General features: G+C 35.3%; 9 protein-coding genes across 15 annotated transcripts; 7 read left to right on the top strand and 2 right to left on the bottom strand.

Moving 5' to 3' along the window:
• The first annotated feature begins 28,622 nt into the window (after positions 1 to 28,622).
• Positions 28,623 to 31,181, top strand: LOC140829680 (uncharacterized). 2 transcript variants are annotated; one of them, XM_073192985.1, is made up of 2 exons: positions 28,623 to 29,105; positions 30,985 to 31,181. In XM_073192985.1, the coding sequence occupies exons 1-2, from the start codon at positions 28,731 to 28,733 to the stop codon at positions 31,108 to 31,110; spliced, it is 501 nt and encodes a 166-aa protein (XP_073049086.1). In that variant the 5' UTR covers positions 28,623 to 28,730; the 3' UTR covers positions 31,111 to 31,181. The 2 variants fall into 2 exon arrangements, with proteins under 2 accessions (XP_073049086.1, XP_073049087.1); XM_073192986.1 differs by having other exon boundaries at positions 30,921 to 31,181.
• A 20,841-nt stretch (positions 31,182 to 52,022) lies between these two features.
• LOC140829592 (basic leucine zipper 43-like) lies at positions 52,023 to 60,352 on the top strand. The gene is made up of 2 exons (XM_073192907.1): positions 52,023 to 52,089; positions 59,603 to 60,352. The coding sequence occupies exons 1-2, from the start codon at positions 52,023 to 52,025 to the stop codon at positions 60,190 to 60,192; spliced, it is 657 nt and encodes a 218-aa protein (XP_073049008.1). The 3' UTR covers positions 60,193 to 60,352.
• Positions 60,353 to 61,954: 1,602 nt separating this feature from the next.
• LOC140830574 (GCN5-related N-acetyltransferase 1, chloroplastic) lies at positions 61,955 to 62,709 on the bottom strand. Its single transcript, XM_073193959.1, has one exon. The coding sequence runs from the start codon at positions 62,690 to 62,692 to the stop codon at positions 62,036 to 62,038; it is 657 nt and encodes a 218-aa protein (XP_073050060.1). The 5' UTR covers positions 62,693 to 62,709; the 3' UTR covers positions 61,955 to 62,035.
• On the top strand, positions 62,159 to 96,043 carry LOC140830573 (uncharacterized). 4 transcript variants are annotated; one of them, XM_073193956.1, is made up of 3 exons: positions 62,159 to 62,168; positions 93,622 to 93,715; positions 94,986 to 96,043. In XM_073193956.1, exon 3 carries the CDS (start codon positions 95,008 to 95,010, stop codon positions 95,809 to 95,811), a length of 804 nt encoding a protein of 267 aa, XP_073050057.1. In that variant the 5' UTR covers positions 62,159 to 62,168; positions 93,622 to 93,715; positions 94,986 to 95,007; the 3' UTR covers positions 95,812 to 96,043. The 4 variants fall into 4 exon arrangements, with proteins under 4 accessions (XP_073050057.1, XP_073050059.1, XP_073050058.1 ...); XM_073193958.1 differs by lacking the exon at positions 62,159 to 62,168 and adding an exon at positions 93,957 to 94,032 and having other exon boundaries at positions 93,579 to 93,715; XM_073193957.1 differs by lacking the exon at positions 62,159 to 62,168 and having other exon boundaries at positions 93,579 to 93,715; positions 94,993 to 96,043.
• On the top strand, positions 85,048 to 85,566 carry LOC140829591 (uncharacterized). The gene has a single exon (XM_073192904.1). It carries the CDS (start codon positions 85,048 to 85,050, stop codon positions 85,564 to 85,566), a length of 519 nt encoding a protein of 172 aa, XP_073049005.1.
• LOC140829590 (uncharacterized) lies at positions 85,569 to 86,296 on the top strand. The gene is made up of 2 exons (XM_073192903.1): positions 85,569 to 85,818; positions 85,896 to 86,296. Exons 1-2 carry the CDS (start codon positions 85,569 to 85,571, stop codon positions 86,294 to 86,296), a joined length of 651 nt encoding a protein of 216 aa, XP_073049004.1.
• Positions 88,189 to 93,209, top strand: LOC140830572 (ASC1-like protein). Of its 2 annotated transcripts, none has more exons than XM_073193954.1 (6): positions 88,189 to 88,513; positions 91,191 to 91,454; positions 91,523 to 91,678; positions 92,219 to 92,404; positions 92,574 to 92,758; positions 92,936 to 93,209. In XM_073193954.1, exons 1-6 carry the CDS (start codon positions 88,434 to 88,436, stop codon positions 92,965 to 92,967), a joined length of 903 nt encoding a protein of 300 aa, XP_073050055.1. In that variant the 5' UTR covers positions 88,189 to 88,433; the 3' UTR covers positions 92,968 to 93,209. The 2 variants fall into 2 exon arrangements, with proteins under 2 accessions (XP_073050055.1, XP_073050053.1); XM_073193952.1 differs by having other exon boundaries at positions 88,190 to 88,513; positions 91,225 to 91,454.
• Positions 96,044 to 100,571: 4,528 nt separating the features above from the next.
• Positions 100,572 to 103,229, top strand: LOC140830571 (F-box/FBD/LRR-repeat protein At1g13570). Of its 2 annotated transcripts, none has more exons than XM_073193950.1 (4): positions 100,572 to 100,705; positions 101,482 to 102,318; positions 102,453 to 102,611; positions 102,694 to 103,229. In XM_073193950.1, the coding sequence occupies exons 2-4, from the start codon at positions 101,506 to 101,508 to the stop codon at positions 102,994 to 102,996; spliced, it is 1,275 nt and encodes a 424-aa protein (XP_073050051.1). In that variant the 5' UTR covers positions 100,572 to 100,705; positions 101,482 to 101,505; the 3' UTR covers positions 102,997 to 103,229. The 2 variants fall into 2 exon arrangements, with proteins under 2 accessions (XP_073050051.1, XP_073050052.1); XM_073193951.1 differs by lacking the exon at positions 100,572 to 100,705 and adding an exon at positions 100,777 to 101,060.
• Positions 103,230 to 107,719: 4,490 nt separating this feature from the next.
• LOC140830569 (protein NSP-INTERACTING KINASE 2-like) lies at positions 107,720 to 111,808 on the bottom strand. The gene is made up of 11 exons (XM_073193949.1): positions 111,305 to 111,808; positions 110,944 to 111,073; positions 110,790 to 110,861; positions 110,528 to 110,671; positions 110,241 to 110,312; positions 110,088 to 110,147; positions 109,800 to 109,897; positions 109,229 to 109,378; positions 108,794 to 109,135; positions 108,326 to 108,705; positions 107,720 to 108,245 (listed from the first exon to the last, which is right to left on the bottom strand). Exons 1-11 carry the CDS (start codon positions 111,405 to 111,407, stop codon positions 107,925 to 107,927), a joined length of 1,872 nt encoding a protein of 623 aa, XP_073050050.1. The 5' UTR covers positions 111,408 to 111,808; the 3' UTR covers positions 107,720 to 107,924.
• Between the last annotated feature and the right edge of the window lie 2,610 nt (positions 111,809 to 114,418).

Here is a 114,418-nt window from a genome sequence, read left to right as displayed (position 1 = left end):
TGCCAAGCTTTACAAAGAAAAAACCAAACGCTGGCATGATCAAAACATCGTCCATCGAGAATTTGTGGTAGGACAACTGGTCCTGCTATATAATTCTCGTCTGAAATTAATGCCAGGTAAGTTGCATTCACGGTGGTCAGGACCATATACCATTACACAAGTATTCCCCTACGGGACGGTAGAGATCACTAGTGAAGCGACTGGACCTTTCAAAGTAAATGGGCATAGGCTGAAGGTTTATCATGGTGTTGCCATACCCGATGGACCGACCACAGTGGATCTCCAGGATCCAAACTGAACCAAGGGAGTACAGTCAGGCTATCGACTCTAAATTTAGCGCTTGCTGGGAGGCAACCCAGTGTTTTATTTTAGTTTTCCTCCCTGTTTTATTTTGGTTTTCTTTATTTCTGTTTTATGCATCTTGTTAGTGAGTTAATCTCTGTGAATGGTGGTGCAGGTAATTAATCTACTGGTGGTGGAAAGAATTTCAAGTGTGGGGGAGTCTATCAGGACGAGCGGTTTCAGAACGTCAATTAGATCAGGGAAGTTTCTGTACAATTCTTGAATCTTGTGTACTCGATTGTGTTCTATTGTGTGGTATCGATGTATAGAATTGTTTTTTTTCCCTGGTTTCAAGATTCGTGTCTGGTTCGTAGTTTGCATAGGATACTGTTAAATCTTGTGAGAATTAAATTCCCGAGTCCCCACGGACCCGGACCCGGACCCCTACACGGGGTACGTCTCCAGCCTTTTCAAATTTGCCATTTTTTCGTGTCTAGATGGACCTTATCACGGACCCCTGCACGGGGTCCGTGTCCATCATTCTTCAAAACGCCTATTTCCCGAGTCTGCACGGATCTATACCCGGACACCTACACGGGGTCCGTGTCTAATTACATCAAGAAATTCGAAACTGCGAGGGTACACGGACCATGATCCGGACCCCTGCACGGACCCGGATCATGGTCCGTGTCTACAATTCCTCAATTTTTTTTTTTAAAAAAAATCGTATCAACCCGGACCTTGGAACGGACCCCTACACGGGGTCCGTGTGCTCTATTTTCTTGCCATATACCAGAATCCCTCCGCGACCCTGTCTCCTAAATCCCTAAATCCGAACCACTCCGCCGCGCCGCCGCTTTTCTGCCCACCACTCTGCCGCTCCCCTGCCGTCACGGCCCAACTCCACCTCCACCTCCAGCAATCTTTTGAGAACCCACACAACACCATTTCACCACATCAACCCGGACGCACTCCGCTCGCCGCACTCCGCCCGCCGCTTTTCAGCCACCGCCGCCGTCTACCTAGCACCACGTTCACCATCTCCTCATCTTTGTTCCGGTAAGCGCGGCTTTATCTTCCTTCCATTTACCGTTTATCAGCTTTGGGGATGTTGTGTTACTGCCGCCAGTGAATGTATTGCACATGTTCGTGATTTGGGCATCGTTTTTTTTTTCCGTTTGTTAAACTGCTGGACTTCGATTGTTTAAGATTTGCGTTGTTTTTGCTTCGGTCTGCTCTCGGGATATATTGTTGTTGAGCATTGTTCAATGTGGGTTCACTAGCATCGGGCATTGGTGTCCTTCATTGCGTTGGACTCAATTGGAGTGAATTCATACTGTTTGTGGTACATTATTGGATTGGTGTACGTGTTTGTCGGGGAGTTTGAGATTGGTCGATTGGATTATTGTTATTGAGTTGTTGGAATTTCAGATATCATCGCTTGAATCTGTATGCCACCCCGCAAACAGAGCAGTAAACGCGACCGAGCCGGTACCTCATCCCACTTTGATGCATCCAGATTCACTAGCTTCGAAAATTTTGAATGGTATTCGGCACTCCATGGGAACTCGGTCATCATTGAGCGGTCAATTCATCCACGGATCGACAATGAGGTGCCACTGAGGGCTGAATTCGATAAGTTTGGATGGGGGCCTCTACTGGACATTACAGGACCATATTTCCCCGACCTAGTCTGGCAATTCTTTGCCAATTTTGAAGAAAAAAAGCTGACCGGACTGCCATCTTTGCGCACTTATGTGAAGGGGATTCCTATCGAGGTGACCAGCTCTTCTCTGGCAGCGATCTTGAATGACCCTAATGAAGGACCGCATGTGTCCTTCAATCAGGTGGATATCTTCTTTTCAGACCTCACTTTTCGGATCACCGAGTCTCGTCGCCGACTCCGTTACCACACATCTCCTACTGGCTCCCGATCCAGCGTCCTGCCGACGACCATCCCGCTGCTGGATCGTCTCATCTGCTACTTTACGGGGTCTAACATTATTCCGCGGAAACCCGGAAACAACGAGGTCCGTCATTTAGATCTTTATATCATTGACAATATGCTGAATGGATTGGGGGCCATTCCTTCTATTCCGGTAGCGTCAATCATCATTTTCCACATGCGCTCAGTCGCCCACATCGACCCTACGAAGAATAGGACACCCTACGCCCCCTACCCTATCATCATTTCCCAGATCCTAGCGGCCCATGGTGTCGATCTTACAGGCGAGACCTCTCTCATGCCCACTTCTACGCAGATGCTGACCGCCCAAGCCATGCAGGGCATGTATTTTATATTCCGACAGGGTGCGTGGTACCGTAATCCGGCTAGTCGCCATATCAGTGGACATTCCCGTGACCCATGGGTACCTCCACCTACAGCAGTTGAGCGCATCCAGGAAGATAGAGTTGAAGAAGAAGCAGCTTTGGATGCTAGAGCCGGACCACACGGCCAAGCGCCACCACGACAGCGAGCCTCGAGGAGTAGACGTCAGGTGTACTCATCATTGTTTGATGCCATGGACAACCTCAGCACCAGATTGGCTCGCATTGAGCATCATCTAGGAATTCAGCCCTCTGCAGACGACATCCCCGCGCCCCTCTATGACAGATCTGGTCTTGACGATTGGGATGGGGACTCCGGCGACGAATAGTGGCCTTATTTTGTTAGACTGTGTGGAGGACTGTATTTATTTTTTCTGAACTTCGTCAGTTTGCTCGCATGCTGTTATTGATATGTTGGAACATGCTCTTCACGTTTATTATCATTTGGACTTTATTGGAGCATGCTTTATCTATTCCGTTTTACGGTTTTTGGTGTACTCGATGTCATTCTTTCAGGATTTGCTGATTTCTACCCCTTCCCACCACTACTCGACATGTAACCAGGGAAGTGTATTTGTTTTCGCATTCTTGCTACTTCATATTATACCATGTTACACTGAGGGCAGTGTCGTTGTCAAAGTGTGGGGGTGGGTCAGTTTTGTTTCACGTCGTTGCACACACACTTAACACACTTTTCACGTAGGATGGAACTATTTTTAGACTAAGGATTCTTGTTTCACTTGATAATCGGATTAATTTGTTAGATTTTGGATCACCCGGAAAATTGTTTCATGCCTAGTATTGAGTGAGAGGAGTCGTAGTTTCAAGGAAAGAGTCTAACATGAACCAGTTCTGTATCAACATTTTGTTCGATGCACGTGGTCAAACTTTTACTCATTGATAGTGAATTGGTGAATTGTGAACTTAATAAAAAAAAAAGAGAAATCGAACAACGATCCCTAGAACTTTTCTGATTAGCCCTCGAAGCGAAAATACGAACGATGGTGACTTAGGGATGATTTAGGCGATCTTTGGACCGTTTGAGCCTTTCAAGCCTGACCGATACATCATTCATTGCCCCTAGTAACCCCTTTTGAGCCTGAAAAAAAAATCGAATGGTGTGTGTCAATGACACACAGTTAGCCCCCATTCGTCAGTTATTTAATGTCCCACATCAACTACCTGAATCTTAGCCTATACATTTTTTCCTACCTACATGTGAGAGAAATAAAACTCCTGTGCACATTGAAATGTTTGAATCACTCCAATGGATTGAAGAAATATGTGTGAAGGAGTCGATGAATTTTTATTCATAAAAAAAAAAGAAAAAGGATAGTGTTGAAAGCACCCGGAAAAATCTGTGGGTGAAATTTGATGAACAATGAGAAAGAAAGGAGACAAACGAGCTCTGAAAATGATGGAAATACAGTAATTGTTGACGAGTCGAAAGTTGAATGAATGTACTACAGGAATAATTTTTTGTTTCTCTCACTTTTTGATTCCCATATCTTTTATTGTAGCCGTGAGCCTTGGCCTTACGTTATAAGCTTGAAAAGACCTATTAACCAAGTCACTGTCGTTCAACATTTAGTAGAGAGGGGTATGAAAGTCAAGCATATGGGGCGTTTCGATAACAAATGAAAATAAGTGATCATGAAACTAAGTAGCTGGAGATGAGTACGAGTCTGACCTGCACACTACACACATCTTGTTCTGTTGATCTTTACTGGGTAAATGTTTGAATCTTGAATCGTGACGAAAACGAATCTTGTGATATGCGAAGCGTAATCTTTTGACCGGGGGTGAAAGAGTTTGACAAATTGAGAAGTTTTGATTGTGGTACTCGAGACCTGAATCTGAAATATTTCTCATCTTAATTTTTATCTGATTTGTTCGAGGACGAACAAAGGTTAAGTGTGGGGGAGTTGATAAGCACGAATTATATAGAATTTTAGGGATTTTATTTTGTCGTATCCGTGCTTATCTGGAATTGTTATTCCGAGTTTTGCGCTAAATTTATGTTATTATTACCATTTGCAGGTTTGACCAAAAGATGTTAAAAAGTCAAAGAAAAGAAAGAAGAGTCAAACATCGTAATGACATGTCAGAAAAACCCGGAATAATAGGAGAAGATCACAATGAGAACACTCGGACCTATACATGGAACCCGGGTAAGGGTCCGTGTCCTAAAATCCCATGGAAGAATATTCACGAGAAGACACGGACCCCAACCCGGAGGCCTACACGGGGTCCGTACCCAACATCATCCAAGAATGAAAAGTTGCGCAAAGACACGGACCTGAATCCGGATCCCTACACGGGGTCCGTGTCCGTTGACTCCCGGGAAAATAAATTAATCGAACTCACACGGACCCCAATCCGGATGCATACATGGGGTCCGTGTACATGATTTTGAGATCAGATTTCGCGAAGATTTGCTCGTGATTTTGGGGAAGGAATAAAAGGAAAAACAGACCAAACAATTGGGGGTTGTTCAGAATTGAAGGGAGCCGACTTTTAGAGGAGAAAAAAGGCGCGACTTTGGGACTCGGGAAGACGGCGAAGACTTGGGAGAAACGAGAGAAAAAGACAGCGCAATTTACACGCAAGATCCGCGCACCATCATTGAGATTTCTCTTCTCTTTTATTTTCTTATTTTTAGACATGAATTCAAACAATAAATTTGATTTTAGTTTTGAATTTATGGAGTAGTTTTTCTTGTGATCGGGACCACGATAGGGACAAACGACTGATTTGGTTTATTCGTTGGATCATTTAATTCATCAGTTATTTCATGTTATTGATTAATGTTTGCGTAATTTTCGTGCTTTTGATTTGGCCAATTAATTGCATGTTTGTTGTTCGATCTTGACTCGAAAGGGAATAGATTGAAATTAGCTTCAAAAATATTAATCAACACATGGTTAAACCGACTAGAAATAGTATTCGGTTTCAGTGTGTGATTTTAGGCGACAGTTGTAATTCTATCGTTGATGCATGCGTTTTTGTTTAATTAAATTCAATTAGAAATAATTGGACTGTTAAATGAAAATAGGATTATAAATTCTAGAAATAGATTTATAATTAAATTAGAGGATTACATCGTGACTACGAATAATTGCTAGTCGAATAATTCCAGTGCTTGAATTTAATCAAAGTTTGTTACCGTTGTGTGTTCCCGGTCATTCTATTTAAATTTGAAAAATCCCACGTTCCAAGCTTCTCTGATATTTGATTTGGTCATTAAATTAGCATAAATTGGTTTAAAAATTCACTTAGTTGAAATAATAATCAAATCGCTCGTTATTGTTTGCCTAGATTAAATAAATAATCGAATCTTAGTAATTAAATAATAGTCTCTGTGGGATCGATACTTGGACTGTTCGTCCATCTATTATAACTTGACCTAGTCCGCTTGCTAGAATTAATTCCAACCGAATTCGTCGGTCAAGTTCCATTTTCATCAATCTCGATATGGTGCAGCTATTAGTATTAAGATTGTTTGAAAACAACCATATACATATTTGATAGAAGAGTGACCACAACATTGAGTTTGAAAATATTACATGATTTAAAAATATTTGAGTCGCACTGTCAATAATGAACTAAAATTTTGGTTAAAGATGTCTGGATGAGGAGCATGACAATGTATGTTTTTTGAAGGAGACTGCGAGCAACATCGAATTTGAAGCTGTCATATGATTTTAAAATATTTGAATTGCAGTATCATAAACAACTATAAATTTTGGCAAAAAATTACTGGATAAGAAGCATGACAATATATATATTTCTTCGATAGCAGAGTGACCACAACATCCAATTTGAAACTTGTTATATGCTTTAAAAATATCAGGGTTACGCTATCCTAGCAGAAGAAATCAAATCAGATAATACAATATCCAAATTATTAAAAAAAATGGTACATAAATTATTGTATTTGACTTAATTAGTACATAATCCAACTAAAAGTCAATTTTACCCTTAATCTAAAGAGTGAGTCTCATATAAGACCGTCTCATGGATCGTAATCCGTGAGACAGGTCAACCCTACCCATATTCACAATAAAAAGTATACTCTTAGTATAAAAAGTAATAATTTTTCATGGATAATCCAAATAAGAGATCCGCCTCACAAATACGACCCGTGAGACCGTCTCACACAAGTTTTTGCCTAATCTAAATTGTTTTTGAGTCTAATTACTCTTATGAAATTCAATTAAAGAAACATTTTATTGTTCAATACTATTTTATTAACTAAATTTATAAAAAGAGTATTATACTTATTTAACATATGATATTTTTTAAATAAATATGTTTTTTTAAAAATAATAATAATAATAATAAATAAAATAACCTTGTGTATTTTGAATTTAATAACAATAATTAGACTAAAAAAAATTTTGGCTAAGTGTAAAATTGAATTTTTTGTTGAATCATTTATCAACTAAGTCATCTAGAATTCATGTATCAATTGTTAATATTTTGTGTATCAAAATACTTTTTATTCATAAAAATAATATCAGTATTAAAACCCTAACAAGTCGGCTACTTAGGGATGGCAATGGGTCGGATTTCATACATCCATCCTCATACCCATTTATTAAATTCATCCTCATACCCATCGGGTATTGAATTTCATCCACATCCCCATACCCATCGGATTATCGGATACCCATACCCTACCCAAATACCTTATTATCATATACAATTGAATTTTTTCAAATTTAAATTGTTTCAATGAAGTTATGAATATTTAAAAAATTACTTAAATGAACAATATGAAAAATTATTAATGATAAAAATTTGCAAAATAAATTTTATAGAAAAAATAAAAAAATATTAAAAATAGTTTATATTAGTTGAATAAAAATACGCAATTCAACAAAAATTAAATATTTTTCAATTTTTGAAGTCAAACATGGAATAAACTTACCAATGGAGAAGATGAAAAATTGAATGAAAAATAAAAGAGCGGTAAAACCTTGAAACGTAAGAGTGAAAGCGAAAGGGAAAAGAAAAAAAAAAGTATCGATTTACTTGAGTTTGAAAAAATGAATATTTAATATAAATAAATATAATTACTATATATGTATGATTTACTTGGATTTGAGAAGATGAATCTTTAATATAAATAAATATAATTACTATATATATACATATATATATATATATATATATATATATATATATATATATATATACATACATATATATATTTATATTTAATTTAAACGGGTATTCGGGTCGGGTGTGGGTCGGATTATATTAAACCCGCCTATATACCCAAACCCGAAAATCTCCATACCCGATTACTCAATTATTTAATCGGGTCTAAAAAAATCCCTCCATACCCAACGGGTTCGGAGGAAATTGTCATCCCTGGCTACTCGATTCATACCCATTACACTTAAGAATAGTCGGGTTGGGTACCCATTAGACTGAACCCATTACCATCCCTGATGTCCAAGTTTAATACTCAAGCCCACCCCAAAACGGTCAGGTCCGGATTGGGTACCCATTAAACTGAACCCATTACCATCCCTGGACAAAATCATCCAGCTTTTGCAATCTAACCCCACAATGATGTTGACTGGAGTAGTAAATTTCAAAATTAATTCGTTAGAATCAAAGTTTCCATTTTATCTTTCGATTTTTTTTTTTAATTTTTTAGTTTTACGTGTGAATTACATACTTTAGCTCATATAATCGTATACTCTCTTAAAAATTAAATTCTCTGTGTGAGTAGATCTCTTGTGAAACAGTTTCATATATTTATAGCTATGAGATAGGTCGATTCGATTGTATGAGAGTAGTAAATGTATACTGAAAAGTAATATGTTGGGTTAAACGTGAATGTATGAGAGTAGTACTTGCATATGTAATCTTTTGAGAAGTTCATGTGCATCAAACTGCTGATGTTTTGTTTTTTGATCTGGTTGACTAGGTAGACCATAAAAGAGTGGTGTTAGATCTTTACGGATTATAGTGTCTCCGTTGGAAACATGATTAGCAGTACGAAAATGTTAAGACTGATATCTAAAAGATATAATCAGCACCAACAGATAGACACGTACTAATTATCGAGCTGATGAGCCTCACAACCTCTCATTATCACCCAAGTAGATTCACTATGCTGTGATAAATGTAATAAAATAAAGTTGCATAACGGCTAACAACTACAATTTTGGTTTAGTGATAAGCTTTTGATTATAACATAATAATCTTTGACATAAAAAACAGTACATTTTCATGAATCATATCGAATAAAAGTTTCCTATCGCAAAATTAATCCATAAAATCATCTCTAATTATATAATTAACCACAGTTCCTAAATCTATAACACGATTGCTAAGTTGGTTGCATCTTTGACACGCAATTACTGTACGTTGAATCCAAACAAGTTTGAAAAGTTTCAAAACACGGTCTGTCAATATTCGCCAACTTTAAAAGTCAAAGTTTGATCATGTTCTTGATCAACAAGCATAAACTTTAGTCAGTTAATTTCTGGGTAGTTTCACAGGCTTTAATATCTCAGTATATCTATAAATTACCCACAAAATCTCAAGGAATTCCAAGTGTTAAATAAAGGCTGAGTTTGCTATATAAAAGAAGTCAATAATTATTTCGATTTGCCAAGGCTTACTTGCAATTAAGAAACTAAGAATCAAAGTAAGCAAGGTATCAGTGATGGGTGGCTTCGCTTCTTTCTTTAAATTGATGAAGTCGTTCTTTTGCGCTTCTGCTGAAGGTGACAATTTGAAGTCTTCAAAAATGAAAGCGTCTAATGAACCAGAGGCGACAATGGTTGCCGCAGGGAAGCATTTCTCCGGTAAAGTACGCTTAATATGATGGCAGCTACGAGTTTCAATTTTCGGATCAACGTTGATCGGGCTCGTGTTGCGTTCGATGCAAGCAGGCGACATCGAACTAGCCACTGGACGATCTACATGAAAATAGCAATTTTTTCTTCAAATTCTAAGTAAATAAGAATTATTAGCGTCCTGTGATGTTTCTTGATTTTAATTGGTTGTATGGGATTGACAAGATACATAGAATTATGTAAAAAATATATTGAAGAACAGAAGATTGTAATCGTTATTTGTTTTGTTCTGTAATCCTTATTCGTTGCTATCCAAACATGAAATCGATATTTGGAAAGTACAACAATTGATCGAATAAGCCATCGATTTTTATTTGATGGTGTCACGCCCCGAGCCCGCGCCCGCGCCCGCGCCTGCGTGACTGCACAAGGGCCCTATAGTAACTACTTCGTATTCGTCCTCGTTTTACGAAAATGATTAACCCAAGTTGCTATAGAAGTCCATTGTAAGCCATTATAAACTCATTTTAAATCTTTGATTTTTTCGATGTGGGACAAGGGTATCACAATCACCCCTCCTTCAGAAGGCGACGTCCTCGTCGCGGCCTGACCCCTCGATCCACCAGCACCGAGAATCTAGAGGTGGCTCCCGTAATGTAGTACGTTGTCCCGCAGGTTCAAGAGGTTGCTCCCATGCACGTAGCACTTTGCCCCGCATAGCACTTATTTCCCGGTGTTCCATGCCCGTGACCGACTCTGATACCATTCTGTCACGCCCCGAGCTCGGGCCCGCGCCTGCGTGACTGCACAAGGGGCCCCTATAGCAACTACTTCGTATTCGTCCTCGCTTTACGAAAATGATTAACCCAAGTTGCTAAAGAAGTTCATTGTAAGCCATTATAAACTCATTTTAAATCTTTGATTTTTTCGATGTGGGACAAATGTATCAAGATGGAGCTTCCAATATCATTATTTTCACAAAACAATACTAGTGCACCTGATGGTAATGATAAGATAAACTCTGAAATGGTTCTTGCAGTATCTTGTGCAACTAGTTTTTGGCTCTGTTCGGGGGCTTATGGCCTAATAAATGAAGCGTCCTGGATTGCTTTATGCACTTTTATGAACAGATTTCGTGAGGGAACCTAGGAGAGAGACAAATAAATTTTTTTTACCAGTAGAGCCCACTGTGCTATGTCTGACTACAGAACATGATGTTGGTAATCAGTTTTCCCTTGTCTAAATTACAGCCGAATTTTAAAATTTTTATTTTTTATAATCAAAATATTTGGACACTTGCATGATTTATATTGAATAAACATTTATAGAGAGTTTGTAAATATACCTTTAGTTAAATTTCACTAGGTTCTAAATATTATCATATTAACGGATGTAACTCTTGTTTAGTACAAACTTTCTTCAAAGATTACTTTCTTCAATCTCCTAATCCGATCTATGACTGGAATATTTATTCATCGTCTAAATTGTACTAGAAAAATAGAAGATATTTTGCGTAGATAGAACACGAAGGAAAAATTGACTCAATACTATTGATTAGGATAAGCCAAATTTTTCTTCCAAGAGAAATAGGATTTCGAGAGCTGAAATTTTTGTCTCGTAAGAAATTCCTTTCGAATGCCTCTGTGCCATAAAAATAATAAAATCCTTATTATATTTCTAATACATCCTTTGCTTAATTAATTAGTTTAATTAAGTTAATTAAAGATTCTAATTGCATGCCGTATCAAACACCAATCTCGATTTTAATGCATATATATTTTGAGAACATCATGTATTAATATTATTTTGCTTTGGTATCGTAAATATTTACATATTACATAGTCAATAACATATTTTATAAAAACTTAATTGACTATATTTTAACTCAATTAAAATATAATTTAATTGTTAAAGTCTATTTGAACTTCAACAAATTAGCACGATGAGCTTATATTTAGGGATGTCAATGGGTCCAGGTTTTACCCAGACCCGCGTGTATAGGGTGGGTTTGGACATACTGAATGGGTCATGGGACGGGTCTCGGGTCCAATTTTTCAGACCCGTCCGGATATGGGACGGGTCATGGGTCCTATAATACTCGTCTCATATATGTGGATATAAATATTCTAGAGTTTTAGTTTTATTCATTTTCATTTTTTTAGTAACTCACCTCAACCATAACGATCTTAGCTATTCCTATGTCAACTGTTGCATTGGAATCTGCTTTTAGCAATAGTGGAAGAATAGTTGGTCATCATCTTAGTAGATTTTAATCCAATGACTTTGGAGTCATTGATGTGCTCGCGAAGATAGTTGTGGAGTGAGGTGAAAGGTAAATAAATCACAATTTTATTTTATTATTGTACTTTCATTTTAATTTTTTTATGTACATTTTCTCTTTAAATTATATTTTTTTATAATTTGAAATCACAGCTTTATTTTTTCAATGTACTTGTATTTGTTGACGAGAGAAAAGACAAATAATTAATTATCATACATGACTCTGTAGACTAGCTACAGCACATGAATGGGACTTGGCCAAAATAGTGATTAAAATTTGAGAGTAGGTCTCTCGTGAAATGCACTGCAAGAAAAACACGATTAGAGACCGACAAATCGGTCTCTAATTCGTCTCTACAGCAAAATAGAGACCGCTTACCGACCGAATTGGTTGATATCAATAACCTTGGTCGCTAATTGTGAGAGATCGGTACAATTAGTCGGTCTCTAAATTAGATACCACATTTACGTTATATATGTGGTTTCTACTATAGATACCGACTAATTAAAGTCAGTCTCTAATATAGAGACCGATACATTATTCAGTCGTTATATGAGAGACCGATACAAAACAATCAGTCTCTAAGTTAGAGACTGAATTTAAGAAATCGGTCTCTAAATTAGATATTGTTTTTTCCCCAGCTATTGTTATTTACACCATTCCAAACACAACAAAATATGCATAATTAATCAATATAACCATTCAAAAAACACAACACAGTATTAACATTTTAGCTATTCCAAGCCACAATTTAAATTTATCAACACCAAAATCAACACAAATTTATCTCACGAATCTTTATCTGTGAGACGGGTCGATCCTATCGATGTTCACAATAAAAACTAATAATTTTGGCATAAAAAATAATATTTTTTCATGGATGACCCAAATAAGATATACGTATCACAAAATACGACCTGTGAGACCGTTTCACATAAGGTTTTACCAAAATTTGAAGAACAATTTATAGAAATAATACAAAATTTTGACCAGTTATAGAACAAAAATTCAAAATAAACTAACTTCTATGTCGAAAAACTCAAATTTCACTTCTTCAGCCGCCCCTGATGCTGTACCAACTCTCTTAGTCCAAGTCATTCAAAATTCTTGAAAAGCAGACATGGCTGAATGATTGTTAAAGTCGTAGTTGAGTGATTGTTTAATACTTGCACCCGAAGTAAGAACAGCATGCAATGTCATCAATTATGAAACAATTCATTAAAAAAAATAAAAATTAGAGAACCATAGTTTAGTTTGCCGAATCTCATATTTGACTCTGGGAAAATATTTTTTCGATGTAGTAGTTAGTTACTATAAAATCCGCCCATTTTAAACTCGATGTATTATTTTTTTTACTTGAAATTTTGTACAAAGCTATCAAATATTTTTTTAAAGATTGTTAAGATTATCTAAAGTAGTAGGCGATAATTAAATCTTTACGTACAAATTATCTAAGGAATTCGAATTTCAAATGATAAATACGTAATTTAACTTCTTGGTTAATATTAGATACTGGATGTTGATATCATCTATGCAATTATTTGCAGGCAGGTAGTGACAAGAAGTAGAAGATTAAGAAATTGTGAGACCTTCATCAGGATGGACAACTGAGCAAGAGTTAATGCGAAGGCCGTAGGAGACATTTACTTAGTATCAAATAATAAATTTAAGTTACTTTTAAAATATGTTTTATATGTTCCTGACTTAGTTAAAAATAATTTTTTTTCCATTTTTATGCTTGATAAATATAGATTTTCTTGTTTACTTGCGAAATGTGTTTGCAATATTTACAAAAATGAATGCTTAGTTGGAACAGACGAATTACAAACGATTTTTATAACTTAAAAATAAAATATTCCAACTAAAGATGTCCAAGCAAACATGATATCAACTATTAAAAAAGATAGTTTAAATCAAGTATATGACATATTTCTCAATGAAAGATGCACAAGATAGTGGAAGAGAACATGTTTGACATGTCAGAGATAAAATCTTTTGAAACATTTGAGTCATGTCTGAAATAAAAGATAACCAAAATCTCTTTCATAGGGAAAGTGGAACGTGCACATGATCTATTGGATTTGATCTATACATATGTGTAAGAGCTACTAAATGTTAGCATGAGATACGACCAATCCTTTTTGATTATCTTTACCGATGACTTCTCGAGATATATGTATGTATATTTAATGAAATATATGTCTGAAACATTTGAAAATGTCAAAGAATTCAGAGGTGAATTAGAAAAACAATTAGGAAAGAATATTAAAACACTTCGATCTTATCGAGGTGAAAAATACTTAAGTGCTGAATTTCAAACTAACTTAAGAAAAATGAGATTCTCTCACAGTAGATCCCACTACCACACCCCGGTTGAATGGTTTGTTAGAACGTCGTAATCGGAGCGACAATGGCATCGTCCCACATAGGTCTGAGTGAACCCCAACTACACTCAGATTTATGTGAGTCGATGCCACAGTGGACCCTACCTTCCGCGCCAGATCTAAAATTTTATTGACTCTGCTAGAAGGTGAACTTTTGAATGATATCATGTTTTATTTTTTGGCTAAGCAATTCATGCATTGTTTCATATGAACATGCTTTATATCGGCCAGAATTTTCTTGCTCACAAAGCGTATAAGATTCTTTTCACTTATGCGGCTAAGACGTCGGTGCCACAACTTTGTTGAGTTGTATTCCGTTGCGCAGTTCACAACTTTATCCTTAACTATATACAACTTCGGCATCTTTAATCTCTTTTCGACCACAAGTGATTCCCTTGAAATCTTTGCCTACCTCCATTCTGAAGGTTGTGCGGAAACCTATTCATCGAGTCTTTTGACTGATATCAGACTCAGGCACATATCTGGCACATGCTTGAAATCTTTCAGGATCAGTTTAGAGCCATCCTTGGTACTCAAGATCATACCTTCATTTCCCACAATTCTGGATAAGTCGTTGTTCCCTATCTTGACCACGCCAAAGTTTTCTTGTTTGTAGGATGTGAAGCATTCTTTTCGAGATGTGACGTGGACTATTACTCCCCTATTGATCACCCAAATAGATTCTTTAGTTGTCGAATTTATGGTCTATGGACTCCTGCTCTAGCTCATAAACAACATTGAATTTGTCAATGACGTTTGTTTGCTCATAACTGGTTTCATGTTTGCCTGCCGTTGCCGGCAGTAATTTTTAATATTTTTGTTTTCTCCATAGCGATAACACTTTATGCTGGCATATATACCGATTACTTGCTTCTCAATGGATGCTGATTTGTGTTATTTTTTATCCTGCTTTTCCCACTTGACTTAACAGTCAAAGCATTTGATTGTGAGGCATAAGCTCCTTGAAATCTCCGTCTCATTTTTTCATTCAAGATCATGTCACTCTTGATGAAGTCTATACTCATGACTCTTCCTAGTGTTGTGTTCATGAGTTATACCTTCAGAGTCTCCCAAGACTCTGATAATGAAGCTAACACAACCATAACTATCACACTGTCATCAAGTTTTATGCTCATACTTGATAACTGCTCAAAGAATTTTGAATTTCGTTAAGATGATGTGCGACTAGAAACCATTCTTTGTATCGAACCTGGACAAGCTTGCTCAAATAAAACAATTTGTTGTTGCAACTTTTGGAGCCACAGTGTCTTCAAATTTGTCCGCGCGCGTACGAGAATGTGGCCTATAACGAATGTAATTATACGTGTTTCATCAACAAATTGTCGGATGTAAACACAGACTTACTTGTGCTTAAAGTTCCATTCGGCATCTGATTTATCATCGGGCTTAGACTCGCTGAACACCTGTTGGTTCATCTTGGTGACGAATAGAAGATATGTCATCTTACTTGTACAGAGTTGATAGTTACAGACATTAAAGATAATCATCTTGGTTGTGTGTACTTCCATATTTTGTGACTATTATCAAAGAATTATTCGTCAAAGTCTGAACACAAAAGAACCACTTCTCTAATACTGTCTAAAAAGTCTTTTATGATTGGATGTTTAGGCTAAATTGCAACCACAGAGCATACGATGACTTCATAAAATATTTGAGAACTAGCTCTGATACCAATAGTTGATATATCATGGAATACTTGTGAAACTTTACAGCAAAATATCTCAAGTAATATCAATAATTAAATAAGATGAACATCAATATTTATAGTGGTTCATCCCAAAATTCAGCTACGAAGACTCTAAACCTTTCAAGTAGTTCACATCTTTATTAATAACAAAGAAGAAAAGAAAATCAAGAATACAAATTATTTCACTTATAACACTCTAATTTTAACGCTATTATTCTCTCAACTCATCATATTTCTTCCAAAGATAAACACTCTTTAAGAAATCTCATATTAAATTATTTTTTTCACTTCTACACTTGTGATTGAAGATGAGAGGATTTTGTTTTTTGATTTGATTTTGGAATGAAAAATGAATGAGTATTTATAAGTGAAGTTTAAGAAAGAAAACAAAAAATAAAACATCATCGCTCACATAATCAAATAAACTATTTTCGACTAACTCAAATCATGTGTTAATTATTTGTCAAAGTGTGGTATTAAATTCCATAATATGAGCTGCATCAACACCTACTTCCAGAAATGATAAATTTTATATAGATCATTTTTAAGATCTAACAAATTCCCAAACAAATCAGAATCAGTGCAATGACCATTCATTCAATTCAAATACAATCCCAACATAAAACACTGGACAAGGAAACACAAGATATAATTCACATATGACTTGAATAAAGCCCGTTGAATCAGAACACATGGCTTGTCGACCCAAAACGATCAAGCCTGGGTTGATCCGTCAAGGACAGACAGTTGCGAGAATAAGAACAGACAAGTGAAAGCAGAAGAGAGCCAAAAGGCAGCGCTGATATGGAGCAATCTTGAAGCCTTTGGCCTCTTTGGCAGAAGAACCATGGAGGTGAAAGCACAAGCGAAGGCGAACATGAGGCAGATCACGAACGCAGAGTAACTTCCGAAGAGTATCGCCTGAACCCCGACGTTGATCCCATTTGTGCCCGGTGGTCGTTGGCGGGGCAGCACAGGTAAAACAGCGGCCGTAAATGCAACAATTGCTGCATTACAAACCACCCTGTTTTTCAGTAATATTTCTCTGATAAACGAGGGGCTATCGAAAAGGAGAGGTTTAAACGGGGTTTTCTCCGCAAATATCATTACATTACTTTCTCCAATCGAACATGTAAAATGGACAGGCCGGTGGGGATAGAAGATTTATGCTAATTTGTGAGCGGCGCCTTGTCCCCACAACTTCTTTACTTGCTCCCAATATTTCCCAAATACAAAGGTTGCCGCCTATTCTGTCCATCAAATACATTAGTTTTTTCCAACAATTGTTTATATCTTATTAAAACATTAATTAAATAAAAGTAAAATAGGAATATAGATCTTATTTTATCAATCTAGCTCTATTCATCAAATTAAATTACACGATTTACAATATTAAAATAATTGAACTAGAGATATTATATTCCGAGAAAAAGTCACTAATTAAAGAGGTGCGAGGCCCCGCTGATGGTTAAGATGTAGCTCTCTCTTTTTTCTGTCTTTCTTTTTTTTTTTATGTAAAGGGCGACATTCTCCGAAATTTCAGAGAGGTAATCCAGATACTGTGACATCATTTTTTTTTTTGAGTTGGGAGAGAAGGTTCTCGAACTCGAGAGCTCGCGGAGGAAATAGGAATAAAGGTTGTTGCAGTAAAGTTATTTTGTGAAAGGAGACTAGTGTATGGATATATGTTCCGACATAATTTGCAGGACATTTCCGAGAAGATTCATATGCATGTGCTTTAACTTTTCACGCGCAAATGGAGATCCACTGTTCATTTGGTGTGAGATCCAGACAAATGTGTAGGTGATAAAATCTCCCCAATGGAAAACCGAAGATCCCGGTGAGTTGGTTCGGAACAGAGATGAAGGGTAGCTTCCGAGTATTTGCTCGCAAAAGCGAAGCTCCCTGTGAGTTGGTTCGGAACAGAGATGAAGGGTAGCTTCCGAGATTTTACTCGCAAAAGCGAAGCTCCCGGTGAGTCGTGTTAATGAAAGTTTGATCTTATTTGATAAAAACAAAAAAAAACAAAAAACCACGACAATAAAGTGGTGATATGATATCCATTTTTTTGGTATTTAAACTTAAAAAACATCAATTTGAAAATAATATATCGAGAGTGTAAATGAAAAATATATAATTCTGATTATTCTGGCTTTAATTATGTTATTATTATATAAAAGTTTCTATTTTTTTAACATTATTATTGTTATCTAATAATTTGGATAGTATATTATATATTTATTATTTAGTATACTGTAAAACTAAATAGAATCCGCTATTAATAAAAATATAATTTTTAACATTAAAACAAAACTCTAATTTTTTTTTTAAAAAAATTAATAATATATAATGGCCTGACTTGAATTACCAAGACATCATTGTGGGGAAGATTGACGCCTTAAGATCTTCTAGGCCAAAGCTAATAACCGTTTCACTCCTCCTCACTCCCTCTACTTCTATACAATCTCTCAAACCCCTTGACTTCCAAGCCCGATTAGAATCACCATCAGTAGAACCTCTCGATATCATCTTAATTACACCCACGGCAGGGGGTGAGGCTTTTTTCCTCTTGGGCTCACTATTCCTCCTCCCACTCAGGGCACCTCTTGAATCTTCCTCGGCACAGGGTCCTGGCTGCCGAGCTGCCAAGGTGGCAATGTTGACCTTTTACTTGGTGGATAATGGCCCTGGACAACGGACGAGACATAATCTCTCTTTAGCGTTCGACAGTCTTCTGTGTTATGGTAATACACTTTCTGAAGGGTACAAAATCACTTCTTCCCAGGCCTGGTAAATTGTTGAGGGGAGGGCATGTCCCTGCTACACTCTTGGACATCCCGGTCCGGGGCAATTTTAAAATGCACGTGATGAAAAGAATGCTCTGGGTTGCCCCTCTCTCTCTCTCTCTCTCTCTCTCTCTCTCTCTAACACATCCCTCTTTTGTTTCTCTCTCTCTCTCCCCAACACATCCCTCTTTTGTTTCTGCGTCTCTCTCTCTCTCTCCCCAACACATTCCTCTTTTGTTTCTCTCTCTCTCTCCCCAACACATCCCTCTTTTGTTTCTGCGCTCCTCCATATTAATGTACTTCTCTGTCCGGGCCAACAGATCTTCAAAATCCCCGGGTGTCTTCTTGGTTAATGATTGGAAAAATTCTCCTTCCCTCAGCCTTTGGGTGAATGCAGTAGTGTTGGTCTCGGGGGCAAAATAATGGACATCCAACGCAACACGATTGAATCTTCGGATGTAAGCTGTCACGCCTCGAGAATTGGGTTAGTCGACATCGGCGTTATTCCCTCTTTTGTTTCTGCGTCTCTCTCTCTCTCTCCCCAACACATTCCTCTTTTGTTTCTCTCTCTCTCTCTCTCTCTCCCCAACACATCCCTCTTTTGTTTCTGCGCTCCTCCATATTAATGTACTTCTCTGTCCGGGCCAACAGATCTTCAAAATCCCCGGGTGTCTTCTTGGTTAATGATTGGAAAAATTCTCCTTCCCTCAGCCTTTGGGTGAATGCAGTAGTGTTGGTCTCGGGGGCAAAAGAATGGACATCCAACGCAACACGATTGAATCTTCGGATGTAAGCTGTCACGCCTCGAGAATTGGGTTAGTCGACATCGGCGTTATTTATCAATCACACAATAAAAAACAAACATCCTCGAGTACAATATAAAATGAAAACTAATTTATTTTATAAATCTCAAAAAAATACCAATGTCTTTACAACTGAAAAGAATTAAATACAGAAACATTTTACAAGGAAATAACTAGATAACAACTTCGAAATAACATGACTACTAAACTTGAAAATCACCCGTCCCAGAATTGTTCAGATTCCTTCTTCGACATGTTCTTCGGACTTATCTGAGGATGGGAGAGTAAGAGATGAGTATTTTGGGAAATACTCAGCAATTGGGGGTGTATCGAGCACATAAAAAAATATTTATTTCTATTTTCGAAAAAAGGACATACATACATCATACTTTTCGTAACGTAACATCGTATTCATAACATAACAATACTGCGATTTTTCCACCTTCTATGGTTTACTGATATCAATCCCTAAGTTTTAATCCTCTAAGAGAGCGATGCCATAAAAAGGTTCTATCCCACCTTGAAGGGCCATATGTTGGAATTCCATCAATTTTCAGGGAATCCTCACAGTGCCAACACTTAAACGTACCAAAAATTGAAAACGTAGAGACACAACGACGGTGCTCGACCAAATTTTCATAAAAACGAAAATGCATAACTCGAAAATTGAACCATTTAAAACAGCCCACTTACCTTAGATCTTGCTAGAAAAACGTGAATGAAATGGGTCTTCTTGCACTGGAATTTTCGAAATTGCTACTTCGGTGGCTGGATTGCAACAGCGCTTCGCTACTCGGCACAGGGAGACTAGGGGGAAGAAACCCGAAAATATGCTGAGTTTTGAGGTGTGAATTTCGAGATACAGGGCCATATTATTTATAGAGGTTGGCTGCTATAGTGATCAAGTGATATCGCGCATTTGAATTCTGAATCAAATCTTTATCTAGAATCGTGATCTATCCATGATCTTGGGTGATAACCGAAATCCAAATCTTTCATCCAAGTAAATTTCGAAATTGTATAATATATACATTATGGAAATTCGAATTTTAGGGATTGTATTATCCTTGGCTTGATCTTTATCCTGGTACCTCACTATTATATCGAATCTTAGATCTTTTATCTGCTCCAAGTTCAAAAATATATACACGATAGAATTATCTACTCAACCTTTAGAAAATCTTGCAAATCTTACATCTTAAAATGAGATAGACACCCGACGATTTGCAAAAATTCTAGTATCCTACAATTACCAAATATTATCATGATTAAACCAAATCTTGGATTTTACATAAGCTTTCAAACTTTCTTCCGGGATTTGTTTTACTTCAAAAAGACTAAAATTAGTCATTCTGTACTTTTTGTTGCTGTTGAATTGATGTAGAAATATCTTTTGGAAATCTTCGAAAGAATGTATACTCTGAGGGCCAATCTCTCAAACTATCTATGGGCTGAGTCAACCAAAGTGGTCAGGTATACTTTGCACTTGATCTTATCAGCATAACAGTGCAGCATGACCATGTTCTCAAACCTGGACAAATTTTCTTCAGGGTCTGTACTGCCATCATAATCCTTGACTTTGACAGAGTGAAAATTCCCGGGCAGAGGTTCCCGGATTATACCATCAACAAAAAGGCATCCTCTAGTGACTGCCTGAGCATGGACTCGACTCTCCATTTGTCCTTCCAGGACCTTCATCTTCTGCCATAATTCTTCCAACTCCTCGGCCACAGTCGGAGATTTAGAACAGACACTGGACTCCCTCTCTTCCATCCTTACTTCTTCCTCCCTTACCTCATGCTCTTCTCCAGGCTGTGTAGCATGGTTAGAAGGATCCCTCCTTGCTACAACCTTCTCTACTGCCTCGGATATAATCCGATCCAAATCTTCCGGAGATAAAGTGATAACAGGTGGAGGGACCACCTTGTCCAGAGACACATGCATCATCTCCAGGAACCCGGGAAGTATCTTGATTTGTCCTTCTTGTAGGAGCCATGTCTTCGTCTTACACTCAAGTTCCCACATACGGCGCCAATGATGATATACGGGTGAATCGGGTGAGCCGGGTCGGGGCAATCCACCAAATTATGATGAAAGTTGTGTTTTAGGAAAATGAGTAAGGAAGATATATGGTAATATGCCTTCAAATATAACCTGCAAACAATGAAGAGAACTCGCGAATATGCACCGGAGGGGTGTCTGGCGTGACTACTCCGATGCTTAAGTCAGCAGGTTGAAGATGAAGGATAAAAGCTATATATGTGAGTGAATTTACGTGAATGCTTGAAGATATGGCTGCTATTTATGTGAGTGAATATACATGAATGTTTGAAGATATATAAAAGTTATATATATAAGTTCAGAATCTTTTAAATGAGATGCATACCTGCTATTTATAGGAGGAAATCCGATTATTACATTGTTTTCAGTGCTCACATGCTGATTATAGTAATATGGATGCCCATACCTTGCTTCTGATGACTTCTCTGACACACCAAACCCCTGTGGTTCTGACATTATTGATTGTCAAGCATAAGGTAGTCCATACCGACTCACTCGAGTGAGATGCACTTCTCAAGGTAACCCGAGTGGAAAGCTTCCCGGGAACTTGCATGAGAGCCCGGGCGTCAGGTAACCCACGGAGAAGATGTCCCGGCATTCACCTGCCCGGCTGCTGAAAAAATCATCCCGCATATTAACTCTGATTTGGGCTATCTAATTAATATCTCGGGTCATCCATGATCCGGGCTCTTATGGTGTATCAATTTGCTTAAACTTTTCAAGAGCAAATGGATATCCACGGTTCATTTGGTGTGAGATCCAGACAAATGTGTAGGTGATAAAATCTCCCCAATGGAAAATCGAAGATCCCAGTGAGTTGGTTCGGAACAGAGATGAAGGGTAGCTTCCGAGTATTTGCTCGCAAAAGCGAAGCTCCCTGTGAGTTGGTTCGGAACAGAGATGAAGGGTAGCTTCCGAGATTTTACTCGCAAAAGCGAAGCTCCCGGTGAGTCGTGTTAATGAAAGTTTGATATTCTTTGAAACAAAAAACAAAAACAAAAAACAACGACAATAAAGTGGTGATATCCATTTTTCTTGTATTGCATAGAAATAAAACTTAAAAAACATCAATTTGGAAATAATATATCGAGAGTGTAAATGAAAAATATATACTTTTGATTATTGTGGCTTTTATTATGTTATTATTATTATTATATAAAGTTTCTATTTTTTTAACATTATTACTGTTATATAAAAATCGGGAGTGTAGATTATATATTTATTAATATAAAAATTGGGAGAGTAGATTATATATTTATTATTTAGTATACTGTAAAAATAAATAGAATCCGCTATTAATAAAATAAAATAAAATAAAATTTCACATTAAAACAAAACTCAAAAGTTTTTTTTAAAAAAATTAATAATATTCGGAATATAGCGTATAAATACATCATCCCACTTGTCATAGCTCAAGCACTCATTTACTCTCGTCAAAAAAAAAAAAGAAAAAAAAAAGCACTCATTTACTCAAACTGGCACTAAAATTCACGTTAATCATCTAAGATTGACTGACATTAACTGAACATGGAACCGGTGCGCCGTCCATCGCCTGGCACTCGTGTAGTTAATAGTGATGACAGAAGTTATATTCTCCTTGAAGAACATAAACTGATTTTGATGAATTTTTTGGCCCTTCTTCTTCCGTATTTGAGCGGAAGGATTGAAGCTCAAAAAACTCTAAACCCGCCTGACGACAGACGTTATGTTCTCCCTGAAGAGAATATACTGATTCTGATGAATTTTCTGGGCCTTCTTCGGCAGACGAATTTTTATTTACCCGCTGAAGCTGAAAATAGTTGGTCTGATATGCCGAACAAGCACTTCGTCTTCAAATCTTCCGACGAGCTTTACGCAGTAATATCTGATCTTCTGTCCGAAAGAAGAGGTCGTGATGATTCCCACAATTGTGGTGAAGGGTCTAGCTCACACTCAGAAGCTCCACAAGTATTCAATGGGTGAGCATAGAAAAGGGCCTATTGATGGTTTTCCCCTGAAAAGGGAAGAACCAAAGAGAAATAAATGTTCAGGAATGTCCACTCATGAAATCATAAATGATTTCTGCAACGGGATAAATTCTCCACCGGTTCAATGCCTATCCATCGACATTCCATCTGTTGTTGACCAGGAATATGAAGAGAATGTAAGCGGCGGCGACCTCCATGGAAGGAAACAGGAGATGCCCACCAACCGGATAAATTCGCCACGGGAACCCTACGTATCCATCGATGTTCCATCTGTTTGTTGACCAGCAGCAACGGAAAGAACACACAGGTGGCGAACCTGCAAATACAACAAAGAAACGAGATAACTCTACGATCAGCGAGACGACACTGGCCATCGCTGCGCAGGCTGCTGGAACGCTGGTGAGCAGAGCTTTTTCTGGGTCCGCTCACTTTTCATGGACTGCCAATTTTGCGGCTGTTGCAACTGTGTTTGGTATTTCATTTCTACTTTTAGGCATTGGATTGCGCCATGTCAAGCCCAAGCTATCGGGCATTATGGCAAAACTTGGAGCAGTAGCTATGTCATCAGCAATCATTCTGGCCCTTGGAGTGACTGTTGTACCGCTTGTGGCGTGGACTGCTGGCACAATGGCCTGTCTCCTCATCGCAATCGGGGTGGTTATGGCCTGATCAGGAATGTATTCTTGTTACTCGTACTTCTATTAAAAAACAAAAAAAAAAAAACAAAAAAACAAAAAATTGAATAAAATATGTATCTTAAAGTCATGTTCTATTGGTAGCATGCAGGAAATGTTCCTTATACAGATTTGTATATTGATGATCATTTGATGATATACTGAACAACCTTCTCTTCAACTGTCCAAGTGGTTATCATTTATCGAGTTGAATAGCATGCGGTTATGGTTGTATACTTTTAGTTATTTGATCCAGGACAATATAAAAGCTCTACGTATTAGCATGCACTTTGATGATATTTAATTATTTTATAAATATAGATCAAAATCAACTATTTTTAAAACATATAATGATGATATAATATAGTTGGTTGGCCTAAAAAATTTAATGAATTGGATATGAGCCATTCTTTTCCGAAAAATAGAAAATTGGATATCCATAAATGTGACACTTGACAGAGATGTTTTGATAAATAAAACATAATATAAAAAATTAATCACGATTTTAATAAATTCATAAAAAAGCCAGATATTTTATCACTATGTATTATTTATTCTTATCTTCCATCTTTTTTGTCATTCTAATTACAGGTACTTCAGTTATCTCATCCAATGGACCAAGCACCACCTTTATTTTTATTTATTTTTATTTTTATTTATTTATCTAGGTATGCCATATTCACGCAAAATCCCTGCAGAAATACTTCAACTCGGCTATAAATTAGGATCAAGAACTTACAGTGAAAATGCTTATATAAATAAATTGGTGTGGTCCTGATAGCATGAAATTTCTAGCACATTACTTTATAAAAATAAAAAATCGAGAGGGCTGTCGCCCCCACCGGCCTTGGTTCGTTTGGCGCCATCTCTGCATCCCAGATATTGCAAGTAGGTTTATGTTTAAAATTGGTTGGAAAATACTTTTTTTAGCTCATTAATTTGTCCAATTTTTTGTTTTGGTTGACTAAGTTTTTAAATTTTGGTTTTTGGTACACTAACTCTTCAATTTTGGCAATTTTGGTCCAAATGTTCAATTTTCGATGATACGTCAGTATTTTTCAATGTCACGTCAATATTTTTAGGTGTCACGTCAACATTTAAACTTAAATAATCGAAAATTAAAAGTTAATTTACCAAAATCAATATTTGAAAACTTAATGAATGAAAAAAAATTAGACAAATCAATTGACAAAAAAATTATTTTCCCAAATATATATATTGTGTGTTTGTGTGTATCTTTTGCATGCTGTAAATTGGTTTTTGAAGTAGGTACGTTTGTGTATCAGTCCATTCCGCAGACAATCCATAAAAACAACATAAACAATTCTTATCACATGACAATCAAGAGGTGCAACTATTCATAATTGGATAATTACAAATAGAAAAAAACTGTCAAATTATTAAAATTTGTCATGTAAGCTTTCTTATTCTCTATTTTTGTTTTCTAACTTGTCAAATCGAGTTTAGTCTTGTAACATTCTTTTCATTGGTTGATAGTCTTATTTCGCCTGAATAAATATTAATGTGACATCAAAAAACTATTAGTCTCATTAGCACACTACGAAAATAGAACAAAAAACCCAAAAAAACCAAAATTACATAAGAAAATTCAACTTTTAAATGTTTAGATAGAGGACGAAACATTTCAATTTAGAGGATTAAAATTAACTAATTTTCCTAATCATTTTTGGCATTAAATGATCAATATTTCTTGTTCTTTTTCTCCTTAAATTATTTTCGGATTTTAAAGAACGATATTTTAGATTAAAACTTCTAAAATATATAATTTTAATTTTTTTTAAAAAAAAATTAGCTAACACTATTGTAAAGTATTTTTTTGGAGCTGTTTTCAAATTTTTCAAAAAAAATAAAAAAATACTTCTACTGTTACTTGTGAAAACTATGATCCTTAACTAAGGGTGTATATGATTTGTGCATGGGAAGATCATAGTCTCATGAAAAAATGATTTCTGAAATGAAAGAGGGGGTTGGATTAATTGTCTAGTGCAGAAACAGAAGAAGGGATTAGTTTTTGATAGGGATTCATGGTCAAAAGTTTCTGAAGATGCTAAGAATTTGGTGAAAGGGATGCTGGAGCCAAACCCTACTCATGGCTCACAGTTGAAGAAGTCCTTGGTACTTACACACACACCCAAGTTACATATAAAATGCTCCTTTCATCCTCTTATCGATTTTACGAACAGTCTAAATGCTCGAAACTATTTGAGTCATTCTTATTTTAACAAATAATTAACCAAGATTTTAGAAAAAAATTTACTGTATTATCTGATAATCACTCCCAAACATCTCACAGAACAATATGAACTTCTGCATGATTTCTATTCTAAATTGGTTAGTTGTCAGATAAAGGAGGAGTTCATGTATAATATAAATAAGACTTATGTTTGTGTTTTGCATTTATATGTATAGGTTGCAGCCGACAACTTGCCAGATGACCAAGTACATGGAATCAAACAAATGTTTCATATATATAATATTGGACAAGAACAAAAATGGAAACCTTAATTTTGGAGAACTGAAAGATGGTCTGAAATCTGAATATCATTGGACAACATGTTCCTGATCCTGATGTGCAACTACTTTTCGATTCTACAAGTATATATTATGAATTAATTTGTCTTAACACTGATGGGCTGCTTCAATTTACTTATTTCAAATGATATTTGAGTCTTTTCTTTCTGTAGGTGAAAGGAATATTTTATTTCTTTATTATTTTGCTAAATTGATATTATCAATTTATGATTTTGTCTTTCTAGATTATCAAATATTGCTTCATTTAATTTAAATGATAATATCTTGGTTTACTTATTTGTAGACTATGAGATCTTGCTTTATTTATCTATAGATATTATAGTATTTGTTTTTAATATGATTTGTATCTCCAAGATATTTTATCTTTATTTGAAAGTGTTTTTTATCTAATGAAAATCTTGTTTCCATATTTTGTAGGACACTTTTATGGAATAAATTTTAGGTCAAACTATTGATATAAATATGGATACCCTTGCAGCCGTACAGTGGGGTTTTCGGAGAGGAGAGAGTTGGACTAGGAAGCTTTTCACATAGAAGAAATTACAAAAGTCCAACATATATTTGCTCTACATTTTTATGTGATCGGGTTGTCACTTTATTGTGTAGGTGCTGAAGTTTTGTGTGATTGTGGATCACTTTGTTGTGAAGAGAAGCTGCTGGAGTTTTTGGGAGTCTTCGGGAAGGTCGGCAGAGGAGTTCTTACATAGAAGAATATACAAAAGCCGAGCCTATTTTTGATGAGAAGTTTTCGTGTGATTGATTGATCACTTTGCAACGCAGAAAGCTGCTGGAGCATTTTCTGAACACACAAGTTCAGTATTGGAGATTTTCGTGTGAAGTGTTTGAGTGATTGATTCACATATTTTCCGTGTTGCCGATTGGTGTTGCCAACACTCGGAGACAACACTGACGCAGAGTGTTGGACGAAGAGTGGTTGTGTTTGTTTTAAGCAATACGTTTTTATTTTATGCATCTAGTTTTTATGTGGTTTATTTGGATGCATTTTTAATCCTTGGAGTGTCAAGGAATTTGGTTTTGTTTTCTCACTAGTATTGTTTTGGTGTAAACGATTTACATAATTTTTCTAGTGAATTTTTTGCCATGAGGCATCGCACAAGTATTCGTACTTGTGCATAATTTAAATCTGGTGTTAATTTATTAAAGTTATATTTGTGTGTTAAACACTTAACTTCCGCTGCCGTGTTGCGTACAGTGTTGACAACACTGGACCCAACACTAACTTCTGATACACACATTATAATAATGTTTTTATATTTATTTCCTGTACAACAACAATTCCTTACAAGTGGTATCAGAGCCAACGCTTGATACACTAAGTGATTGATTCTGGTTTATTGTTGTTTTTTTTTCCAGGAAATTTAACAGAATCCCGATGGACATATTATCTACAAACACTTTGGGACAACACAGTGCCTTGAACTTTTGCATATGGATATACTGGGTCCAATGGATGTTGAGAGCTTGGGTGGTAAGAAATATTCGTTTGTTTGTGTTGATGATTTTTCGCATTTTACTTGGGTAAGTTTTCTTAGAGAAAAATCTGATACATTTGATGCTTTTAAGAAGTTGCATGCTAGGATAACAAATCTGTTTGATATGAGGGTGGTTAAAATAAGAACCGATCATGGTGAGGAGTTTGAAAATTTTCATTTTATTTCTTTGTGCCATAAGAAAGGTATCACTCATGATTATTCATCTCCGAAGACCCCTCAAAAAATCGGCATAGCTGAAAGGAAAAATCGAACCATCCTAGAAATGGCTCGGGTCATGCTTAGTTCTAAGAATGTGTCAAAATGTTTTTGGGCCGAAGCTTTAAATACAGCATGTCACATTTCCAACCGTGTTTATTTAAGGAGTGGTTCTACAATGACCTCATATGAGATTATAATGGGAAGAAAACCAAACCTTAAATATTTTCATATTTTTGGATGTGTAGGTTATGTGTTGAATGATAGAGATCATCTAGTTAAATTTGATTCAAAAAGTGTTAAATGTCTCTTTCTTGGATACTCTACTAATGGCCGTGCTTATCGTGTGTTTAATCTGAGAACTAGGACTACAATGGAATCAATTAACGTTGTGTTTGATGATCTTGCAGATCTAACAGTTAAAACACCGGAGGCTGATGTAGAAGAATGGCTGGATATAAGTGAGGCACTGACCAGAAACAGTGTTGAGTCCGGTGTTGAGACCAGTGAGGCAACACCAAGCACAACACCGCCTCTGAACCGAACAGAAACTGTGGATAATGACAACAATGATAATGATGATGTGGTGATTAATTGTGAAAGAGAAATTCTCAGCAAGATTCAGAAGAATCATCCATCATCACAAATCATTGGTGAATTACATGATGGTGTGCAAACAAGAAACAAAGAAAAGGTGGACTACCGCAAAATGATTGGTTTAATCTGCATGAGCTCCACGTTTTCCCAGGTAAGTCACTCGTGTTTTGTGTCTCAAATTGAACTCAAGAATAATAATAATGGCATTTTGAATGAGGAAGCCTATGTCAGTCAACCTAAGGGATTTGAAGATCCTCACCACGTGGATCATGTCTACAAATTGAAGAAGGCCTTATATGGAATGAAACAGGCTCCACGAGCATGGTACGGTAGGTTAGCTAACAATCTGATAAACTTGAGCTTCAAACGAGGTGAGATTGACAAAACTCTTTTCATTCAAAAACTGAAATGTGATATTTTGATCTATCAAGTGTATGTAGATGATATTATTTTCAGTGATTCATCTCAAATGCTTGTGAATAACTCTGTGGATTGCATGTCATCACAATTCGAAATGAGCATGGTAAGAAAACTAACTTTCTTTCTTGGATTGCAAGTTAAGCAATTGCATGATGGTATATTGTGACAACTCAAGTGTTATAGACATTTCTAAGAATCATGTTCAACACTCTCGAACAAAACACATAGACATAAGACGTCACTTTATTCGAGATTTGGTTGAAAAAAGGCATAATTCGACTGAAATTTGTTAGGACTGAGAATCAACTGGCTGATATATTCACGAAACCGTTGGATTTTGAGAGATTCTCCAATCTTCGGAAATCTCTCAGCATGTGTGTACTTTTAAAAACATTTGTTCAGTGTTGTCAGTGGTGTTGCCAACACCAGAGACAACATTCGTTTTTGCATGACCATTACTAGGATATTAGGCATACTGCATATTCATAATCATCCTATTTATTTGTGCAATGACTGAACAGTGGAGGCAAATTTCTGAAAGGTACCCCTGAGTGTTCATACTTCCAATCGTATGTTGAGAAATAGATTTTGCTCAAATCCAAGGCATTGAGTAGTTGAGGACAGTCATGAAAATCGTGATCTTGTCTAAAGTGAAAAGATGACTTGGAAAATGTGAGCAAAAGAAGAAAAACAGAAAAGAGGTAAATAAAAAATATTAGAAGAAAATGGAAAAAGCTACCTAGAGGAGTCCATTGAAGACCGTTCTTCTAGTGTGGGAGCTACCACTTCTAAGTAAAAATAGTAATGGAAAAAGCTACCTAGGGGAGTCCATTGAAGACCGTTCTTCTAGTGTGGGAGCTACCATTTCTGAATCAAAGAAAAAAATTTGTGGAAGTTTGAATAAAACTCGGTGGTGTTGCCAGAAGGTGTTGCCAACACCAAGTTCTGTCATAGCACAGTTTATACATTGCCTGACATTTTGATAATTCATCATATTGGAGGCATATTTAGGACATGCATATTGACTTTTGTTTCGTGAATTCATCATGTGCAGTGACATATCAGTGTTGACCTATGACAGTTGATAAAAACCTTGATTATCTAGATTTTGAATTTATGTGTATACTTGTGTCAGTGAGTTATAATCGACGTGGGTTTTACTGGATTTTCTTTTGAAATCGTCGTAACACGAGTTTGAATCAATTTTAGTGTTTGATTTTGGGATAGAATCGTTATGAGTGTTTTGGGTAAATTTCGGAAATATTACATTTACCATGCGGTTTTTTTTTGAAGCTGAAGGATTGAATCGGTGTATTGTTTTTGTTAGAGTAAGAGCACATATGTTTTGTTATAGTCTGATTTTGGAACTTGGCTTACATTCTGGCCAAAAAGGGGGAGTATGAGGACCAAAAATGCAAAAGAATGATGCTAAGTATCTGGAGTTGCTGAGCTTGAATGAATACTTATACTCTGTCTTTAATGCTCTTTTTAGGTTGCTTTACATGATTAATGAATTTCTCATTCGTATGACTTCTTATGTTTTCAGGTGTTCTAATGATGGTGTTGACAACACTGTCAACAACACCAGTGCTCTAACATGTTTAATTCAGGGGGAGATGAACTTTGACTCAGGGGGAGACACACTCCAATGCAGGGGGAGCTTAACTGACTGCGATGCTAACCAAGATTATCATTTTTGGATGTTTTGTCCAGAAAGGCAAAAAGGGGGAGATTGAAAGGAATATTTTATTCCTTTATTATTTTGCTAAATTGATATTATCAATTTATGATTTTGCCTTTCTAGATTATCAAATATTGCTTCATTTAATTTAAATGATAATATCTTGGTTTACTTATTTGTAGACTATGAGATCTTGCTTTATTTATCTATAGATATTATAGTATTTGTTTTTAATATGATTTGTATCTCCAAGATATTTTATCTTTATTTGAAAGTGTTTTTTATCTAATGAAAATCTTGTTTCCATATTTTGTAGGACACTTTTATGGAATAAATTTTAGGTCAAACTATTGATATAAATATGGATACCCTTGCAGCCGTACAGTGGGGTTTTTGGAGAGGAGAGAGTTGGACTAGGAAGCTTTTCACATAGAAGAAATTACAAAAGTCCAACATATATTTGCTCTACATTTTTATGTGATCGGGTTGTCACTTTATTGTGTAGGTGCTGAAGTTTTGTGTGATTGTGGATCACTTTGTTATGAAGAGAAGCTGCTGGAGTTTTTGGGAGTCTTCGGGAAGGTCGGCAGAGGAGTTCTTACATAGAAGAATATACAAAAGCCGAACCTATTTTTGATGAGAAGTTTTCGTGTGATCGATTGATCACTTTGCAACGCAGAAAGCTGCTGGAGCATTTTCTGAACACACAAGTTCAGTATTGGAGATTTTCGTGTGAAGTGTTTGAGTGATTGATTCACATATTTTCCGTGTTGCCGATTGGTGTTGCCAACACTCGGAGACAACACTGACGCAGAGTGTTGGACGAAGAGTGGTTGTGTTTGTTTTAAGCAATACGTTTTTATTTTATGCATCTAGTTTTTATGTGGTTTATTTTGATGCATTTTTAATCCTTGGAGTGTCAAGGAATTTGGTTTTGTTTTCTCACTAGTATTGTTTTGGTGTAAACGATTTACATAATTTTTCTAGTGAATTTTTTGCCATGAGGCATCGCACAAGTATTCGTACTTGTGCATAATTTAAATCTGGTGTTAATTTATTAAAGTTATATTTGTGTGTTAAACACTTAACTTCCGCTGCCGTGTTGCGTACAGTGTTGACAACACTGGACACAACACTAACTTCTGATACACACATTATAATAATGTTTTTATATTTATTTCCTGTACAACAACAATTCCTTACAGTAGGTATATAGGCTGCTTTTGACGGGAACGATGCTCTTAATTGTGAGGAATTTTTGGCACTAGCTAGCTGTTCATATGAAAAGGATTAGTAACGACGAACATCTCGAGCAAGCCTTTCTGTTCTTCTCCAAGAACAACGAACACGAATGCTTCTTCAAGAAACAATATTACTTCAGATAAAGTAGAAGATAACAACAGCAACAACAATAGTAAACGAATCCATATGAACTTGAGACCTTCTGTGTTGGTACAATGAAAAAAATTATTTTTATTAAATTTACGAGTGAATTAATGTTAAAATTGAACTCAATTTTTTGTTTTTCATGAATGAAATTGGAATTTTTTTGTTTATATCTTCATTTTAATTTCTCAATTTAGTTGGTTGAAATTTCTATTACAACAGAATCATACAAGGCTATCCATGATGAAAATTGTGTGTTGTCATTATCTTATTCGCAGCCTGCAAAATGTGTTGTCAATAAATTTTTAACGGAGGGCAAGTGTACGATGTCGATGCTATTATCTTCGGCATGCAGTACACGCTGTCGATGCTATTTTCCACGGCGTGCAATGTGCGCTGTCTATTAGCTTTTCCGCAGCTTGCATTACGTGATGTCATTACCGATACCTTTCAATAGCTTTTAATTGTACAGTGTGCAATGCGCGCTGTGGAAATTTGAATTGAGCTTTGCGAAAATTCATTTTTTTGTAGTGTAACCAATAAGGGAATCTATTTAATGTTTAATGAATATTGGGTTGACAGACATATCTTGATTTTGTGTTGCTTGAAACTTTTGGGTTTAAATTTGTATTCTTGTTGAAACTTAATTGCTCAATTTATACATCTATGTGTTGAATATGTTTCATAAATATTTAGATTGAGTTGAAAATTTAGCGTATATGTTATATTGGTTATCTATCCATTTTTGTTAATTTAATTTCAAAACTTTCAAAAATACAAGGGGATTATGATTTTAAGGGAGAGAAAAATTTTGTACTTAATTTGTTTTAAAAATCAATATTTTTTATTTTTACAAAATAAGGAGAAATATGTTAGATAAAAAAATTCTTGTTATTATCCAAGTTTTGTGATTATAAAATGGGAGACATTGCAATGTTGGTTTTGGTTAAAAAAAAACTTTTTATTTTGATACTAAAATATTTCATTAAGTGTGTAGTTGCTAAATGTTAAGTTGGAAGTTTTGAGAAGCTTGAACTCAAATTTAGTAAAGCTGAAAATCTGGCGAGCTGAAGTGTTTCGATGATATCTCATAGCTCAGTGATCCAAATGACAAGCCGTCAAAACGGTTGAATTGATAACACAAAATTTCAACAAGTTATATTTCAGTTTGGCTCGACGAATTCGTACTTTATCTATGAAGGGAAATAATAATTTCGAATTTAATTGATATATTTCTTGATTTAAAATATTTCCCTAATATTATTTTTTCTTGCTAATTTAATTGAGTATAATATTTAATGTGATTTTTCCTTTATAAGATAATGAGATAATTATGGAAATATATATTCTAGATAAGATATTTATTATAAATATTTAATGAGATATGATATCAATATTTAAATAGATTTTATTTCTAATAAAACTCTACTTTCCTTATGAAATAGGTTTCTTTGTGGAGAAAAAGTAAACATCTATAATAAGAGACCAAAGACATTATTGAAGCTCTCGCTTCCTCGGTCAATATTCACTCACTTGTGCACGTGCATAATTTCAGAGAAAATCCTATTCAAGAGACGTGCTGTGTTTTGAAGAGTGGTGATAGCGTGTTGCCTTGAATGTTGGGAACATCTGTAAACAACATCTGTGAAGAATTTGACTGAAGACTATTTTCGTGATTTCATTTTGGCATCACGTTTTGATTTATTGATTAGGTTTTTATTCTGGTTATTGTTTTAGAAAACATTTGTTTTTCAACTTGTTGAGGAAATTGATTTTTGTGAAAATCACTAGTGATAGGTTTTTGTGTAAACGATTTGATTTTCTATTGATTAATTTTTGCTATAAGACACCGCACAAGTATTTATACTTGTGCAAATTTAATCTTGTCCATCTATTTATTTAAAGTCAATTCGTGTTACAAAATATAATATTTCGTTGCATGTTGTCCGAGATGTTGTAACATCTTGCACAACACTTAATTCTGATTAAACACAAATTCACTATTTTACATCCTATTCTGATATTTTTATTATTTATTGATATCTGTCGAACACAATATCTTACAATCTATGCTAACTGGACGCCGCAAATTTCCAACTGGATGACACAGATACAACATCCGTCTTGAAAAGAGCAATTCTGGTATTTTTTTTCATATCTATCAGATATATTATTGAAATAGAATGATTTAGTATGAGTAACGAAGATAACACAATGATCTACAAATTATCTTCCAAATTGAATGCCCATATCGGATCTTCAAGTGATGAAAAACCGCGATGAAGTTTATAGTTCTGGACTGAATGAAAAACAAATTTCATCTTTATACAATATAGTATTTCCATCATATCTCTCTCATACAAACTCAAAATCGAATGGTTTATACTTCTATGGAAATTTAATAGAAAGATATACAACTTTCATGTACATCACTTTTCCCAAAAAATTGACAAATCAAGAATTATAATCAACAGAATACACCATATATAGACATTCAATCGAACCGGCTAGACACCGTCCAATCGGACCGGATAGACATCTAGCCGGACCAGAGTAGACCACCAGTTATACATTATCCAGCCGCTGCTAGACTTGGACCAACTCGAGCTGGAACATCCCAGTTAAATATTAAAATCAGTCTGATATCAAAAAATGGCCAACTACGCGGATATGACCATTTAAATGGCAGAAATCTTACATAACATTTTCAAACAGTCGTATATAATTTGTGTATTCATTAACTATTGTTTTAATTTGTGTTTCATTTACTGTCTTCATTGGCATAGAGTGGTATGATAAAAATAATGGGGAAAAAGGGAAAAAAAAATAGGTTATCTTAGTCATCTATATGAATTTTTTTATATCGAATATCAGTGTAATAAATTAATTTTTTTCGTTTATGTTTGGCGTTATATTAGTATCTAGCGAAAATTAGACTAAATATAGGGGAAAACCTTTATCATTTCCCTCTCATTTCAAAAGAAAACTAGCATTAATTCAATTAATAATTTGAAATAACAGTATATATGTGGTCATATATCTATACTATCTACACTATATTATTAAATGTGAGACTCTTAGAATAACTATCTTAGAGGACACCAAAATATTTAATTTCATAATTATCCTTCTTACTCTACTAAAAACGTGTCAAGTCACTCAATATTTTTACATAGAAAAAAATCTAAACAAAACTCTCATTTTAAATCGAACAAATCTTCTAATTTGAAAATAATTTTATGTTAATTGTTTATTATTATTTGATCAAATTAAAAATAACAAGAACACATGCAATGCATGTATATCTTTTACTAGTTCTAATTGAAATATGCACGTTGACAAGTAACCAATTTTAGGGTTACTAATAAGTTGAATTCAATTAATCACTCCTTTTTTATTTATATGATATGATATGTTATACATTTTTTTCAATTCTAAAATTTTTTAATTAAATTTAAATTTCTCATTATCGATTTTTCTCTCCGATTCAATTAATATTTCGAAATATTTATATTTCAAAATCTCTATACAAAGCTATGTTCTCATCACTATATTTTAGACGTGTGGTATATATTAGAACCTATTGAATTCGGTTCAAATGAAAGAAAATCGAAAACCTATCCGCTAGGATATGGTTTTGGTTCCTAGCGGTTTTTTATACGGTTTTTATCTTATTTTAACAGAATTTTTTTAAAATGTAATAATTAAAAAATAACGATATAATATTTGAGATAATCAAACTAATTTTTTAATAATTATATTAAATAATCATTATAAATTTATATAAATTGTAAAAGCTAAATGTTTATAATGATTATTTAATATAATTATTAAAAAATTAATTAGCCTAATTATATAAATCCACTTGTCTACATATGCTATTACATATTAAAATTTAAAATCAGTTTAGGGTTCAACATGGTTCCGGATTCTTATTTTTGTGTACGAAAACCGAACCGTCAGAACTTGGTTTGATTTCGGTTCCTAAACCAAAATAAAAAAACACTGTCCTGAATTTTATTTTTTGGATATGATTCTGATATTGGTCCACAGTTTTACAAGAATTTGGCACCAAGAGGTAATGAAGTTGACGAGTTAGGTCTGCCTGTTCATATGGATAAGTGAATTTGGACCTTATCTTACATACAAAGGAATGAATTAACATGAAAAAAAGATCAAATATTGCATATTCTTAGACACACCATTCCCCACCATTATTACAACCCAACAAAAGTAAAAATTCTATATTAAAATTCGACAAGGAAATAAAAAAATAATGATTGTTTTAAAGTCATAGCATATTAAAAAATATGTCTATAATAAATAATTAATTCAAAGGAAGATGCAAATATTAGAAAATTGGGATGAGCTTATCCTATTTGAACCAATAAGAAAGTCTTTTTAAGTGCGTGGGAAAGAGTGTAGCGAAGCTCATAAATGGTACAAAGAATTTTCCACTCCATGATGATATTGCTTACCCCGGTAAAATTGACATTGATATGATGTTCTTTGAACCAATGCTGTCAAATCAGACCGAGCGCTTGTCGCTTTACCAAAAGCTATAGCTAGTAGTAATGGTGCAACTTAAATATTGTAAGTCGTACATCAGCTCCAGCACCACGATTCGATCGTTCTACCAAGCATGGACAACTCAATAATTGCACTCCTTGTAATCAATGAGAATCGAACTCGTGACCTTGGCTCTGATACCAATTGTATGACCGAGTGTTTGCCGTTTTAACAAAAGCTATAGCTAGGAGTAGTGGTGCGACTCAAATCTTTTAAACCGGACATCAGCTCAAACATCACGGTTCGATCGCTCTACCAAGTAGGGACAATTATTGCACTCAACAAATAATAATTGTTTATATCAAGAGATCGATCGAACAATGATGTTTGAGCTGATGTAGAGCGGGGACAATTATTGCACTCAACAAATAATAATTGTTTATATCAAGAGATCGATCGAACAATGATATTAGATTGTTCTATGGTTTAAAATCGATAAATCATAACGAGTTTATGTAATTTAAATGATAAAATTATTATTTTTATATTAAATCAGCATTTTTAAAGTTGTTTTACTTCTTCTTTGAAAATCTTTCATTATATGTTAATAAAAAAAAAAGATTGTTCATTATATGTACGATATTAAATGTGAAACACTCAGACTTATAACTACTTTTGTCCTCCAATACATACCAAAATATTTTCCACAATACCCATATCCATCATATGTTTTTTCATGCAAATAAAAAAATATATATATATATATATATATATATATATATATATATATATTAATTTAACATCATATTTGGTTGGAAAAATATAGTGTTTGGTCCAATAACTTATTTCGTTTCGAGTTAGTGAGATAGTTTGATTTTATATATTGTAACTCTAAAATTACAATTTATAGTAAATTTTATTTTATATATACACATCGAGAGTATCCAGAGATACTAACAGAATCTATGAAATCAGAAAATATTCTCGAAATATATATTATTATGTGAATTCATGCCAACATGTCCATGCATTTTAATTTGGGTTAACATGTAGTATTGTGTTGTGATACAAATTTTAAATTTCCCAAATTCATTAAATTGAAGTTCATAATTAATATAACAAGTTTTGACTGAAACTGAGCATGAAGTGAAGTACATTGTGTGGGATGTGAAAATATCCAACCAACATAGTTCTTGAGTTGGCTGACACTGATTTCAATCCATGCTTTTCAAATAGCAATAGTAAAATTATAGCAAAGATTGGGATGTGTTGGCATTTTATTCATCATTTTCACTTTCTAATAATGTGATGCTTGAGTTGTTATACGGTTTAACAGATATGACTCACATCATTATCACCAGCTATAATTTTTTGGTAAATCGGCAAGTGTTCAGTCCTACAATCGGAATTATAGCCAATGTCATGAGTTCGATTCTTATTGATTGCAATGAGTGAAATTATTGAGAGAGAGTTTGTTGTGTACAATAATTATCCATACTGATTAGAACAATCGAAACGTGTACTTGAGTTGATTACATCATTACCACAAACTATAATTTTTTTTGTAAAATAGCAAACGCTCGATCTCACAAATTATTAATGAAACCCATATATTTCATCGTGAAATACTAAATTAAAAAAGATGTAAAATGAACTTAGGCGACGAATATTGGCTTTGTTAGAATTTTTTTGAAGAAGAATATAATTGATAATTAAATAAATATGTAGGAACGAACACTTGCCGCTTTACCAAAAGTTATAGCTAGTGGTAATTGTGCAACTCAAATCTTTTAAACCGCACATCAGCTCAAGCACCGCGGTTCGATCGCTCTACCAAGCAGGGACAATTATTGCACCCAACAATCTCTCTCCCAATAATTACACTCTTTGCAATCAATGGAAATCGAACATGTGACCTTGGCTCTGACACAAAGCTCTGACACAAATTATAGAACCGAGCGCTTATCGCTTTATCAAAAGTTATAGCTAGTGCTAATGGTGCAACTCAAATCTTTTAAACCGCACAGCAGCTCAAGCACTATGGTTCGATCGCTCTACCAAACAGAGACAATTATTGGACCCAACAAAATATTAATAACACACAAAGAAATTTCAATTTCTTTATTTAAACTATCCAATTGATTTAATTTAATTTAATTTAGACAACTGATCGATCGATCGATCATTCATCAGCTTCCATTACATTTGAATTGACAAGTGGTGCAATCAGATGGAAACATTGTGGTCTAACCACCAACCTAATTTCTTGATTGTCAAAATCCCAAAAAATAAAAATAAAATAAAATCACAAACATTTTTTAATTTATTTTTGAGAATTCAAGTTTCTAATTAAATAATTCGATGGCTATCGAAATGATGGGTTTTGGATGCAAAATGGTGAAGCCGTGTGACGCAGTCCCCTCCGTACCCAACACACTACATATCGTTTCTTTTTCCCAATATATATATATATATATATATATATATATATATATATATATATATATATATATATATATTATGACGAAATAGTATTAAAAGACAAAATAAAAACTCAATTTACATGAAAATGACTAACTTAGAGGATCATTTTAGTAATTGTTTTCTAATTCTTAGCTTGAATTTTTTTTACGCCGAGATGTATATATGTGTGTGTGCGCGCGCCCGCGTACGTGCGAGCGCATACGACAATCTAAGTTTTTTCATGTTATTCTTATTAGATGTAAGAAAGCATTATTTTGTAGGGGTAATTTTTGACAAGTTAACAGAAAACTTAGAAAGGAAAGGTAAGTACATGTTTAGATTAAACTAGAAGTCAAATTGAGCTTGATTGATTCAATTCGAATTTAAACACCAAACCCTATTTAAACCCATTAAATCTCATATGCATTATGAATTGAGTTCATGAAGAAATCTTGAGGTTGCTCGGTTAATGAGATCTTACCTATATGGGCACTGCCCTCACTTCATTTCAATGGGTAAGATCTTGTCACACATATAATTTCAAAAAAAAAAAGTGGGGCCTATATATACATAGGCAAATCTTGGCTATCCATCCTATCATGGGAGCAATGTCCACATAAGTATGATAAAATAAACCAGGTTGCTCCGTCCTTTTGCATCCAAGAATTAGATTAACACAAGATGTGTCATGCAGCTAACTAGTAAGAGCAAATTATAATTAATCCCTTTTATGAGTTATGATCCAATTTAATATTTAGTGGGCATTTTTATTTAATTATTAATTGTGACCTACGTGTCCCTTAAAATATCTATAAATAGGTAATATTATTGTCACCATCACATATTCAAGATAGAGTAGGTCTCACAAATTTTTGTCTGTGAGATTGGTCAATCCTACCCATATTCACAATAAAAAGTAATACTCTAAGCATAAAAAGTAATATTTTTTCATGGATGACCCAAATAAGATATCAGTCTCACAAAATACGATCTCTGAGGCCGTCTCACACAAGTTTTTGTCTTCAAGATATGATGTCTTAATTTTCATATATTCGCTCCTCTTGTTTATGGGGAACTTCTAATTGGAGGGTTTTCCTCAGGTTTTTTCGTGTCTCAGACTTTTTTCTTGACATAAGTTACAATATTTAGATTGTTTGAATATTAGATGACTAATCGGATCTTCTTATGATGTTGCATCAACGTGTCGTCTCAAATTTTATCTGTAATCATATAATATGTGACGTAATATGCTTAAAAAATTTCTTTCGACTACATAATAATACAATGCGTATATGACAAAATAGTACAATCAACACACTGTTTATATATGTGTATCAAATAAAGTATAATCAATACACTACACATAACTCGAATACGATAATAAGTTATATTGTTTCTATATATTATCAACTAAAGGACTTCTTTAACTAGACACGCCTTGTATTTCTCCGTTATTTTGTCCCAACACTAGTCTTGTAGCATGTTTAACAGAAACAATCCCCCAAAAAACGAGCATACACAACTGTTAGAGTAGATGCCCTACAAGTCAACTGTTGACTAGGGATTTTATTGACTCAAGTGTAATAAACAATCTTTATTTTAATATAATTCATTATTTCATGGTTTGTTAATTCTTTATCTGTATACCCATGTTATCAAACATAGATAAAGACCTTGATTATACTTTAATACAAATGAATCGTAATTCGATGTTGAAACTCGTTTGTAAATACTGTATGATCTAAATTCGTTCCTAGTCGATTCAGCCGCCTAAAACATGGATAAAGGTCGTTTGAGCTTGAGACTAGCATCTGTGATGTTGTGTACTACGTTTCTTAGTAAGGGCATAGAGATGTCCAAACATGCAGATGGGTAGTCATAGGATGATTATACCGAACAACCCTCTCTCGGACTTTCCAAGTGGTTATCATTCATCGAGAGGATAAGTCCGTGGTTATGATTGTACACCATTAGTCCTTACGACCCGGGACAACACTGAGGCTCTATATGCTAGGGCTGTGCTTTGACTCGTTTACCGGCTCCAGGAGAGTCATCAGGTGGCGAGGTTGGGTACAGTTGCGACACATATAGGAGCCAGTGCATTGTAGTCGGGGATTCACCGCTCACCTACGGGTGTGGATATCCTATGTGATCTAATGAAATAATAGTGCATGGAATCTCTGGCCAGAGTATGAGATGTACATTAGAGAAGGAGTTCTCTAATAGTACACGCGATGCCACTATTATAGTTATCACATAGTTATCGAATTATTATGCAACCCTCGATGAACCAATGGTTGCAGATTCGATCGGGATATATGAGATGAAAGGACCGTACTGTACGCTAATCATAATCGACTGGTTCTTGCAGGCACTATCAGTGATACCTAGGGGATCATGGGGCGATGCTACTAGACGCTCTTACCATGATCCGATGGGTGCAATCAGAAATGAGTTCTGACATTCTTGATCAAGGTGTTGATGAAAAGAATGGGGCTAACTAGGGTAAGCCCGAATAAAGGATTATGTCCTGAATCACAAAGAGTTGTGAACCCACGGCTAGCTGTATCCCTGAACCATTGAGGGTCACACAAGTACTGGATTGTTTGTTCCCGTTGAGAGAATAAATTCAAGGAGTTGAATTTATATTATAATATAGTAAATTCAAGGAGTTGAATTTATGATAATTACATTTTGAGAAAATAAATTCAAGGAGTTGAATTTATTGATATAGTAAATTCAAGAAGTTGAATTATGAAATTTTGAGAGAATAAATTCAAGGAGTTGAATTTATAAAATTGATAATTTAATTTATTAAACTCAAAAGTTGGGTTTATTAAATATTAAATTTTGGAGGTGATAAATTCAAGGAGTTGAATTTATAATTTAAATATTAAATTCAAATGTTGAATTTATAATTGATTTAATTTATTAAAGCTCAAATGTTGAGTTTATTAAATATTAAATTAAATATAGTGGAAAGTATGTTTAATGGGCTTGTAGGAGTACAAGTCCAACATACTAAATAATTAAAGTTCTTAATGGATTTTGATTAATTAATTAAATTAGTTGGACTAGCCCAATTAATTAATCAAGCCCATTAATGTTAATTATGGTAATTAGGTTATTGAGTTTTCTTTGACCAAAAATGAGAGCCTCCACAAATTTGGATTGTGAGATTTTGAGAATCACAACCATAATCCTCCAAATATTTAGTTTACTTAATTAATTTAATTAATTAAGTAAATGATGATTAAAAAAAAAAAAAAAGAAATAATGGGATTTCTTTATTATAATGGGATATGATTTTCGAGACTTGGAATTCCCAAGATTTGAAAAAGACTCTCGGCTCTTCCCATGGACCTCTCGAAAATCTCTTCACAAAACAAGAAAAATTTGGCTTAGGAGATTGAGTCGAATTTTTCGTGTTCTATCTCAACGCAAAATCTCTTTCAATTTTCTAGTGCAAATTGGAAGAGGAACAAATCATCCAGTCGTGGACCTGATTAGAAGAAAGGAGTCTTTGAACAAAGTTCGTAGGGATTCATCAAGAGCCAGATCTGTTATACCGGATCGGTTGGTGTCCAGTGATTCATTCACAAAGGTATAATTTCTGACGCCCTATGAATGTTTTGTTAAAATCATACGAGCGCCCAAAGAAAATTATTTTGTTTTCAAAATAAATAAAATTTTTAAACTTCCGCTGCTTTTGGGCGCGTAGAAAACCGAGATCCAACAGTGGTATCAGAGCCAGGTTTTCTAAATCGTATGATTTAAATTATATTGAATAATTTGTTTCTAACCACACAAGAAAATTTTCAGAAATTTTGATGCACCATAAAAATTAAATTTTTCGGAAAAACAAAAAAAAAAAAAAAAAAAAAAAATTTCGCGATCTGCCCGGAACTGTTCCGGGCAGACCCCGCGCAGGGCTGCGCGCGCAGCGCGCAGCGCCCTGCGCGCAGGAACGCGCAGCGCGCGCGCGCAGCGTGCGCGCGCAGAGCGGCGCAGCGTGCGGAACGTCCGCACGCTGTGCGCCGCCCCGCGCGGCGCACAACGCGGCGCAGCGTGCGGAGCGTCCGCACGCTGCGCGCGGCATTGCGGGCACCTGTGCGCGCCTGCGCGCACAGGTTGCTGCCACTGCCCGAAACGTTCGGGCAGCGGGCGGGCAGCGGGGGCGACGACCCGGGATCGTCTCGGGAAGCGTGCAAAATTGATGGGCTTGAATTGTTTGGGCCCAGGGTGCAATTTTCTGATTTTTCAAAATTATGGGAAAAATTGATATTTTTGAAATTGATTCAATTTTTATTTTGGAAAATTAATTTTTGGAAAATTAATAATTTTCTTGTAAAATAAATAATTAGAATATGATTTTAATTATTTATGGTAAAAATGAGTTTTATAAGAAATCAATTATTATTGATTTAATTGGAAATTAAATAAAAGAGTTTATTTAATTTATTAAATTCTTTAATAATTGTGGTGGTTAGTGATAAAATTATTAGATATATGATTTATCAATTAATTAAATTGTTTAATTAAATTGATGTTAATATTTGATATTAAATGCATGAAGGATGATCGAGAGCCTTGACCAATGTGTTAGGTGTATGTTAGGATATTTTACTGTTTTTATTCAATTTTATAATATTTGATATTATTAAAGTGGGCCTGGTTTATGGCCCGTTCCCACCCCCATGAGATGTATCCCTTATGTGCCATGGCTATTCAAATGTAATAATTAGAAATAGTGGGAGATCAAGACTGGAAGATGGTGGGCCCGATGATCAAGATGAAGACATGTAAAATATTGGAAGCTTTTGTAATAAGTTGCATTTGCATCCCTGCATTCACCTAGGTTGGACCTGGATCCATGTATGGCTCACATGGATCTAATAGTGTTGACGATCGATCATCCTTATTTATTGTTGAATGTCATATTATGATATATGTGATATATAGTAGTATGCATGTATATATATTATTATATAATATAATTGCATGAATCCGGCAAACATACAAACTCGTGGCACGCGTTTTTAAATTTAAATGATGAGACAATTTTTGAAAATAAAATCCCTCATTTTGAATAAGATTCAAAATTTATATCAAACCGATAAAGTAAAAATTAAAAGAGTTTAATTTTTCCTTGCCTTCCATCAACCGTGGTTGCATGTTGATCGCTACCCGCGGACAGTGTCTGGCTCATATTATTGAGGAGGCCTGTACGCCGGAAAGCTGTGACTTCCACCGGACATATGATGTGAATTGAGTGGAACTCCCATGACTTCGGCTCATATTATTGGGGGAACTCATGGCGACCGTCCACTACAATTCAATATTGATGGGTTGGTTTGACACGTGAAAATAAACGGCGTCATATTATTGGGTCCTTATTAAACGTGAGGCAAAACACGCGGAGGTTGCATAGGGATGCAATTGGACTCTACCTTTTAGAAATTATAATTGGCTGATATTATTCGGGATTATAATTGGCTAATTGGACTCTACGTGCCTACTAAGGAAATACGATTTCCCTTTTTCATCAGAGGGTGGTGGAAATGTCAAAATAGTGGGAGGGTAATTTATAAAATGAAATCCATATTTTATATCTTAGAATTATTTTAAAATTATCAGTAACATTTATCTGTTTTCATTTTCAGTATATATACGATGTCTACTCGTAACCCGCTTTCAATCATTCTCGATCAAAACAAATTGACTGGCCCTAACTATAATGACTGGTTTCGAAATTTAAAGATTATTCTGAACTCGGAAAAGATTCTGTATGTGCTTGATAAGAAGCCACCGAAGGAAGCACCTTCAAATGTCACTCCGACTAAATTGGCTGAGCTTGAAAAATGGTGGGACCATGACATTCAAGCTAAGAGCTACATGTTGGCTTCTATGTCGAATGAACTGCAGAAGCGGTTCGAGGAGGCTGTGAATGCTGCTGACATTCACTTACATCTGAAAGAATTGTATGTTGTACAAACTCGTTCAGAGAGATATGCTGTTGTTAAAGAACTCATGACTACACGCTTGCGAGATGGGGCTTCGGTCCATGAGCATGGTGTTAGGATGATTGGGCTCATCGAGAAGTTGGTGGGACTCGACTTGGTTATCCCTAGTGAGCTCTCGACTGATATTCTCTTGCTGTCTCTGCCCTCTTCGTTCGATGGATTTGTGGTTAACTTTAATATGAATAAGCTTGAGGCCACCCTTGAAGAGTTGGTCAATATGCTTACTAGTTATGAGGCCACAATCAAAAAGGATAAGCCTGTTTTTCTAGTGGGTTCTTCGTCCGGCACGAAAAAGGGAACCCCATACAAAGGCAAGAAGCGTTCTGCCCCTCCAAAGAAGAACAAGCCTAACAAAAAGCCATACAAGAAACCTAATCCGGGGCCCACAAAGCCTGACAAGTCAGAACAAATCTGTTTCCACTGCAACAAGCCTGGACACTGGAGGCGTAATTGCGCGGAGTATCTTGCCCAGAAGCGTTCTGGCCATGGTATGTTTTATATTGAAGTTAATGTTTCTATTAATTCCTCTTCTTGGGTATTGGATACCGGATGTGGTTCTCATCTATGCAATGATTTGCAGGTGATGGGAAGAAGCAAGAGGCTTAGAGATGGTGAGACCTTTCTAAGACTAGGAAATGGAGCAAGGGTTGCTGCTACTGCCATTGGAGACGTTACTTTAATTTTGGACAATAATTTTAAGTTATTTTTGAGAGATGTTTTATTTGTTCCTGAATTGGTTAAAAACATTATTTCTATTTCTATGCTTGATAGGGATGGTTATTCTTGTGTTTTTGCTAAAGGTGTTTGCAATTTATACAAGAATGAATGTTTGATTGGAACTGGAGAATTAACAAATGATCTCTATAACTTAAAATTGAAAGAGATTCCTTTAAACAATGTCCAAGCGCATACGAAAACAACAACAAACAAAAGAAAAATAGAAAATCCAAATCCCGCACAAATGTGGCACACTAGACTAGGTCATATTTCTCAAAGAAGGATGCACAAGCTAGTGGGAGAAGGCATGTTTGACTTGTCAGACATAAATTCTCTACCTACTTGTGAGTCCTGTCTAAAAGGAAAAATGACTAAGACTCCATTCAATCGAAAAGTAGAACGTGCACATGGTCTATTGGATTTGATCCATACAGACGTTTGTGGCCCGCTAAGTGTTAGCACAAAATTTGGGCATTCCTACTTCATTACCTTTACTGATGACCATTCGAGGTATGGGTATGTTTATTTGATGAAACATAAATCTGAAGCATTTGAAAGGTTCAAAGAGTTCAGATCTGAAGTAGAAAATCAGCTAGAAAGAAGTATTAAGGCACTTCGATCTGATCGAGGTGGAGAATACTTGAGTGCTGAATTTTTGGGTTATCTAAAAGAGAATGGGATTCTCTCACAGTGGACTCCACCAGCAACACCACAATTGAATGGTGTTTCTGAACGTCGTAATCGAACATTGATGGACATGGTTCGATCTATGATGGGATTCACTGAATTGCCTACAATGTTTTGGGGTTTTGCGCTTGAAACTGCGGCAATGTTGTTGAATAATGTCCATACTAAAGCAGTGGATAAAACACCATATGAGATATGGATGGGGAAACCTCCCAAGTATTCTTACTTGAGAATATGGGGATGTCCTGCTTATGTGAAGCAGACAGTGGGAGACAAATTGGATAGTAGATCCACTTTGTGCTACTTTGTAGGATATCAAAAGAATTCTATTGGATATTATTTTTATCATCCTAATGAAGCAAAAGTGTTTGTTTCAAGAAATGCCACCTTTTTGGAAAGGGAGTTTCTATTAGATAGAAAAGGCAAGATGATAGAACTTGAAGAAATTCAAGATACTCCCTCAACTTTAGAAGTTGAACCTAATCCCCTAGAACCAGTAGTTGAAGTACAAGCTCCTAGAAAGTCTGATAGAGTTATTAGACCACCTGCCAGATATACACTTCTTCATGAACAAGGCCATGATGAGCCTTGTGTTGGATGCGATCCAATGAATTTCAAAGAAGCAATATCTGATACTGATTCAACTAAATGGCTTGAAGCCATGCAGTCAGAAATGGACTCTATGTATTCAAACCAAGTCTGGACATTAGTGGATCCACCTGAGGGAATCGTTCCCATAGGATGCAAATGGATCTACAAAAGAAAGCTTGGGGCGGATGGGAAGGTACTGACCTTCAAAGCAAGACTGGTTGCAAAAGGTTATACTCAAAGGCAAGGAATTGACTATGAGGAAACTTTTTCACCAGTAGCTATGTTTAAGTCCATTAGAATACTACTAGCCATAGCAGCATGGTATGACTATGAGATATGGCAAATGGATGTAAAGACTGCATTCCTCAATGGAGACATCAAAGAAGAAATTTATATGTCTCAACCTGAGGGATACACATCAGTAGGAAGTGAGCATAAGGTATGCAAACTTCAGAGATCAATATATGGTCTCAAGCAGGCATCGAGGAGTTGGAACCTCAGATTTGACAGCACTATCAAAGAGTTTGGTTTTGCTAAAAATCCTGAGGAACCATGTGTGTACAAGAAAGTTAGTGGGAGTGCAGTGACATTCCTGGTACTTTATGTTGATGATATCCTGCTCATTGGGAATGATATAGGATTACTGCAATCAACTAAAGTATGGTTAGCCAGTAAATTCTCCATGAAGGACATGGGTGAAGCATCCTATGTATTAGGAATACAAATCTATAGAGATAGATCAAAAAGGATGTTGGGGCTCACCCAAGCCACATATATCGATACCATTATAAAACGATTCTCTATGGAAGAGTCCAAGAGAGGATACTTACCAATGTGTCATGGTATTACTCTATCTAAAGCTATGTGTCCCAAAACTGATGAAGAGATAGAGATGATGACACGTATTCCATATGCGTCAGCCATTGGTAGTATCATGTATGGTATGATATCGACACGTCCTGATGTTGCTTACTCTTTGAGTGTTACAAGCAGATATCAGGCGAACCCTGGTCCAATGCATTGGAAGGCCGTGAAAGATATTCTTAAGTACTTGAGAAGGACTAAGAACTTGTTCATGGTCTATGGGGGTGGAGAATTAAAATTGGAAGGCTACACTGATTCTAGCTTCCAATGTGATGTAGATGATTCGAAATCGACCTCTGGTTTTGTATTCATGCTTAATGGTGCGGCTGTCTCTTGGAAAAGTTCCAAGCAAGACACCGTTGCGGATTCCACCACTGAAGCTGAGTACATTGCTGCATCTGCTGCAGCGAAAGAGGCAGTTTGGATGAGGAATTTTGTCCAAGAGTTGGGCGTTATTCCTAATGGAGTTGATCCAGTCCCGGTGTACTGCGACAACACTGGTGCCGTTGCGCAAGCAAAGGAACCAAGGTCTCATCAGCGATCCAAACATGTACTGAGGAAATTCCACATCATCCGGGAGATTGTGGGAAGGGGAGACATATCAGTCGAAAGAGTCCCCTCTGCAGATAACGTTGCCGATCCACTTACTAAGCCCTTGCCAGGACCATTGTTTGAGAAGCATCGCGAAGCAATGGGATTAAAGTTTATGGGTAGTTGGCTCTAGGGCAAGTGGGAGATTGTTAGAGTAGATGCCCTACAAGTCAACTGTTGACTAGGGATTTTATTGACTCAAGTGTAATAAACAATCTTTATTTTAATATAATTCATTATTTCATGGTTTGTTAATTCTTTATCTGTATACCCATGTTATCAAACATAGATAAAGACCTTGATTATACTTTAATACAAATGAATCGTAATTCGATGTTGAAACTCGTTTGTAAATACTGTATGATCTAAATTCGTTCCTAGTCGATTCAGCCGCCTAAAACATGGATAAAGGTCGCTTGAGCTTGAGACTAGCATCTGTGATGTTGTGTACTACGTTTCTTAGTAAGGGCATAGAGATGTCCAAACATGCAGATGGGTAGTCATAGGATGATTATACCGAACAACCCTCTCTCGGACTTTCCAAGTGGTTATCATTCATCGAGAGGATAAGTCTGTGGTTATGATTGTACACCATTAGTCCTTACGACCCGGGACAACACTGAGGCTCTATATGCTAGGGCTGTGCTTTGACTCGTTTACCGGCTCCAGGAGAGTCATCAGGTGGCGAGGTTGGGTACAGTTGCGACACATATAGGAGCCAGTGCATTGTAGTCGGGGATTCACCGCTCACCTACGGGTGTGGATATCCTATGTGATCTAATGAAATAATAGTGCATGGAATCTCTGGCCAGAGTATGAGATGTACATTAGAGAAGGAGTTCTCTAATAGTACACGCGATGCCACTATTATAGTTATCACATAGTTATCGAATTATTATGCAACCCTCGATGAACCAATGGTTGCAGATTCGATCGGGATATATGAGATGAAAGGACCGTACTGTACGCTAATCATAATCGACTGGTTCTTGCAGGCACTATCAGTGATACCTAGGGGATCATGGGGCGATGCTACTAGACGCTCTTACCATGATCCGATGGGTGCAATCAGAAATGAGTTCTGACATTCTTGATCAAGGTGTTGATGAAAAGAATGGGGCTAACTAGGGTAAGCCCGAATAAAGGATTATGTCCTGAATCACAAAGAGTTGTGAACCCACGGCTAGCTGTATCCCTGAACCATTGAGGGTCACACAAGTACTGGATTGTTTGTTCCCGTTGAGAGAATAAATTCAAGGAGTTGAATTTATATTATAATATAGTAAATTCAAGGAGTTGAATTTATGATAATTACATTTTGAGAAAATAAATTCAAGGAGTTGAATTTATTGATATAGTAAATTCAAGAAGTTGAATTATGAAATTTTGAGAGAATAAATTCAAGGAGTTGAATTTATAAAATTGATAATTTAATTTATTAAACTCAAAAGTTGGGTTTATTAAATATTAAATTTTGGAGGTGATAAATTCAAGGAGTTGAATTTATAATTTAAATATTAAATTCAAATGTTGAATTTATAATTGATTTAATTTATTAAAGCTCAAATGTTGAGTTTATTAAATATTAAATTAAATATAGTGGAAAGTATGTTTAATGGGCTTGTAGGAGTACAAGTCCAACATACTAAATAATTAAAGTTCTTAATGGATTTTGATTAATTAATTAAATTAGTTGGACTAGCCCAATTAATTAATCAAGCCCATTAATGTTAATTATGGTAATTAGGTTATTGAGTTTTCTTTGACCAAAAATGAGAGCCTCCACAAATTTGGATTGTGAGATTTTGAGAATCACAACCATAATCCTCCAAATATTTAGTTTACTTAATTAATTTAATTAATTAAGTAAATGATGATTAAAAAAAAAAAAGAAATAATGGGATTTCTTTATTATAATGGGATATGATTTTCGAGACTTGGAATTCCCAAGATTTGAAAAAGACTCTCGGCTCTTCCCATGGACCTCTCGAAAATCTCTTCACAAAACAAGAAAAATTTGGCTTAGGAGATTGAGTCGAATTTTTCGTGTTCTATTTCAACGCAAAATCTCTTTCAATTTTCTAGTGCAAATTGGAAGAGAAACAAATCATCCAGTCGTGGACCTGATTAGAAGAAAGGAGTCTTTGAACAAAGTTCGTAGGGATTCATCAAGAGCCAGATCTGTTATACCGGATCGGTTGGTGTCCAGTGATTCATTCACAAAGGTATAATTTCTGACGCCCTATGAATGTTTTGTTAAAATCATACGAGCGCCCAAAGAAAATTATTTTGTTTTCAAAATAAATAAAATTTTTAAACTTCCGCTGCTTTTGGGCGCGTAGAAAACCGAGATCCAACAACAACACAATCATCGTAAAACATAATTGGTAAATATAATATAAGATAATAAATATTGCGACAAACAATATCAATAATACATCAATAATATATAGCTTCCATAATACTGTGACAAATAACATCAACCCTATTTCTCCCCTATTACTGCGACAAAGAACATCAATAATATGGCGCCCCCTTCTGCTGTGACAAAACAACAAATCACTACCCAATAACCGATAACCAATAACATCAACAATAATAATAAAATAAAACAACACGTATAATATCAAATCACCTATTTTCAGTGATTTATCATCGTTCAATACAATAATATTCTTCAATATTAAACAATAACAATATATGCATACACGTCAACATATACTTGATCAGCGTTGTCATCGTATCAACACAATCATAACAGCCTTAATATACAACGTAAATTAGTCCAAAAATAATTAATTCAACAAAAATATAAAACTCGATTATAAATCTTCATCATTCAATAATTAATGTTCCAGTATATTTAGTTCATGACATTAACATCACATACACCATAAACAATTAAATTAGAATAATAGGCTACATCAAAACATCCACTAAACTGCAAAAACTCCACTCAAAAGGTATCACCAACAATATTTAAAGTCAGTATGATTTAAAAATTTATGAGATTTATTTCACAAATTTATGAACTCCAAACATCACCAAAAATATGAAATTTATTAATATAATATATATAATATTTAACTTTTTCAACATGTTTTAACTCATTGGGTTTGGATGGTCGAAGGCGATAATGATTTTGATGGAGGCGATAATGATTTTGATGGAGGCGCTAACGCTTGAGTGGATCAAGTCCGACAGTACACTCTTGAGGGGACTTTTATTTTCTGCATTAGATTAAGATTAAAGTTTTGAAGTAAAAGATTTTTGAAGATTATTTATTAAAAGATTTTATGATTTATTTTGGAGTTTAGTTTTGGATTGTTTTAAAAATAGACATACGGTTTTTTGGAAGACGATTTATGGATTTTTATATATTTGGGATTTTATATTATGAGCTTTTGTGTTGGATGATTTGAAGTTAGAAGAAAATTTTTTATTAAAAAAATTTCCCTAGTATTTATTTAAATTTTAAAGTTAAAAGTAAAAGGCGTTTCAAAAAACAAAATAGTGGTTGAATTTTAAAACAACTTAATGTTTATTTTGTCAATTACCAAAATTTAAAGGTGATAACAATTTTCTAACATAAACAATCCTATCATATAACTTCGTGAATGGAGTGGAAAAGCAACCAGTATATATCATTTTGGCTTAGCTTGTTGTACTGTATAAATTTTTGAGTTTTTATATTACCACAAAATATGATTTTTGGTAAATAACAAGGATTTGGTTCAATACATAATTAAATAATTATAATAGGGAAAATGATTTTTTAAGGATCAAAAATCTATTTTTCTTAAATAATATAATGATTAAATTAAAATTTTATATTAATAAATATTGGATTAAAACATGATAAATAAAAGCATACTAAATTCAATAGTGTGGAAAATAAATATTTATAAAAAAATATCAATGTTATTTGAATGATATAAACAAATTGAAATAGAAATAACATATGAGGCATCAAAAATATTTTTTCGTTCTTTTTGAAACATCTTTACTCATCATCTTTCAAAATCAAGCATTTTCAGATTCGATCAATAAATATTTATGACTTTTGGGGAAAAAAGGTTTTTTCACGACAGTTATCTAGTACCCTAATTTTGCTTCTATTGCTAATATTTTATATAGACAAAAACTTGTGTGAGACGGTCTAACGGGTCATATTTGTGAGACGAATCTATTATTTGGGTCATCCATGAAAAATTATTACTTTTTATGCTAAGAGTCTTACTTTTTATTGTGAATATTGGTAGGGTTGACCCGTCTCACAGATTAAGATCCGTGAGACGGTCTCACATGAGACTCACTCTTTATATATCTATACAAGTTTTTACAAATGAGTGAGTCTCATGTGAGACCGTCTCACGGATTATAATCTGTGAGACGGGTCAACCCTACCCATATTCACAATAAAAATTAATACTCTTTGCATAAAAAGTGATACTTTTTCATGAGTGACCCAAATAAGAGATCCGTCTCACAAATAATACCCGTGAGACCGTCTCACACAAGTTTTTGCCTTTACAAATATACCATGTTCATTTTGATAATTAATATTTTTCATATAATTTACTCATAATTATAATATCTATTCTGCTTTAAAAATTCACATATTATCTCTACAAATAATATATTTATTAATTACATTATACTTACACAAATAATAATTAATAACTCTAAAAAATTTATGAATCAACTCGATCCATTAATATCATGATTCTGATCATGATTTATATACGTAATAATCGATACTTTACACACACGCGTCGACGTATCGCTTATAGTTATGCGTGGTTCGCTAGTTTGTATAATGTTCCTTGTAAAATCTTCTTTCTGCAACGATTAGATGGAACTTTGTCCGAATTTAATTCCCATCTTTTAACTTTTGAAGATTTATATTTTACATATGCTAAGAAAACGTGGATAAGTGGAGAATAACCTAAACAAAACCCATAAAAAAAAAATTGAACCATAGCTATAGTGACCCGAATATTACAACTTTTTTAACGATTTTTCTATGTAAAGAAAATTAAATTATTCGCGGCTGCAAGTTGCCACTGCTGGGATTTGGCAATACTTTTTCGATACATCAGCAAATATTTTTATTTTGTTTATCTCAATTATTTTTTTGTTAGGGACACCAAAGGGTTAATAGGTGATTCTACAATTTGGTTACTTTTGGACAATTGCATTCAATTTTTTCATATACAAAAATTCAAATTTGAATACTATTTGAACTTAATTTAAACTCGATTCTTTTAATTTGTATCCCATAAAACTTCGATGGTCTCGCGGGTCGACTTTATGAGACGAATCTCCAATCTAACTCAATTAATGGAAAACATGATTTTATGCTAAAATCATTTATTTCCACTTCAAGTGTGTATCACAAGGTGACATGTTTTATCGAAATAAATCTGTGAGGCCGTCTCATAAGAAACATGTTCATTTTTTTATAGACTTGGAGACTTTGTCCAAAAATATTTGCCTTTGATATTGCTCCCCAGTCCCCACTACAAATTAAAATTAGGCACAATTCATCGCTGATAGAATGTGTGTGGGTCTATTTTTCTATTCTAAATTCCGATTCAAAGGTGTAATTAAAGAAAACGAGAGCTTTAACTTTGTTTAGGATATTCTATCCATCTGATCACGAGTAGTTCTGTGAACTATTCATATTTTAATTAAAAAAAATAAAACTGGCGTCAAAATTTAGCAGTTTGAGTTAATTATTTTTATAAAACGATATCATTCACAAATTAAAGTCGTAATTGTTAATGAATAAATTCTCGTTCTTCTGCATTCGAGTACATGGTTGGGGCCGGGTGAGAAGAAATTATATACCATAATTTTATTTAATTAAAAAAAAGTTTATATATAATTGTCAAATTAAAGAGAATATTATCCAGAAAAATATATTCTTCTAGGTTTATAGAGGGGAATTTTCAAGAAATTAAAAAGAGAAGAGGGGCATCGTTGCAAATGCTTTGTGGTGATTTTTTCTAACATATACCAAATATATAAATCTTGATGTAAATAAAGAATAAACTTTATGTCAAAATTCTTGAAAAGGTTCTGTCCAAAAAAGAAAATCCATGAAAAGGGATGAAATTGCACTGATCGATCGAGTTTACACACAAGTACATTTTTCTTGTCAAGAAAAAGAATAAATGCAATGCATAGGCTATTTCAACAAAGGGGTGCTCAGATGTAGAATTTTCGAAATCGAGTATGCTATCAAATTTTAATTTTAGTCTTGTATATTTCGATTTTTGGCAATTCTAATTTTTTCTATTAGAAGTACTGATATGACACATGACTACACATGTCAATACGACATGCCACACCGGTCTAAAAGCCAAAAAAAAATAGCAGATTAAAACTGAAATCGAGAAGCTTATAAAACCAAAAAAAATGGACTTTTCCCTAAAATTTAACATGATTCGAGCTCGATACGTTTGAGCTTAATTATATTTAAAAAAAATTATAGCCACAGAAGGATTTATATTCAAAGATAATGTCAACATTATAACTTTCAACTCGTCATTAACATCCTTAAAGGGACACTTCATAATTTAGTTGGAAAAAACACAAATAAGTGGAAGCATGAAGGGATACATGCACGTATGCTTTATGTTAAAGCCATTTATATCTTGGAAAAGACCATATTATCTATCCTCTCAGTCCATCCACATGTTACAGCCACAAATTGTATATATATCACTAATATTTTTTAATTACTGGGATTAATATTTTTTTAATATTCCCTCTTTACGTTCTTTATGAATCCTAATCTTCGTTACATTTTTTACAATTTTATTTAGCTATTTAGAAAATTCTCAACTCAAATATATATATTTGGACTAATATTTATCTAGATATTTCGAATTTCCATATTTCTTCGATATATTTTACTTTTATTTAGAAAAAGTTTAAAATGGCCATTGCTAATATGTCATTTTATATCAAAAGATTTTAAAATATTTTTTTGTTTTAAATCATTCTTTAAAAAAATACACTCGAACAAAAACAATCTAAAATATATGTAATACCCTCAAGCTGCAATATCCATAATAGCTCAATTTTGATTTTGCTATAATAGAAGAACTTAACACTATAGTATCAAACACTCTTTGGTATGAATGTTGAAATATTAGTTGATCACACATCTTTGTTTCATCTAATGTTTGATTTAAATTTTACATAGTATTAGACTTATAAATCATTATGTAATTCATACATATATATATATATATATATATATATATTAATTTAAGATCTTTATATCATAAATCTTTAATTATCTCATATTACGAGCTAAGCATGTGTTGAGTTTAGAAACTCTGACAATCTTGATTTTGATCATAACAAAACTTTTTATTGTGTTTTTAACATATTTAATCAAGTGTGAAATTGTTAACTCAATATGTAATCTGAAATTCGAATTTAGCCAAACAGAAAATCTGGCAAGCTTCGCTCTTTCAATGATATCTCTCAGCTCAAAGAAGAAAATGAGTAGTCGTCGGCATGATTAGGACAAGTCGTATTTCATGTCAGTTGAATAAATTGGATGTTATCTAGGAAAAACTGACGGTTGCAATACCAAATTGATTGCATGAAAATAGCAATCGGTTAGATATGAAAATGATTTATTATATGTTACAAAGCTAAAGAATGATCTGCAAATCATATTCACAAGTCAAAGTCTGAATCATAATGTAAAATGTTGATAAATGATATTGAAGATATGAGTTCTGAGCATACCAAAACTAAACCAGTTGAGCACGAGCCAAGCTAAACCAGTTGACATGGAGCAAAATTGAATGACCAGTTTAGGCTCGAGAAAATGTTCAGCAAGGCGGAAATGACCGTTTCAATATCAGAAACATTACATAAACTTTCCAAACAATCATATTATTGTGTCTAATGTATATATCATTGTTGGAGCCTATAGATACAACATCTTGAAGATTAAATACAAGTTTCGGAAGTGGATTCAAAGCATGAGCAGCCTACTTGAAGAAATGAGCTAGAATGAGAGCAAGCCCAATGTGTGAAGATACATTTGAGAGATGAATATAATGTAATTGATTAAATCTTCACACACAATCACTCATGTATATACATGAGAATTAAGCTCAAAGTTTAGTCGAGTGAGTCTTTACACAAAGATACTAAAGATTTTGTTTCTAGTCTTGGCATAAGAAATGTTAAACATTATGCGAATTGTGAGGTTGCGACCTACAATCGAGAGTGTGCTAGGAGTTTTAATTAAAGTTGAAATGGGTTTGTACAAGGTGTTGTATACATCAAAGTCTTCTAGTGGATCTTTCTCATGGGGAAAAATGAGTGATGTGTGAGTTGTTAATCTTCGAACGTCCATGAACAAATTCATGTCTATTTATTTATTGCATTTACTTAACATTTATATTGTTTTAAAGATGCATTATTGAAACATTTTATGTGTTATTCAAATATCAAAATATTGTTTACCAAAATGTTTGATAAAATACAACCAGAATGTTTTTACTCATTCAACTTGCGTATCTTTTAAATATTTTACAAAATATTTAATCGGCTTCTACAAAGGATTATTTCGAGTGTCTTAAAATCAAACTTGATTTTATTTATCGGTGTTCAACATTTCAAAAATCGAGCTATTATAGCTGGACAATTATCCCCCAAATCGAACCTATCAGCATGCAATAAAGTTTACGATCGTCATCGAAATTTAGGTAGCATATGTGAGCATCATAAAGCATAAAATAAATATGGGGCCATCTATCCCAAATCCAAGTGCCCTTTGAGTCATCAAATATTTATTAAAATAGATATGTTGTTTTCATTTTCTTTAAAAAAGATTTCTCTCAGAATAAGAAATAGATTTCTTCCTCACTTGCAAGTACCTGATTGTCAATAATATTGTGAGTTTAATATAATTTCGAGAATTTCTGGCTTTTAGAAAGAAAGGTCCTTTGATATTGACTTCTAAACAATTTTCTTTCTTTCACAAATTCTATGGCTAAATAATTGCGTCCCATCATCACATTTTTTGTGGTTCAAAATTAATTTTTAAAAACGACAAATTTTAATTGTTTAGCTGGCTATCTATGTTTTTAAATCCATATAAAATATATTAAAAAATTATAAAGAAAATATATCATTCTAAATTAAATATGTTCGATAAAATTTGGGACGACTAGAAATTAAAATCAATTTTTTTTAATAAAAAAATTGAAGCACCGATTCCCCTGTTGCATGACATTAGCATCGCTAAATTTGTTCCATAGGAATGAAATGTTACGTCTACAGAAGTACCATTAATAAAACAATAATTATTGCACAAGCAAAAAAGCAACAATGGCCCCAATCATTACATGCAAACATCACCCATTTTATCTGTTTTCCAAACGGATGTCTCTTAGCTGCCTATGTAAGCCTCCTTAAATTATTCCTCTCAAATTGGGATGTAATCGAATCGAATTGAACTGAGTCGAGTTCTTAAATGTTTGAGCTTTGTTTGTTTATAATCGAGCCGAGCTCGAATTTTATTTAAAGAATATATGCAGGGCTCACGAACTTATTCAAGCGTTTATCGAGCCTAAACAAGCTTAATAAATATGAATTATATATTTAATTTTTCATTAAATTAATTAAAAGTAAATTATATATTTAGAGAAAAATATATTATTTTTATTAAAATTTGTAAATTTATTATAATAAATAAATTTAATAGATTTTTTTATATATTTTATAAATAATATGCAAAATCAATAAATCAAATATCAAAACTATTATTTTTTCATCTAAAAGATTACTCATGAACTTACCAACGAACATGTTCACGAGCTAACGAGTCGAATACTGTAAAGCCTGAGTTTTGCTTGTTTAGCTTAACGAGCTTCATTAAACGAGCTCAAACGGCTTTTATCGAATCGAGCTTCGAATAGCTCACAAACGATTTAGTTCGTTTACATCCCTACTCTCAAGTAATATTTTAGATGCAAAAATTTGTGTGAGACGCTCTCACGGTTCGTATTTTGTAAGACAGATCTCTTATTTGGGTCATCCTTGAAAAATATTACTTTTTAAGCTAAGAATATTACTTTTTATTGTGAATATCGGTATGGTTGACCCGTCTCACAGACAAAAAATCGTGAGACCATCTCACAAGAAACCTACTCTATTTTCTACTGTTTGATACTTGATATGAGATGATAGAAAGATTTAAATATATAGTATGAATGATAAAAATTCAATAAAATATAGTTTAATTTATGTATTTTTGTTTAATTATTCAGCAAATAAGTGTGAGTTGGATCCATCAATAATTATATATCTTATCAACTACATTAAACAGAACACTAGTTGTCGAAAAAATATGAAATACAAGAGTAAAATAGGAAATTCAAAATTTCCCAGGTGACATATGTGGTGAATTTTCTTATATTATATGTATAGTATAATATAATATAATATAATAAATAAATCTAATAAAAAATATAGATGTCCACATAAAAAAGAAAGGAAAAAAAAAAAGAAAGAAAAAGAAAAAGAGAGACAATTATCTCTATCCTTATTTCTTCCAATGAGCAATGTCTCAAACTTCTCCTATAAAACCTATGCCCTCTTCATGCAATGTATCCTACCACCTCAAAATCATCCACAAAAAACAAGCCTACATCAGTACAACACTTACAAAATAAGATTTAACCAGTATCCAATCTAAAATCCAAGGAATGAACTATTTTCCTCATGAGAACCTTTCAATCCCCTCGAACTTCAACTTGGATCAAACCAGTTCAAGTTCGTTTCTTGATCTCAACACATTCAACTTCCCGAATCATCAAACAACCCTTCCGCTCGAAGAATTCGTCATCCCGAATTCCTTGTGCATGAGCAGTAACTCGACTTCTGATGAAGCAGAAGACCAGTATCAGCTAAGCAACATCATTGATGAGAGGAAGAAGAGGAGGATGATATCGAACAGAGAATCGGCTCGGCGATCAAGGATGCGTAAGCAAAGGCACCTTGACGAGCTCCAGTCTCACGTTCTTCGTCTCAGGACTGAGCATCACAATCTCATCGATAAACTGAATATCCTATCCGAGAGCCATGATAAAATTCTTCACGAAAACGCGCGGCTCAAAGAAGAAGCATCCGATCTTCGCGAAGTGGTGACAGAACTTTCGATTAGCAATTCTTACAACATATTTAGAGATCTTGATCAGGAAGATGTTTCATTCAGCGCGGCTCATGTCAGGCCTGAATTTTCGAACCAGTCCGTCACCGCTTGATCGATAAACTCTTTTACTAACTGAGCGAGGGGATCGGAGTACTAAGCCATTTTTACCTTCTTTGATTTGTATCGGCTACTGTTTCAGTTTTCAAGTTGTTGAAACCAATTACCTGCGATCTATATATATGTGGAAATAAACATAAAAACTAAGTTAACTAGTTCATTTCGCCGCATAATATTATCCAACTCTTAGAGTTGAAAAACATGATGACCAAGATTTATGGAGTACCGATATATCCTTTTCCCACTTTTGGATACACAAAATATTGGAGCGACTTCTTGAAACCGGGCTTAGTGTGACATAAAAATTGCTTACTTGTCATACGTCACTTCAGCTATTTGATCAAAAAAATAAAAAGTTAGTATACCAAAACAAAACTTTTAAAACTTAACAGAAATCGAAAATTAGACATGTAAGTGGACAAAACACCGGGGTTTGAACTCTAGCCTCTCCCGCATTGGTGAACAAGATTATGTAACTTCAACCACAAGAGTAGTGACCCTCCGATCCATCAATTTGACTGTAAGTTGACTTAAACAAGTTGTAGTAAAGTTTTCTCATCTTTTCCGAATTTTTTCTGGAGCTATTTAATGATCTGCACTTTATAATGGACAGAAAAATCACATGATGTGCTGTTTGCTACAAACTTGTTTATGTCTGACAGCTTTGCTTAGTTTGTTTTAGCTTTGTTCTGATAGCGTTTAAGACCCATTTGATTATGTTAGATTAAGATAGCGACTTTGAGGTCTCGGCTTCGGATTAATCCTCTCTGATTGCTGGTTTGTTTACAAGGCAATAACTGTGGAATTAATCAAATATATTAGCAGTATTATGAATCAAAATAAGTATGTCAAAGTTTTTATGACGTGAAAACTAACTTTATATAAAGGATCCCATGTATGACGCAACAGCATTCAGTTTTAGGTGGTTGTTAAAATTGCTGATGCTAGCTCAAGTGTCACTTTTCTAGTCTTGCGGATCAAACTTTCTTTCAACAATCATTCATGTCGCTCCGCAAGGATCCAAGGCCATTAGTCCACCTGAGCTGTACATATGGTGACGTATATCGACTATCCATTCAAGAAACTCAGGCAACACCGAGGCCAAGTGTGAAGAAACATCAGGAAACTTGACACAATCAGTAGCTCTGGATAAATCAGGCTCCAAGTGCTGGAAACATGGCCCCCCCTCATCCGTGTACTGCTTGGAGCAGCATGCAAAGGCAATCGGACAAAGAATGGTGGAGATGGTGGCGATAGTGGATCGGATCATGATTCAAGAAGCTACCATAAGAAGATAAACACTTGAAAAGTCACCCCACTATAATTAGTCCAGCTACTGTTTTTCATCTTTTTTTGGTGAGGCAAGAAGTGTGTAGAATTTGGCTTAATCTAATCAATTAATCTTTATGAACTGATCAGAATTGCAAAAGAAAAATACAAGTGATTCATGTGTTTTTGTCTATCAAATATCACTCTCTTTTGCTACTTGTACTTGTGAGGATTTCAACTCCAACTCAACTGGAACATCCATGTTCAAAAATATCCAATATATATCTTGCGAGCCGGTTTGATCATTGTTTCATCTCTAGTGTAACTTTCGAACTTTTATATGAGTCGAGTTCCACAAAAAACCGTCTATCGGGATCGAATTGAACGCGAAGGAGTTCGAGTCGAATTCTAGCTCGAAAGCATATAAAAATGTTGTCATCGGTAACCTTTGTTTGCTCGGCCAAATGACGACCTTGTGCCATGCATAGTTCGCAAACAATAATAGTATTGAAATGAATTTCGAATTATTTACAAAATTAGACGATAAAACAGTATAAATCGATCATAAATCATATCTTTTTCGACTTCCTAGAATACACCATTCCTCGGATCCCATCCGGATCCGCCACAAACCCCAAAGGCCTATAAAAACCCATCACTCGGGGCTCCGAATACAGAGCAATATTGCTGATCCCTTTCTCTGCCAGCTCGGTGACCAATCTTTCCATCACGGCCTTCCCCAGCCCGATCCCCTGGAAACTGGGGTCCACCACCACATCCCAGATTATCGCATTGAACACCCCGTCCCCCGTCGCTCTGGCGAACGCCACCGGCTTCCGCGTCTTCTCGTACTCCACCCAAAGTACAGCGTCGGTGTGCTCCAACGCGACCCGTATCTTCTCCACGTCGCGGCGGGGGAACCCGACGGCCGCGAAGACGGTGTTTAGGCAGTCGAGGTTGAGGTTGTCGATGGTGCGGTGGAAGGTGAAGCCGCGGGAGGAGAGAGACTCGTCGGAGACGGAGAAAGTGGATGTTGCCGAAACGGCGACGTGTCTTTGGTGGGGTCTAGTAGGTTTTCCGAGTGGTGGATTGAAGGGACTGGGGCTATGGAGAAGCATTTCCTGCCGTATGATTTTGTTGTTCTGCAGAATGAATGGAAGATGAGAGTGAGGAAACTGGTGTTGAATCGTCATGTAGATTCGAATCTGTGGTTTATATGTGGCCATGTTATAAAATCGGTAAATTGCTCAGAAACTAGGTAAAAAAAATAAATAAATATATATATATATATATATATATATATATATATATATATATATATATATATATATATAGTATTAATATATAATATTTGAGTAGCGATTGTATCAGATATATACTAATATTTGATTTTTGAGAACCCAAACATGAATAACAAATACTGATACTAATTATACATTTATTTTTCAGATGAAAATCGATACAGAACAATGAAAAATTGGTATTAATATATGATATTCAAGTACCAAATATTTTAGATCTTATACAAAATATAATATTTTGAGTAAAAAATTAGAACAAGTTTATAATATCAACTTTTGTTTTAATATTTGGGTATTCAAAATTCATATATTAATATCAAAATTGAAATATTTTGTATTCAGAATAAGATATTAATATCATATTTTAGATGTTTTGTAAATTTTACAATACACGGTCAAAATACATACATATGTATGTGAGTACCAGGTGATGAAGCCAGAGTATGAGTAAATGAATTGGAGAAATTGGCCCAAATGTAGGTATCAAGCCTTATTACTGGGGCCAAAATTTCATGGAAGTTTGGGCAATTTTCCAGTTTCCACTGAAGAGCACTTTGCCCCATTATTCGATCATACTGAATAGATTTGTATTAAGTTACCATTTCAGTTAATGCATACATGATTTTGTTTAGCCTCTACTACTTTAGTTAATTGTGATCAAAGAACTTACATGCTAAATCTGTTACTCAGATATGCGTAAGCATGAAAAAATAACCTTAATGTGTCAAAAATGGGATAAATTCAGCATACTGCCGCAAAAGCGAGTTTTTTGCGACTTTACATGTGAAGATTTTACAGAACTCAAAAGCCAGAATCAGCGGGAGCTGTTTTCATACTTGCTATATTTCACAAAACAGGGGATCGAAAACTACAAAGTGGATGCATATACCAGCTTGTGCATTCCTCACTGAGAAAGAAAAGGATATGATGCTACTTTTTCTTTGATTTTGCAGCACTTCTTTTCTTGTTTCCATACTTGTCTTCTGCTTCTTTTTTCTGCTCCTCGTGTTTTTTCCTCTCCTGCTGTTGACTCTTCTTGCTAACATGTTTGTTTCCTCTTTTGTTCCCTGCATGGCCGGAACCGTGAATTCTGTCGATATGTTGGTATAAATGGCCTTGATAACTTGGGCCAGAGGAGGCATCAGAAGCCATCGAGTCATCGCTATCGACATCCTCGGCGTCTTTTTTGGGATCTTTTGTATAGGTATGTTCACCGTTGTTATATACCTCTTCACCTTCACAATCATCGTAATCGAGTTCTTGGTCTGGTGATGCGATATACATCGTCCACCCTGATTCGCTGCTGCTGCATTCTTCAGTTTCTTCACGGATTTTTGAGTAATCCATTTGGAAAGAGGTGGTACAAAAATAACAATTTTCGACCAAAACTCTTTATCCAAGAAAGGTTGAACCCTTTTGGAGAATACCGATTTAATTTGTTATTGGGCAATCTGCCATCTTCTTGAATAGATTCAAATGCACTAGATCTGCTTGACTCTAATTACATGCATAGAAATCTTTACAGAAAGTACCGCTTAGCTGTCTTTGCCCAAGAACTTCTCTGGCCTTTATTACACGAAGCACTGCACTTTATAGGGGAACTAAAACTCACTTGTAAGCAGATTTTTTTGAGCCCTTTAAAGTCGAAGATACTTTAGTCGCCTGGCCTAGCAAATGAAAATCTCCCTATTCTTTATGTTATATTTTCTTTCTTTGATCGATCGTTGGAAAGACTATATGGGACCTACGGGAGGCCAACATGATTCGACGATAATTAAATTCAGAGAAAACCCATTCTTTACTTACTCTCCTGTCTTCTTCATAAGTATAAAGCTGCTTCTCTAATGGGGATACAGATAAGGCCCACTCTACAAATGGTTAAGAATGTAAAAAAACCAATGATTTCAAATAGCTTGACTTTAATTCTCTGTCTTGTCATCAGCTAAGGGCAGCCTTTCATGTGAATTTTGCAGTGAATCCAACTGTGTTTTGGCTTCTTGCATGTGGTTAAATTGAATGAGGGGAGTAACATACTAACATATGTATGGCCATTATTGTAACACAATACCTCATGTGCAAGCTTCTCTACCTATGTGTCTCCTGCCACTGCAAGCCCTCATAAAGACAAGATTTATCTTTTTACCGGGGTGTAAAAATCTTGAAGAAATTGGGTCACTTGCGGACCATGAACATTAACATAATGCAACTCACTAAGTTCTCTGCTTAAGCATGAACAAAATCCTAGTACTAGTGATCCAACACATGCTATGGCGGGATGACGAAGCGATGCTGTTACTATTTTTTTTTACACAATAATGTTATCAATGTCGTTTTGCTTCTTTTGCTTCTGTTATCACATTCTTGGATGGTAGTCTTTTTTGCCAAATGGATTCTTTTCTTGTTGATAGAAAGTTTTGCCTCCAAAAGGGATAGCTATTGGCTTGATTGCACATTTGCCTTGTTTGTATTTTGCCATAGTTCCTTACTGAATTTCCATCTAGTGTCTTTTTTATGTGTTCGGAATTAGACACGGGAGGCCCCTTAAAATTTTTCTTGTCTGTTGATTTGTCCTTTTTTTCAAGTTCAGATATCGACTTTGGCTTTGATGTAGGCTCCACTTTGAGACAAGTTTTGGAACGTCTTGCACACCATGGGGACAACATTCCTTCAGCTAGAGATTTTCATTTTACACCTTGTTGAGTTGCATCACAAAATGAAAGCAAAACCATTAGGAAATACGTCAAAATAGTTTGGTACTAAAATTCGAAAAGAATAATCATTTAGGTAGAAAAGTATATGTGCAATATATATCTCCACAACTACTTACAGAGTTACAGTACCGACATCACGAGATTACAACATTTCCTATGACAATTTGTTCGCAATGTCTTTAGCTCGTTTAAAACGATCGAACTGCGTGTCGTTCTTCGCCCATCCCTTCCATCGTCCTATTAGATAAGAGTCCTTTATGCTTACAAGTAGACCACAACTCGTTATGAAGTCTATATGGGGTTAATGTTACAAAAATTCAAATTTCATGTCAAATTTTTCTAAAGTTATATTAGAGTTGTTGATAGAAAATAATTAAATAGCAATTTCTTGGGTTAGCTAGTGGTCGATATTAGTTATGGCAGCTAGGCCTTGCTTGGAAGATGTTGACACATAAATGCTTTACTGACAGGAGATGGAAATTCAGTAGGGGACTGTGCAACACATCGGCCAAAAAACCCAAACGCTTCTGAATTAAATGTGCGAGTTTTTGGTTCGAAAACTTGAAGACAATAAAGTCCCTTATGATAGTGAAATGCATCGTGAGTGCACGTATGCCATGGCCCTTTACTTGTTGGCATAAGATTGATAGGTATGAGTGTAGTACTTTTCTTTGTCAAGAAGAATGTTTCAAGTTAGGTTTCTAGTCTAAATTATCCATCATGAAATAAGAATGGATTGGAAATAAAATGGTAAGGCCTAGGTGTGAGGCCCGGGGCAGAAGAGGGCGGGTGATAATCGTCGGTACCGTGAGGTTGTACGGACAATGAATGGCTCTTGGCAGGTATCTAGGCGGAGGGAACATGAAGAAACCGATTGATTCCTAAACTGTTCAGATATGAGACTGTGCAGTTGAAGAGGGCTTAAAAATTTAATATGTACCACTCATATCAAGAAGGTGTATCTTTTTTTTCGGTAGCTCATCACGTAAGAACTCCAAAGTTAAGCATGTTTGACTTGAGGTAATTCTGGGATGGGTGATCCCCTGGGAAGTTTCCCAGTGTGCATGTGAGTGAGGACATAAGCACGCTGGAAAGACATGTATACAGTGAGGACAGTCGTCGAATCTAGGACGTTACACTAGGTTTATCGTTTTACCAAAAATTATAGTTTATGGTAACGATACTACTAAAATATTTTAAACCATATAATCTCTCAAGTTTGACGCTTGGATTGCTTGGCTGAGCAAGGAAAATCTATTATAAATAATTTCACATGTCGATAGAAGGGGTGGAAATTGCTAGCTGTCTGGTTTTATGGTGAACTGCAAGTTTCAAGATCAGTCTCATTATTGTGCAATGTGAAAGTCTACTCCCAATGCCTATGTATTAATGATCATTTGTGCAATTAACATTCGTACTATTATTTTATTGTTACTAGTGAGCGAATAAGTAAGATAATTTCATAACTAGATTGAATTAATTTGACTAAAAATTGGCTTTTATATTTTTTTTAATAAATTTTTTTGCTTAAATTAAACAAATTTAGTGTATCGAACTTAGGTCAAAAATTACTTTTTATGTATTTTGATTATGTTAGTTTGGTGTTATGGTCATTTTGGTTCGGTTTTTTGTTCAAGTTATATTTGGATCCTGTGAAATTTCATTATGGTGAAGTTGGGTTTGATGAATTTTCAATCGATTTTATTAGTTCTAAAATAAATCCACCTACTCAAATTTTTTATTAAAAAAAAATGTCAAGAGTATCAATCATGGCTTTACAAACTTGTATGTGTTAACAATGTGACAATATGAATGTATTACATATTCGATATAATTCGTAAGGGTAGATAAATTTTATACCATATCCACTTTGATGTGTCAAGATAATTATTAAATTGCAAAAAAAAAAAAAAATCTTAAATTTGGTATGCTTAAATAATTTTTCAAATGTTAAGCAATACGTAGCGTGGTGTCTCGTAAAGTTGGACATCATTCATAGGTTTTTTGTAAAATTATCTTGTAGATTTTTATTCTTGAGACCAGTTGATCTGATTTGTAATTGTCATTAAAAAATAATGTTTTTGACATATATAGTGTGGGGACCCGGACGCTAATCATTTTCTTAATCATCGTTGGGATTTAATTATCAATTAAGATAAAACAGGGTCTAAAAATTTTTCTTTTTAATATACAATAGCGGAAGGTAATGGAATCTAAATACTACACATATCTGTATAAAATACATTTCAGTATTAAAAGTACAATAATCTAATCTAAAGTTCCACTACTAACGTCAAGTAATAAAACCAAGTCTACTGTAAGTCCGGAATCACCACGCTAACTCGTCTTCTCTCATCGTCATCTCGACCCTGATCCTGCCCCACCTGTTGTCATGCACACATACAAAACAAGACAACAGCCGGATAACTCCGGTGAGAATAAATCCCAGTATAAAACATGGTAAACATGTATATACATAAAATAATTCATGAAACATGCTGTTACGAATAAAATCGAAACATTAGATTTCATAAGCTATGAAATCTAATCACACAACAAGCATGCACTTCAAATCAACCAACCATGCATATAACCAATCTAAATCATAAAAACATGCTAGCACAATTGGAAGCAATAATGATGGGTCCTATGATCTAGGAACCACATCCATATAAGCATGCAGTCCTAATCAAATCACGTCTAGACTTGACTCGACTAGAACTCTAGGGATCCCGGTGTGAATAAGACGTCACTACCTACCCTCCAATCGGGGTAATGAACGTCTCATTCCTAGACTTCGGTCTGAGCTGTATCAACGGCGGCAATAAGAGTAATACCTACTCTTATGCTGAGATACACCGAAACGTCTAGATATTTGACAATGCCTGTCAAAGACTTTCCTATCTTAACTGCAATGAATAACAATCTGTAAACAAAGCATAATCATAGTCATAACTGAATATCACAATTATCTTACCTGCTTGAATACAGATTCTATAATCAAAGCATAATCAGATAACAATATAAACAATAATCTAGTATGTGATTTTATTGGGAAACTCAAATTAATCTAATTTGAGTTATGCGTCCCGAATATCACATGAATTATACCTTTGTCGTCCCCGTCTGATGAAGACGAAGTCTCGAAGTCGAATTTGTTCATCCCTGATCTGAAACGACAATAACAAATACACTGTATCAATGTGTAGCTCAAAACACAATCTGTTCTGATCAATACCCAATTCAGTACAAAATCTGATCACATCAACAATATCACGAGATAACAGAAACCAATACTGAATCTGATCAATCTGTACCAACTGATGTTTAGACGGCATAACACTACAGTCTTGTAACCCTGTCAGTCTTAACATCACAATTACACTACCAGAATTCCTAATAAATCTCAGTACAATCTATAACTTCAGTATCTGTACACTTGAAAATGAATAACAGCATAATTCTGATAGCAATCTCAATCAAATCAACTCTAAAATTCATAACAATTCTCTAAACAATCTGTTTCTAAATCTGACTTCGATTCTACAATATCTACGGTAGTAAAAACACCATATCTGAATCATATTCAATTCTGACAATATCATAAATTCAAATCTTGTCTAAACGTAACAAAACTTACGTCCAGATGAAGCCTGCTTTGATAGGAACACAGTACTGTAGGCGGATTTCAATTTGAATAGACGGTTCATTCGCAAATCAATTTAAGAAAATAAGAACGAAGCTTTCCCTTCAATCTCGATTTCTTCTCCCCATTTCTGAAGAATTGCATGCCAATATATATATATATATATATATATATACATCCATTCCGTGCATGCAAAGCAAATGGCACAATCTTTGTGCAACACGTCTCTCGCTCGGGCGGACCAACTTGCTCGCTAGGGCGAAGCACTCTCGGCCCTCAAAATTCTACATGCGCGCTCGGGCGGACAAAAAGTGCCGCCCGGGCGAAGGACTCTCGGCTTTCTACCATTAAACCCTCTCGCTCGGGCGGTCATAAACTCCCGCCCGGGCGAATGACATTCGGCCCAAATCTTGTGTCCCTCATAATTTTTTTCCAATTTGATCTCGAACTGGCCCGGCTATAATTACATCAAGTCATAATCAACAAATCATCTCAGATTACGTTAATTAAATTCTCGGGCATTAAATTTCTCCCCCTCTTAGATCTGAGTTCGTCCTCGAACTCACCAATCATCAAACCAAATTTGTCAGAAGAAATATATGACAGAGTTTAACATCCAAACTCATTTCACTAGCCGAATCAATCCCATATTACTGGCTATATAACACCTGTATACGCCAATTGCAATTTATAACAAAGCAATACCACCTGTAGTTGCTATTCCATCTTCGGCTCCCAATACCAATCGTCATCATCCGACATTGGTTTCTTACATCTATTCATTCTAATCTAGCTGGATAGTTATGGTCATACCGTAAGTCATACCCTGACAACCATTCATAACAGCTAGTACTAACATCTAGTACTAAAGTTCTACCCATATCCGCCAATATCTGGTTACTACACGCTGACTACCTGTCAATCTGTAACAACTCTGCGAGGGAGAACTCATGATATTTCCGTCACAAGTACCGCTCCATCCAAATCACAATCTGATATCATCTAATGCAGCATTCTAGTAAATCTGACAATTCCTTTGACATTGATCTATGTCTGGTTCTGTTTGTACGTAATCTGGTACAAACTGATAGATATAGATTGAATATTCTGTCAATCATAATCATATCATATCATAAGCTGTAGAATTGACGGTACTTTTATCCCGAAAGCCATACTCACATTTTCTTATTCAGAAATATACTAAATCGGTAATCATCTTCTGATTCATATCTTTCTGGCTTCTTTTGTTCTCAATTCAAACATATCAGTACCATTTCTACCAATCTTACAACATAATTTGCTGTCCCAACTGATCTCATCTATCTATGCCACATTATCTGTTCGAATATCTTACATTCTGAAATAGCTGAATGAAACCTGAATCCACCCCAGTGCAGTTCTGACACTACCTGTGACTTCAGATTCGAACTAATGCTGTACAAGATCAGTTAATAACATAAAAGAACGAAGAAATACCTACCTGGTATTCGGCTCTGACTATCAATACCAAAAGCTGTAACAATTTGAAACCTTCTGATATAACACGATAATCGGTCTTATACAAAACACAAATTACATAGCTGTTATACTGATCTGATCAACAAAATACAGGTCTGAAAATTCTGATCACCGTTCGGAACTACAGTATTTTCCACAACAACGCTGATACAATTGGAACTGCATAGTATCACACACTGAATAATACTTACAATAACATCAACTCAAACTCAGAATAGAAATGTCCTATGCTGATCTAGTGAGTTTAAGAAAACTCATAACATAATAGATTCTGGCTGGCTGACCAATCTTCATACTGTCCAGATCAACTGCTATATTTCATCTGCAAATAGAATATACTCCCAACCAATATACGATGTCTCAAATACTGATTTAGAATCAGAACAATACTTAGCAGACATAAAGCAATACAAGAAAAAGAAAATCAGAAGAAGATAATCTGGTTCTGACATATCTGACATTCTGCTAATGCTGACATTTCTGACACCGCATAGTCTGAATGAAAACCTGTATCAGTAACTGCATACCGGATTCATACCTGACCCAGTGCTGTATACAATAATCACAATTCTCGAAATATTTAACCCAGGTCTTCAAATATTCAATATAATCAATTGAATGCTGCCAATATATCAATAAATCATAGAGATAACAAGCATTATTCTTCAAACTACCCTTGAACACATAATCTGCCAATCTAGAAACAGAACTGAAATGTCTTCAAGAGAAATATGTAATCAACTGGATTCTTCAGCCCATACCTTAATCTGTCAATTCTTCCAGTTCATTCTGATATAAAACACATCTGACATCCTATCTAGGCCAACACCAGTCAACTATTAGATTACTAGCCCATGTGTTACTGCTAGACTCGATTTTAGTGGATCTACTGAATACATAAGGATACTATCTATTCCTTTCTGTACTAATCGAGTCAAGAACAGTACAATGATCTAAGGAATTCTAGATCTAGAATCCTCATTTATCAACTATTTCCAGAACACATGCTACAATATTTCTGTACTTGTTTAGCAGTACATATCCATACTGAGATCGAAATCATATAACACAAGTACATCATAATCTAGCCCAATCCCGGTTTCATTCTACTGTAGTATATAACATGACACAGAAATCTCTGATATCAACATATTCCTCCAAACAGTAAGGAAATCAATACTACAGCACAACCAGACCCCATAAATATAGCATATCACCATGCTACTCAATCACATATACTCATGAAGAATGCATTAATATACATCAATACATCTGCAATATAATCATAAAGAATAGTACCTGTTGTCGTGTCTGGGTTTGTTTCTCAGTCATTACCACTAATGACTCTACTCTTTAAGATCTTCGAAAATGTTTCTGAGGACAAACTTTAGCAAAGTGTCCCGTCTGCTTACAGATATTGCACCTACCAAGCACTCCTTTGCATTGCTCTGGGGAATGTCTCCCTCCGCAAATCCTACAATACACTCCGGTATAGTTCGGACCAGGACTGCTAGAACTAGAGGAATCACTTCCTAACTTCTTGAACTGTTTCTTTTGAATTCTCAATGGTTCTTTTTCCTTACCACTACGACTGCCAATCTCTACTCTGGAAGGCAGTTGCTGTGCGGTCTGTTTTGGAAAAACATATGATGCTCCCTGTTGTCCTATCAGAACCGTTTCTGCTCTTTTAGCTCTATTCAAGGTATCCGCAAAATTACTTGATTGCTTCACATTCACCAACGTACGTATTTCTGGATTCAATCCTTGAATGAACTGGCTAGCCATAGCATCATCATTTCTAGCCACAAGAGGAGCAAAACGTAGAAGTGTGAAGAACTGTGCCAGGTATTCATCAACACTCAAAGGACCCTGTCTCAGGTTTGCAAATTCTGCACTTCTATCCTGTCTATATGAGGTAGGGAAGAATCTTTGATAAAATTCAAATCTAAAGGTCTTCCACGTAATCACTGAACGACTCTGCTCTAAGGCTCCTTTGGTGAGTAACCACCATCTTCTAGCAGTCTCTTGCAACTGGTTCTCAATAAGCCTAATTCTACACTCATCCGTGAAATTCAGGAATTCAAATAACATTTCTGTCTCCTCTAGCCATTTCTCACAATCTACTGACGTCTCAGTTCCTTTCAGAATTGGCGGTTGAAACGACTGAAACCTCTGTAACTGTGTTTCCATCTGAATTTCTGCCACATCTATCTGAGATTCTGTTCTATCTGTCTGATCATATGACGTACTGCCTTTTTCTGGAATTCTGCGGGGAGATATATTTGATTACCAAAAACATCAGTAATCCCATACCACAAACCTGTTTCAAATCTTTTCCTGACCATCTTACTGCTGGTCATGAATCCGATCTGATTCGTATTCAGTGATACATAATACCAATCTAATTCACATAATCAGGTAAACATGTATCTTTAAACAGTAACACATAGTCTCATGCTAGCACACAATGCCAGTCAACATTAAAATCAATCTCATGCTAGCACACACATGCAAGGAAAGAAAATTCATCTACCCCGCTCATTCTCTTCTATCTCAATCTAAGTCAGTCTAACAGATCTATCAGTTCTGACTATCTCAATCTAAAGATCTATCTCTAAAGGATCTTCGCTCTGATACCACCTGTTGTGGGGACCCGGACGCTAATCATTTTCTTAATCATCGTTGGGATTTAATTATCAATTAAGATAAAACAGGGTCTAAAAATTTTTCTTTTTAATATACAATAGCGGAAGGTAATGGAATCTAAATACTACACATATCTGTATAAAATACATTTCAGTATTAAAAGTACAATAATCTAATCTAAAGTTCCACTACTAACGTCAAGTAATAAAACCAAGTCTACTGTAAGTCCGGAATCACCACGCTAACTCGTCTTCTCTCATCGTCATCTCGACCCTGATCCTGCCCCACCTGTTGTCATGCACACATACAAAACAAGACAACAGCCGGATAACTCCGGTGAGAATAAATCCCAGTATAAAACATGGTAAACATGTATATACATAAAATAATTCATGAAACATGCTGTTACGAATAAAATCGAAACATTAGATTTCATAAGCTATGAAATCTAATCACACAACAAGCATGCACTTCAAATCAACCAACCATGCATATAACCAATCTAAATCATAAAAACATGCTAGCACAATTGGAAGCAATAATGATGGGTCCTATGATCTAGGAACCACATCCATATAAGCATGCAGTCCTAATCAAATCACGTCTAGACTTGACTCGACTAGAACTCTAGGGATCCCGGTGTGAATAAGACGTCACTACCTACCCTCCAATCGGGGTAATGAACGTCTCATTCCTAGACTTCGGTCTGAGCTGTATCAACGGCGGCAATAAGAGTAATACCTACTCTTATGCTGAGATACAACGAAACGTCTAGATATTTGACAATGCCTGTCAAAGACTTTCCTATCTTAACTGCAATGAATAACAATCTGTAAACAAAGCATAATCATAGTCATAACTGAATATCACAATTATCTTACCTGCTTGAATACATATTCTATAATCAAAGCATAATCAGATAACAATATAAACAATAATCTAGTATGTGATTTTATTGGGAAACTCAAATTAATCTAATTTGAGTTATGCGTCCCGAATATCACATGAATTATACCTTTGTCGTCCCCGTCTGATGAAGACGAAGTCTCGAAGTCGAATTTGTTCATCCCTGATCTGAAACGACAATAACAAATACACTGTATCAATGTGTAGCTCAAAACACAATCTGTTCTGATCAATACCCAATTCAGTACAAAATCTGATCACATCAACAATATCACGAGATAACAGAAACCAATACTGAATCTGATCAATCTGTACCAACTGATGTTTAGACGGCATAACACTACAGTCTTGTAACCCTGTCAGTCTTAACATCACAATTACACTACCAGAATTCCTAATAAATCTCAGTACAATCTATAACTTCAGTATCTGTACACTTGAAAATGAATAACAGCATAATTCTGATAGCAATCTCAATCAAATCAACTCTAAAATTCATAACAATTCTCTAAACAATCTGTTTCTAAATCTGACTTCGATTCTACAATATCTACGGTAGTAAAAACACCATATCTGAATCATATTCAATTCTGACAATATCATAAATTCAAATCTTGTCTAAACGTAACAAAACTTACGTCCAGATGAAGCCTGCTTTGATAGGAACACAGTACTGTAGGCGGATTTCAATTTGAATAGACGGTTCACTCGCAAATCAATTTAAGAAAATAAGAACGAAGCTTTCCCTTCAATCTCGATTTCTTCTCCCCATTTCTGAAGAATTGCATGCCAATATATATATATATATATATATATACATCCATTCCGTGCATGCAAAGCAAATGGCACAATCTTTGTGCAACACGTCTCTCGCTCGGGCGGACCAACTTGCTCGCTAGGGCGAAGCACTCTCGGCCCTCAAAATTCTACATGCGCGCTCGGGCGGACAAAAAGTGCCGCCCGGGCGAAGGACTCTCGGCTTTCTACCATTAAACCCTCTCGCTCGGGCGGTCATAAACTCCCGCCCGGGCGAATGACATTCGGCCCAAATCTTGTGTCCCTCATAATTTTTTTCCAATTTGATCTCGAACTGGCCCGGCTATAATTACATCAAGTCATAATCAACAAATCATCTCAGATTACGATAATTAAATTCTCGGGCATTACATATAGTGATATTTATTCATAAAATAAGTTGGATCGAAGATTCGGCTTACTAAATTTATTAAGGAAACGATCTCATAAGAGTTTTTGTTCATCCAAAATGTTCACTTTCTTTTATAAATGTAGTGACCCGTTCCAGAATCACCTACTAATCAAAAACTAAGCATGCAATTAACCTAATCAATTATAATCAGAGATAACAGCGGAAATATGGCCAACAACAATAGTTATACAACCCAATCGAAATCGAAGTCAAGACTAACTCAAAATGAAATATCCAGTACAACCATATCGAATCAAATGGAAAACACTGAAAACTAAACCAACCAGCTACTCAACGTCCTCCTCCTGCTCCTCCTGAGCCATCCAACCTGAGGCCTGCCCCGTGGGAATGGGGTGTCCAAGAATAAACAAAACCGAGGACGTGAGCGATAAGAACGCCCAGTACAAAAGTATGAGTATACAGACCTATATGAAATGCACATGCTATGATCATGATACCGGGGTAGTCAAGAAACAGGAGTCACAAAAGGATCTCAACAATGCTCAGTCTAGAGGCGCCAAGTGGATAGTGCCGCGCGGTCCAACCTCTGGGTCACTGCATCCACTACAAGACAGACGTGGACCTAAAATGTCCCGGACCACCGAAGCCCTCCCGACCCGTCGGCCACTGTGTACTCTCGGTGTCCATGCGTCCACAAGACAGGGCTGAGCGGCCCCAAGATATAGCTTATCTCGAAAGAGATACAGCTCAACAGCAAAGGCTATCTCGAAGGAGATACGGCTCAACATGAAATGCAATATGCATCATAACTCGTGACATAATAGCATGCATCATATGACATATAACAATGCAGCAAATACTCATGCAACACATATAAGAATGTATACTCAACCAGGATATCTCGGATAGTACTTTCGTACCTCTATCACAGCAAGCCTAGCCTTACGCAACACCGCTAATCAGGTTTAGCACAAGCCTACGCATCAAAAGCATACTCAATCAATACTACCATGCTCGACTAGCAAAACCAGTACTCCCTAGTACTACCAAAGGTTTAGGGTTTACCTTCGTCCGTCGACAGCCCTTTGATGTCGATTGCCTTGAAACTCAGGCGCCGCTACGCTACTACTCCTGGCAGCTCTTGGCTATCGCTCGACCAACAACTAACCCTAGAAACCTTCCAAATCCTCTCAACTATGAGGCAAAACTCAAGAAATTGGCAAGTCAAAATGAGGAAATCCGAGCACTATTTATAGGCCATGTTCGGATCCTCCGAACAACACTTCGGAACGTCCGAACGCTACGTGTCCATTGGCTCTTGACAGCTCATGATCGGATCCTCCGATCATACACTTCGGACCGTCCGAACATGCATGGAAAATGACGTGTCGATCAACACTTGACACCTATGATCGGATTCACCGAACTACACTTCGGATCGTCCGAACTCTTCGGTGCTTCCGAACCCTCTTCGGTCCGTCCGATCATGACCATAGCCAAAATTACACCTTAAACCTTCTTAATCACCATTACTCCGTTAATTACCCAATTTGGAATTCGGGCTACTACATTCTCCCCCCCTCAAAAGATTTCGTCCTCGAAATCAGGCTTAGAGAATGAACAAAACGAAATAACAACATCATTAATACATCTCAATTGTTGTTGAATACAACTGATACTATGATTACAACTGAAAACACAAACTTATATAAAGCACAACTCAAAAGAGCTCTGGATGCTCCGAACGCATACGACTCTCTAACTCCCAAGTGGCTTCTTCAGTGCCTCGACGCTGCCACTGCACTAAGACAAGAGGAATGATCTTATTCCGCAACACCTTATCTTTGCGATCTAGAATCTGAACTGGTCGCTCCACGTAAGACAAATCCGTATCAAGTTGAACTTCAGATGGATGTAAGATGTGCGACTCATCTGCTACATAACGTCTCAACAAGGATACGTGGAACACATCATGAATACTTGATAGGTACGGCGGCAACGCAAGTCTGTAAGCTAAATCTCCCACACATTCCAGTATCTCGAATGGACCAATAAATCTCGGAGACAGCTTACCCTTGAGACCAAATCTCAAAATCCTGCGAAAAGGCGAAACTCGGAGAAACACCTTCTCACCTGGCTGAAAATGAAGAGGTCGACGCTTTGTGTTCGCATAACTAGCCTGTCGATCCTGAGCAGTCTTAATCCGCTTCTTGATTACTGCAACCTTATCTATAGCCTGCTGGACTAACTCCGGTCCCTCTACCTGTCGTTCCCCGACTTCATCCCAGAATAATGGAGTACGACAACGTCGCCCGTACAACGCCTCAAATGGTGCCATACCAATACTACGATGATAGCTGTTGTTGTACGCGAACTCAATCAAAGGCAAATGATCCTGCCAAGCGGGTCCGAAATCCATAACACAGGCTCGCAACATATCCTCAAGCGTACGGATAGTCCTCTCTGATTGACCGTCAGTCTCCGGATGATAAGCAGTACTCAGACTCAGTGTAGTACCCAAAGCTGACTGGAAACTACCCCAAAACCGTGAGGTAAAACGAGGATCTCTGTCACTAACAATACTGACAGGCACTCCATGCAAACGTACAATCTCCTGAATGTACAATCGAGCCATACGATCGAAAGTGAAATCACGATTATACGGCAGAAAATGAGCAGACTTGGTGAGTCGATCCACCACTACCCAGATAGCATCGCTGTTCCTCGAAGATAATGGCAAGTGAGTAATGAAATCCATCGTAATATGCTCCCACTTCCATTCTGGAATAGGTAAGTTCAACAACAATCCTCCCGGTCGACGGTGCTCTGCCTTAACCTGCTGGCAAACTAGACACTTGGAGACAAACTGATACACGCTGCGCTTCATCCCTTTCCACCAAAACCGCAGCCTCAAGTCTCTATACATCTTGTTGCTTCCTGGATGAACACTTAACTTGCTTCGATGCGCCTGAGACAATATCTCGTCCCTCAAAGTGTCATCCTCTGGTACTACAACCCGATTAGATAAGCACAGAAGACCATTGGACTGATAATGGAAATTACTATCACCACCAACTAACCGAGCTAATCTCTGAGTCTTGAGATCAGACATCTGAGCTTCTCGAATCCGAGTGAACAAATTGGGTTCAGATAAAATGGTAGCAACACGAATGCTCTCCATACCTTTCCGATGCTTGAAGTTAAACCCCAACGAGCAACTATCCTGGATGGCACTAGTCATAGCACAAGTCTGAAGTGCAGAGGCTCTCACCTTGCGACTAAGCGCATCAGCTGTGAGATTCGCAGAACCTGGATGGTACTTGATCTCGCAATCATAATCCTTCAGCAAATCCATCCAACGACGTTGCCTCATGTTCAACTCAGCCTGAGTGAACAGATATTTCAGACTCTTATGATCAGTAAAGATTTCAAACTGAACACCGTACAAATAATGACGCCAAATCTTCAGCGCAAACACAATAGCTGCCAATTCCAGATCATGAGTGGGATACTTCTCCTCGTGAGATTTCAGCTGTCTGGAAGCATAAGCAATCACATGACCGTTTTGCGTCAACACACACCCTAAGCCTTGAGTGGAGGCATCGGTGTAAACACTGAAACCATCAGATCCTGACGGTAACGCCAAAACAGGTGCAGAAGTCAGAAGTCGACGAAGCTCTCTGAAACTATCTTCGCACTCGGATGACCACTCAAATGGAACATCCCTCCGAGTAAGTTGCGTCAATGGTCTGGCTATCTGAGAGAAATTCACGATGAAGCGACGATAATACCCTGCCAGACCTAGAAAACTACGGATCTCAGCCACCGTCGTCGGACGTGACCAATTCAGCACTGCTTCAATCTTGCTGGGATCCACAGAAACTCCTTCCTTGGAAATCACATGACCAAGGAATACCACACGATCAATCCAGAACTCGCACTTACTCAGCTTAGCATACAATTGCTTCTCGCGAAGAATCTGCAACACAATCCTCAAGTGTTGGGCATGCTCTTCCACACTGTGGGAATAGATCAAGATATCGTCAATGAAAACCACCACAAACTGATCCAGAAAATCTTGGAAGACTCGGTTCATCAGATCCATGAACACCGCTGGCGCATTCGTCAATCCAAATGGCATAACTAGAAACTCGTAATGCCCATAACGAGTACGAAATGCAGTCTTGGAAATATCATCATCTCTGACTCTCATCTGATGATAACCCGATCGCAAGTCGATCTTGGAGTAAACAGAAGTACCCTGAAGCTGATCGAACAAGTCATCAATACGGGGTAAAGGGTACTTGTTTTTGATCGTCACCCGATTCAGCTGGCGATAATCAATGCACAACCGCATCGATCCATCCTTCTTCTTGACAAACAAGACTGGAGCTCCCCAAGGCGAAACACTCGGGCGAATATAACCCTTATCAAGAAGATCCTGCAATTGCTGCTTCAGCTCTCTCATCTCTGACGGAGCAAGACGATAGGGGGCACGAGAAATCGGTGCAGTCCCTGGCATTAAATCTATGCCAAATTCCACCTCTCTAACCGGAGGAAAACCAGGAATCTCATCTGGGAAAACATCAGGAAATTCACAAACCACTGGAATATCCTCTAGACCAACACTACCTGTGGATGAATCAATCGCATAGATGAGGTAGCCTTCCCCGCCCGACTCTAAAGCACGACAGGCTTTCAGAGCAGATACCACTGGCATCGGAGGTCGCGCTCCCTCACCATAGAAAAACCAACTAGAGCTTTCAGTCGTACGAAACTGAACAAGCTTCTGGTAACAATCCACAGTAGCTCGGTAGGTAGTCAATAAGTCTATACCCAAGATACAATCAAAATCTTCCATCTCTAGGATCATAAGATTCGCAGTCAACTCGTTACCCTCAAAATCTAAGGGACAACCCATCACTAGACGCTTCGCTAACACCGAATGACCCATCGGAGTAGAAACAGAAAGAATGACGTCTAGAGAAACATAGGGTAACCTATGACGCTTAACAAATCGTGCAGAAATGAAGGAATGAGAGGCTCCTGTATCAATAAGAACAAAAGCAGGAATACCGCATAAATGAAAAGTACCTGCTATGACTCTCTCCGTCTCATCTGCAGCCTGATCCTGGTTCAGCGCAAAAACCTGACCTTGGGCACGAGGTCGAAGATTCGAACTACCCACTGCCTGACCCTGCCTCCTCTGCTGAACAGTCGTCTGAGATCCAGAACCGGATCCTGCTCCACCTCGCAACTGAGGACAATTCTTCTTAATATGCCCCATCTCTCCGCACTGATAACAAGCTCCTGCGGCTACTCGGCATTGCTCCGATGGATGGTTCTTCCCACAATGCGCACAAGACTCCTTCTTCTTACCAAAGCGGAAAACACCACTAGATCGAGATCCAGATCCAGAAGAAGATGAACCAGATTTCTTGAATGACTGAGATCGAGGCCTCAAAGTACTCGGAGGTCTAGAAGAAGAAAGAATAGCCCTACCACGCTGGAGACTGATCTCTGCCTGGCGACACCGGTTCACTAACCCATCATAAGAAGTAGGATTATCACAGACAGTGACTCGATCAAAGATCTCCTGATTAAGGCCCTGGAGGAAATGATCATACTTGGCCTCAGAACTGCCACTGATATGAGGAGCGAAGGGTAACAACTCAAAGAATTTCTGCTGATACTCATCAACAGACATACTCCCCTGCTTAAGGTTCAGGAGCTCAATCGTCTTGGCCTGGCGAAGGGCTGGAGGAAAGTACAGCTGCATGAACGCTGCACGGAAATCGACCCAAGTCGCTCTACCCTGCGACTGAACTATCGGCGCAGAAGTCGATCGCCACCACCTGCGAGCACGGCCCTCGAGAAGAAAACTAAGGGTCTCCATCTTCTGCTCATCGGTGCACTGGAATGCGCGGAAACAACTCTCCATGCGCTCTAACCAATCCTCCGCATCATCGGGAGTCTCACCGCCAACTAAAGGCTTAGGCCCCATCTGCATGAAACGATGCATATCGAAACGCCTAGGACCATCCCGACGATGACGATGCTCACGATGACGTCTATGATCGTCCTGGTCACCCCATCGACCTACACTCCCCTGACTACTCCCGTCATCAAAATGGTCAGCCATCGCTACAAGATAGAATAGGGAAAATGGTAAAATGGTCAACGGAAATCCCAAAACAGAATCTATATCCCAAAATCATACGCATGCTCTGATACCATAAATGTAGTGACCCGTTCCAGAATCACCTACTAATCAAAAACTAAGCATGCAATTAACCTAATCAATTATAATCAGAGATAACAGCGGAAATATGGCCAACAACAATAGTTATACAACCCAATCGAAATCGAAGTCAAGACTAACTCAAAATGAAATATCCAGTACAACCATATCGAATCAAATGGAAAACACTGAAAACTAAACCAACCAGCTACTCAACGTCCTCCTCCTGCTCCTCCTGAGCCATCCAACCTGAGGCCTGCCCCGTGGGAATGGGGTGTCCAAGAATAAACAAAACCGAGGACGTGAGCGATAAGAACGCCCAGTACAAAAGTATGAGTATACAGACCTATATGAAATGCACATGCTATGATCATGATACCGGGGTAGTCAAGAAACAGGAGTCACAAAAGGATCTCAACAATGCTCAGTCTAGAGGCGCCAAGTGGATAGTGCCGCGCGGTCCAACCTCTGGGTCACTGCATCCACTACAAGACAGACGTGGACCTAAAATGTCCCGGACCACCGAAGCCCTCCCGACCCGTCGGCCACTGTGTACTCTCGGTGTCCATGCGTCCACAAGACAGGGCTGAGCGGCCCCAAGATATAGCTTATCTCGAAAGAGATACAGCTCAACAGCAAAGGCTATCTCGAAGGAGATACGGCTCAACATGAAATGCAATATGCATCATAACTCGTGACATAATAGCATGCATCATATGACATATAACAATGCAGCAAATACTCATGCAACACATATAAGAATGTATACTCAACCAGGATATCTCGGATAGTACTTTCGTACCTCTATCACAGCAAGCCTAGCCTTACGCAACACCGCTAATCAGGTTTAGCACAAGCCTACGCATCAAAAGCATACTCAATCAATAATACCATGCTCGACTAGCAAAACCAGTACTCCCTAGTACTACCAAAGGTTTAGGGTTTACCTTCGTCCGTCGACAGCCCTTTGATGTCGATTGCCTTGAAACTCAGGCGCCGCTACGCTACTACTCCTGGCAGCTCTTGGCTATCGCTCGACCAACAACTAACCCTAGAAACCTTCCAAATCCTCTCAACTATGAGGCAAAACTCAAGAAATTGGCAAGTCAAAATGAGGAAATCCGAGCACTGTTTATAGGCCATGTTCGGATCCTCCGAACAACACTTCGGAACGTCCGAACGCTACGTGTCCATTGGCTCTTGACAGCTCATGATCGGATCCTCCGATCATACACTTCGGACCGTCCGAACATGCATGGAAAATGACGTGTCGATCAACACTTGACACCTATGATCGGATTCACCGAACTACACTTCGGATCGTCCGAACTCTTCGGTGCTTCCGAACCCTCTTCGGTCCGTCCGATCATGACCATAGCCAAAATTACACCTTAAACCTTCTTAATCACCATTACTCCGTTAATTACCCAATTTGGAATTCGGGCTACTACAATAAATTTATTTATTCATATTCATATTCATATTAATTTTTTTATTTTTTTTCTTTTTGATGTCACTGGATATTTTTTAAATCATAATTAATACTAGAGGTATAGGGTAGTTAAATTTATTTATTCATTATTTTTTGTTTTTAAGAACAACATATATTTCTTAAATAATTATTCCCATCATTTAAACTTAACTACACTCACTTAAGAAAAGTTGACATTGGCCCTTGTCATCACGGCTGAGGGCTTATTTCTTATCACATCCTAACACTGTCCTCATCTATCGCATCGTGGGGTAAATTGTTTCACATTCGGACACTTATGGGTGATTGATTAAGTGGGTGACTGAGCTCAGTGAACACGATATCAAATTTGAGTCCATGTTGACCATTAAAGCCGAAGATTTAGCCTACTTTCTTGCTGAAGTTGTTCGGGTACCAGAGGAAGAACAATGGAAGATCTTTGTAAATGGTTTTTTTTTTTGTCAAACAGGAAGTAAGGTAGGAGTTGTGATGATATCTCCTTGATGTGAAGAGACCAACATTGCAGTGAAGATGAACTTTCGGGCCTCTAATAGTGAAGCTGAGTATGAAGCGCTTTTAGTCGGGCTTAGGGATGCCCGAAACATGGGTGTTAAACCTGGTCATCCTATATTTGGATTCCGAATTGGTAATACAACAAAGTAAGGCCAAGTTCAAAGTGAAAAATGAGAAAATGGTCAGATATGCCAAAGCTATTGAAAATGCTAAAGAAGACGTTTCAGAGTTGATTATAAAACAAGTCTCCTGGACTGAAAATATTACATAAAAAAATATAACGACTTTAAAAAAAAATCAGTGCAAGTTGTTTTATAAATATTTATATATATATAAAGCTAAACATATTATATATTTTTTTATTTTATCAGGAAATCAATATCTACAATGTATAGATTTTTTAAAAGAAAATATCCAGAACCAGAAGTACGAAGCATTGGAAATGTTAGGGTTGAAGAATTTGATTTCTCACAACTACCGGCAGATCCTGGACTTAGGACTCCAATTTGTGAATATAATGTTAATATTAGAGATCAAGTTAGAAGGGCATATTTGTAAAAAGGTCCATGTCAACCTTCAAGCTATGAATTTCCAAAAAGAAAATTTGGAGTAAGCCAATGTAGACGGTTCAATCCTTCATGGTTTAATGAATTCAGTGATTGGTTGGAGTATAGTATAGAAAAAGATGCCACATATTATTTGTATTGTTATCTCTTCAAGACAACTAAGGGAAAACAAGAGGGAAGGGAGGCTTTTGTTAATGAAGAATTCACAAATTGGAAGTGTAAAGATAGGTTAAATATTCATGTTGGACAGCATGACAGCGAACATCATAAAGCTCGAATGAATTGTGAAATTTTGATGAATCAAGATGAGCACATTCAATCAGTTTTGCACAAACAGTCAAAGCAAATGTGGAATGATTATCGTATCAGTCTCAATGCTTCAATTGATTGTATTAGAGTTTTGTTGCGACAAGAGCATCCATTTCGAGGTCACGATGAATCTAAAAGTTCTCTCAATCCAAGTAACTTTCTTATCCAATTGGAATTTTTAGGTGCTCATAATAAAGAGATTAATGATTTGATATTGAAAATGCTCCTAAAAATTGCAAGTTGACATCACCTGATATTCAGAAGGACATAGTGAGTGCTTGTGCCACTGAAGCGATTAATGTTATTATTAGAGATGTTGGTGATTCATTGTTCTCTATTTTAGTTGATGAATCTCGTGATGTTTCAAAAAAGGAGCAAATGTCAGTTGTTATCCGTTATGTTGATAGTAGTGGACATGTAAATGAACGCTTTATTGGAATTGAACATCTTACCAATACTATATGATAAGATGTTTTCTATATATAATTTGAGCATGTCTAAGTTGAGAGGACAAGGTTTTGATGGAGCAAGTAATATGCAGAGTAAATTTAATGGTTTAAAAGCACTGATTTTAAAGGAGAACCCATGTGCATTTACATACATTATTTTGCCCATCATCTTCAACTAGCTCTTATAGATTTGGCCAAGAAAAATCTTCCGATTTCTAATTTTTTTCGTGTTGTTGGTGATGTGTTAAATGTTGTTGGAGCATCTTGCAAACGTTCTGATCTTCTTCGAGAGAAACATTCAGATTTTATTGTCGAGGCATTGAAGAGAAGTGAAATTTCAAGTGGTCGGGGACTTAATCAAGAAACTACCTTTCAACGTGCTAGGGATACACGTTGGGGGTCACATTATAATTCTTTGATAAGCTTGATTTCCATGTTCTCCGCTGTCATTGATGTGCTTGAAATAATTTCAGAAGATGATTCAAGTTCTCCTGATCAAAAAACTGAAGCATTTAATTTATTGGAGTCAGTACTTTTATTTGATTTTGCATTCAATCTACACTTGATGAAACATGTCTTAGGAATTTCGAGTGAATTGTCGACAGCATTGCAAAAAAAAGATCAAGATATTGTGAATGCAATGGATTTGGTATAAATATGCAAACACCGACTCCAAAAAATGAGAGATATGGTTGGGATTCATTTTTAGAAAAGGTTCACCGGTTTTGTGAGCAACATTACATTGATGTTCTCAAAATGGATGATATGTTCACACAATGGGCACCACGTGGTCGTCCCCATTGTAATCCACCAGAAGTGACAAATTTGCATCATTATCGTGTGGATTTATTTTATGGTGTTATCGACATGCAACTTCAAGAGTTAAATAATCGTTTCTCAGATGCAGGTACAGAGTTACTCCTTTTTGTAGCTTTCCACAAAACTTGTTTTATGCTTTTGACAAGAAAAAATTGATGCAACTAGCTGAATTTGATCCACAAGATTTTTCAAGATTTGATCTCCTCACACTTGATGATCAACTTGAAATTTATATATGTGATATGCGTTCTAACAAAGCATTTCAAGGATTGAAAGGACTTGGTGATTTTTCAGAGAAGTTAGTTATGTTAAAGAAAAATATGGTGTACCCATTGGTTTATAAGCTTTTGACATTAGTATTAATTCTACCAGTTGCAACGGCGAAAGTAGAGAGGGTGTTTTCTGCCATGAAAATTGTGAAAGACAGGTTGCGCAATCGAATGAGTGATGATTGGATGAATGATATTCTCATTGTCTATGTAGAGAAAGATATATTTCTGACTGTTGATAATGAATCTATTGTACAAAGGTTTCAAAATATGAAGACTCGAAAAAAACAATTGTAAGGTAGTTATTTGTGGTGTTTTATGATTAAAAGATTTTTTTTTATTACTTATAGCATATCATAGCCTACACTGAATCAAAATTCTAGCTCCGCCCCTGGACCTCGTGATAGGCATGGTTAAAAAGTCTGACTTCGCGCTCGGCAACAAAAATAAGTCCGACCTCGTGCTCGACATGGTTAAACATTCCGACCTCATGCTCGGTAACAAAAATAAGTCTTACCTCGTGTTCGACATGGTTACAAAATCTGACTTTGCACTCGACAACAAAAATAAGTTCGACTTGCACTCGGTAAAAAATAAAGTCTGACCTCGAACTCAACACAATATGAAGACCAACTTCACGTCTAACATAATATCAACCTTTCAATTTTAATAATAGAAAACTAGTTAAGTTATACTTTTAGGCATAGTTTGGTACACATGATAGGATAAACATGCGATATATAATATAAGGATAAGTTAAGGATAAATAAGATGTAGAATATTATATTTGATGTTTTGTATGATTTTAGTAAGAGTGATTAAATTTATATATTAGATTGTAATGACAAAATTAACCTTATCATAATAAATTTTATAATTTCAAAGTTGTTGCTTGAGTTCATATTTTTTATCTGTTCATGTGCCGATAATACTTGCATGATTTATTTATTTTTTACCTAATTTTATATATTATATAATATGATAATTGAGCCCTTGATTTTGTGAGTCAAGTCAACTATCAATTTTTAAGGTTAATCGAGTGATACTAATAATTTTATTGAGATTTATAAAAATTATTTATATAATTATCTCGAATTCATTTATATAATTATCACATTATATAATATATAAAAATAAATAAAATATTTATTTGATTTTAATTTCTACCTACTAGCATAGATTTATAAAAAATCATTTATAAATCGAGGGTAATTAAGTCATTTGTAGTGTATTTTATCATTAAATTAAAATTATCACACTTTCTATTAGGGATATTTTATCCTTCTAAAACATTATTTATCAAGGGTCTATGATATTATCATTAGCTTTTTAAAAAGGTACTAAACATGAGATAAAGAGGATTATTTATCAATCCTTCTCTTATCTTATGTGTCAAACTATGCCTTAGTATTTAGACATTCTAGCGCTCGGATAAAGCGCCCGCTTAGTGATGTTCTAGTAACTTAGACAAAAATTAAATGAATCGTTTAAAAGCTAAGAGTTTCGAAACATTCGTAAATAAATAAGAAAGCATACAAGTGAAAATATCAGCATCACAAAATTCAGGAAGCATATCAAATCACTTTAGTAAGATCAAAATTTTATTTTTATTTTTAATTTTGATCAACTCTATTGATAACAGTAAAAAAATTTATAAATTAATAACTTCTTTAAAATAATATTAATTTTCTATCCGACTGGGATCAATGTTCTAAATTCAGAATCTCAATAAATTAATAAGATAATAATTTTTCGAAAGTTTTTTTATAAACCTGTAGTCATGTTATTATTATAAATTAATAATTATTTAAAATTAGATATATAACAGACTGTTTAATATAATATGACTTTAATAAATATAGTTGAATTTCATCTCCAACTTTTCATAATTTATTCTAAAGATTTGGGGGTTGTATTATCAAATTGGAAAAAAAAATATTATGAATAGTAGTTGTCGTTTCAGTCAAATTGAATTGTGAATTTGATTTGATCAATCAACATAATTAATATTATAATCAAATTTATGTTTGGTAGATTAAAATATACTCTTTTAAAATAATTAATTAATACTTTTGTAAATTAATAATACTTTATGGTTTTAATATTATTAATTTATAAAAAAAATTAATGTTGATGGAAAACTCATTTGGCCTTGCTTGGGAAGAATTTTTGGAAGGGGTTTTCTATAAAAGTTGATTAATATTCTCCGTAGCACAAATATTTTGACTTAAAGATCCCATCTTTTTTTTTTTTTTTGAGCTTGACTAAAAACAGCGAGTTTCAGAAGCATGAACCCAGCAAATATTTAGTCTCAGATTTAATCAGTGATCACTACATAGACAAGGAGAGTTGTTTTGGTTCTTTATATTAGTCGACATGGGCTTTCTTGAGGTGACGAAATCTGTGGACTGGAAGCAAGAATTCTACCCGCAATATGAAGATTTCGTTGTGCTACCTTTTTTCGCAATCTTCTTTCCTACTGTTCGGTTTCTCCTTGACAGATTTGTTTTCGAGGTATGTTTTTCCCTGAAAAATTCTTGCCCTTTTTATAAATTGGAATTTTTGTTTTTGTTTTTGTTTTAAAATTTGCTTTCTTAGTCATAATCTATATCCGATTGTGTTTTTCGCGATGTTTTGTATTATTTGTATGGCGCCCACTTTGCCTTTAATGCTTATTCCTGATGGGTTTGTATTTGTTCTTGTTATTGTTATGCTGGAGTAATTCAGCTATTCAAAGTTTTGAAGTTTCCAGGAGGTTGGAATGGCTCTATTTGTTGGTGGTGTTGATCGATTTCGAATCGGATGCCATAATCTTTAGTTAGTTGTGTCACGCCCCCGGGGATGGGGTTGGTCGACACCGGCATTGCTCTCAAATTCTCATTCGAAAACAACAAGCCTCTTGAATACAAAATTCAGAAATCAGTATTTTATTCATAATACTGAATATTTCATTGTCTGATACAAACTCAAATAACTAATGTTTTACAGCGAAAATGTAAAACCAGACATTACAATGTCTTAACAAATACGACGGAAAACATAATTTAGAACTGAAAAACAACAGTCTTCTTCACTAGCTCCAGAACTGGTTTTGCTCTTCTTCTTCTAACGTTTCTTCTTAGTTCTTATCTGAGATGAGTTTGGTGGGTGAGTGATATGGTTGTCACTCAATAAACGAGTGCGGGAATAACTCTCAGTTTTCAAAACCATTTTCAACAGAAACAGTAATATAAATAATATACAGAAACGCTTACTTTCAGAACAGAAATCGGTATTCAGGAATAACAGGTTTCAGAACAGAAATCAGAACCTAAAATTTAGAAAGTAAGCACTGAGCACGTTTGTGAATTTCATGGCTAAACTGATATAAATCCCTTATATGTTCTCTCCTCTAAGGGGTGAGGCCAATAATCAGCAATTAGATTCAGTAATCAGGAATGTTTCAGAATATATATTCCTACCATTAGTTCAATAGGGTTCAGTGCTTCAAAAATCAGAGATAAAAAATACATAAACTTTGCTTCAAAACAGGAATTATCAAACTGATTTCAAGGTATTTATACATAAGCCCACTTACCGTAATTTGTTATAAAGTTCGGTTGAAGTCTGGAATCTGCTTGTTCTCGCTACTAGATTTTTTGCTCGAAAAAGACACTCTCTTAGCTTCGAATTTCAAGTGATAACTCAAGATTTGTGTAACACCATTTCAGAGATTTAATGATGTTATTTATAGGCAAAATTCTGACTCTTAGCCTACCGCTTAATGGCACATGGGAAACTGAAAGCTTGAATGAAAGATCGTAGAAGATGACTCTTGATAGTGTAAATTGAATGTCTACATGTTGAAGATGGTGTCTCCCCAGTTGGACTTTAGATCACAACAATGTTTTATGGCTTTCGACTGTATTCAGGATACAAGTATAGGAAAATCAGACAAGCCTCAATCATTAAACTGTGGTACATTTCGGAGGCTTCTTGCACGAAGTTGTGTGGAAATATAGTGATTTTTTTTTTGTTTTTGGATATGATCAGTTAATAAAAACAAAGTTTTGCGGCATTGAAAACGATCGACCATGATGTCCTTTGCAAGAAACCAATTTGCCCCAAATCTCAAGTTCATGTTCATGGGAAGCTAAACGACAATTGTTTTATGTGTGCCCCCTAATTTGTAAGCCAAAGACCAGCAACACAAGCCCCCGTATAAATAGTCAAGGCGTAATATGCATGTTGGTTGTGTATTGGACAACAAATGATAATGAATAAACATCAGGCACCAACTTAATGGAACATAACTGTTGGAGTTTTGAACGTGTTGACATCTTGGCTGCAATATCATGTTAGAAGCTACTTCGTTCCAAAAGTTCTAGCATATTGGAGGTGGGTCGATAATTGTTTAATATTTTTTATGTTTTTGATTTTTTAAGATTCCATTTTATTAGTTGAAATTCCTCTTAAAGCTTTCCATATAGTCTGTTTTGGCAGGGATAAATTTTCATGTAACCAAGGTCCTTTATTTTGCCTTTCATGCATTTTCCAGTGTCATGCTTTAGCATGTTTATGAACTAAATGAAGCTTTTGTTTTACCAAGAATGCTTGAATCGAGATAAAAGGCATTAAAGTTTTAAAACATCTTGGGGATTTTCTCATGATACGTCCTCTATCTCCAATGGATCTTGCCAGGCCAAACTGGTAATTGAAACATCGAGCCTGCTTACAGCTGTGGCTATGTCTAATTATCATTGTGTTATTTTCGGTATGCACTTTTTCTTTTCTTGTTAAATATGCTAGCCTTGTTGCATGGAAAAACGAACTCTCTCTTTTAGTCTTTGTAAGGACTCATGGCATATATATCACCTTGTAGTTATTTTGCACTTGACATAGATGTTGGATGAACTTATTTTAAATGTAATCACTTGGTTAAAAATGATTTGGTTAATCCACAAGTAGAATTCTCTTTCAGGAAATTTTTGTTAAAATTAATGCAGATAATTTTGAGCTTTGCATCTAAAAAAATAGAGTAATTGATTTCTTCTGCTAATTCTGGTTCACTTCACCGGTGATGTCGAGAACCACAAGTTCTGTCTCCAGTATGAATTTTTTTTATACAGTAGTTTTTAATTACACCCTTGATTTGTTTCTTTTTCTGCAAACTAATATTTGGCCTTCAAAATTTCCCTACTTTATTTGACAGTTTGCACAACTTCGCTTGTATTAATATGCTGCAGAAGATCGGAAGGCGTCTAATATTTGGAAAAGGAATGCAAGCCATTGAAAATGAATCACAAGAGCAAAAGAAGAAAATACGCAAATTCAAGGAGTCATCATGGAAATGTATTTACTACCTTTCTGCTGAGATTTTTGCCCTAGCCGTGACATATGACGAGCCTTGGTTCAAAAATACCAAATATTTTTGGGTTGGGCCTGGAAACCAATCCTGGCCTGACCAAAAGTGCAAGTATGATTTTCTTTCTATTGTGGAATCTCTGTTTTGTAGTTCGTTTATTGATTGTTTCTGGTATACAGGTTGAAACTGAAGGGTCTCTATATGTATACTGGTGGATTTTACATATACTCCATCTTTGCTCTGATATTTTGGGAAACAAGGCGGTCTGATTTTGGAGTTTCTATGGGTCATCATGTTGCAACTTTAATTCTCATTATATTTTCTTACACATCAAGGTTTGTTCAAGTTTTAGGCTTGTGTTGTTACTTTTGAAAACTGATCTCGACTTGGAAAACAAGGGATGAAAGAGCACCTTAAAAGTAGGAAATCAAATAGATCTCGTGTAGGCCTGAATACTAAAAGTAGGAAATCAAATAGATCTCGCGTAGGCCTAAACACTTGTTTCTGTACAAAAAATTTATAAGATGATAATCATGCAACTTAAGGCTTTTAAAATCATATGCCCACCCAACACTGTGTTTCAACCATCATGTCATAGAGTTAGCCACGCAGGACAACAGAGTAATTGTTGCTTTTTTCCACCTCGAACAATTGTTGTTTGGTCATAGTCTTTTCAAGCGTTTGATTATAAAGTGCAAGCTTAAGTTGAAAATATTTCTGCTGGATGAGAGGAACTGAACTTGTAGCTTCAAACAGAAAAAATTAGATATATCACCAAATTTACAATTTGATTCTGCGTTATTCAAGCACAAGAACGGTACATTGTGAAGATGTGGAATCTAGTACCGCTAAGAAATTTTTGTTTCTTGGTTCAGGTTTGTGCGTGTTGGTTCAATTGTTTTAGCTCTTCACGATGCTAGCGATGTGTTTCTTGAAGTAGGGAAGATGTCTAAATACAGTGGTGCAGAAACATTGGCGAGCTTCTCATTTGTGCTTTTTGTCTTATCTTGGGTCCTACTCCGTCTCATTTACTATCCGTTCTGGGTCCTGTGGAGTACGAGGTTCATTCTCATACTCTGTAATAAGCCGTATACTTTTATGAATCATTTTGAAGTAGATATTTAGTTGGATAAAGCTTCGTTTTCCATCAAAATAAGTACATGTGAGACCACTAAGTCGCTTGTTCCTGTTATATTCGTCATTCTCGTTCGTTCTACTCTTACAACGCAGTTACGAAGTGACTCAGATATGGGACAAGGAGAAACTCAAATGGAAAGGATCTATCTACTACTATATCTTCAATTTTCTTCTTTTCTCGTTGCTCGTTCTTCATATCTACTGGTGGGTGTTGATGTTACGGATGCTTGTCAAGCAAGTCCTTGCGAGGGGCAAAGTTAGCGATGATGTTCGATCTGGTAAGAGAATAATTTACACATGTTCCATAAATTTAATCCAGACTCTTGTCTAGCATAAAGAAATTTCCAGTTAGCAACAGAAATGTTTATTCTTGTTTGGGTGTCAAGAAGATGACAACTTCTTGCATCGTGGACCCTCGATGATTAAGGTAACCATGTCCCTTGTTTCTTCTGCAGATTCTGAAGATGAAGATCCGCACGAAGATTGATCGGAAAAGGAAAGTTCTACGATTCATTCATACATACAAATTTACGTGTGAATGTTGTGATACGGATCTCCAAGCTGATCCATTTCAAGAAAATCGGATGATTATTTCATGAAAAAATATTATTAGTATTGTTTTTGTGTAAGAGTTAATCGAAACACGTACGTAAGTGCATATCCTTCAACATATCTTGTAAGATAAATTGTATTCAAATTATAATATATACAATCTTCATGTTGTTTTCATATTCTACTCGACTATTAAATTAAATAATTGGATTCGACCCAAGAAAGGTCAATATTATAGATTATTAAGAAGTATAGTTTATGTTTGATTTTGTTTCCGATTGATATATCTTATATTATACATATTATTATTATTTTTAAGATTAAGAGACTTTTTTGTAATAAGATTAAGAGACTTAACGTAACATAATTTGGTTTTAATTTTAAAATTACAAAAAATGCTCTCTAAATTTTTTTAAGTGTTCTATTTTATTCAATAAAAAGTTTTAAAATTATCGTATGAAATTTCTAATTTTTTTAAAATTATTAAAATATTTCTTTAGATTAAGAGTATTATATTTTTATTTAAATTGTTAAAGTAACTTTGATTGTTTCAAATTGGGGATCCCCTTTCTCACCTCCGCGCTGCAGCCCTCTCCGCCGTAGATCCGACCGCTCAACCTGTTTGAACCGCCGCCGAGCCGCGTGTACATTGACAGTCGGATAACTTCTTCGCTCTTTTTTCGGTAGCTATTCGCGCTCGTTTTCTATCATCTCTATTTAATTCTAAATACTTTTGGTTTTGTCTAAGAGATGTTGTCTCAACTCTTTGATTCTTTTTTTTTTCTTCTAATTCTTTCTCTCTGTAGTTTTGATAGTTGCATGCTGTGAAATTATAGGAACGTTGCATAAATTTACCTACTGTTTCAGTATATGAGGCCAAATTGTTTTTTTAGAACCTTTTTTGAGTAATTTATGATATTTCAGCTTAAAAACGTGATTTTGCATTGAGGAGACCTAATATGCTTTCGTTTGGGGGGTTTCTCATTTGCAAATATCACTTGTAAGTGTATTCGTTTAGCTATTCTGCTGACCAAAGTCCAAGCCATACTTTGTTTGAAGCTTCGGTGATTAGCTTCAGCTTTTTGCTAATTCAATAAACATGTTTTGACTTTTTATTTTTTCTCGATTGTAAAATTATGAAGCGATGTAGGTTATTTTGTTCGATAATGTTACATTCGATTGTTTTTCTTTCTTATTTGTTTTCCATTTGGGTTGTTTTCCTCCCGGACATTCCATAAACACTTAATTATCGCCTAGTGATTCAATTTTTGCCGATATTACTATGTTGATAAAGCTTTCCTGTAAATATATCCATTTTAGATTGCATCTTCTCATCTCAATACAATGTCACGAAAAGTAGTAGCTCCGCTGGTGTGGTTTAACATAATTAGGGAAACTTCCTCGCAAATTTTCGGCATCTGGTAATTGGATCAAAAACAGATGCTGAATGAAATTGCAAACTTACACAGATGCTGAATGAAATTGCAAACTTACACATTTCTTGTATCAGTTATCATCTACTCTATGAGTTTGGCGTTATGTTAAATATTATGCAAGCCGTATATACATGGATTCATATACCAGAATCTCAAACTGCCTGGAAATTGTTTTTGTAATGCTTCCCACCTGATGATAACTCCTTGATACTGTACTTTTGATAATGTTACTCCTTTAGCAACCAATAAGAAGACTTTGCTTATAACATTTTAGGTTTTTTCATGAATATTTGAAAACTAGATTACGTACGTGAACGGTGAAGCACTTCAATTTACTCGAGCAGCAACTTATTATTCTCCTATTTTTAGTTGTACCGTGAATGATTTGATTTTATACTGCGGCTCTGATTCTGAAAACTTGACTGTTCCTTTGCTCTTGAGTTAATTTTGGCTTGCGACTGTTTCTGAAATGCTCACATCATAAAACTTGCTTATTTCAAGCTAAATGATATCTCAGGTTGTAGGACTCGATAGAAGAGATGGATGATGTGATAACAGATATCCCACCGCCTTCGAGATTTTTGTTTGAAGATCTCAACAACTTCACACCGCCACCACCTCCATTGCCATCTCCGTTCCTGGTGTTCTCATCTACCGATTCCAAGAGTAGTTATTCTCCTTCACTCCTAATTATCGCCAAATCTTCCCCATCTATTCACTTTTTACACCACCTGTCCTCCAAAACTCTTATCGGGACACTTGTTCTTCCTGAGATCCCCTTTACTGGAAACTCTCTTGAACCCTCACTTAAAGACAAATCATGCAACATATATGCCCTCAATGATGATGATAAGTTGATTATGATCGTCTTGGTTCAGTTTTGTGTTTCCTCAGAGAGGTCTCACACAGTAGCAAAGTCACTCATAGGTGAAAAGATCATACCACAGAGAGTTTTGATTTTAGATTCTATTCAAAGCTGCAACTTCCGAGGTAAGCTTTCATCTGACGAGGCAAGTGCCTTCAAGTTGGAAACATCATTGGAAAGAAAAAATTCTGAGGCCGGAGATTCATCGCTTATAAAAGGATTAGATTACTACCCATCAGGAAGTGTGGTGGATGGCTTGGCTGCTGCTCTGTTGGGTCGATGTCAGTTGAAGAAGATCCCCGGGACTTTGTGCGTTTCATGGCCTGATTTAGGCATTCAGGTGATGTCATTGGTGAAATCTATTCTAGTTAAGAATCTTTTAAATGGCATAACTTGCAGTAGTAGCAAGGATTATGAGGGTGAATATATAAGGTTGAGTCGTCGGAAGGATGTTATCGATTCCGAGTTATATACATGATCAACTTGTTCTAGATGCCATCTCCTAAGGACATACTCAATTACACAATTCCCTCTTTGCTCCCTTTTCTTTCTCTGTTTCTCTCTTTCTGCCCTTTTTTTGGGCTTCATCTTAATGTAATACTACTATTGCTCACCTCATCCATCATATTTATCAATTCCTTAATTTTTGGACCTTAAAAAACTTTTATTTTTCATAAAAGTTGTTGAAATTTGAATATCTATTTTTTTCATGTGACCGCTTCTTCCATTACTCGTGAATCTACTCATTTTAAAATGTGATTACATTGAAACACATTGCTTGATATATGCATCGGTAAAAATTTTTAGAAGGCTGAATATGCAATCTAAATTATGGTCAAAATTAGGAGAGATCGTATAGTTGTGTATTTCAATTCAGGATCAATTCTAAAAAAATAAATTTCTAGAAAAATATTAGAGAGTATATGAGATATATTTTAGTATAATAGGACATTTTTGCCATCATTCGGCTATATTTTTTTAACTATTATGTCTGATAATAAATTAAAGGCAAAAACTTGTGTGAGACGGTCTCACGTGTCGTATTTTGTGAGACGGATCTTTTATTTGGGTCATCCATGAAAATATTATTTTTTATGCTAAAGTATTACTTTTTATTTTAAATATCGATATGGATGACCTGTCTTACAGATAAAGATTCGTGAAATCGTCTCACAAGAGACTCTAAATTAAAAAATATAGATAAGATAACAAAATTATGTTTTTTTAACTCTAATGATTATAAAATTGAGTCATGTCAAACAATCGTGAGATTAAATAATGTTGAATTAAGAATCTTGTTTGGCCGTATGGTACGGTGGCTTTACAATAGTAAATAATAAGCTTGATACTTGAGTAATTTATACTCAATTAAACAATATAGTAAATATAACTAATAAAGTATCAAAATAAAATTTTTGAAAATTTTTTATTCTATTATTATATCACATACCACTTATTTTAGTAATTTTTTTAATTAGCGACAGGAAAAATAAAATTAATGAGATAAAGTAAATAAAGTTCAAACAATTTATCTTAAAAAATTAGAAATCACTAGAGAGCATAGACATTTTGTAAAAATATAAAAAGAAATATTTTTGTGTATTTTTTTCCTAGAATATTGGTGATGATACCAGTCTTTGGAGGATAAAAACGAAGGCATTTCTCCTTCACCATGGATTGCAAGATGCAATTAATCAAGAAATTATGCATGTCATGACATATTCAAAGAAGGCTTTGCGCCTTTGCCTATCGAATCGACGACGACACACATTGCGATTCTTTTGAGTCTGGGTGATCGATCAAGTATTACGTGAATTAGCAGAAGAAGAAATGACAACGGCTTTGTGGCATAAACTTGAGAATCTATATCTCAAGAAAACTCTTTTCAACAGGTTTTATCTCAAGAAATCATTGTATACGACGGGTATAATTTTGTCGATGTTCTTTTGGCTTCTGCATCATATATAAATGGAGGTTGGGTCTTGGATTCGGGGTGCTCTGTCCATGTGTGCCCCAAAAGGGATTGGTTTCATGATCAAATTGAAGAAGAAGCCGATCGGGAGCAATAAAACATGCAAAGTCATGGGAATATTCAATATTAAATTGAATATGGCCAATAGATTGAAAGAGTGATTACTTTAGTGATATATATTCTGGATTTGAAGCGAAACCTATTATCTGTAGGAACTATCGATGCAGATGTATTTAATGTGAAGATTGAGGGTGTAGTAATGAAAATCTTAAAAGGGATCATTGACAATAAAGAAAGGTGTTAAGAAAAATGGATTGTACATCCTTGAGGGAAAGACAATTTTTGGTTGTGCAAACTCTACAATAGGACAGATGGACAATGCTCGAAAGTGGCACCAAAAGCTTGGCCATGTGAGTGAAAATGGGCAAGAGGAACTCCCAAAGCAAGATCTACTATGTGATGATAAAAGCAAGGAATTTGAACTATGTGAAAATTGTGTCAAGGGTGACGAAGTATAGAATTTAGACAAGTCCAAGGTGTTTTGTAGGGGTGTCATCTTTGAGTCAACAAAGATGAGCGACACATAGAGGATTAAAAGCATGAATGCTCATGTGTTTCACAAGTCTAACTCGCAAGTTGGGGTGAGCAATCTGCAGATAACGACTCTCAGGAAGTTAGAGGTCAAGACCAACCGTATGAGGCAAATTATGAGGATCAAACTCAAGCAGATCATGGTCCTAGATCATACAAACTTGCTAGAGACTGGGAAATGAGGATTATAAAAGCTCCAAATAGGTTTGGACAAGATGGTATGATCAATTATACATTGACTGTAGCAGAACAGGTGGAGCTACAAGAACCATGTTCCTTCAAGGAGGTTGTATCTAAAAAGGACATGAGCAAATGGATAAATGCATTGAGTGAGGAACTTGACTCTCTCATAAATAACCAAACATGGGTGTTAGTTGACAGACCAAAGAGCCGACACATTGTTAGGCTGCACTTTGTGAGAGATGTAATCTCCAAGGGGGAAGTGTTGGTCCAAAAGATTCCTACCGAAGATATCTCAACGGATATGATGACAACTTGGTCAAGTCTATGGAATGGAAGTAATCCGAAAGGAAGTGGATGAAGGCCAACTAGTAGAGACAAGGTGGAGATTGTTGGTAATGTGTCTCGAAAGTTGACCTATCATGTTGATTGCAGCAAGTGACTGGATTTTCTGGTTAATAACCATAATCGAGAGATGATAAAATGAGTTAACTACAGTGTAATCAAATGAAATGATAGAGTGATCAATTGCTTTGATAACACGTATATATGTGGAATAGTTCAGAGAAGAGGAGAGGCATTCAGATACAATCAACACTATAAGAATCCACTATAGAAAGAGAGATAAAGATGGATACAAGGGAAACAAGAGAGAAATTGTGAGGTCAAGGGATTGAGTCTTGATTGTAAATTCTTGTTGTTACATATGTCTTGTATTGTAAACTCTTGTTATAGTGAATGATCAATACAGTGGTTGGTTTTCCTCCCATCGACATAGGCCGGTTTATGGCCGAACCATGTAAATGTCTTGTGTATTGAATGATTGGTTTTCTTGTGTATTTTTGTTCCTGCATGTTCTGCATAATGAACCTGTTCAAAATAGTGGATCTTGATACTCCATGGTTAAAAAGGAAGTCCTGGACGTTTTATGAACGCAAAAATAATTCATTCATAACTAATACTCACTGAAAATTTAGGGTCCGGTTCCAGCAAATGACACGTCTAAACGTAGGTTTCGAATTTCCCGTGAGCTTGAAATGTATTTATAAGAAAATACTTGAGCACGTGATGGGTCTCCCACTGGGATGGGCCAGGGGTCCCAGATCTGATTTAGGCCTCACCCTAACAGACCCATCCACAGGGTATCAATAACAATAGTTCAGGTTTAACCATCCATAGTCCTGTATGTTCTCTGTTCTTGATCGAAGACCCATTTCCTAACATATAGCATAGCTAAAATTTTGAGTTTAAAATAATAATACTGTATAGTTTTATTTTAGTTTTTTACTTTTCTTTTATGTATTGAATTGATTATGTATCTTGATGTCAAATTTTTAATAACATTTTTTAAAATAAAAAATTATGATTTGTATTTAGTTTAGCTCACCCGAACGTAAATTCTTGATTCCACCCCAAGTTATCACCAAACCTCAAGCTAGATCGATGAAGGCTACCATAGTTGAAGAATTTACAAGTTCGTGCACTTACAAGGCTGAAAAATGAAAAATTAGTCATATGTTGCCCCCATGAAAGCCAACATGGTGGCTCATTTGTTGGGTTTTTTCCATTCACCCCAGCTCTATTTAACAGATTTGTCACTTTTTTCTTGATTTTTTGCATTTGATAAGAAAAATAAATGTCAAATACGATAAATACGTAAGAAATAAATACAAAAATTCCATCGCTTGTTATTTCTCAAGGCCATGCATATGAATAATGGTTTAGATTTTTTGGAATATGATGGGTAATAACTCAATTTAATTATTCAATTCATTATTGAGACATGGCCAAATTTAATTATTTAATTTATTATTAAGGCTCAAATTAATTATAAAAGTTCAAGATTGCTATACACTCCAAAAAAAATCTATAAATAAAATATGATTCTCATTATTTAAGGGGATGATTTTATGCTTAAACTTTTTAGGTATCAATTAACATCTTTAAATTGTTTACTGACTTGAACGTCGGAGTGTCTACGTCAGACAAACCTCAGCGTCTCTGACTTTTGTTTGTGACGCATGTGATAACCCACAAATATTTATCTCCACCAGCTACTTGGACACGTTTAGAAGCTAATTAGAATATCCTTCTACGATTACTTGAATTCGTTTATGAACCTGTAGAGTAATTCAGATAATCATAAATTTTAGCTACATCATAATCGATTCCAAATTTTTTTTAGGAATTATGTAATGGTAAAAACTTATGTGAAACGGTCTCACGGGTATTATTTGTGAGACGGATCTCTTATTTGGGTCACCCGTAAAAGAGTATTATTTTTTATGCTAAGAGTACTATTTTTTATTGTGAATATGGGTATTGTTGACCCGTCTCACATATTATGATCCGTAAGACGGTCTCACATCAGACTCACTTTTATGTAATCGTTGGATAAATTTCCTAGTAAATGCAAATTATCAAGTCAAAAAAATTAAAGCAAAATAATCTTTCACCCCGTCATAATGTTATTATTGATCTTAAAATCGAATAAAAAAATCAAATTAACTGCAAAATCACTCGAATCTCACGCTACGTGTACAAGCTATTGTAGAGTTTCCAAAACCTTGCCGTGTCTTCACTGGCTCTGCTCGGAATTAGTCCAGTTTCATCGAACTTTTTTTGAAGGGTAAATTATATTGCTTTTTTGTACTCCTGATTTCGTTATTTCTTTTGTTGATGTTCTTGTTTCCCGAAAGATTCAAACTTTTTCTTTCTTTCAAAATTTTGTCCTCCTTTAAAAATGTAGTGCGATTGTATTAGTTACGACCTTTAAGTGTTGATCGTGTCGCTCAATTTATCGGGCATTAGGAAATCCTTTGAGTTTTGATTGAGATAATTCGAAATCGTACCTTTTGTTGTTCTTGTTTGCTTCCTCTTTTTTTGTTCCTGCTTTTTTCCAGTTCTGGAATTGGTCTCCGTTTTATATTTATTTGGGTGACTTGCTCCGATGGAAATGGGGATGTTTTCCATGCCTGCAAAAGGTTGGGAAGGAAGTTGAGAACTTTTGAGAAATTTAATTTTACGAATCACATCATTGAGTTTTATTTATATCTTTATTTATCTACCTCGAAAAGATTGGCATTAGGAAATCTGTTGATTTTTTATTGAAAACTGGATCATGTTCTGTTTTCTTGACCGCAAAGGTATAGTCTTTTCATGAGTAAAAGACTACTTTTTTTTATATGTTTTCCAGCATTTCTTGTTATGTAATTAGGAATTCAGAGTAATCTTTCATAGGTTATGCTTTGTTTCTTCTTTTTTCATCGGTATGCAGAACACTTGCATGAATTTTTGTCATGGTTTTGTGTTTTTCCCCACCCAAAATATATTAATGCTGAATAGGAATCATTTAGCTTTTAGATGCTTGCCCAACTTTAAAGATTTGATTATGTTTCTGAATAGGGATATTTTAGCTGAAGCGTTCAAATGGAAAATGATTTTGATCAAGATCAGATAGGTGAACTGCCTCAAAGCATCATTGAAATCATCCTCGCGAAGCTTCCGATAAGAGATGCTGTAAGAACGAGCATATTGTCAAGAAGATGGAGGTTTAGATGGGCCTCGCTGAGGCATCTTGTGTTCGATGACAATTGTGTAATCTATGATGATGATAGATCGGTTGTCGAAAACAATCTTTTGAACTTCATCACCAAGCTTTTGTTCCTTCATAATGGGCCGATTCATAAGTTTGCTATAACTACATCATACTTGCAGGGTGCTCCTGATGTTGATCAATGGCTTCTTTTCATTTCACGGAAAGAAGTCAGAGAATTGGTTCTTGAATTAGGAGAAGGTGAGTGGTTTAGGGCACCATCTTGTCTTTTTTCTTGTAAGAAGCTGACTCGTTTGGAGCTTGTTCGATGTGAACTGGAAATCCCACCAAACTTCAGAGGATTTTTGTGTTTGAAATACCTCAATCTTCAGCAAGTCTTAATTCCCCCTTCTGATATTGAATATCTCATTTCAAGTTGCCCCCTTCTCGAGAGCATGACGTTGTCGTACTTTGATAGCTTAGAGCTCACCGTCCATGCCCCAAAACTTAAATACTTGATTTTAGAAGGCGAATTCAAGGATATTTGTCTTGCTAACACTCCAAATTTGGTTGCTATATCTGTTGGTATGTATATGACTGATGACATTGCTGAGCACTTCGAACATAGTTCTAGTTGTAACTTCGATAAGTTTCTTGGTGGTGTTCCCAAGCTTCAGAGGCTCATTGGGCATATATACTTCACAAAAGTAAGATATTACCTGTCTGACTTACCTAGTATAGTATAAATTTGTAAGATATTTACCATTTCATATACCCCATTGTTTCATGATTTTCTGTAAATTGCTTCGTAAAATTGAACTCATGTCTCTTTTGTGGTCAGTATTTAAGTATTGGTAATCGTCGAGGATGGAATTCATTTACCTATCACCACTTAAAATTTATTGAGTTATATCAAGTTAGCTTTGATGATGAGAAAGAGGTGTGTGTTGTGCTTCAACTAATTGAGAACTCCCCAAATTTGCTAGAGCTGCAAATCTCCGTGAGTAATTTCAACATGCTAGATTTTATTTTCTCCTTCGGTGGATGAAGTGGTTAAATATTTTCTTCTTCTTTTTTTGTAGGGTTCCTCAACTTCATCAGCTGCAACCAGAAATATTGATTTGGATTTTTGGGATAGAAAATTATCTTCTGATTGCATGTTTCAGCGGCTGAAAACTGTGAAGATGGCTGATGTTTTTGGTGTGCCAAGTGAACTGAATTTTATCAAGTATTTACTTGAGCATTCACCTGTTCTTGAGTCAATGAGTGTAACACCGAGCCTATATGTGCGTGATCGAAGATTGAGTATGTCAATAGATATGTTGAGCTTTCGTCGGGCTTCCCCACAAGCAACAGTCATTTTTAACCCTGATCATCAAGCATGAGATGTGCTACTGTTTAACATGAAACTTCATTTGTCTAGATCTTTTATGCATATCTTTTGTTGATGTCTTATGAAAATGTTCAAACTTGATAATGAATATTTCTATATAATCTCATATTTCTGCTGCTTTGGTATCTTGTTGAATAAGGTTTGTACAAAATCTGTGTACGAATTTATACCTTCATAATTGAAAGAGGGCCTAAAGCTATTATTCGACTGATTTTTCTATTGGCATGTTGCTCTCTGAACTTCTGTATTTCCTTTTGTTTTGACTGAGTAAAGGTTGTAAAACAAGGGATGGTTGGATAGAAACATTGATTTAAATTTTGACTTTGGTTTTGGTATGATTTTTTTTACTTGAAAAATGTCATTTCAGAATTTTATTTCAGGATTTAAAATAATAATATTTGATATTAAACATATATATTTTAAATAGCTTGTTCATTAAAAATATTTATGTAAATATTCATATACTATTTATGAATATATATTGAAGAAAAATTATTTTTAATAATCTGTTGAAAAATTATATTTTTATTTCAGCCAATACCTATGTTCTTTATTGACATTGCGGTTTAGTTTTTGGAAGAACTCTGCCCATATATTTTTAAAGACGTATTTTTTGTGAAATTGTCCATAAAGACTCTTATCTCTTGTTTTAGTTTCATCCTTGTCTGAAAGTGGAAGCAAGAGATGAGTGTTATATCATCACACTGAATGGAACATGTAGGACCGAGTGCTTACCGCTTTACCAAAAGCTATAACTAGTGGTAATGGTGCAACTCAAATCTTTTAAACCGCACAGCAGCACAAGCACCATGGTTCGATCGCTCTACCAAGCAAGGACAATTATTGCACCCAACAATCTCCCTCCCAATAATTGCACTCCTTGCAATCAATGGGAATCGAACCCATGACCTTGGCTCTGATACCAATTGTAGGACCGAGTGCTTACCGCTTTACCAAAAACTATAACTAGTGGTAATGGTGCAACTCAAATCTTTTAAACCGCACAGCAGCACAAGCACCATGGTTCGATCGCTCTACCAAGCAAGGACAATTATTGCACTCAACAGAACATAAGCATTTTCAGATTTCAAAATATAACAATAATATATTTAAGCATATTCACAATATTATACATGTCACAAGAAAACTTCAAATTTTATCATACGATTTTCCCTACTTTCACTCTACTAGAGGAGGTCATGATCTTTAGATTTAGCCTTAATAGATTGGATCATGAATATCTGGTTTAACGATTTTCTGATTAAGTTTTACATTTTGGCTTTACTTCTTAGAACAGATTATAAGTGTCTAGTTTCATCCTACTAGACAAGATGATAATCAAGATAAAACTTTATGTAATAAAATCTTGGAGAAATACCATTATGCAATAGAACACATATTTAGATTCAAAGCACTATGAAAATATGTGTTCCACTTACCTTGGTCTACTTAGAACGTTGGGGCGAGGATTGATTGCAAGAGTGCCTCAAGTGTCTTTACAATCATTTTAGAGAGATTTTTCGGAGAGAAAATATTATTTTGGTATCTAGAGAATAATGATTAGATGATCTTTTTAATATTTTAAATGGTGTATAATATGAGACGAGCTTGGGCCGGAGTTAGAGTTTTAAAAATCATGTGGTATTCAAGTGACAAATTCAAATGACTGATAATTTTAGTAGAGATTTGGTAGCTGAATTGCCTCAAAACTCAAAACATAACTTGAATCATCCTCTAGAATAATCATTTGGGAAATTAGTGACATATTCTAGAATCATCTTAGAAAACTATATTTTTATAATTAATAATACATATAGTGTAATAGTTTAGAGAATCTAGAACAGTTTAGATTATTCTATATAGACGATGATAACCATTAGATTGAATGTGTTGACATAATCTTAATCATCGGTTAATGAGGTGTAATTAGTATAAATAAGGATTGTATCTCTCATTTTGTATCAAGCCAAAATCAAGAAAAAAAATAAGTAATAAAAATACAAGTTTCCTAGTTACATCTTCACAAAAATTCTCTTCTTAATTTTTTTTTTTTTTCATTTTCTAAAGTTTTCAAAATATTCTCATTCCAACCCCTAGAACCAACATCTTATCCAAAAGGTGGAGGTTCATTTGGAGATTATTGAATGATGTAGTGTTTGATGGTTGATGTGCAACCCACAACAACATATTAGTTGTCGAGAACTATCTTGTGAATTATGTCACCTATTTTTTGTTTCTTCGAAGTCTTATTTGTTAAAAGATTTGATATATTACTTATATTAATGGAATACATATTTTTTCCGGAGCTCATAACTTAAAATTTCTAAAGTTACTTGGAGCAATTTTAAGATAAGGATGACACCCTGAGAAGTTTCTCAAAGTGCAAGCCAATAAGTAAATAAACACGTTAGAAAAACTCGTGTTGGTACAGACATGCATCAAATCGGGACGTGCATCTTGAACTAGGAGAAGATGAGTGGTGTAGTGAAACATCTTCTTTTTTTTTTTCTTATGAGGAGCTTAGTCGTTTGGAGTTTGTCCGATGTTAACTGAAAATCCCACCCGAATTCAAAAGATTTTGTGGTTGAAGTACACGACCTTCAATAAAGTCATATCTCCAAACTTTGATGTTGAATGACTCATCTCAAGTAGTCCAGTATTCAAAATTTTGGAGCGTCATATTTTTTAAAGTTGGTGGATATACAAATGCATGCTATTTTATTAGATTCTACAAGTAATCTAGATTTTGATTTATGATGCAGAACTACCCTTTCATTTTGGTGTTCTATTTGAAAAATATGGAGATATATGACATTTTTTTTAAAGTTAAGTGCAGTTGACTTGAATTAATTCTGACGAGAAGTTTCTCAAGTGCACGTCAATGAAGAAACAAACACCTTGGTAAGACTCGTGTTGGTACAGACAGACGTCAAATCGGAATGTACATCTTGAACTAGGAGAAGATGAGTGGTGTAGGGAACCATCTTCTTATTTTTTTGTTGAAACGCTTAGAGTTTGTTATATGTCAACTAAAAACCCCACCAGAATTCAAAAAATTTTGTGGTTGAAGTACATCGACTTTCAATAAAGTCATATCTCTCACCTTTGATGTGGAATGCCTCATCACAAGTAGTCCAGTTTTCAAAATTTTAGAGTTTCGTATTTTTTTAAACTTGGTGAATATGCATATGCATGCTATTTTATCAGATTCTACTAAGTAATGTAGATTTTGATTTCTTGGATGCAGAACTACCCTTTCATTTGGTCTGTTCTGTTTGAAAATTGTGGAGATAATTGACATTTGTGGGTATGTCATGCGAAATCGATTTCATGAAATATATACTCGAACGCTCACCAGCTCTTGAAGCAATGACTATATGAGCGAGCACATATGTGTCCAAGCGAAAGGATGAAAATTACAAAAAAGATGATGAGCTATCATGAGGCTTCTACTTGCATAACTATCATTCTTGATTTTCGAACATGAGATGCGTCATTTTACGTGGTTTTTGAACATTTATATTTCCCATTAGTCTCTTTTGACCAAAAAATTTGAGTGAAAGTTGTACATGATGGGCAAAAGATTCCCAAACTCGGTATCGTCGGCTATTTTGTAGAGGTGTGCACCAAAAGACCTCAATTTATTTTGGTTATCAATGAAACAATGTATGCCAAAAGACCGCAATTTGTGATATGATTTGCAGACATCAGTTTGGGTGAATATTTGGTCAGTACGGTTACCAACAAGACCGAATTTTAAATAACTGAATCGAATTTTGTGTAAATTGAACAAAACCGAGTCGATATAAAATTGATTAATTTAGTCAGCAGCATAATAACCGATTTAAAAAAATAAATAAAAACAAAACGAGAAAATATTTTGAATATTATAAATATTATTTAGTCATATATAAAATAATAATAATATTTTTAAACTATTGATTAAATCGGTCAACTCAATTTTTATGTAAAAAATCGAAATCGAACCGATTTAACTGCTTTTTTAAAAAAAAATTAAAACCGATTTTTCGAATTAGCCAAACCAAATTTATGAAATAACTTGAGTCGGTCGGTTAGTTTAGTTTAATTGAACCCTAAGCGTCGATGCGTGAAGGAGAGAATGGATTGGGCCTATTTATTTATCAAATGGGCCAGAACTTTTTGCTTTTGTTTTTTTGCTTTTTTGTTAATGATTTGTATTAGAGTCTATTAATCTATGGTGTTAATAATTTAAAAACATGGGTTATTATTTAGAAAATTACATAGATATAAAAATCAATTTTTTTTAGTTTCGAGAAGAATATAAAATATTATATTTAATTTAAATAAAAAATAAAAATAACTTTTTTTCATATTTTTAGCTCAAAATTATAGTATTGGAGAAAATTTGTAAGTTTTACTTAACTAAGTTTTATTTTAAAAAAAAAAAAACAGTAAATTATTTCCATATATAAAAAGTTTCATTCATAGAACGTAATTTTAATATTTCAAGATGTATATGATAGAGTTGCATGTATTATGTATTTTGGAAGACATTATATATTGATTTATAACTTTTTAATATTATAAATTTATATTTTATTATCATTACTATTATTAATGTAAACTATATATTTTATCAAAGTTTCATTAATTTTTTAATTTTTTTTAAATCCACACCGCGACCATGCCGTGAATTGACATTATAGCTGGAACGTTAATCTACGCGACGGTAATAGCAAACCACCAACTCTAAAAATGTTCACTCAAATAATACCTGAAAATTTAGAAAAGAAAAATGTATGTCTAGTATCATTTTCTGAGAACTTATTATATACAATATTCAGGCATTCAGGGCTATATTGCAATCACCTATATTTCAAAGAACTCTGGCCATTATATGTAAATATGCTCTGTCCATATTATTTTGCAACTGTATTGTCACCTTGGACCTGAGAGTTCCATTGCTTGGACAAGCAATGAAGAGTCGTCAGTAAGATCAGAATATCTTTCAGAGGAGGAGAATTCGTTGGCTCTGCATCTTGTTGCCTCGGCTTTTTGAGAAGCTTCCCATTTTTCTGCAAGCCCATCTCCCTCCAGCATCCGTACCACTTCAGACATTTTCGGTCTATGGCTTGGAAGGTAATGTGTGCATAATAATGCCACTTGCACCATTTCTTCTAGCTCTATTCGATCATAGTTGTTTTTAAGATCTTTATCTACTAGCATGTCAAGTTTCTTTTCTTGATGAATTTTCTTCACCTGCTCATAATCATTGCATGGCATTAGGATATAACGGTTGTTTACTGCATGAAAAATATAATTGTTTTTTCTGTGCTTACCCAATCAAGCATGGCTCCTTTCTGATTAGCTGCTTTACCAAATTCCAGAGCCCTTTGACCAGTTATCAGCTCCAGCAGCAGAATCCCAAACCCGAAAACATCCGTCTTTTCTGAAGATTGGCCTGTGGATAGATACTCGGGAGCTATGTGCCCTACTGTCCCACGAACTGCTGTTGTAACATGTGAATCCCGATGATCAAGAAGCTTCGCCAATCCGAAATCACCCACCACTGCCTCACAGTAATCATCGAGCAGGATATTTGCTGCCTTCACATCTCTGTGAATTATCTTCGGATCACATTGCTCATGCAGGTATAACAAGCCTCTAGCTGCTCCTAATGCTATTCTTTTCCTAGTACCCCAATCCAAAGATGGTTTGGCTACAAGATTGATCGGAAAAATGATTGTATGAGTACATTATATATCATCCTAATAATGATTTTAGTGTAGGATTTGACTAATCTTTACCTTTGAGACGTGAAGCAACGCTTCCATTGGACATGAAGGGATAAACCAGAAGTCTTTCGGTTGAAGTGATGCAGAATCCGTAAAGTCGAAGGAGGTTTCTATGAACTGCTAGACTGATCATCTCGATCTCAGTCTGGAATTGAATCTCCCCACCGACGTTATTCGCATCTTTGAGCCTTTTTACTGCTACAAGTGTTCCATCGTGAAGATAACCTTTGTATACATTTCCGAAACCACCTTTTCCAATGATGTTCTTACTGCAAAAGTTATGAGTCGCAATCTGAAGTTCTCTGAACTGAAATCTTCTCAAGTTTCCTAGGCACAGTTCTTCGCGGTGTTGTTCTGAAATACAAAGAAACAGAGTATGTACAGGATAACAAATTGGGTATGTAGCTGCTAGAAGTTTTGATTTGTGAATGGTCATGCAGTATTCACCATTAACGTCAAAAAATATCTGCTTGTTGTGCTTATGTCTCCACCATAGCAGGAATCCAAATCCAAGAATCAGTAAGCAGATGCATCCGAGGCTCGTCCCAAATGCTAAGGCTAGTCTGTGTCTATTTGGCCTTCCCGCTGGCTGAGGATCTTTAAGATTAAACATAACATGTGACATTTGTTTCACAGGATTTAATATGGACATGCAGAAAAATCTTTAATGGACCAGAGTCAAATAAAATCAAAGGCTTCATTACTATTATTTGTGGCACATCAACATCTAAGATTTAGTACAACTCTTGACATGCATTTAGAATAAAATTTGATAAACTATAATTGGCAAATAAATATGTATGTTGAACGTATCAGAACATGTGATGAGTAGCCAGTAGGGAGTCGAAGGCGATTGCCCCCTTCGAAAAAGCATATCTTGTTTAACCAAAATACCAAAAGGATTGCACCTGAATGAATTCGAAACAATACCAAATTGTTTTCTTGCATTTAGAGGTGCAAATGAGAAGATATACAAGTGAATAAGTTGTTATATTTATAGGTAGCTCGGTATTCTTACTTTGTGAATTATTTTTCGAGAAAGACGGAGACATTGGTACAGTTCCATTGCATTCCGGCTCTTTGCCTGTTGCACATATCATCGGATTTCCTAAAACACTGTCAATACCCAAATCAAAACATGCAAATGAGCTACCATAATTTTATTTATGATTATTTGAAAACTTCTATTGTCCAGGAAAAAGAAAGAATTATATGAAGGTTGTCTGCACTCGTAGTAGCTGCTGAAAAAAGATGTAGGGACACTGAGGAAGTGATACGAAAGTACACCAAATTTTGAGAAACTTACTTGAGTGTTTTAGCAAGAAGTGTTGGCACTGGACCACTCAAATTATTTAAAGACAAGTCCCTGAATTATGAATTGAAACAGTGTAGATTATCAGATGAAGAATCTTGGGGGGTAATGAAAACTGACCATGGTAAAAAGAGCTAGAAAATTTACAAAAATGTCAGCTGTGTCAAGTTCCCCAAAGCTAAAGGAATAGCTCCACTGAGATTATTATTGTTCAATCTCCTGTTTTCAAAAGAATAAACTGAGACGAATTAGGCAGATGCCCCTAAAAATTGAAGCATAAATATATCTTAGAAAAACGGCTATATTGAGTTGTCTCACTATTCCGAGAGAACTTCAGGGGTGTTGATTTGATGATGTACTCAACATTATAACAGTAAACGATATCGAAGATGGCACATATTTTTCATCTTACAAGGATTTTTTTAAGTCCTTACAGGTATTGAAGTTTTTTCAGTTGAGATAATGAAGACGGAATTTCTCCTGTGAGCAAGTTATCCGAAAGATCGAGTTCTTGAAGTTTTGGTAGCCTTCCTAGTTCAAGGGGGATTGGCCCTGATATATTATTATCCTGCAACAATCTGCAAAAGCAAGTTAAATAAAACCAGCACTTATTACAAACTAGAACCAATCTTCTGAGTTGTATTCGATACAGAGGATTTGAATGAATTCGAGGTATACCAGTTTTGGGGTACTTACACTTTGGTAAGGTGTGTCAAATTTCCAATACTACGCGAAATGGTGCCGGATAAATTTTGGCTTGGGATTGATCTGATAAATTAGCATTCCAGATGTTTCAGACAAAAGACATGATTTCGTGGAAAGTGATGTGACTAAATTCGACCGGGCTTACAAGGAAATTACTAGACTTTCATGTGAACATCCAACTATAGTCCAGCCACAAGGATCAACAGCATTCTCATCAAAGTTAAGGACTCCATGAGGATCAATCAATGATTTCTTGATGTCCATCAAAGCTTGCACTGTAAAATGTTTTCAAATGGAAACATTTTTCCAATATACTGTCAAGTTCTTCAATAACATTTCTATTATTTCTTGAAGAATAACATAAATTTTTTACCCCTCGCGTACTTGAACATAAGAAACTATCATAGTGCCAAACTAGTTAGTAGGCAACATGGATGAAATTTGCATGAGTTTCAAATTCAATGGGACGACTTCTCAGTCAAAAAGAAGAATTTACACTACTTTACCTTCGAAATTCACGCCATTCGGAGTAAGCAAAGCAGTGGCACAAGCCCAGAAACTGAGTAAAACCACACTCAACAAAGCACCAGTCCCTCTTATTACCTCCATAGAATCAGATGTTCAAGAAATCAGCAAACTATATGGTTTTAGCCAACTGTAATAAGCTAGTGGAAGTTGGTTTCTCTTGTTTCAACTAATCTTCTTCTAAAACTGGAAATTCATGCATATCACATGAAAGCAGTACATTTTCTGATGCATTTAGCCATACAAGAAGTACTGCACAGGCTAAAGTAAGAAAAATACACAAATTTTTGTAGTAAAAGTGAGGGGTAACATGTTGATGTTGCCACTTGTCTACCAAAGCAGAAGAAAAGAATATATTTAAATCAAGATTTTAAAATTTGCCCAATCTTGATATATTCAAAAGGTGATGGGGAAAAAAGGAAAAATTCCCTCAATCATGCTTGTGTTTAGAGGTTTGTGTCACTGGCTTCTTTTATCCTTTTGATTTTGCATATCATAGAATTTTAAAATGGAATGGGATCTATTTGCCTACTGTGAAGCACTATGAACTTATATACATACATATTATATATCTTTGTCAGGATTTTCTTTATATTTTAAAATATCATAATTGAACTTTACATATTTTTTGCTTTAGTATTTAGGGAAAACCTATGATTTTGTTAAAGAAATCTCTTAATACGATGGTCTCAAATCTTTATTTGTGATACGGGTCAATCCTACCGATATTCACAATAAAAAGTAATACTCTTAGCATAAAAGGTAATAGTTTTTCATAGATGACCCAAATAAGAGACTCGTCTCACAAAATATGATCCGTGAGACCGTCTCACACAAATTTTTGTTTAATATTATTTAAAAAATATTTTGTACTTAAAAGATTATAATATGATTATAACTCTTGTACAAAGTTTAAAATTCGTTTGACAATGTCATTATAAAAATTTATACTAAAACATTAAACAGATCTATAAAATGTGTTCATTACACACAAAATAAGAAAAGATATGAATAAATTTGTCGACATGCGCATTGGGATTTGCTATGGATTTTCCCAAGTTTCATTAGATATGTCGGCATCCATACATTCTGTGTGTTTTGTCACCTGCAACAAATTTGAGTAATTAAGTATTAATAATAATAAACATTTAATTTTCAAAAAAAATAATAAACATTTAATTATAAATAAAATTAATTAAATACAAGTTGTACTATTATTATTTTTGCAAAAAAATTAAATTATATGTATTTTTTTAACTTATCAAATTATCTGTTTTGGAATAGTAAATGTTTATTAGGCCTTTAACTTTTCAACTGAACAATGATTTAATGGTGTTATCATAACGAGTATGTCTCTGGTGAGATGGTTTTCCGAAGTTTTATCTGTGAGACAGGTCAACCCTACAGATATTCACAATAAAAAGTAATATTTTTAGCATAAAAAATAATACTTTTCGGCAAAAACTTGTGTGAGACGGTCTTACGGGTCGTATTTGTGAGACGGATCTCTTATTTGGGTCACCCATGAAAAAATATTACTTTTTATGCTAAGAGTATTACTTTTTATTGTGAATATAGTAGGGTTGATCCGTCTCACAGATTATGATCCGTGAGACGGTCTCACATGAGACTCACTCTATTTTTTTATAGATAACCCAAATAAGATATATGTCTCACAAAATACGACTCATGAGATCGTCTCACACACGTTTTTGTCTAACATAACTTTAGAACAATGATTTTGTTTACTATAGAATATATATTTTCCAAAGAAAGAAATTAATAAATCTCTTTCATTAGTAAAATCTCATAAAAATTTAATAATTCAAAAATATGGAGGACGAATCTAGGGAGCCCACATAATGGATTTATTGAAATGTGTCCAAGACAATCCGTCCATTATATTTTTATAAATAAAATAAAATTGTAATTTTCGAATTTGAACTGCACATATGCTGAAAATAACTTATTTCTATAAATTGATCGTGTTAATTAATTTTACATTAAAGTTTAATTCCACGCGCAACAGAATCTCGTACACTATAATATTTATATTCTTTACTGTTAAGTGATATCAGCAATTTAGGTTATGTTGGACCTAATCGAATGATTTTGATTTGAAAAAGTATTTAAGGATATGCTTTGAAATTATTTCATGTTGAGATGAATTTGAAATATATCATAATGATTTAAAATACAATTATTTGATATTTGAAATTCTTTCATATTGAGATAGATTTGAAATTCACCACAATACCTAAAATTTGAAATTCACCACAATACCTAAAAAAAATAATTAGTTAAAAATTTAAAATTTATTTTCAAAAAATTAATAAATTTGAAATATTTAACTTAAAAATCATCCGGGAAGACAATAAAAACATTTAACCAAATAATTCAAGCTTTCGTTAGGGATCATTGCAATCACACCTTCCAAGCAAATAATAGCGACTTCATCTTCAATTATGCAGTCCCATATGCGATTGCAACTGACAACTTTTACACATTAGATGTAGACATTTTTTGTATTCATTATGTAACATAATATAATATAACATATATAAGTATATAATATTTTTTCTAACCGGATCTTTAAATCTAAGTTTGTATATGGAATATCGACGGATTTGAAATCTATTATAATAACCAAATAATAACTAGTTTCGGTCCGTCAAACTCATTAATCCAAGAGTGGGTCTCATGTGAGACCGTCTCGCGGATCATAATCTGTGAGACGAGTCAACCATACCCATATTCACAATAATCCAAATACAACATACAAATAGAGCTGTTAAAATTACCATTGGGGGTGAATGGTGAAGATAAAGTCGATGCACTTGAATGCATAGTTTTTCATATTAATATAATTCGAGAATTTTAAAATATCGAGCTTTTAATATTTAATTTTGTCCAAGAATCATACTATAGAACACCATTAATGGGGGACGACTTTTTAAAGAATAAATCGTATAAAATTTAAAATGCCCTTTAATATATATGTATTTATATTTGAATATTAAATGTTATATATTATCTTTATATTTTAAAGATGAGACTATGCACACTTTTCTGCATAAAAACATTCTCTTCTCTAA

This window comes from Primulina eburnea, chromosome 4 (genome assembly GCF_022965805.1).
Source record: "Primulina eburnea isolate SZY01 chromosome 4, ASM2296580v1, whole genome shotgun sequence".
Classification (NCBI taxonomy): domain Eukaryota; kingdom Viridiplantae; phylum Streptophyta; class Magnoliopsida; order Lamiales; family Gesneriaceae; genus Primulina; species Primulina eburnea.
This window is presented reverse-complemented; position numbering and strand designations above follow the sequence as displayed.

Bases quoted from the DNA above. Each gene is read 5' to 3' on its own strand.
- LOC140830572 (XM_073193952.1), top strand. From the start codon at position 88,376: ATGGGCTTTCTTGAGGTGACGAAATCTGTGGACTGGAAGCAAGAATTC. The intron at 88,514-91,224 runs GTATGTTTTTCC...AATATGCTGCAG, and splicing joins TTGACAGATTTGTTTTCGAG to AAGATCGGAAGGCGTCTAAT. The intron at 91,455-91,522 runs GTATGATTTTCT...TCTGGTATACAG, and splicing joins TGGCCTGACCAAAAGTGCAA to GTTGAAACTGAAGGGTCTCT.
- LOC140829590 (XM_073192903.1), top strand. From the start codon at position 85,569: ATGCAAACACCGACTCCAAAAAATGAGAGATATGGTTGGGATTCATTT. The intron at 85,819-85,895 runs GTACAGAGTTAC...TGATGCAACTAG, and splicing joins TAATCGTTTCTCAGATGCAG to CTGAATTTGATCCACAAGAT.
- LOC140830571 (XM_073193950.1), top strand. From the start codon at position 101,506: ATGGAAAATGATTTTGATCAAGATCAGATAGGTGAACTGCCTCAAAGC. The intron at 102,319-102,452 runs GTAAGATATTAC...TTTTGTGGTCAG, and splicing joins GGCATATATACTTCACAAAA to TATTTAAGTATTGGTAATCG. The intron at 102,612-102,693 runs GTGAGTAATTTC...CTTTTTTTGTAG, and splicing joins TGCTAGAGCTGCAAATCTCC to GGTTCCTCAACTTCATCAGC.
- LOC140829680 (XM_073192985.1), top strand. From the start codon at position 28,731: ATGGAATCAATTAACGTTGTGTTTGATGATCTTGCAGATCTAACAGTT. The intron at 29,106-30,984 runs GTAAGTCACTCG...TGTTTAATTCAG, and splicing joins TGAGCTCCACGTTTTCCCAG to GGGGAGATGAACTTTGACTC.
- LOC140830573 (XM_073193956.1), top strand. From the start codon at position 95,008: ATGGATGATGTGATAACAGATATCCCACCGCCTTCGAGATTTTTGTTT.
- LOC140829591 (XM_073192904.1), top strand. From the start codon at position 85,048: ATGTGCATTTACATACATTATTTTGCCCATCATCTTCAACTAGCTCTT.
- LOC140830574 (XM_073193959.1), bottom strand. From the start codon at position 62,692: ATGGCCACATATAAACCACAGATTCGAATCTACATGACGATTCAACAC.
- LOC140830569 (XM_073193949.1), bottom strand. From the start codon at position 111,407: ATGGAGGTAATAAGAGGGACTGGTGCTTTGTTGAGTGTGGTTTTACTC. The intron at 110,672-110,789 runs GTAAGTACCCCA...TTGCTTTTGCAG, and splicing joins TTGACACACCTTACCAAAGT to ATTGTTGCAGGATAATAATA. The intron at 108,246-108,325 runs GTAAGCACAGAA...GATTATGAGCAG, and splicing joins AAGGAGCCATGCTTGATTGG to GTGAAGAAAATTCATCAAGA.
- LOC140829592 (XM_073192907.1), top strand. From the start codon at position 52,023: ATGATTTTGATGGAGGCGATAATGATTTTGATGGAGGCGCTAACGCTT. The intron at 52,090-59,602 runs GTACACTCTTGA...TTACAAAATAAG, and splicing joins TGAGTGGATCAAGTCCGACA to ATTTAACCAGTATCCAATCT.